Source organism: Lipotes vexillifer, unplaced genomic scaffold (assembly GCF_000442215.2).
Source record: "Lipotes vexillifer unplaced genomic scaffold, Lipotes_vexillifer_v1.1 scaffold205, whole genome shotgun sequence".
In the NCBI taxonomy this organism is placed as follows: Eukaryota; Metazoa; Chordata; class Mammalia; order Artiodactyla; family Lipotidae; genus Lipotes; species Lipotes vexillifer.
This window is the reverse complement of record NW_006781396.1, coordinates 363,673-492,211: the sequence shown is the minus strand read 5'-3', so window position 1 is coordinate 492,211 and position 128,539 is coordinate 363,673. Positions and strand designations below refer to the sequence as shown.

Sequence of the window (128,539 nt, the reverse complement as noted above, 5' to 3'; positions counted from 1 at the left end):
TTTTTCTGCTGTACGCGGGCCTCTCACTGTTGTGGCCTCTCCCGTTGCGGAGCACAGGCTCCGGATGCGCAGGCTCAGCGGCCATGGTTCACGGGCCCAGCCGCTCCACGGCATGTGGGATCCTCCCAGACCGGGGCATGAACCCGTGTCCCCTGCATCAACAGGCGGACTCTCAATCACTGTGCCACCAGGGAAGCCCCCCATTGTATATTCTTGCCTCCTTTGTCAAAGGTTAATTGACTGTAGGTGTGTGGGTTTATTTCAGGGCTCTCTCTCTATTCTGTTCCATTGATCTGTATGTCTGTTTTTGTGCCAGTACCACACTGTTCAGATTACTGTAGATTTGTAGTATCTTCTGAAGTCTGGGAGGGTTATGCCTCTGGCTTTGTTTTTTCTTTGGGATTGCTTTGGCGATTCTGTGTCTTTTTGGTTTATATGAATTTTAGGATTATTTTTTCTAGTTGCATGAAAAAGGTCATGAGTAATCTGATAGGGATTGCATTAAATCTGTAGACTGCTTTGGGTAGTATGGCCATTTTAACAATATTCTTCCAACCCAAAAGCATGAGATATCTTTCCATTTCCTTGAATCATCTTCAAATTCTTCTATTAATGTTTTATAATTCTCAGCATATAAGTCTTTCACCTTCTTGGTCAGCTTTATTCCTATGTATTTTATTTTGGGGGGTGTGATTTTAAAAGGTATTGTTTTTTTACATTCCCTTTCTGATATTTCATTGTTGGCATAAAGAAATGCAGCCAATTTCTGTATGTTAATCTTGTATCCTGCTACCTTGCTGAATTCGTTTATCAGTTCTCGTAATTTTTGTGTGGAGTCTTTAGGGTTTTCTACATATAATATCATACCAGCTGCATATAATGATAATTTTTCCTCTTCCCTTCCAATTTGGATATCTTTTATTTCTTTTTCTTGTCTGACTGCTGTGGCTAGGGCTTCCAATACTATGTTGAATAGGTGAGAGTGGGGATCCTTGTCTTGTTCCAGGTTTTATCAGGAAGGATTTCAGCTTTTCACCAGTGAGTATTATATTGGATGTGGATTTGTCATAAATAGCTTTTATTGTCTTGAGATCTGTTCCCTCTATACCCACATATTAATTTTATGATGGGTAAAAAAAATCATTGGGATTTTGATAGGGAATATATTTTCCCACCCTTTTGCTTCCAACTTATGCATGTCTTTAGATAAAGTGTCTCTTTAAAACAGCGTATACTTGGGTCATGTTTTTTATCCATTATGTCAATTTACGTCTTTTGACCAGGGAGTTTAATCCATTTACATTTAAAGTAATTACTGCTAGGGATGGCAAAATTACTTTTGCCATTTTTTTCTTTATATCTTACAGCTTTTTTTTTGTCCCTCATTTCCTCTATTACTGCCTTCTTTTCTGTTTACTTTCTTTGTAATGACACGTTTTGATTATTTTTCATTTCCTTTTGTGCATATTCTATAGATACTTTCTTTGTGGTTAGCACGTGGACTACACATAACATCCTAAAGTTATAACAATCTAATCTGAATTAATACCAGTTTCTGCAACCCCATACAAAAACTCTACCCCTTTACAGATCCACTCCCCTTTATGTTAATGAAGTCACAAATTCAGCTTTATATATTGTACTCATTAACGTATTTATACTTTTTTATGCATTTGTCTTCTAAATCCTCTAGGAAAAAAAGAGTGGAGTTGTAACCCAAAATCACAATGTTGATTTTTCTGTTGTTCCATATATTTACCTTTATTATATTTATATTTTCATATGATTTCCATTCAATGTCCAGAGTCCTTTTAACTTGAAGCATTTCTTGTAGGGCAGGTCAAGTGGTAATGAACTCCCTCAGCTTTTACTTACCTGGAAATGTCTTAATTTCTCCCTCATTTTTGTAGAATAGGTTTACTATGTACTATGATTATAATATGTCTCTGTTTTCTCTGAGTTTATCCTACTTGGAATTCTTTAAGCTTCTGGAATTTGTCAATCCATGACTACAAATTTGGGAAATAACTGACCATTATTTTTTCAAATGATCTCTCAGAAATGTTCTTTCTTCCTCAGGGATTCATATAATGTATATACTGGGCTGTTTGATGGTGTCATGTAAGTCCCATTGGCTCTGTTCACTTTTCTTCATTCTTTCTGCTCCTTGGACTTGACTTGATAATTTGAAATGACCTGTCCCCAAGTTTGCTGATTTATTCCTCTGCCTATTTGAACCTGCTGTTGAACCCCTCTAGTGAATTTTTCAATTCACTTTTCAGCTCTAGAATTATTTTTGGTTCTTTTAAACTAATTTCTTATTTTTTATCCTTTTGTTGATATTTGGTTCATATATCTTTTTCTGGCTTCTTTTAGCTCTTTGTCTATGTTCTCCTTCAGCTCTTTGAGCATATTTAAAACAGGTGTTTTAAACTCTTAGTTTAGTACATCCAGTGTCTGTGTTTCTTCAGGGATGGTTTCTTCCAATTAATTTTCTCCTTCTGAATGGGAGAAATGAGGAATGTTTTCCTGTTTCTATGTATGCTTTGTGATTTGTGTGTGTGTGGCAGGGTGCTGAAAATCAGGTACTTTAAAGAGTAGCCTCTCCCAGTCTTTGCAGAAGAGCATATTTTAATCTTTGGGATCAGCATGGGGTTCAAGGTCTTTCCTTGACATGCATCTTGCCTGGACCTTTGCTGATGCTTTTCTCCATCTCCCCATATACGTGGCTGCTTTTTAAAGTCTTGTTTTCCCTAGAAGTCTCATCTCAGCCACTTTTCAGGGCCTTCTATTGTATTCCACTACCTGTAATCTCTTGCGTCTGGCTAATCCAGGTCTGTAGTTCCTCTGCAGCTTTAACAAGCAGTGTCTGATGCTTCCCAGGGCTTTTCCCAGCTATACCCTTTTCCTTCTGAGCTCTGAATTAAGTGAAAAAGACCAGTCCTTCACACAGCTTCCAAACAGATTAAAAGGTTACAAACAAGATCTGCTCTGCTCCTTCTGGTTAAAGATAAGAACTGGGAATGGGGCAGCTACTTCCTCCCACCTGTGCTGTACCAGGTTTGGGGTGAGGCAAGGTTAAGTAAAAACACTGTGAAATTTCCTACCACTTTGAACATGGCTTTTTCTTAACTTGGCTTTCACTTGGTTAATTTAAACCTTTGGCTGTTTTCCAGACCTCTATAAAGTTATTTAATCCAGGCTCTAGTCGCTGGTTTCATGTTTCCAAGGGGAACAAAGGTCTGGAGCTTCCTAGTCCACTAGCTTCCTCTAGAACCAATGTTCTTAAATATGTCTTATACCAACAAGAATAAGTCACATTAAGTTTAAGTGGTCTTAGAACTAGAGGAAATGTTGATCCAAATCTATCACCGTAAGGATAGTATGTTGATTCCTTGATACATTATATGCTAAGCTAATTAATTATTCTGAATTGTTTTTCCCATTATGCCATGACATAAAAAGTCTGCTCCCACTACCCCACCAAGATCCAAACCACAGATATGAAACTCTTTAGTGCTGTTAAAAATGTAGAATCAAACAAAATTTGTACTGTTCTAGAGCAATGCTATTTAAAGCTGGTTCTCACTGATATAAGGAGCTTGTACCACAATGTAAATAACACATTGCTTTCTTCATCTTGAAAATCTTGCTATGAAAAAAGTCAACTGAACAAAACCATATAGTTATTGATGTACTGTAATTACATTTTGATGTAATCTCCTTATCTCATTGTGGAACAGTAACAAACCCCATGGCAACTCTTTTGCAAGCCACACTCTAAGTAGGACTTTTTTTTTTTTTTTTTTGCGGTACATGGGCCTCTCACTGCTGTGGCCTCTCCCATTGCGGAGCACAGACACCGGACGCACAGGCTCAGCGGCCATGGCTCACGGGCCCAGCCGCCCCATGCGTGTGGGATCCTCCCGGACCGGGGCACGAACCCGTGTCCCCTGCATCGGCAGGCGGACTCTTAGCCACTGCGCCACCAGGGAAGCCCCTCAGAGCACTTTTAATTATTGCCTTACTTCAACTTTTCCATAGACTATTTTCCTATAGTTGCAGAAGTAAAATAGATAAAAATCTGAAAGGTGTTTCATGTTACAGAGCCTTAACTTTTGTGCCTTTTAAATGTAAAGTAAAAATAGAACATAACTTACTTTATAGGTGAATTTAATTATTTCATCTTCTAAGAGTTAACAACTGTAAGGTTATTTACATAATATGATTTAACCCATGATATTTCCAAACCCATGTAAAACCTACATTGCAATGGAGCTTAATTACATTTATGACTTTAAGGTAGATATTAAAATAATAATTTTTGCTCTTTGTAGACTTAAATAAGTGAATGCCTTTTCTAGAAGAAATTGACTAAAGCTAAAATTCATCTCCCTAAAAAGCCATGAAACGTCAAAGTGTACATCACTCTACATATTCTCTTTAAAATGTTCTATTCTGAATCTTTTAAAGTGTTTAGCCTAAAACAGATTTGTATTATAAACCAGGCTGTTAGGAATTGGAACAACCAAATGACAAAATTTAAGGATTTTCTTTTTTCAGATTTTAGAGCTCATTTTATCTGTGATTATCTTGTTTTGTACAACTGACTTCAATACAACAGTGCTGCAATGGGAATTCAACAAGGCCTCAAAAAGCAGAATATAGAGACTAGCACTCCTTTTCAGTGGTTCCTTTTATTTAAACTTTTACATTTGATAAGACTGCCTATTAATTTTTTTTTACAAATTAGTCTTCCTGCATCAAAATGTATATTTAATTGAAGGCTACATTCACACAGGAAGTAAACTTCACAGTCCTCAAATAAAAGTCAGTAAAGCAGGCAGCCAAGAAATTTACTGTTCTACTACAGTTACTTTTGCAAAACTCATTAGTGTGGTAGAATAATATCCAAGGACATTAGGAAATTGGAATATGAAATCTATTTCATTCTGATAAATCTGATAATTTAATAAACAGTACTCTCTAGTGCTGACAATTCATTCTTATTTCTTTAAGTTACCCAGTACTGCTCCTGCTAAATAACAAACTTTTACCCCAGTGAAGTAAGTGCTGCCAAGAGAAGGGATTGGTTCTTGCACTGCTGGGCATCCAGACTAAGATGTTATTTTTCTTTCTGCTTTCTCCTAGCAATCTCCATTTCATAATTCTGTTTATTCCTTCTCAAGTGATTTAGTTATTTAATCATGATTGGGTATTTGTTGTTGTTATTTTGGTATGACACTGTAAGTTTCTTAATGGCAGCCATCTAGTCATTCAATTGTTTAGCTCATTAGGCCCTACACATGGGTTGTTCATTTTTCAGCTATATGGACTTAAGTGCAAACCTGGCATGGAATTTACATATAACCAGCAACACATGAGTCTGTAAGGGTATTTAGATTCTTCTCAGCAGCAATAATATGTATCTTATATACACACACACATAGAAGGTATTATATTTTTATATCACACATATATAAGGTATTATATGTGTGTGTGTTTACTGCTTACAACAGCTCTTCTCAATCCTTTTATATTGTAGTAACCATTTTATTATAAATTCACCAAAGTACATGGTTGGTTGTGTCTTTCATTACTGCATTTACCATCTAGCTTTCTGAAGAATCTTAAAGTCACTTCATTATTTTTTAAAATAATCCTACTAGGTTATTACATAGTTATGACATTTACTTACCCTGCTGATTGAGTGTTCTGGTGGATACTTCAGTTAACTTGGTGATATTGGTGATAACACATGGTTAAAGTTAATGAATGATGAAACTTCCAATCTTAAAGGATGGACACTTAGGGTTGGTGAGGAAACCACAGTTTCCACATTTTCCATGATAGCTCTAGCCCTCATTTATTTTAAAGTTCAGCATAAAAAAAAAGGATTGCAAAGTCTTATACTGGAATTTTTTTCTCCTTTTCATTTGGAAAGAAAAATAGTTGGTAATTATGAAACTTGGGAGGGTTCTGTAAGACCTAACACTGACAAGAGTTTACCAATCCCTGTGTGGAGTTTGGGGTTGAATATAATGAAATTTGTAAGATTATGGAATATGTTGTTTCCTTGTGAAATAGATATTTTTTATTCTACTTTCTAAAACACGTGGCAATTAAGGATTAGTATCCTTTCTTTGAACACCCATTTTATTTCTTCAATTTTTTTTTTTTTTTGCGCTACGCGGGCCCCTCACCGCTGCGGCCTCTCCCGCTGTGGAGCACAGGCTCCGGACGCGCAGGCCCAGCGGCCACGGGACCAGCCGCTCCGCGGCACGCGGGACCCTCCCGGACCGGGGCACGAACCCGTGCCCTCTGCATCGGCAGGCGGACCCCCAACCACTCTGCCACCAGGGAAGCCCTATTTCTTCAATTTTGAATTTACATTGCTTCCATCTAAAAAAGATTTTAAAAAAATCTGTGGTCACAAAATCTGATTAGATTAATGAATTTAATTCTCAATATTTCTTACTAAAATACTTGTAGCGGAACAAAGGATAGTTCAGAGAAATAAAGTTCACAGTTCACTTTTTTAAAAAAATGGTAAAGTAATACCCTCTTTCCCAGAGAATTAACCAAATTCTTCCTTATTTAAATACTGCATAAAGGATAAAGAGCCCTTATGTGAACTATGATTCACCATAAGAAATATAAAGGTTAAAGGGTCAATTAACATACTTCATTAGGTTCAGAGCTTTCTACTACCATACCATGTATTTGAACAACAGAAAATCTTAAGTAGCATTACTGTAAAAACTCCATAACCATAGTAATAAAGTTGTAGAGCTCCCTTTGAAGGTAACATATTTTGATTGATTAAATATCTGAAAGTTCAAAGAGCCTTAATTTTCTACCATAACAATGTGACTTTAGAGTGAATGAAAATCAGGAGGATAAACCTAAGTCCTAATTCTAAAGAAATAACCTGTTATTGCTATAGCACACATTCACATTTAAATACGAAAAATACCACACAGAAAACGGAAACATTTTAAAAAGATTTAAGATCATAAATACGTCACTGTTGTCACAACACATTTCAGAATTGAAAAAACAAACATTTTGGCTTTTTAGGAAAAACTCCTTTTATATCAATTCCCTCATCATTGAAAGGACTTGTACATTTTTAAATTTCCAGTCTCCTAAGGCACGATATTTTTTTAACCCGAATGCCAACATCATCATCCCCTGCTGTAGGTAGCTGAAATAAGAGGCAAGGAATCAGCACTAAGAAAAACAGCAAAATTTTTTGGACAAAATCATCAGTCATTTAAGAAAAACAAGAAACAGACTAAGTCACGATCATTTTAGTTAAGAAGGCCCAATCTTTTAATGTAGGACCTTCTGTTAAACATTTTTTTTTAATCAAAGTATTGTAACTCAGATTTAATTCACCACAGAGGAGCTATGAAAGAAGGGGATTGGTAAAATAAAGCATACTTTAAAAATGACTTGGGAGAAAAAAAATCAAATTAGAATAGCATATGGAGGGGCAAACATTGTATGGAACCCACTTTACAGGGCTAATTTATTCCTAGTCTTCAGGCAGATCCAGAAGGGAGTTGTTGAGACTAGGTAAACATAATACCTAGGTCCATACTATATGGCATCTGTTCCTTAATCACACGGACCATTCTAGCCTACCACCCACCAACTGAGATGTACTGAAATACTATAATCAGATGCCTAAATTGTATTTTTTATCCAACCAGAAAAAGTTCTTTAAAATATACCATCAATGTAAAAATTCCTCATTTTTTACCCTGCCTTGCTTTGTCCTCTGTGATACCAACTGAACTTTAAGGTTTCATATGTAAAATGTGGTGTTTTAAAGTGTTACTTTTAAAAGAAAAAAAAACCCCACAAAGTTAGCGATTGTCCACAGATGCAACATAGGATGAGGTTCATGACTGAATCAATCATGGAGTGTTTGTTAGTCAACTGTAAACTCTTCAAAGTTAAGACTGGGAAATGTGTGTATCAGACACATTAGAGTACAACAGGAGAGAAAGGGAAGTCTGTTTGTCATTCCAATTCCGACAAGGTGCATGGTCTTCGAAATTCCTGTCCACGTTCATGGAGCCATTTATTGGATACTGTGAAAGAAAATAATATATTAATGTCCCCCACTATCTAACTAGTATTTTTTTAACATCTTTATTGGGGTATAATTGCTTTACAGTGGTGTGTTAGTTTCTGCTTTAAAACAAAGTGAATCAGTTACACATATACATATGTTCCCATATCTCTTCCCTCTTTCTAACTAGTATTTAATTAACTCCTAGGAGCTAGGACTATAATGAAGTTTCTACATGGGCTAAAAAAGTTCAAGACCAAAACAAGACAAAGACAGATGCTACTTAGGCTGTCTTTTTAAGAACTTCACTAAATGCTGGAAATAAAAAAGATTTTATATATATGTATGTACATTTGAGAATCTGTGCATGTATATTTCCTAAAGTTTCTAATGTTCAATGTAAGACTTGAGATGTAGGTACAGACAGAACAAAACACTGTTTTACCTGTTTGCAAAATGCCACTTCTAATACAAAGACATTTTAAAAATGAACACAACTCTATGATTAATCTCTCGTATTATGTGCTCATCAAGTTTCCTTTGTTCCAAGATACTGTTTTTTAATATACCCCCAAAGGAATTAATTTCTTTCTCCTCCTCTTATATCATAGAACCCAATCAATGGCATCAACATGTATAAGATATTTAAACTAGCACTCATTAACTCTTAACTACTTTGTTACCTTTCTTAACCCGTGTATCCAATCTTTCATTCATCAAACCCTGTTGATTTTACTTCTGTGATCTCTTCAATCTATTCTTTGCTCTCCAAACCTTTTGCTGCTGCCTTAGTCCAGGCTTTTATCATCACCCATTTAGACAACAGAAAACAGCCTTCTAAACTCATCTCTCCTCCACTAGCCTCTCTTCATTCTAGTCCAGTGTTTCTCAAACATTAGTTATCATCAGGGGAGTTCTTTTAAATCCTGATGATCAGGTATCACTCCTTAATCTTGCTATGTCCAACACGGTAGCCTCTAGACACATGTAGCTATTAAGCACTTCAAGTGTGGAATGTGGCCAAGTGACACATACGGAAATAGATACATGGGGTTAAATAAATCTATACAAAAATAAGTTCACCCATTTCTATTTCTTTTTCTTTCTTTTTTTTTTTAATGTGGCCAGTCCTGTACTTGCATGAAACTGAGAGTACCTCTCTAGCCTCATATGATTCCTGGCCCTGGTCCCTAACATGCCTGGAAAACTACTGCTCTATCTTCAAGACTAAATATAAAAAGTAATTAAACTTCGAAGAAGCCTTCCTAAATGTAAGTAGTTACTGTCTTCTGTTTATATCTTTGTATTAGTATCTACTACAAGAGACAACTGTGAACCCCATGAGAGGAAGATTCAACTTTGAGTCAATTAACGTTTCTTAAAAATGTCATAAAAAATCTGATCTGTTGAAAGCAAATTTATTTTAAGATAAGAAACTTGCTTGGTTGAATCCCTTTCAGTGTTAAAGTCATATTAGGCAAATCTGTCAGGAGTTTTTTTTCACTTTCTTTTAAGATGTAAATTGTAATAATTTTTAAATAAGAGACAAAAATCACAAATTCTATTCAGAGAATATAGGAAATATTTACCCCATTTGTTTCCAACCAGCACTGGACAGGCTGCATGCCGTGTACTATAATCTCCTTCTCCACTGGCAAACAGATTATACCAGAAAACAGCAGTTCCCTGTGGAAAACAATACAAAATTATCCCCAAATAAAGTATCAGGTTATTGCTTTTTATGGTAACTAAATTTTCCTCTGTTCTATGGAAATAATTCTCTATGGCAGCACTATATCTTCCTCTAATATAGTTCTGAAAGTATCATATAATGTACAAAATTTTGGTGATCACATGCAAGCATTAATATCAGCATTACTTAACAAAAAAGTGTATTTGCCAAAGCTAACACATCTTACAATAGCAAGTATCATACAGAACCCATTTTAGAAATGAAAACTTCTAAATACTAATCCCTGGTTGTTCATACCTCTAGGTACTCACGGTAAATTGTACAATATCTAAAATTTTCCCTAGACATAATGTAGTCCTTAAGTATACTACCTTTAAAAATGTTATTTACTACTTAGACTATGAAATATAGGTGCATATATTCCTCAGGGAAAAAAATACAGAGGACCACCCCCCCCCCAAATTAAAATAACAAGCTAAGCTTACCTTTTTGGGCCAAACACTAGCTCCTACTTCAGGAAAAACAGTGGCTCCTCCTGCTGACACATCACTCATCTAATAAGAGATGAGAGTATTATCGAAAGTGCTGGTAGAATAAAAAACATGCCACTGTGAGGTAGATTTGATACTAAATACTAAAATGAGAATATCTGGACTTCTACTTACATAAATGGGTTTGTGCATGCTAGTCAGTTTTTAAAAAACAAGATGCTATTTAGGTTTACATAGATATATAAAAGCAGAGGAAAGATGAAGTCAGCAAGGGAGACTGGGATATACTTTGGGATAGCTATTTCTTTTATAGCCAGAGGTAAAAAGAGATGATTTAAAACTGACAAATCAAGTAACATGGGGTATAAATATGTATTCTATAGCACTAGAATATCATCTCCATGGGGGCAGGAATTTTCATCTGTTTTGTTTATTGCTGAGAATAGCCTCAAAACAGTAGCTATTCAATAAATATTTAAATAAGTGAATTCAAACAAAATAGAACTAAACACCAAGAGAAAAGTAATAAACTAAAACCAGTTTTGTCATTTCTCATGGTAGGGTATCAACACATATTAACTAAAAATTAGAAGATTAAAAGATTTATAAAGTTATATTCTTAATGGTGAATTAGAATAAGAACACAAACCTTCCAAATTAACTGAAGAAGCACATGCATAAAATGAGGCAAAGGAAACACAGATCATATAGTGAAGATTTTTTTCAAAAACAACGTAAGTAGAATGTAGAGTCAGACTAATGTATCACAAAGCAAAATCCAACTATATGCTATATTCAAGAGTCACATCTAAAACAAGTGATTTATAGGCAAATGCTATACCAAAGAAGAGTTTGATCTTAGTATCAAGCACAGTTTAATGCTAAAGGCATTCAGTGATATAAAGAAGTGTATTTTACCATGATAAATATATAATTGATATCAAAGAGCTAATAGCTCTTAAGCAATGAAAAAATTAACTTCAGAGGAATTTAAAAGTTGTGCTATGTGGCCCATCTGAGAAAAGCATTCAAATAATGAAAAAAATGAATACTAATCTAATAAAAATGCTATATATAACTAAAAGGGGATATAATTATCTAATATATAGTCTGATAGTCACAAATAATCTAACATTTATGGATATTGGACCAAATAATATAGCATCAATTTTCTTGTATTTCTTTGCTATTTTAAAAAATTTATTTACTTTATGTATTTATTTTTGGCTGCAATGGGTCTTTGTTGCTGCGTGTGGGCCTTCCCTAGTTGCAGCGACCTGTGTGCCACAACTACTGAGCCTGTGCTCTAGAGCCACGAGCCACAACTACTGAAGCCTGTGCACCTAGAGCCCGTGCTCCACAACAAGAGAAGCCACCGCAATGAGAAGCCTGCACACTGCAATGAAGAGTAGCTCCCACTCGCCGCCAACTAGAGAAAGCCCACGTGCAGCAACGAAGACCCAACGCAGCCAAAAGGAAAAAAAAGTTATGTACTGCCTTTTGGGGGATACTTGCTCTTAGAATTCAGCCTCATGCTATGAGGAAGCCCAGTCCACATGCTGGTATTCTGGCCAACAACCAGCCTCAACCTCAGCCTTTAAGGTGACCCCAGTGCCAGCCATCATCTGATTGCAAATGCATGAGAGATCCAGAGCAAGAACCATAAATGAAGCCCAATCAACCTCACAACCATGAAAGATAAGAATCAAACTGTTACTCTAAACCATTCAGTTTTGGGGTGATTTGTTATGCAGCAATAGATAACTGGGGCAAATATTATGATCAAAGCTTAATTTTTTCTATACGTATGAATATATAAACAAACAATTTAAAAAAATGAAGATCATACTGTTTTGAAACTAATGAACAATGGGAGAATGGTTACCCTTGAGGAAAGGGCTTCTAGCATGCTCTAATGTACTATTTCTTGATCTGGGTGCTGATTATGCTGGTGTTCACTTTGTGAAAATTTATTAAGTTATATACTTATGATTTGTACACTTTTCTGATATATTTATCAATAAATTCAAAATAAAAGTTTATTAAGATAATATGTATATATACATATAAATTCCTACAAATACATAGAGTTGCTTATATACACATTATAGATGACTATAGATGACAGTCCATACTCCAAAATATCACATTGCCTCCAAATACTGGAACTAGGTGTAATTTTAACTTTCTTCTTCAGGTTGTAATAAGTACAATCTGAAAAAGTTATAAATGCAAAGAAAAAATTCTTTACTCAGTTGTAAAAAAAAACAAACTAGGATGTTAATCAAAAGCTAAACAGAACAAACATGTGAACACATCAAAATAAATGAGTCATGTGATCAAATCCCAACTTAAAAATTTTATTTATAACTTACATAAAACAGCCATGTAGCAATTCTATTTCCTGTCCCCAGCTCTTTGAAAGCATCTGGCTCATCTTTCTGTGAATAAAACACAACTCAGTGGTATAAAATTCAGTAATGCAAATTCTCCAATGGCAACTAACATCATTATTATGCTGAATAGTATGCTAAAAACAGCCCCTAAAGGTTCCTTTATAATGTCCAGTGCACTATATATACAACAGGCACTCAGATATTTGTTGGTTGTTGATTCAACTAGTACACTGAATACTTTTGATAAGACCATTTGGGGGGAAAAAACAGATTTGTTAGCCTATATAATGAGAACCAATATCTACTATCCACAGATTATTTTAAAAATTGACACCTATAGTTTTAGCTTCCAAAAAAGCAAGACATGTGAGTCTCTCAGCTACATTCATTAAGTCAATTCTCTGTGGGTAAAAAAAAATTTACCTTGAGATTTACTTTGAACTCATGATCCATTCAAATGTCACTGCTACTATTCTTGACTGTCTTTTGGGCTGTCAGCACTTTAATCTGGCTGGAGAATTCACGTCTGGCTATTTAAAGCTAAATTAAAATACAGTATAGTCTCTTGGCATTTTCCCAGAAAAATGAGACTCATGTATTTTTCACACAGAAATTTATACACATCGATTTGTCATATCCTCAAATTGTCCATTAATGTCCTTCAAAGGATGAATGACTAAAACTGTCATATACCTATACCACAGAATACTGTGCAGCAAAAAAAAGGAACACCCTGTTGATATGTTCTGCAAAAACATGGATGAACCTCAAGGGAATTATGCTGAGTGAAAAGAGACAATCTTAAAAGGATACATGCCGTATGTAACATTTACATGACATTTGCGCAATAATTTTAGTAAAGAACAGATTAGTGGTTACCAGCAGTTATGGATGGGAGGCAGAAGGGTATATGTAGCTACAGAGCAGTACCGCAAGGGAGTCTTACAGTGATGGTGAGGTTATGTATCTTTATTGTGGTGGTAGTTACATAAAGCTACACATGTAATAAAACTGTATAGACAGACAGACGTGAGTGTGAGCATAACTGGTGAAATATGAATAAGCTCTGTTGCTTGTGCCAACACCAATTCCCTGGTTTTGATAGTGTACTACAGTTATGCAAGACGTTAACACTGAAGGTGGCTGAGTGAAGGGTGCATGGGATCTCCCTGTATATTTGGGGGGAAACTTCCTAGGAATCTATATAATTATTTCAAAATAAAAAGCTAAGAAAAAAAATTTAGTTACATTAATGTGAGGACTTAAGCTGTAGTCTTTCACATCATCCAAGATCCTCAGACATTTTTCAATAATTGAAAACAGATGGAAAAGAGACTAAAAATATATTCTTTGCTAGCCTGCCCAGAGAAAGAGTCTAGGATTCTGGGATTAAACCAGTCAAGGAATGTAATACAATACAGACTGTTTTCTTTCCAAAGAATATACTCTTATTAAAAAATGGTAATAGATCAAGAAGTTTATTAGAATACTCGGCACATTCCTTAGAATTCATGTAATTATGATAAAGCTTAAATTAAGATTTGGTAATGACAATTTATAGCTTGATATGTTAAAATTACTTTTTAATTTAAAAGGTTAAATATTTATTGATCTTAAGCAAGAGTACTTGGGCAAGAACAACTTTTTAACAAACTGCTTCAATATTATTTATTCTCCAGCCTCTGCATCTATTTTATGTTTTTTATCTTCCTGTCTTTCAAAATGTATTCCTGTAATTTCTTCAGATTTATTGCCCAATTCACTGCAGCTGTCTCTAATCTGTTTAACTTATACACTAAATTTTAAATTTCAACAATTTTTTCGACTTAAAGCTTCTATTTTTCAAATATGTTAAATCATTTTGAGAATTCATTAATTTTTATCCTCTTTTATTTTTAAAGTATTAGTTATTTTTTTCTATTACTCTTAAATTTTATTAATGCCTTCAGTTTGTGCATCATTTAAAACAAGGTATGTGCTTTAAAAAGCATTCTTATACATAAACAGATTAAGAGATGGTTAAGTAATTTATCCCTAAAACATGCACATCATTTTTATTCACGTGTGTGTAAGAAAGGGAAATAAGCTTTAAGTCTTGGGATTAAAGACATTTGGAAATTATTATTAAGGAATGCCCAATGTTTTCATGGAACAAATGTGTTTTCCAACAGGAAATGCTGATGTAATTAAAAGGCATTAGTGTTGATAAAGAGGACTGAAAAAACATTTGCACTATATATGATCACCAGGAAAAGAGTTCCAGGGGGTTGAAAATATATGTCAAATAAATGAATCAGCATGAATTGAATGGTACAGACGGAAGAACAGGTTGCAGGTGCCAGATTATGTGACACATATAAATATTCAAGGCACATGACTAGGCTAAACAGGTGACTAGGTTTTACAGACCAATTTGTTCTTTCATTGGGAAAATAGTCAAATGTAATATAATGTCCATTTACTGGCATTTATTGATAAATAAGTGCAATTAGATCTAGGGCAGCAAATGTTGTCCTTTCAGATACACACTAAAAGTACACACTAGCTAACAGATGCCAGAGTAGCCAAAGCAGTATGATTACACTCCAGTTTTTTCACGCTGCAGTTACATGGATGTTAGCTAAACTGTCTTGTATTCTTTCATGTATCATACTGTCTACTCTCAAGTTTCACAAAAGAATTCTTCAAAACTAGGCAGATTAAAGAACTTACTAAACCGCAAAGGATGCTCAAACTATTATTCAACACCAGTCAAACCCAAATCCTGGAGTTGATTGCTGACTATATTCAGTTTGGGCTTTTCCACTGTGGTTCTCTTCTTTTTCTTTAGTGAGCCAGAGGAATATGCCTTCCCATTCTGTCCACTACCCATTCTATTATCTATACAGTTGCCCTAAATATCCGCCAAAGAAAAAGGAATATGTAAAAGACCACAACCTTCGACAATATTTAAACCACTGTCTTCTTAAATCAACTGCAATGGGGAAACAGAGGATATCAAGCTCTGCGAGGTTTGTGAATGATCAAAACTTTCCTCCTAAAAGTTAATAATAGGCAGACAAGGATAATTCTGTTTGCTTCTAAGAGGCTAGCAAAACGTTCCCCATCTCACTGAGATAAAATGTTTAATACTTTACCTGCTTGGGCTCCTAGAAACACCAACAATTAATTACAATTCCCAAAATAACAACAATTCTCCATGTATATTGTTTCCAAGCACTTAAAACCCTTCAAAATCAAAGGACATTAAGATGAGATGTTAGCAATACTGTCTCTTGAACTTTTGCGTGCACAAAGGTCATCCATAATTTCAGTAGACAGCTCATAAGACAGGTGGTTTCTACCTTGGTGATAGCTTTGTGCAATTATAAACAGAAATGTATCTATAAGTAGATGACACTAGTTAACAAACCAAAGAAACAAAATGCCTTTTTAAGGCTACTGCTGCAATAAGTGGTTCGGTCTGAAGTGCACTGGAATAAACTGGTTGATAGGACAAAGATAAATCTGGAGGCACAGAACAATATTAAAACAAAAGAGAGAAAGAAGAGGGTTGAAAAGACTGGCAGACACCATCTGTCAGTATTAAAAGGACTGAATCAAACGGATTGCTTTTAACTCCCTGTTCTCTCGTATCCTTGGTTAATGATAACTTTTTTATTTCTTCATACAGCTTGGCCATGTAAATCCACCACAGAGAGGTGACACAATAATATAGATTAATATGACTGCTATGATGATGATGATGATGGTGAGCTTGAGATTCTTCACACACATGACTCGGGCAAGATTTCTGTTGGTTGTTTCGAAGGTGACAGACGAATCCACGAGATTTTCTGTTTTATCTATCAATAATTCCAATCTTTTGCCTTGCTGAGCCACCAGATCTATGTTTCTGACCATGATTCCTTTAGTTCATCCACTTAGGCTTGAGTCTCCATCACTTTATCTAGGCCCTTATTCTCGGAGTGATGCTTCAGCTGTGCAGCCAAGACACTTGAGAACTCACTATTCATGGCACATGGAAGCACTGTTTGTGCTCTTGAACCGTACGTAGTCTGGAACCTCTTTTTTTTATCTCATTCAGAAAATTAAAGGCTCGGGAACGCTCAAAATCATCATCAGTGATACAAAGATATACAATCCTGTCTTGGCAGATGTAATGAAACAAATAATTGCCATGTAAGTACGTTAGCTTGTTATTTTCAGAAGGTATCTTAGCCAGAATCTGCTCTGTCACCTCCAGGAAGTTGCCTCCACACCAAGCATGTCTGGCAAGGATAGTGGTTCCCCTGGCAACAACAGCGAAAAGAATGGCCATGCCTTCGATCCGATCTGTCTGGGCACCGTGTGAGAACTCGGGGATCGGGACAGAGTTGTGCAGGTTAGCGTGGGCTCGCCAACTGCCTGCCCCCAGAGGAGGCTAGACTGGACCTATATAGTTATTTTATATTCTGTTTCTGATAACTGAAGTATCTAACATCCTGGGGGCATCTGTATCTGTTGGCAGGCCTCTGCTTTCAAACTGCCAGAAAAAGCTCCCCATAACACATCATACTCCAGCTACGATGTGAGAGGAAACTCTTTTGAAGGGTCTTGACTCAAAGCAGATGATTTTCTAGGCCATTCTTTCTTTCTCTGAAGGTGTAATCCTTTTGGAGATTTAGGTTTTATGCAGGTATTTCAGTTCAGTAGCCTACACTATATAGCAGGTCCCCTCACAGAGCTATTAATCCCCAAAGCTCTAGATTCCTGGAGGTACATGCCTCCAGCCTCAGCTTTTTTGCTCCCTTTAAACACTCTAATTTTAGTCTCTAGGTTTTCTCTGTTCAGTTTGCCTTTGAGAATTTCCTTTACTTTCTTCAAAGCTCAGCAATGCATTTAAAAGTATGCTAAGTTCTTTTACCCTGTCTCTAGGTATTTTTTACTGCTTTAAAAGGCTTTACAGAATATCTATTCCACCATGCTTCCACAAATTCCAAATAAGTTATGAATTTTTTTTTTAAAGATGTTGGGGGTAGGAGTTTATTAATTAATTTATTTATTTTTGCTGTGTTGGGTCTTCGTTTCTGTGCGAGGGCTTTCTCTAGTTGTGGCAAGCGGGGGCCACTCTTCATCGCGGTGCGCGGGCCTCTCACTATCGCGGCCTCTCGTTGCGGAGCACAAGCTCCAGACGCGCAGGCTCAGTAGTTGTGGCTCACGGGCCTAGTTGCTCCGCGGCATGTGGGATCCTCCCAGGCCAGGGCTCCAACCCGTGTCCCCTGCATTAGCAGGCAGATTCTCAACCACTGCACCACCAGGGAAGCCCAGCTATGAATTTTTAATACTAAAAGAACAGAATTAACATGTCATGCCTAAGCTTCAGTGGAACTCCTTCATTCGCCATTTTTTTTTTGTACTTACCCGTGCAAAATCAAAATGGGGTTCATACTGTCCTCCAACTCCATAATTAGCTACCTGAAGGAGAGAAACAAAACATGAATGAAAGAACTATCAAGATTACTATTCAAAAAAACCTATGAGTCCCATTTTGGCCTCTTATATATCATGGTTAGGTACTTCTAAATAAATGAGAAGCAAAGCATTTTTTAAATCAATAAAGAGTTCCTAAAAAACCAAGGATGAAATACTAAGGATAGCTACTATATGCTATTTTAGAACCTTAGTTAATACGCTTTTCTTTAGCAAATGTTTCGGGGGACATGGTTTTCCTTAATATATAAGAAACTAAAATCTGAATTTGAATTTTACAATTAAAAATTTCTAGAATTAGAATTTCAGTATTTTTATTATTAATTCTTACTAAACACTTCCCTTGGGAATTTAAATCAAGACTCATGTTTTCCAAAGCCCAAAATGCTGGCAAACTCCCAATGTACTTTAATGAAATCCAGTTTCCTACATATTTTTTTTCCTCTACTTAGGTAAAAAAGAGAAGAAGTTAACACCAATTTAATTATTCCTGTTGGAAGGCCGTGACAACTTCATTTGGATGTGACAATGCCCCAGCATGAAGCAGCAAAAGAAAGTAAGAGAAATATTTGGTCTGAGCTCAAGTTCCAGATTTCTTAGTTACAATGCAGTATATGTAACTTTGGATACAACCTCAGTTTTCTTATTTGTAAAATAAGGATAATGATACCTTCCTTAACTCCCTCCCTTCCATCCCAATATGAGAAAATGCTAAGAAAATGAAAGGAGAATGTAATTTAAAGAGCATTATTGATGAAATAAAATGAGTGCATAATTAAAAGTGTTGCCCACAGCAAAGTACAAGTCCTATGTAAATTATTATTACTGTGGATATTTTACTTCATATGTTGTAGATGCCTTCATTGGGTTGGATCAGACTATTAAGTTAGAAATATATCAAGTAGCCTGAAAGAGCCTGTGAAGGTTAGGCAGGTGAGAATAAATACAAATTAGGAAAGAAAAAGACACATCATAGTTTTTTTAATAATCAAACGAGTACCAAGGAAGTTGTAGATGACCATGGAGTAAATAACTTAATATAAGCAAATTTACATTCGGGAAGTCCTGTTTTGCATGGTTTCAAAATGCACAAATCTCAGATACCATGGTTTAGCTAACCCTGGACACCAGACCCCCAACAACACAGTGGACATTTCAGTTACCATGTTACATCATTAACTGTGAGTAACTGCATAAAGTGCAAATATTGCTACTAGCTCTTCAGTCCACAAATTACTATACAAATAAGAGCTACATATCATGATCAATGACCAGTCATGTCACTTCTTTCAAAGTTTATCAGTGATTGGTCACTGCATATCTGTTATTCAGTTCATGCACAGATGGCAAAGCATGTAGTTATGCTGCCTCCTTATTTCCCAGTAAAAACCAATGTGATATTTTACAAAAACAGACAATTAGAAGAAGAAATTGGCCAACAACGATACAGTACAGCAGAGAAATGGAAAGCAATAATGCTGTAAGTGAAATTCAAATCAAATTTAAATGGGCTTGGTTCCAGGACAAGATCGGGGAGTAGAAGGACCTGAGCTCACCTTTCCTCTTGTGAAAACACCAAAATCACAACTAATGGCTGAACAACCATCAACAAAAAAGACTGGAACTTACCAAAAAAGATATGCTACTTCCAAAGAAGAAGTCACAACAAGACAGTAGGAGGGATGCATTTTTTGATACAAACAAATCCCATAAGTGTTGGGTGGGTGACCCACAAACTGGAAAATATTTATATCACAGAGGTTCTCCCACAGGAGTGAAAGTTCTGAGCCCCACGTCAGGCTCCCCAGTCTGGGGGTCTGGCATTGAGAGGAGGAGCCCCCAGAGCATTTGGCTTTGAAGGCCAGCAGTGCTTGATCACGGGAACTCCCCAGTACTGGGGGAAACAGAAACTCTACTCTTGGAGGGCACACACAAGGTCTTGTGTGCATGGAGACCCAGGGGAAAAAGCAGTGACTTCATATGAGCCAGGGTCAGACCTACCTGCTGGACTTGGAGGATCTCCTTGGGAGGTGGGGGTGGCTGTGGCTCACTATGGGGACAAGGACACCGGTGGCGGAGACACTGGGGAGTACTCACTGGCGTGAGCTGCCCTAAAGGCTGCCACTTTGACGCCAAGACCTGGCCCCACCCAACAGCCCTTAGGCTCCAGTGCTGGGACGCCCCAGGCCAAAAAACCAACAGGGCAGGAACACAGGCAGATAGGCTGCTTAAGTTTTCCTGAGCCCACAGCCGCCTCTAAACACATCCCTTGACACGGTCCTGCCCACCAGAGGGACAAGACCCAGCCCCACCCACCAGTGGGCAGGCACCAGTCCTTCTCACTAAGAAGCCCACACAAGCCTCTTAGACCAGTCTCATCCACTAGGGGGCAGACACCAGAAGCAAGAGGAACTACAATCCTGCAGCCTGTGGGACCTCAAACACAGAAAGTTAGACAAAATGAGATGGCAGAGGACAATGTTCCAGATGAAGGAACAAGATAAAACCCCAGAAGAACTAAGTGAAGTGGAGACAGGCAATCTACCTGAAAAAGAATTCAGAGTAATAGTAAAGATGATCCGAGATCTCAGAAAAAGAATGGAGGCACAGACCGAGAAGATACAAGAGCTAGAAGATATAAAGAACAAACAAACAGAGATGAACAATACAATAACTGAAATGAAAACTACACCAGGAGGAATCAACAGCCGAATAAATGAGGCATTAGAATGGATAAGTGAGCTGGAAGACAGAATGGTGGAAATCACTGCTGTGGAAAGGAATAAAGAATGAAAAGAAATGAAGACAGTAATAAAAGACCTCTGGGACAACATTAAATGCACCAACATTATAGGGGTCCCAGAAGGAGACGAGAGAGAGAAAGGACCTTAGGAAATATTTGAGGAGACAGTAGGGGAAGACTTCCCTAATATGGGAAAGGAAACAGTCACCCAAGTCCAGGAAGCAGAGGGTCCCATACAGGATAAACCCAAGGAGGGGCATGCTGAGACACATATTAATCATACCAACAAATATTAAAAAGAAAATATTAACAGCAACAAGGGGAAAGCAACAAGTAACATACAAAGGAATCCCCATAAGGTTATCAGCTGATTTTTCAGCAGAAACTCTTCAGGCCAGAAGGGAGTGGCACAATATATCTAAAGTGATGAAAAGGAAAGAACTACAGTCAAAAACACTCTACCCAGCAAGGCTCTTGTTCAGATTCAATGGAGAAATCACAAGATTTACAGATAAGCAAAAGCTAAAAAGAACTCAGCACCACCAAAACAGCTTTACAACAAATGCTAAAGGAACTTCTCTAGGAAGAAAACAAAGGGCCACAACTAGAAACAAGAAAATTACGAAGGTATCACCTCACACTGGTCAGAATGGCCATCATCAAAAAGTCTACAAACAATGAATGCTAAAGAGGGTGTGCAGAAAAGGGAACCCTCCTATGCTGTTGGTGGGAATGTAAATTGGTGGTGCCACTATGGAGAACAGTATGGAGATTCCTTAAAAAACTAAAAATAGAGCTACCGTATGATCCAGCAATCCCTCTCCTGGGCATTTAGGAAGCAACCTAAATGTCCATCAACAGAGGAATAGATAAAGAAGATGTGGTACATGTATCAGTGGAATTTTACTCAGCCATAAAAAAAGGCATGAAATAATGCCACTTGCAGCAACATGGATGGACCTAGAGACTGTCATACTAAATGAAGGCTGAGAAAGACAAACATCATATGATCACTGTACATGGAATCTAAAAATGATACAAATGAACTTATTTACAAAACAGAAACAGACTGGCAGACTTCAGAAACAAACTTATGGTTACCAAAGGGGAAAGGTGGGGGGGGATAAATTAGGAACTTGGGATTAACATATACACACTACTATATATAAAATAGATAACTAATAAGAACATATTGTATAGCACAGGGAAATCTACTTGGTACTCTGATAACCTATATGGGAAAAGAATCTGAAAAAGGATATACATATATGTATAACTAAATCACTCTGCTGTACACCTGAAACTAACACAACATTGTAAATCAACTATACTCCAATACTAAAAAAAAACCCTCATGCTGAGCCCCGCCCCCCGCCCCGCCAAAAAAGAAATCAGACTTAAATGCAGACACAGAAGAAAAGGCTGACAAGGAAAATGCTTCTAACTTTTGCTGTTTGAGAAACTCTAGATATGCAGTCAGAGGAATGTGGTGAAGGTAAACTTACTAACATAAGGAAAGTGATCATGATGAAAAGGATGAAGAAGATGTCTTAGAGGAAGTGACTGGAAAAAAATCGACAATAAAAGATCCCTCAGAGGTATTTAACAACATTGAAAGCACAAAGGATAAAATGTTGAAAGCTGATCCAAACTTAGAAGTATGACAATTTGCAAAGGAAGAGAAAAGATGCTCACTCTGTTATCATAAGTTTCACAAATGAGATGAAGGAACATAAACTATTCTTGGTAAGTGTTTACAAAGAAATAAAACACTGTAATCCTCAATATTTCTAATATTTTATAATACTGAGACAATTCAATAGAGAAGACTAGTTTTCAACAAATGATGCTGGGACGATTGGCTAACCACATGAAAAGAATGAAGTTGGACCTCTATCTTATACCATATATAAAAATTGAAAAGAATGAAGTTGGACCTCTATCTTATACCATATATAAAAACTGACTCAAAATGGATCAAAGACCTGAATGTAAGAAAGAAAACCATAAAAATTGTAGGAAAAACCACAGGTGTAAATCTTTATGTCCTTGGATTAGGCAATGGTTTCTGTCAGGCCATGGCCACCTGACAGGCCTAGGAATGAAAAAAAAAAATCACAGTGTACTTAATAAATACTAGTGTTACATATTTTTCATTTCCCTATAAGTTTATACTCAACAGTAAGAGTTTTTAATGTCTTGACAAAAAATTTTAAAGGTCACAGAACAATTTTTCCTACTGATTATTAAGATCACTGTACATGGTTTCAGCTTATATATTCACTTTTACAGTCTCAAAGTATCATGCAAATTGAGTACTGCCTGTGTAGTGACAGAAAAAAATCTCATCTGAAGCATCTTTTGAAGAAGTGTAGGATGTGATTACCTACCTGTAATTCCTCTGCTGTGGAGACATCTAGTCCTGTGAGATCTTGTATTCTCATATTAATTCGAGACACCACAGGGTTTTCATAGCCAGAGAGCCAGGCACTAAAAACAAGAAGAAAATTATTAGTTTTACTGATAAAGTTTCAGTACACAAAGACCAAGAGCTGTCATTTAAAAAGCCATAATATACAGGACATTAAGGCTTTATCTATAGGCATTTACTTCATTTGCTGCTTTGATACGATTTTGTGTGTGTGTGTGTGTGTGGTACGTGGGCCTCTCACCGTTGTGGCTTCTTCCATTGCGGGGCACAGGCTCTGGACGTGCAGGCCCAGTGGCCATGGCTCATGGGCCCAGCCGCTCCGCGGCATGTGGGATCTTCCCGGACCGGGACACGAACCCGTGTCCCCTGCATTGGCAGGTGGACGTTCAACCACTGCGCCACCAGGGAAGCCCTTTGATATGATTTTTACTAATGATGTTGTAATTTTTAAAAGATGTTACATTCTACAGTTAGAGGTTGGAAAGGGAAAAAAACTAGTATCATTTATTACTGAGTTTTTATGAAAACAGATGGATTAATGTAAGAAGACTATATAGGACTGTCTACACTGAGAATTTTTTTAATTCTGGAAAAATACATACATCAAAATGAAAACAACTGTTCCTTCTAGATAAGGTATAGGAACTGGCCAAGGTGAAGGTCATAGGGGTTTTAGCCTGATTTATATAATGCTAAGGTTTTACAAGAAAAAATCATGTATTACTTGCCTAAATAAAAAAGTTTTAAAAGGTACCCAACACACCCAGTAGGATAGCTATAACTAAAAAGGTGTTGGTGATGATGTGAAGAAATTAGAACCCTCATATATTGCTGGTAGGAATGTAAAATGGTGCAGCCACTTTGGAAAATACTTTGGCAGTTCCTCAAATTGCTAAACACAGAGTTACCATATGACCTAGCAATTCCACTCCTAGGTATATACCCAAGAGAAATTAAAATGTGTGGTCATACCAAAACTTGTACGTAAGTATTCATAGTAGCATTATTAGTAATGGCCAAAAAGTGGAAATAATACAAATGTCCATCAACTGATAGATACATAAAATGTGATATATCCATAAGACAGATTATTGTGTCATGAAAAGGAAGTAATGATACATGCCACCACATGGATGAACCTTGAAACCATTATGTTAAGAATGATAAGTCAGATACAAAAGGTCACACATTATGATTCCATTAATATGAAATGTCCAGAACAGGCAAATCAATACAGAAAGTAGATTAGTGGTTGCCACAAGAAGGCGGTATTAAGGAATGACTCTTAATGGGTACAGGATTTTCTTCTGGGGTGGTGAAAATGTTCTGGAATTAGATAATGGTGATGACTGCACAGCTAAAAAAGACTAAAAACCACTGAACTGTATACTTTAAAGGGTGAATTTTACGGTATGGGAACTATAGCTCAATAACATGGCACAGCAAAATTCAGCTCTCTCCTTTACACATGCTTTTCCCCAGTCTATTAGACTTTTTCTTTCTTCACTTCTCTCATCAAGCTTTGGTCTATCATTTCAACAGTGTTCTTTTTTTTAGCGTGGGGGGGCACCACGCCATGCAGCTTGCAGGATCTTCGTTCCCCAACCAGGGATTGAACCCATGCCCCCTGCAGTGGAAGCGTGGAGTTCTAACCACTGGACCGCCGGAGAATTCCCTCAACAGCATTCTTGATTAAAAGCCTAAACTCACCTGTCTGGCAAGAAACACAAGCCTGATGAATTTCTTTTCTCCAAGCTTATACCTATAACACCAAATCGTATTGGAAAAAGTCATGAGATAGGGCAGATATGTTCCACTAAAAATTCATGTACACTGGGACCTCCTTGGTGGCACAGTGGTTAAGAATCCGCCTGCCAATGCAGGGGACACGGGTTCAAGCCCTGGTCCAGGAAGATCCCCCATGCCGCGGACCAGCTAAGCCCTGTGCACCACAGCTACTGAGCCTGCGCTCTAGAGCCTACGAACCACAACTACTGAACCTGCGGGCTCCAATTACTGAGGCCCGTGCTCCACAACAAGAGAAGCCACTGCAATGAGAAGCCCACGCACCACAACGAAGAGCAGCCCCCGCTTGAAGCAACTAGAGAAAGCCCACGAGTGGCAAAGAGACCCAACGCAGCCAAAAACAAAACAAAACAAAACAAACAATCATGAACACTAACTCCAAATGGGCCTTACTCTAGTCTCTATTATGAACCCCAACCCACCTCAGACTCCTTCACTCAGTGGATTACATATCTCCTACGTCACAGATAAAATAAAAACCATACAATCTTTTCCTTATACATAGTTCATTCTAGTTCATTCCAGTTCCAAGAGGAGATTTCTCTCCATTATCTAAGGCCAATCCTCTGCCTTAGATTCTATTATCTCCTGCCATTTTAGGAACCATAAATCATTGATGAGCCCTTCTCTCTCTCATATAATCAACATCTCTTCTCAATAATTCCTCCCACAGCTTTTAACGGGGCTTAAGACTCTCCCATTAAATAAATAAGCAAAAATTTTTAATTCTTTCCCTCAATTCTTTCTATCTCCAGCCACCAATTTCTTTCTCCTCCATCTTCAAGTCAACCTTTTCACTGACTCCTCACTTCTCAATCCATTCCAATTTAGCTTTAGTCCCCATCACTCCATCAAAACTGCTCTTGCTAATATCTCACCCATAACCCTACTATACTACTAAATCTAACAAGATTTCCCCATTCTCATAGTATTTGCTCTTTTAGTAACATTTCAGAATGTTCATCCTTCTTGGAACTCTCCTCCTGACTCATTCATTCTCCAGGTATTCCTTTAGTCTCTCTGGATGTTCCACCCTAGTCTCCCTCACAGCCTCTCACACTGTATTTTGTCTTTCTCCCAGTGCCCCAGCAGCACTTATTCAACAATGTTCCTTCTTGCCCTAAGGCTAGTGCACATGCTCATCTCTACCCAGAGTATTCTTCTGCTTAACTTTGCAAATTTAAGGCTCTGGATTATCATTTCAGTTGTCTCTTCTTCAGAGAAGCCTTCCTTGACTCCTCCCTGTGCCAGACCAGGTTTTTGTTTTGTTTTGTTTTTGGAACAGTAAGAGGAAAAAGTTTTTAACTAATCACATGAAATTGACGTGACATGCTATTAGAAGTAAAGGAATATAAATAATACTGTTACAAAATTTACATTTTTCACATCCATTTCAGAGGAAAATGCATTAGGATTCCTCTTGATCTGATGGACTGATTTCCATAAAATCGGTTTTTTAAATAGTAAATAACAGTATATTTTCTTAGACTGCTAAGAAGTGGTCAGAAAGGCAACTATAAAATCTATGATGAAAACAACTGACAGGATTAGGGCTGTTTCATGAAATATTAAGAACTATATCTCTTTTTTGGCTGTTAAATCAATGCACCTTTTCACTGGTAAAGCAACTGTTTGCTGTACCAGAGAAAAGGTGCACTGATTTAAAGAGCTGCTTCTTAAGCAATATACATTCAATTGTTCAAAACTGAAGTGAGTTTTCTTTCTAATGTTGCCCTCCTTTGGAGAACAAGCAAATATCTTTGTCTTTTGTTAGGCAAATATTGTGAAATGCAGCTCTTGTGATCTAAATTTTATTCCCTCACAATTAAACGGGGGCAATTAATTGTTATTAGGAATAAGCCTTTGTAACACTTCCAGCTTTTAAAACAGCAAGGCTTCTGAATAACTTCTCAAAACTAGCTTTCAATTTTGGTGCATGACCTGATACCTGACACATTTGATCTGTATTTTAGTCATTTCTTCTAATATCTACACTTTGCCTTCAATAAGGGTTAGTGTTGTGGTTTCAAACAATTTTTACATACAATAGAGTAAGTTTTCATTTCACCGAACTGAGTTTTTCCACTTATGTACCTGTGGAAGGTAATTTGAGCACACACATATTTGCATACATATTTGTGTGTATACATATACATTTTTTAAAGTAAGTCGCTTTTACCATTAAAATAAAGCTAGGCAACAGGGAAACTACGAGGAACAGTTTGTCTTCCTTAGAAATCCTTTTCTAGGTTGAGAAGGGCAAGTACAATTTGCTGAAGGATTTGATAAAGCTCTAGTCTTTTCATCATGTGTTAATCCCACACTGTCATGTCTTATCACCACAGCTACATACATGTCCACTTCCTCAGTAGCACTAGCCTCGAGAGTAATGTCTATCATAAACAGGACATTATTGACCGAGCACTCAATACTGTTTGCAATCATTCAGCATTCTCCACTTTGCACAATCCTGGTATCAAAGTAACATTGACAACTCACCAATATTTTCCTCTGTACACTGCCCAAGTACTAGTTTCTGTGCTCCCACACTCCCTGAAGAATAGATATACACGTTCATTCCAGCTTCTCCATTTCCTAACTGCTGGAACTACATCTTCAAAGAATGCTACTTTCATGCACCCAGCTGTGAATGCTGCCCGCCACGTAGCCCTAAAGTTATTTCAGTACCAAGGTCTTTCGGTCCAGAGACATTTGCCAGCACACATTATCTACCACAGCACGGACCATCTATTTTGCATCATCCACTCCATTTCCCAGATGCTGCAGGGATCAGAATACCCCAACCCCATGGGAATCCTCTTCAGCCTGTTTCCTCAAAAGACTGAGGTCCTGGGACTTCCCTGGTGGTCCAGTGGGTAAGACTCCACACTCCCAATGCAGGGGGCCCAGGTTCAATCCCTGGTTGGGGAACTAGATCCCGCATGCATGCTGCAACTAAAAGTTTGCATGCCACAACTAAGAAGCGCACATGATGCAACTAAAGATCCCACATGCCGCAACTAAAGATCTCACATGCTGCAACTAAGATCCAGCACAGCCAAAATAAATAAATAAATATTAAAAAAAAAAATTTGAGGTCCTGCTAGCACTCCTCTTCTTTCCAAGAGGAAAGAAGTATCTTTGTCTCTTTGTTAAGATACTCAATGTTTTCTTTGATGTAAAGAAATTGTTCTTCACAAAACTAATCAAGTGGTACCTTTAATATCTAATGGATCACGGTGACTTTGGTGGGCAGCTACTGGATGCTACTATGAGAATCACCCTAGATTGGGAGGTGGGAGGGTAGTGCTACCTGCAACCTGAAGCACATCAGGGAGATGCTACCTCCATGCACCTGGAAGTGGAGAAGGCAGCCACCCCAATATGTTTTTATAGTACTACATATCCTTCCTTTGTGGCATTTATAACAATTGTACATTAATTTGTTCTTTGATTAAGGTAAGACACCTTCATTCAACTACTAGTTCCAAATACATATAAATTCTGCCTGGTTTTGCTCACCACTATATCCATAGTGCCTGGCACATAGTAGATGCTCAATAAATATTTGCTGAATGAATGAATCCTGAAGATGTCTTAGAACTAATCCAAGATTTATTTTACTTTACCATAAGTATTTGTCCGATGATCTCATGCAAATTTATAGGGATTGGCCAAGTAGAATTCCTCTGTGTCACAGAAATAGGAAGGATCCAAGAATTTTATTGTTATAAAGGATGTAGCTGATAAATACACTAAGAACTTATTTCTTCCAATTCTGACCAAGTTCCTGGTAGAACTAATCTCGTATGTCAATGTACCTTTTTTGCCTGGCAAAAAATTTCATAGATTTTTGAATTTTATAAGCAACCAACTACTGACTTGATCTTTATAGATAACTGCAACACAAGATTGGCAAGTGTTCTAATAAAGTTTCAAACTAAATACATCTTGATAAAATAACTGTTCCTATTTCATCCTGGAACCTATCACCCAAGAGAACCTGGTTTTCTGACATCTTCAACTCTCTTCTCTGCTACCACCAATTCTTAAGCAACTATTCTTACATTTTTCTCTTGTACTTTGGTAGAAGCATTGTCCTTCAGCCTTTCAGAGGCTGGAGCATCTATCTATGCTTTTGAATCTACCTTTTCCATAGGCCTTACTCCAGCAGTTATTGCCTCCCTTTCTATCTTTAATCTTTTCCTTGCTTATTAACTCTTCAGACTGAAGTCTCCTGTTATCAAGAACATATTTACTTTTGCCATTTTAGCAAATTATCATTCCAATCTTTTACTTTTATAGTTTTAAAATTATGGAAGCAAGAAATCCTTGTTATATTCAACAAATGGTTCTGAGACACTGGATAACCATATGCAAAACAAAGAAGATGGACCCCTACCTCACACCATAATAAAAAAAATTAACTCAGAAGGGATTAAAGACCTAAATATATAAGCTAACATTACAAAACTTTTAGGAAAAAAAATTGGCATATGGTTTAGCTATGACCTCAAAAGTACAAGCAGCAACAACAAAAATAAACAGGACATCATCAAAATAAAATGTTTGTGCCTCAAAAGACATGAATTTCAGAACAGCATTATTCATAATAGTCAAAAAAGTAGAAATAACCCAAATATCTATCAACAGATAAGATAGATGCAAGGTGGCATATCCATACAAAAGAATGTTGTTCAGCCATACCTTGAAAACCTGCCAAGTGAGAAGCCAGACACTAAAAGTCCGTGTAGTATATAAAAAATATCCAGAAGAGGCAAATCCATAAAGACAGAAAGCAGATTAGTGGTTGCCCAGGGCTGGGGCAGGGAGAGGGTTAAGGATTAAGTGGTTATGGCTAAGGAGTGTAATGAAAATGTTCTAAAATTAATTGTGGTGATGGATGCACAAGTCTCTGAATATACTAAACACCACTGACTTGTACACTTCAAATGGGTGAATCAATAAAGCTATTTTTTAAAGAAATACTTATTATAAAAATTTCAAACAGGGTGCTGCAGTGGTTAAGAATCCACCTTCCAATGCTGGGGACACGGGTTCAACCCCTGGTCGGAAAACTAAGATCCCACATGCCGCGGGTCAACTAAGCCAGCACACTGCAACTACTGAGCCTGCACACCACAACTACAGAGAAGCCCACGTGCCTCAAATACAGAACCCACACTCTCTGGAACCCACACACCACAACTAGAAAGCCCGTGCGCAACAACTACTGAGCCTGCATGCTCTGGTGCCCATGCACCACAACTAGAGAGAAACCCACACACCACAACGAAGAGGCCCCGCGCTGCAACGAAAGACTCCACGTACCGCAACTAAGACCCAACATAGCCAAAAATAAAATTAAACAAAATTTAAAAATTTTCGAACAGTATAAAAGTGTATGAAGTTCCTTTCCTAGTCCCACTCCTCACAGGTAAACAGTATTAACAAATAGATATGTATCCTCTCAACAGTTTCCCCCGTGTATAAACAAACATACGGAGAGAATTAAAAAAAAAAAAAATCCACCCTTCAATCTTTCACCATAATATACACATACACTTTTTCCCCCTGAAAATACTTCTGACATCTTTCCTAGTCAATACACATAGCACTGCCTCATTTTTAAAAAATTACTGTGGTTAAACAATACACAACATAAAATTAACCACTTTAACCATTTTTTAAAATATGGTAAAATACACATAAAATTAACCACTTTAACCATTTTTAAGTGTACAATTCAGTGGTGTTAAGTACACTCACAAGGTCACGCAACCATCACCACTATCTATTTCCAAAACTTTTTCTTCATCCCAAACTGAAACTCTGTACCCATTAAACAATAATTTGCCAGTTCCCTCTCCTCCCAGCCCTTGGTAACCTCTAATACACTTTTTGTCTGTATGAATTTGCCTATTCTAGGTACCCCCTGTAAGTAGAATCATACCATATTTGTCCTTTTGTACCTGGCTTATTTCACTTAGTATAATGTCCTCAAAGTTCATCCACGTTATATATAGCATGTATCAGAATTTCATTCCTTTTTAGGGCTGAATATAGTGCATAATTTGTTTATACCACATTTTGTTTAACCATTCATCCATTAATGGATACGTGGGTTGCCTCCACCTGTTGACTACTGTGAATAACGCTGTTATGAACATGGGTGTACAAGTAATCTGTTTGAGTCCCTTCTTTCAATTTTTGGGGGTATATACCTAGAAGTGGAATTTCTGCATCATATCATAATCCTATGTTTGACTTTGTGAGGAACTGCCAGCCTGTTTTCCACAGCAACTGTAACACTTTACATTTCCATTCCTCATTGTTTTTTAAACTACTGCTTTTCTTTTTAAAATAAAATACCTTTAATTTCAAAATGATCACGAAGGTCAGTCAATAAAGCACTAGTTAAATAAGGTTGTTTCTAATTTTTCTCTAGTACAAACAATAACAGAAATTTCTGTATCTCTTTGCATACTTATGGGAATATCTCTGTAGGACAAATTCCTAGACGTGGAACCACTAGATGACTTTTACTTTTTTTTTTTTTCCGGTATGCGGGCCTCTCACTGCCGTGGCCTCTCCTGCTGCGGAGCACAGGCTCCGGATGCGCAGGCCCAGCGGCCACAGCTCACAGGCCCCCAGCCGCTCCGTGGCATGTGGGATCCTCCCTGACCGGGGCACGAACCCACGTCCCCCGCATTGGCAGGCGGACTCTCAACCACTGCGTCACCAGGGAAGCCCCGACTTTTACATTTTGATAAATGTCAAGCTGCCCTCCAAAAAAGTTTCAGTGATTTATACTTCTATCAACTGTTTATGAGAGTGCCCATTTCATAAAATCCTTGCCAGTATCAATCTTTTCAATCTTTGCCAATCTTAGAGGCAAAAATATTTTAATTTTTTAACTTTTTAAAAAAAGTTTTAATCTGCACTTCTTGTTATATCACAAATGATCTCAATAGAAGGTTTGAGGCTTAGCAGTTAAGCCTCAGATGAGACAAAGTCATTGATAACTGCAGCTTAAATATAAACTTATCTTAATTGTGGTTCTGCCATAGTCATTAGAGAGGAAAATGAGTTCTACATAGGAAGTTATTTCACTTAATTTGACTTTTACATGAAAACCTCTCCAAAATATACTAAGATTTTCCTAAGCTGGAGAACTCCATATGTTTAAAACATTTTATTCATCTAGATCCCACCCTTAAAGCATTACTGCTAATCTGTCTTCAGCAACATTATTGTAGACCTATCGGGTAGCTGAAGAAATTAGCTCTGAGCTGTTTTAACACTGCTAAAAATTCAGTGGAGACAATGATACTGTAATATGTTAACTGTCTATTCTTTAGGATCTGGAAGTCTTACTCCTACATTAAATTAAGTAATCGGAAATCAACATTCTTCTAGTACTCAGTGCTTTAACTGAGTTAGAATGTAAAGTTATAATATTTACTATAACAGGAAAAAAATCATTTGAACATTCTTTATCTTTTGTAAAATTATAATTGAAAATGTCAACTAAGTTTTACAGTGTTTTTTCCACAAAACATTTAGTGCCAGGAGAAAAACAAAATTCTTTCTCCAGATAATTTTACATATGTGTCCTTTTTTTCCATTAATAACTAGATAACCCAAAATATATTTCTTTTGTTCTTAATCCAGGGCCCAAAGTGCCGATTACAGAGGGCAAAACTTTCAATAATTCTTCTCTAAGTGCTTAATAGTTAACAAAGAAAGGCTAATCATCCAGACTGGGAATTTACCCAGTCTCTTTGGTTCTTAGTGGGACAATTATACAACACTATAGATCTATCCATTTCAGTTATCTCAATCTGAGAACCACTGTTCTACCCAATAGAAGGCAATGCTGTTATTAAAAGTTATGCCAATTTGGACTTCCCTGGTGGCACAGTGGTTAAGAATCCACCTGCCAGGCTTCCCTGGTGGTGCAGTGGTTGAGTGTCCACCTGCCGATGCAGGGGACATGGGTTCGTGCCCCGGTCCGGGAAGATCCCACATGCCGCAGAGCGGCTGGGCCCATGAGCCACGGCCACTTGGCCTGCGTGTCCAGAGCCTGTGCTCCACAACGGGAGAGGCCACAACAGCGAGAGGCCTGCGTACCACAAGAAAAAAAAAAGAATCCACCTGCCAATGCAGGGGACGAGGGTTCCAGCCCTGGTCTGGGAAGATCCCACATGCCACTGAGCAACTAAGCCCGTGCACCACAACTAGTGAGCCTGCGCTCCAGAGCCCACAAGCCACAACTACTGAGCCTGCGTGTCACAATTACTGAAGCCCACGTGTCTAGAGCCCATGCTCCACAACAAGAGAAGCCACCGCAATGAGAAGCCCGTGCACCACAACAAAAAGTAGACCATGTTCGCCACAACTAGAGAAAAGCCTGTGTGCAACAACAAAGACCCTACACAGCCAAAAATAAATAAATAAATTTATTTATTTAAAAAATTATTCATTAAAAAAAATTATGCCACTTAAAAATCTGATTATCATTCAAAGCTATTTGCAGGGGGGTGGGGTGGCAGTGGGATGAATTGGGAGATTGGGATTGACATCTATACACTAATATGTATAAAATAGATAACTAATAAGAACCTGATGTATAAAAAATAAAATAAAATTTAAAAAAACAAAGCTATTTGCATTGATCTCTATATTGTAAAAATATTAATATATTTTTACACTGTATTTGCTCCTTAACATGGGGTAAATTAAATCTTAAGCATAATAAAATATGATACTGTAGGAAATATGTACTTGAAAGTAAAAAAAATGAAATCACTTCCAAGAAGTGATTCTGATTCCACCAGAATCAAAGAAGCTTTTTCTATCACACTAAATAGACTGTTTATTTGCATATCTCATTATTTATGTTGCTTTAACAGGACTTATAAGTTCAAATAACTAAACTGTCTTCTCACAGCATATAACTGAATGTTTACCTCTCAAAAACTAAAATTCCATTTCTTTGATTTAGTCAAAATTATTAGCTTCTCCATTAACAAGTCATAGTAAATTTTTTTTTTTAATATTGGAAAAGACAAAAAATGATTTGCCAGAAGTTCGAAGAGAGTCAATAAAGTAAATAAAAACTTTATGTTTTTAAACAGTAATGAATTTCCACACATACTTTGCCCAAGGAAAATTCTACTTGCTAGAACACTGGAACATATTTTTACTTCCACAGATAATGATGCAATCACTTAAGAAATTTCTCAAAATACAGATATTTGAAATTCCCTTCTGACCCTTTCAAAATACAGATGTTCCCAGAGTAAAAGGGATCACATTAACTGACATCAGTACACATAAACTCTTTCTGCTATTTTGCGTTTGAGATGCCTTCTTCAGAGGCATAAAATATGAAGGAAACAGAAAACACTCATTTATTACACTTGTAAAATCTTCAAAATTCAGATTTACAGTGATGGGTAGAAAATGTCTTGACATAGCTATTAAATTTCCAAAATAGTAGAAACTTTTAATTTGTTAAAATATGAAATGTACTGGATATTTTATGGAGCAAATTCCTTCCTTAACAGTTAAGAGCTCTCTCTCAACATATATATTTTATTTTTAAAAGGGCTGATGAACAATTTTCCTTAAGAGTAAAGATGAAAATCACTGTGCTATGGAACTCTTCTTTTTACTATGTTGTTTTGATCACAAACACACCCACACTGCATACTTTGCCAAGCCTGGGTGAATTTATTGTAGTGTTACTCAGTCTTCTAATGCTTCTAATGCTACTGGCTAAATATCTTCTGCTATTATAAATAATATGAAGTATGGTTGGGCCTTTCTCAAAAATCCAATAAAATTGCTTCTCAGAGCTATAAAATTATAACATTTAAAAAATAAGTTCAAAATATTTAGAGGTATTTAGTTCCTAAGAGAGAAAAAATGTTTGTAGACCACCTTTCTGAGAGTAATTTATTTTGACTTGTTGGTAAAAGCCCAATGACTCTGTGGGCTGAATGTTTTGTCAAAAGGTCTATTGTATATATAGAAAATTTCCAAAAATGACTTCTAGAACATTAAGTTAATAAAATTTTGTTTTAAATGATTCCTAAAAACAGAAAAATCTGGAGAATTTAGATACTTACTAGCTTTATGACAGTAAAAATGCCATAACACCATGTAATCTCTGATAAAATATACAATGGATTTAGTTATTTCTTTAAAAATAGATAACGGCTTCATTTTTTTAGACGTGAATAAGGTTCTGTAAAATGGAAAATTAGCTTACTCAAAACGAGGGTTAATTACTATGCACAGAAGCATTATAAACCATGGCTCAACATGTCTATCCAAATTAGTTACTGCAAATCCTTACCTTGTATTAGTGTTACTAAAATCAAAATCACATTACAGGAATGTGATTAGGGGCAAGGGGACAGGTAGTGGTATAGGGCAAACAGTTAGGAGACCAGAATATGTGTGTGGGGATGCTGAAGGTTAATATGTGAAGGACGTAAAGCTTTGCCTAAAAAGAGTAATTAAGAAAATGAAATCAATGCATACTGTCTAGCCTTTATAGTACTTTTGCTATGACTCATAGCAACAATGTTAACATTTTTTGTTTGAGTGCCTAAGACAGTTGTTAAAATCTATGTGCTCCTTTGCACAATTTTTAGTTGACAAATGAAATTTTTCATCGTAAGAGTTTCAAAGGATTTAATTCTGTCATACTGAAAACAGTGGTAATTTCTGAAAAATGATTACTTGTTTTATGTATCCAGTGGACTCTAAATACCATAATGATTTTATGCCCACCATCATCCACTTTAAAATATATATATTAATGAAGCATTTTTTAAAAACTTGGAAATTTTACATTATTCTTTTCTTTTTTTCCTTGAACTTGCATTTTCATTCCACTCTTATCTTAAAACAGTGATTCTCAACAGGGGTAGAGAGGTGGAGTTCCCAGGCATGGTGGTGGGAATTTTGCCTGCCAGGGTACATTTGGCAATGTCTGAAGACATTTTTGATTGTCACAACTGGGATGATGGGTGCTTCTGGCATCCAGTGGGCACTAGAGATGCTGCTAAACATCCTATGAGGCTCAGGTCAGTCAACAAACAACAATCATCTGATACAAAACGTCAATAGTGTTGAGGTTGAGAAGCCCTGCCCTAGAGTGATATATTTCTATGACCAAAAGTCTTTTATTCATCACATTATACTTCTCTATAAGAAAAATATTTATGTAAACTGATAAAAATATAAATTTCCTATATCATAAAGGCCTAAGTGTTAAAAAAAATGTCTCCTAGAATGGGTTATTACAATTATAATTAGTATACATTAAAGAACATGATTAAACAATCATCATCAATAATAAAAAGTGAATATATATTAAAATATTCCTAATGAAATGGATAAAGCTTATTTTCAATTAGGTATTGTATCTGTGAATAAATATTGCCAAAATGAGATGGAATTCAGCTCAATGATACTTCTATTTTCATTTTTATGAGAGCTGAGAAACCTTTATGTAAATAAGTAGATGGAAAAGAAGTTCTGTTGAAATAATGTCACTTATTTTGTAAGCTCCTATATGTTATATACACTAATAAGTTACATAGTGACCTTTTATTAAAAATCATTTCAGTGATCTATCAGCCAATAACTTAAGGAGATTCTCTTAAATACTGTTAAAAGCAAAGAATTTGAAACCAACTGACTTGCAGAGGATTTGTTAGGTAATCCTTCAAGGCATTCATTTTCTCACTACCTACAGCTACTGAGTAACCCAGAGATCTTTCAACCCCTGCTTTACTACAGAGACCAAATTAGGACTTCTTCAATGAAGACTCTTTGGGAACTTCCCTTACTTTAATATGAGAACACAGCTTCACTTATCAGGCAGGGTTTGGGATATCTCAGCAGGCATTTTAAAATCTAGTAATTTCTATTAACTGCCCCATAACCACATCCATCATGAAAAGTCAGGCACAGGTGTCATCAAATACCTATGCCTGGGCTTCCCTGGTGGCGCGGTGGTTGGGAGTCCGCCTGCCGGTGCAGGGGACGCGGGTTCGTGCCCCGGTCTGGGAGGATCCCACGTGCCGCGGAGTATCTGGGCCCGTGGGCCATGGCCGCTGGGCCTGCGCGTCCGGAGCCTGTGCTCCGCAACGGGAGAGGCCGCAGCGGTGAGAGGCCCGCGTACCGCAAAAAAAAAAAAAAAAAAAAAAAAAAAAAAAAAAACCTATGCCTAATAGCCTAGGTCTTAGAAATCATATGATGGGTTTTATGAAAATTAGATTCTCAAGAAAGAAAATAGTCCAAATATGACTAAAATTCTTCCCATTACTCCCTTACCTCTTAGATACTCTGTACTGTGCTGTGGTCAATTTTCCAGTCTCAGGGTCATGTACTGTAGCTCGGCTCAGCTACAAAAAAAGAGAAAGGACAAGGACTTACTCACGTAGCAGGCAATTTGGGGCTTTTGTTTTGTTTTGTTTTGCCAAGCCACAGGTGATTGGAAGGGTTCAGATTGGTCGGATGGTAGGTAATGGTTTCGAATCAGCAAAAACATTTAGAAAGGTGGCAATAAGAAAAGCCACTTCCAAATCAAGAGAAAATGGGTTGACAGATTTTTGTTGTAGATTGTCCTTTCACTTTTTTTTTTAAATCATTTGAAGCTCTATGTAAATTTTTTATAGCACTGGGTTTCACAGGTGCTTTCTCAGATCTAGAAGTTTAATCTTCTTTAAATTATTTGACAAAAGAATAATTAGTGGTCTCTTTAGTCTCTTTAAATTCATTTTTTAAAACTCTCACCAAGCTATAACTGTTGTTAAATCTCTCTGGTGAAGTAAAAGGCAACTAAACTCAGAAGTAATGGCATTTGAAAGACTGAGATCTGAAGCATAACTCTGTTCTTTCCATTGCCAGCTTTTAAGTCAGCAAGTTTTTAAAAATAAAAACTCCAACAGGAGAAATAGATTACTCCAAAATGACAGTGTTATTTTATAAGATGCATGAACAAATGCCAATACAATCATCATGAAGAATGATGTGAATTCACCACAGCATTTATGAATATGAGAGAACTACATAAACAAAGACTACTCCCAGATTAATCCAGGCTGCTGCTTTCTTTCCCCCCCTCTTTGGCAAGAAAAAGGAAAAAGAAAACAAGTATAAAAGCCATTTCCTGGATATTTGATTCCTAACCCGAAGAGTGATGCAAAGCATATTAACTCCCTAAAAATAACAGACCAATTAAATATTAAAAACAGAACTTCTAGTTAAAGGGAAAGACCTGTGAAACACAAAGCAGTTTATCCATGTGTAAAAATAGGTGGTGACTTGACTGGAGACTGAAAATGACCTACTTCCCTTAAATGAATAATTCCTGTAGGATGTACAAAACACTCATTAGAGGGCAAAATATGCAGCATACACATCTCTTACCTTTTGCTAATTCTGTAATGTACCGTCTCCAAGTCTCCTGTTATTGGGTTTGAAATGGTGGCTCGCCTCAGCTGTGAAGCCAACCATCAAAATAGTTGCATTATAAAAAAAAAAAAAAGAATCACATTTATCCAATCAGTCAGAATTCTGGGATTTTTTTTTTTACAAAGGAGGCTAAAAAGAGAAAATAATTCCATAGACTTCCAGTCACCTGTGTTTAGCCTTGAAAGCCTGTTGATTTTTAAATTTTTTATATTTTTAAAAGTTCTTTAAAATTTTTTGTTTTTGTTTTGCATGAAAGGAGGGTACACAAACAAAAGAGACTGGAAATTAAATTTCTTTCAACGGTTAGAAGACGTGAAGTGAGGAAAAGAAATTTCTAAAATTTGAAGTCTAATTTATAGTTATAAGAATGGCTATTTGCAGTTAATAATCCATTCCAAACTTTTTGTTTTAAGTTTTTCAGTGATGGAAATGTTTGCAAAGATAATGTTCAAAATTTGTTTCAAGGTCATCTTTTCTTCCTTCAAGATATTTACTCATATATTTCACATAAACAGTGAAATAATCTTGGATGAGCACAAAGACAGATGAAAAGAACGCATAAATGTTAAAAAAACAGAAAGAGATGACAGTCAAGATAATGATTTTAAACTTTTTTCTAAAAATGAAGGGTGATTCAGATGTCAACAAAAGAGTATAACATTTTTATTGCCATTAAATTTCTTGATCAAATAATCCAACTGAGGCATACACTTTGAAGATTGAGGCCTCCAAACCCAGAAATATAAGACTTGATCTCCAAGCTAAAATGAACTCCTAATAAATATTCTACCAAGGTAATTTTGGTTTACTGACCACAAATAGTGAACTAAAATCCAGAAGAGAATGACAGAATATGATGTGATTATAAGTGGCATTCTGCTTAAGAGATTTATAAGAACTCCCTTGGACAACATCCATACATATTAGACTGGTCTTTTCCATTTAAAATGTAATCTTTAGTAATAAACAAAAAGTACCCATTTAGAAAAGTAGTAAAACTTAACAACAACAACAATTCTGACTTCAAGTTTATTCTACAGTACAGATATCCAGACAACTCAACTTTTATGATATAACATGGAACAGCAAACTGTGGTCCATGGGCCAAATTCATCCAGCCACCTGCTTTTAGAAATAAACTTTCATTGGAATATAGCCACGTTCATTTATGTATTTTCTATGGCTGCTTCTGCACTGCAACAACAGGCGTGAGTAATTATATAACAGGCTATACAGCCTGCAAAACCTAAAAAATATTCACTATCTGGACCTTTACAGAAAAATTTGCCAACTCCTGTGTAATAATTGAGCAAAAATATTCCTAGTGTTTATTTAACAATCTCTTTATGAAAATGATGGCGGTTTGTATTTTACTATCAATAAGACCAAACAGATTTTAAGAACAAGCTGATGGGAAAAAAGGCAAGAGCATAAAGGGCAGTCTTTCTCACACTCCCACAAAAGAAGAATTTCTATGCTAAACACTAAGTTTATAGGATTGTGTTTACAATAAACTGTTTTTCTTATTAAGATAAATGACATGGGTTGAAGTCAGAAAACTATGATGTCCTTATTTCAGATTAGCAAGATGTTTGTACCCAGCTATATCCTTCTAGTAATAATGTACCTAAACAGGAATAAAAGTACTTCAAGTATTATTTCAGGTAAAACTATAGAAGATATAAAAAGTTGGTCTTTGATTAGTCTCTGAGATTAAAGGGCTCCAAAGTACATAGAAAACTTTTTCAGGAAGATGCTGAAACACAAATTTTTCAAGTGTGAATAAAAGTCTCATCTATGATTTTCATAAATAAGTGCTTAAAACCCAGTTGCAAGGTATGTTATTTGTGTTGATAACAGAGAACAACTGGTACAGAGCTTAGTTAATTCCATTAGTTTGCAACAACAATATCTAAAACTATCTATGGGCTTAATGCCATGTCAATTATCATTTTTATAATCTTGCAAAGGAAAACACTGAAACACCGGTAGAGTAAATTGAGGAGAGGAAAAAAAGAAAAAAATATTTACCCTTGGTTTTGCTAGATCTTTAACAATTTCAATTTCTGCATCAGAAATAATATCATGGAAGCGAATAATACGAGGCTTGTCCCACTCATCCTCCTGTTTGGCTGGAGCCAGAATAAATTTAGGATTCCGGTTTCCATCATGGTAGCGGCAAAAGAGTTTTTTCTGTCTCCGAGGAGTCTAAACATAAAGTTAAAAAAATTATAAATATATTAGAGTAATAATATTTTTAATGCTTGTTCCTATGAAGATAAGAAACAATAATCATGCTAGTGTATACACAGAGTATCTGAGGAAGAACACACAAATGAAACAGTACCCTGCAAATATTCTGCATCAAATGGGACCTTCAGGATTTTAAAAGTTTTATTAATGATTATTTTCTGGAAGAGATGGTAGGCCTTAAATTTTTAAAAGGTGAGGTTTCTCTTTAACCCCTTCTCTCATCAAAATAAAGTTCAGGCATTGTAAATATGAAAGAAATAATAAAATATTTATAGAAATATGAAATGAATGAACAGCACTGCTCCGAACTTCACAAGGTAACTGGGAAGCACTCAGAAAGTTTCTAAAAGAAAAACAAAACAAAACAAAACAAAACCTAGCCAGGTTTTCCCAAATACCTCCCAATTTTAAAAAAATTTAAGGGATTTTTTTTTTAAAGTAAAGAAGAAAATGGGTAGCTCTGAAAAAGAGAAAATAAGTTATTAAACAAAGAAGCCAGGTGCTTTTACTAGCAGGTATTAAAGACAGAGTGGTCAACAAAACAAATAAAGGTTCCTTTCAATCATCTATGTATTATATTAACTAAATAAATTATTCCATTGCTGATTCTTCTCTTGATTAAACAAGTATTTCATATTATGAGGTAGGAATAATATTAGTTTTGGTTTTAATTATTAACTATACAAAAACAAATAATGATTCATGTTTATTCTTGTACTTTATTTACCTAGAATCAAATCCAAGGTTTTATATCAAATAAGCTTTTTATATGATGATGAGATGAATTTAACTATTCTGAGAAAAAGGATGCTTCTTTGACCTGGGGCAGAGTTGACACGTGTGTGTTACATCGACAAACTGGCAAATTAACAGATTTCTGTTTTTATATCTGTAGTTCTATTTTGCTCTCTTCTTTAAGAGATTCTAAGGGCAATAAAAAATATCTGCTTACTATTGGAAATCTCAACACTGACTAGATATTTGATGATATTATGGAACTACTATGAATACTGTGATACTGGAAATACCATGATAATGGTATTGTGGTTATTTTTTAAGAGTCCTTATCTTTAAAAGATACACATTAAAATATTTAGATATGAAATTTAAAAAAAATGTTTCATGAGTCTAATTTGTATTTACTTATTAGCTCCCAAAGCGAAAGTAAACATGTTCTTCTGGGAATCTACAAACTTATCAAAAATGTCAACATAAATATGATCTACTTATTTGCTGTTAGAGGTTAGGCTGTCAACAGTGAGTCATCAAATACCAGGAAGTCATCAACATAAAAACGTAAAACCCAGCTTCAGTTTATCAGTAATAGAGAAAAATGTTAAACACTATTCAAATGTTTTCACTTAAAAGTACTCACTTCAAAAATTCACTAACTCCTTCTATGTATGCCCGCATTCAACTGAACACTAGTACCACATGATATTCCTTAAATAAGGATTCCATGATCAATTAATGTTGAGAAACAAAGTACATCCTATCCATAATGCACATTATCATAAAAAGGATCTGAAAAGTCCTAAGGCTGAACAAAAACTATGTTCCCCACGCGTGAACTTTATTATTTTGGCCTATTACCTATTCAGTAACCTGAAGCACTGGTAATCTGAGTACAAATACATAAATATAGATATACAATAAACAAAGGGATACTTATAGACACATTTTAGTATTTTAAAGAATAAATGTTAAAGCCAAAATCTGTTTAAAGTCTTTGTGCGTTTTTAATATTTCTTAAATGGATGAAAACATTTCACTAGGCAATCTTGTCAAGGTTGACTAGGAGCAGAACCAAAAGAGATCACTGTATAGATAAATCCACTGTTTCACAGGGTGGTTTAGAATGGTATATTATTTCTATTTAAGATTGCTGAAATCTCTTTTGCATTAAGATATAAGAAAAAACTTTATCACGTCCCTTAAATTATCTGATTCTTGGGCTTCCCTGGTGGCGCAGTGGTTGAGGGTCCGCCTGCCGAAGCAGGGGACACGGGTTCGTGCCCCGGTCCGGGAAGACCCCACATGCCACGGAGCGGCTAGGCCCGTGAGCCATGGCTGCTGAGCCTGCATGTCCGGAAGCCTGTGCTCCGCAACGGGAGAAGCCACAATGGTGAGAGGCCCGCGTACCGCAAAAAAAATAAATAAATAAAATTATCTGATTCTTCACCTTAAAAAGCCTGTTTTAATCTATGAAAAGGGTAATAATTACCAAAAATGCATTGTAATGGTATATGATTCACAAGTTTTGTTTTAAAGCTATTTTACTAAGGGTTGGAGCATATTAAGTGTGACACCTATAATAAAGTGATGTGGCATACTGTAATACTTTATCAATAATTCTGATTTTTATCACAAAAGTTTAAAAATAAAAGAATTCTGAATCTCTCTAGAACTATGTACAAACACACACACACATCCACTTCCACACACACACAATTGGCTTTTCCACTTTACCATTTTGATACCCTCCCCACGGCACAGCATTTCGTACTTCTGTCTCTCTGGCAGGTAATCCACAGCAACCCCTTTTTTCTTCGGTGTGGTTTTCTGATCAGATTGGTCATCTGAAGCAGACTTATTGGCATCTTTTTCTTTAGCCATTATATACTCAAAATATTTTAAGTTACCATTAGCTCTCTGATGTTCAGGATCTATTAGAAAAGAAAGAAAGCATGTCCATGAGTAAGCTTACAGTTGTTCAAGCATCAGAATACAACAATATACAACTGGAGGAATATATAAATTTACCTTCCAAACCAGGATGCTTTTGAGAGTGAAAGGAGGCACTAATGAAAATTATTATACCAAAACAATAGGTATAAACCTGTACTGCCCAAAGCACATCAAGACATATAGTCACCCTTATACAAAAAGAGTTCTGGAGATGGAATCAGCCATTTATTTCAAAGTAGCAATTACCGCTTCTACTTTGAGAATCTTCCATGTGAGAAGTTACTTTGATGTCAAATGAATTTTAAAGTATTACTTATTACACTTATTTGAAGCAATGGAAAAGATTTTTCTGAGATTGAAATGTAATGACCATGAGGAAGACAAGGTATACAGTTCAAAAGCAACCTTTACCGCAGACACATTATAAACCCAGAACACAGTCTACTTCTGAGGGCTGAGTGGACTTCCGTCCCCAAATTCTAAGTGAGATGGAAAACAGAAACTAAAAATATAATTTTCAAATAAGCCAGAATCCACTAACTGCCTTGGAATTGCTAGTCATAATTGTTAGCTATCTTTTAGTAGGGGAAAGGAGGACTACTCCACCCATCCAGAAGAAAAAAAATCCAACCCACCACACAAACACAAATGAAAAAGACAGAACAGAACACAGAAACTTCACTTGTGACATTAATTGAAGTGTTTAAAAAAATCTAGCCTTAGATTTGTAATATACTTCTTGTCTTTGAGAAACTGCTCATAATATATGTTGTGATATACACAATATGAGTCTACTTTTGTAAAAGAAAGGGAAAAGGGGGGAGGGGGTATACTACGAGGAAACAAAAAAAATTGGTGGGTATCTCTGAGTGATCGGCTCTGAGTGATGACTCTTCTGTATCTTTTTCTACTTTAAAATTTTTTCTACAATGAATGAAGTATTTTTTAAGTCAGGAGGAAAAATATCACTAAAAAATACTGGGGAAAAAAAGGGCAATTGAATTAATATCTCAATTTATTAATTCACTCAACTAAAAAATAACCTAATTCAAAAGCTTATTTTCAGATGACCAATGTTTTTGAACTGTTCGACTCTCCTTGCACATATTTACCTATTCATAAAAAGAATTTTTTTTAAGTTTTAAAGCTTCGTTATACACCAAAGACCACATGAATTTTTTTAGCATACAACTCCACCACAGATTCTGAGTTAGTAGGTCTGGTATGGAGATCAAGGAATTTTCATTTCTAATAAGTATCCAAGTAATTCTGATGCATGTGGCCCCTTGCTCATACTTACAGAAATACTACATCTCTGTTCAAAACACTAGTGGTAAAATCTTCATAAGATATCATATTTTCCTAACATTTGAATATGACAATCAAATATATTTCCAGTCTATTTATTTTGAAAGAACTTCAAGCAGAGGATATAAAATGGAAAATCTCATGCATGTGCCCTCAGGACCACAAAACTTGAGGACTGAGAGACTGATTTCCCATAAATGCCTGATTTTCAGAAAACTGATAATATTGGAATTTTCTTAAATTACAGGGAATTGGTCAAGGGTTGCCTCATATCAATCTTAGGAAATGTTGCTTATGGTTTCCAGGGGCATGAACAAGAAATCACCCAAGTTGAGCTGGTGTTAAAAGTAAGCTGAGGGCTTTCCTGGTGGCGCAGTGGTTGAGAGTCCGCCTGCCGAAGCAGGGGACACGGGTTCATGCTCCGGTCCGGGAAGAGCCCACATGCCATGGAGCAGCTAGGCCCTTGAGCCATGGCCGCTGAGCCTGCGCATCCGGAGCCTATGCTCCGCAACGGGAGAAGCCACAACAGTGAGAGGCCCGCGTACCGCCCCCCCCCCGACACACACACACAAAAGTAAGCTGAATTGAGCTTTGTTTGTATGACTGGACTAGTTTTGTCTGCTTAGGGAATGTTCAACGCTAGTCCCCATTTGTTTGTTTTGTTTTGTTTTTGCGGTACGCGGGCCTCTCACTGCTGTGACCTCTCCTGTTGCGGAGCACAGGCTCCGGACACGCAGGCTCAGCGGCCATGGCTCACGGGCCCAGCCACTCCGCGGCATGTGGGATCTTCCCGGACGGGGGCACGAACCCGCGTCCCCTGCATCGGCAAGCGGACTCTCAACCACTGCACCACCAGGGAAGCCCTCCCCATTTGTTTTTGATTTGAACAGACTCTAACTGAACTTTCCCCTCTTTATATTCCCTGCCCATAAACACAGCCTACCCCAATCCCTCAATGGACTTACCTGTAGCTTCCTACATTTTGCAGGTCCTGAATGCAATTCCTCTGCTATTACTAACTAAACTCATCTTTTTGACAATTTTGAGTTTGCCTCATTTTACCTTTTATTTAGGTTGACGTTTCAAATCATTATTTCTGAATATGAAATGCAATCAACCAAAAACTTCCTTCAAAGGACACCAGTCAATATTTAATATGGCAACAGGGTAAACAAATATTTTTGACTGAGTTAGCTAGGTTAGGTCCAATTTTGAAATTCCTGAAGAGTACAGAGCAGAGAAACACAGCTACTGTTGTAGTGCTATTAGGTGAGAAAGACCAGTTGCCATTTATTTAGAGGATAAACAGAAAGATAAAGTATGTCTGACAAATGAGCTCCTGACTTATGACAAAAAGTACCAAAGCTATATGACAAATATATACAGTCACACATAATTATAATTAGTATATCTATATATCCACCAATACATCTTTAACCTTGAATTAGGCCAAATTAACATACCTAGTTCGAGAAGCTTCTTTGTGAGCAAAAGTGCCTTATCCAGGTCTCCCTGCTGGTACACTGCATAGCTCAAATAATCTAGAACAGAGACTTTATCAATTGTAGAAACCTCGCCTTCATCCAGCTGCCTTAGTGCTTGTTCCATCCACAGTTCTGTATGGTAATAATCTGCTTCTGTGTAGGCCACTTTGCCCAATTCAAAACAGTCCTCAACTGTTAGAAATGATTTGTGTTTTACTCCTATGGAAACAAAATACAGAGAACTTTAGGAATCTTAATACTATTATATATTTATTTAGGACTACACAGCTTTCAAAGTACTATCTCCCTCTCATTTGAACCTCACAACAACCTTCTGGGTAGGAAAAGCAGGAATTATCCTAAGTTTATAAACAAAGGAACAATCTACAAGGTAGTGAAACATGGCAAGGATCACACAGCTAATAAGTAACGTAGGACCTATAGAACCCGAGACTTCAATTATCAGCCATCATACCAAAATGAAGCATCAATTAAGTTGAAGCGTGCAATTTTCCAACACAGCGGGAATCACCATATGAGATATATCTAACTCTTAACAAACAATCTGGGCAAGGGATAAATAGACAGGAAGAGAGACAAACTTGTCAATTGATTCTTTCCCCTCTTCCCTTCCCCTACAGTAGCCCTTTTCAAAAGCACTAATGGTATGTAATTTACATACCATAAAGTTCACCCAGTTAAAGAATTCAATAGTTTTTAGTATATTCACAGAGTTGTACAACCATCACCATAATCTAATTTTAGATCATTTTCATCACCCCAAAAAGAAACTCTGTAATCTTAAGCAGTCACTACCCGTCATCTCCCCTTTCCTGCCCTATCCCTACATACCACTAATCTACTTTCTGTATCTGTAGGTTTGCCTATTCTGGCTATCTCACATAAATGGAATCACACAATATATGGTCTTCTGTGACTGGACTCCTTCACTCAGCATAATGTTTTCAAGGTTCTTTTTATTGACAAATACTAGTCCATTGGGATAGACTACATTTTGCTTATCAGTTGATGGACATTTGAGTTGTTTCCACTTTTTTGGCTTTTATTAATAATGCTACTGTGAACATTCATGTACAAGTTTTTCTGTGGACACATTTTTTCATTACTCTTGAGTATATGTAGCAGTAGAATTGCTGGGTCTTATGGCAACTCTATGCTTAACATTTTCAGAAACCACCAAACTGTTTTCTAAAGTGGTTGCACCTTTTTACAATCCTACCAGCAATGTATGAGGGTTCTGATTTCTCTACATCCTCACCAGTACTTGTTATTGTCCACCTTTATTATAGCCATTGTGGGTATGATGTAGTATTTCATCATGGTTTTTAAATTTTATTTCCCTAAATGATGTTGAGCATCTTTTCACATATTTATTGACCATCTGTATATCATCTTTGGAAAAATGTCTATTCAAATCCTTTTGCCCATTTAAAAACTTGGTTACTTGTCTTTTTATTATTGACTATTTGTTTCAAATATTGTACAATTACCATTACTTTCATAAGAATAAGGAAAAATAGAGAAAGAACTATAGAAAGAAATAAATGTAAAAAATATACTCTGAATGATAGCAACCATATAACACTGCATTTTTATAAACAGTAAATCAGGTGAGTTAAGTGGAGACTTTAAGAGCCTGAGTATTTTATGTTTTTTTGTGTATACCATGTTAAGTAAGCAACAGAGAGAAAATTACATCTGGACCACATATTCTGGGGTGGTGGGGAGGGAATTGCTTCTGATATAAAACACAGTTGACCCCTGAACAACAAGGGTTTGAACTGCATGAGTCCACTTATGCGTGGATTTTTTTCAATAAATACATATGTACTGTAAATGTATTTTTTCTTCCTTATGATTTTATTAATAACATTTTCTTTTCTCTAGCTTACTTTATTGTAAAAATACAGTATATAATACATGTAACATACAAAATATGTGTTAATCAACTGTTTAAATTATCAGTAAGCCTTCCAGTCAGCAGTAATCTATTGGTAGTTAAGTTTTGGGAGAGTCAAAATAGACACGCAGATTTTCAACTGCTCAGGGGGTCAGCACTCCCAACCCCAGCATTGTTCAAGGGTCGACTCTACCTAGAAATGCTGAATAAAATGTAACAATTATCCATTTGTACTATGGCCAAGTTCACAGGAATTAAGCAAATTTCTTGGGGCCAAAACCAAAAAGGAACTTGAAACCTAGAGAGGTAAGCAGAGGATGAAGCTGCATCTCCTCTGGAGGCAGTCACTAGATCAGAATACTAGAAGCTTGATTTTTAACCACCAAGAAAGGGACAGGAGATAAAGCCTCAGGCCCATGCAAAGTGACAAAGCAGACCCTTGAAGAACTATATCTTGAATGGAAGAATGAACTAGAAAAAAAACTCTGTCAGCTGGCAAAGAGAAACAACAAAAGAACTTGTTTTTCTCAGTCTTCACTGCAGGTAGGGGAAAAACAATCCCTTAGAATTCCACAGGCACGCTTTCAGGGAGGTTTTCATTTCAAACATATGCTATCTCCATGGTCTGGAAAACTAAAGCCAAGAATTTAACTTAAAGTAGTCGTAGGTTGGTAATGTAATAGGACAACTGGCAGAAGCAACATTTATACTCTGAAAAATGCACTCTCACCTCAGGTTTTGCAATATTCCAACACACAATCTGAAGAAATGCATACAATCCAAAATCACAAAGCACATGATCAAACAAGCCACTATGAGCAAAATTAGCAGAAACTATTAAAAACCAGTATTAGACAGTCTTCAGATGTTGGTGTTATCAGATTAAGAATACAAAACAACTATGATTAAAATGTTTAAAGAATTTTTTTAAAAATACAAAATATGAACATGTAAGATACCCTAAAAAAGACCAGGCAGATTTGAGTAGGGGGAAGAAATAGAACTTCCAGAAATTAAAAATATTATCAATGAAATAAAGACATATTGGTCAGGTTAAACAGCAAGTCAGACACAACAAAAAAAGAGAATAATAAACCTAGAAGTGAGAACTGAATAAATTACCATGGGATAAACTACCCAGGATGCAGCAGAGAGGAGGAATACATATGAAGTTCTAGTTAAAAGACAAGGAAGAAAAAATAAGAAGACAGAAGACAACAGCATGTGTCAGAAGAAGACAACAGAATGTGGAAAAGGCACTATTTAAAGAAATATTGATGGACAATTTTCTAGCATTAGAATACATGAAACTTCAGATTCAGGAAGCATAGAGAATAATAAGCCAAACAAAGTACCTGCAAGGGCTTCTTAAGGATTTGTTTCAAGGAGGAAGAAAACAATTGCAAAAGAGAAGTCTGAGGTACCAAAAAAAAAAAAAAAAAAAAAAAAAGATAACCAAAGAAATTGGTATACATTTAAAGAAAAGTGAGCCATCAGATTGGCAAAAATCTCAAAGTTTGAAATTTTTTGTGATGCTGTGGGGAAATAGGCACTCTCATATATTGCTGCTAGAAATACAAAATGACAGAACCATTATGGGGGGAAACTGGGACAATATTAGCAAAATTTCCTATGTATTTCCTCTTTGATTCAATGGCATCACTTCTAGAAAAAATATCCCAAAGATCACTTAGCAAAAAAACAAAATAATATATGCACAAGGTTAATGGAAGTATTATTTTTATAAAAGCAAAAGACTGCAAACAAACCAGATGTCCATCAATAGGCGCCCAGTTAAATAAACTATGGTAACTCCACAAAACAGAGTAACATGCAGCTGTAAAAAGAAATGAGGAGGATTTCTATATAGGATATGAAGTACTATCTAGAACATATCAATAAATTAAAATGCCAAAGTACAGGAAGTATTTATACCATGCTGCCTTCTGTGCTGATGTTGAAAGGAAACAGGAATATATATACATTTGCTTATATTTTCAAAAAGAAACAGTGGAAATGAAAAAGCTAGTAAAGTGGTAGTTACATATAGGAAGAAGAAAGGAACAGGTTGAGGAGCAGAGAAATGAAAGTGAGACTTCTGTCAGTGGACCTTATTAGTATACATTGGACTTTGAAAGAATATAAAAAGTTCTGCATGACTAAAACTAATATGAGAGAAATGGTGAAGGTGGTCAAAAGGTACAAACTCCCAGTTATATGATAAATAAGTCCTGGGGATGTAATGTATAGCATGGTGACTATGGTTAATAATACTGTATTCTATATTTAAAAGTTGCTAGAAGAGTAGATCTTAAAAGTCCTCATCACAAGAAAAAAATTTTTTGTAACTACGTGTGATGGTGGATGTTAACTAAACATCTTGTGGTGATCATCTCACAATACGTACATATCCGCGTCATGCGGTACACTCAAAACTAATACAATGTTATATGTCAATTATGTCTCAATTTTAAAAAAGTTTATTTGGGCACCTCTTTTAAATAAAACATTAATAACAGCATTTTGCAGTTTTAGTTCTCACAGGCTTTTAGCTCATTTGATTCTCATGGCAAGCCAATGAAAAAGGTATTATGTCAGACCTCAAAATGGATTCTGCCCACTATGCTAGTTACAGTTTCATGTTCCTCTATTGGACAATGTGTTATCATGTTTCATTTGTCAACACATTTCTAAATATAACAGAAACCAAAACAATATAAAGTTTTTGAACAACAGAAGAGGACAAAGATAGGATATGAATTAAAAACAGCCTGTGATAAATTTGCTTTCAGTGAGAAAGATGTAGAAGGAGGAGGAGGAGGAAAAGGAGGAGGGGAGAAAGAAAAAGAAAATTTTTCCCAACTTTTTTTTTTGCGGTACATGTGCCTCTCACCGCCGTGGCCTCTCCCGTCACGGAGCACAGGCTCCAGACGCGCAGGGTCAGCGGCCATGGCTCACAGGCCCAGCCACTCTGCGGCATGTGGGATCTTCCCAGACCGGGGCACGAACCCGTATCCCCTGCATCAGCAGGCGGACTCTCAACCACTGCGCCACCAGGGAAGCCCTTTTCCAACTTTTGATGCCAACGTTCAAACAGTAAATGTGAGACTCACAGTGGTTTAATGTTAATGTCAAAATATCTTATCTCCTATACCAAGTTTTCTGACCTAAATAAACAAAGAGATAGCATGTTCATGGATAGAAAATTATCTTTTTAAAATGACAGTGCTGCCCAAATTCTCCCCAAGATTCAAAACAACCCTAATAAAATTTCCTACAGGCATTTTTGTAGAAACTGACAAGCTGATCCTAAGATTTATATGGAAATCCAAAGAATTTAGAATAGCCAAAGCAATTTTAACAAAGAACATAGTTGGAGGACTTAGTCACAAGTGTTTGCAAGTATGTGAAGGAACTGAAACTCTCATACACTGATGACCAGAGTATAAAATGGTACAACAATTTGGTGGTTTCTTCAAAATTAAATATATACCTACCATGCAACACAGAGAATTCACTTCTAGGTATATAACCAAAAGAAACGTATGTCTGATATGTCTGATAACATCACGAAGGAAAGTGGTAGAAAAAGGAATACAATGGTGTTTTCCTTAGTAACTTTTGATTGACTATACTTCAACAAGGCAGTAAATTGGCTAAAACCAGACTTAGCTATAACCTATCCAATGGTGTCAATATATTTTTTTTTAAATGCTAGCAGAAAAGGAGTTCATGAGAAATAAATTAAGAGGAAATAAAGGGCTTCCCTGGTGGTGCAGTGGTTGAGAGTCTGCCTGCCGATGCAGGGGACGCGGGTTCGAGCCCTGGTCCGGGAGGATCCCACATGCCGCGGAGCGGCTGGGCCCGTGAGCCGTGGCCGCTGAGCCTGCGCGTCCGGAGCCTGCGCTCCACAACGGGAGAGGCCACAACAGTGAGAGGCCCGCATACCACAAAAAAAAAAAAAAACAGGAAATAAAATCATGGGCACATTTTGCTAGTGATCAGACATTCACTGTCTAGGGCATAGCATGCCCTGGTCTGAGGATATGACCTGTTACATTCTAGTACCAAGCACAGTCCTAGCATGGAGATGTATGCACTGGAGGATCACATGGACCAATACAATTAAATATTCAAATCATACAACTACCTCCATTCACTATTTTTTTTTTTTTTGCCTCCCGTTAGTCACTTATGGATAGTAACTGATTATCAGTGTACTACTAAAATGAAGATGAAGATCCATATTTTGACAGTTACTAACTCTCCACACTCTAATCTAGAAAAGGATATCAAGAAACTATTAATAGTTTAACATGACACAATTTCACAAACAAAAGAAACATACTGAATTTTGACTCTCCTATTATTTTTCAGTTATGAGAACTGGAATACAGTTCTAAGATGAGCTTACAAAGCAGTAATTAAGAATGTTTTTTTCTCAGGGACATACAAAAGACTCAAGAGGAGAGTATGCCATTAATACCCGTAGAGAGCACCAGAAATATTTTTTACATGACCTGATATCCTGGCAACATTATTTGAAAGCACAATGGGGATAGTAGAGTATATTTAGCTATTCTGCCTTGGTAGTTAAAGTATCTCTGGTTATCTTACCTATTGATCTATTCACAATTATCAAAGGCAAAATGCCTAGGAATTGTATTAAAGAAGAAAATGAAAATGAAGTGATGTAGCATTTGAACGGGAAGGCTGCTTCCAAAATAGAGAACATGAGAAGAAAAAGTAAATGGACAAGAAGACAAAGAAAATGAGATAAGGAAAGTGATGTTGGCAGAAAAAGACTATAAAAAACTTTCATGTAAAGCACAAATAGAATTTGATGAGAAAAAAGAATAAGCTGCAAATTCCTTTGGTTCAAAGGAAGTGGCACGGATGACTGATGTTAGCCCGTCAAACCGAATGTAGTAACCCAAATTTACAGTTAAAACTAACACCAAAAAGTCCTTTTAATTTATTATCACAATATAAACTATAATGTAGGAAAATAGGAATAGGAAATAAAATAGTATAGGAAAATACATTTTTTGTGGCTCATCCATAAACTGGGAGATTTAATTTAAAAATTCTTACACTATTTATAGGAACATTTAGTGGACAAAAACTTTGTTTGTAAGGGACAAATATGTTTAAAATGCATACACTTGGGAAGTTGACGTCTTGCATCAGAGGCACTATGGTACACTCATAGCTGAGTGCGCTCCAGAGTTGTGCAGAGAATCTACTGCTTGGTGTAGTTAACCTTATCAGCTAACCAAGATAGTGATGCAAATGACGAAGAAGAACATTCAACTTCCACCTGAAGTAAATCAAATTTTATATATAAGACATTTTCTATCCAAAAAGAAAAGTGTAGGGGACACACAGTTTTGAGGGCATTAGCCCGCTGTGGTACCCCCCTTTGCCTGGCAAAGCAATAAAGCTCTTATTTTCTACTTCACCGTCCCCCCACCAAAAGTGTAATATCTCCGGAAGCTAAAAATCTACTCAACAAATCAGGGTTAGGAACAACCTGAAACTAAAGGAACAGTCTATATGAACTGTAAAGACATCATTAATGCTAAAATCCATATAACTTATCAGATTTTATATTAAAATATCAAGAAAGCATTTCAACAGGTAGGCCCAAAAAGGAGAAAGAAACAGACAAAATTAATCAAGGAGTTACATGGCATCAATATAAATCCACTGAAATAAGCATTTCTCTGATTTTGGGGGGAGGGCAATTAAAAAAAACAAATCATCCTTCCCCCTACCCTCAACCCTATCACTTCACACCTCAACTGCTATAATTTTAAATCTGACAAAGCCAAGTGTTGGCAAGGGTATGAAGAAATGGGAACTCCCATACATTGCTGGTGAGAGTATTAATTGGTACATCTGCTCTGGAGAAATATCTGGCCACATCTAGTAAAGTTTGAGAAGCTTATATCCAAGAGAAACTCTTTTATGTGTGTAATAGACACAAGAAGACATAAAGATGTCTGTTGAAACCTTGGTCCTGCAAAAAACTGGAAATAACCTAAGCTACCACTATCACCTCTTACTTAATTTTTACAACAGCCTCCTCCCTGATTTCTTTGTCCCTACCCCCAGATCTGAACCCATTCTGCAGCCAGAATGATATTTCTAAAATGAAAATCATATAACCTCCCCGTTTAAAACTTTTCAATAGCTTCTCATTGCACTCAGAACACTTCAAACTCCTCCACATGACTTACAAAGTTCATCAGAAGATGGCTTCTGCTTACCTATCTAGCCTCATCTCTCACTACTCTCACAAAACCAACTCTCTCCCACTGTTCATGCACTCACCCCTTGAACAAACTACTTGTTAGATATCTGATATAAAATATTCTCTCCTCTCTGGCCTATATATATGTTCTGTTTGGAATATTTTTCTCATGCCCACTATTTCCCCCCCTCCCCCAATTTCCTAGCTAATTCCTTGCCATTACATCTCAATTTTAAAAAATATCCTGTATTCTAGGAAGTCTTACTTTATGCCTCTCTCTTCTCAAGTCCAAAATTAAGTTTTCTCCTATGTGTTCCCACAGTATCCTAAGTTATCTGCATCTAGGCATTCATCATACCATATCATAATATAAGTACCCTAAGGGCAAAAGCAATGTTATTCATTATCGCATCCCTAGTACTTAACATAATGGTTATTATGTTAAGTAGATATTAAATAAACATTAAATAGTTAATATCTATTAAACAAATTGATGTTTTAAACCAGAGGTGAACTAAAAAACGAGGCAGGACTTCCCTCGTGGCGCAGTGGATAAGACTCCACACTCCCAATGCAGGGGGCCCAGGTTCAATCCCTGGTCAGGGAACTAGATCCCACATGCATGCTTCAACTGAGAGTTTGCATGCCACAACTAAGGAGCTGGCGAGCCACAACTAAGGAGCCTGCAAGCCACAACTAAGGAGCCTGCGAGCTGCAACTAAGGAGCCCACATACCACAACTAAGGAGCTGCTCACCACAACTAAGACCCGGTGCAACCAAATTAATTAATTAATTAATTTAAAAAACAAAACAAAACAAAGCTGTGATCTTCAGAAGTGTTATAATGTACCATATTAGTAGAAACAGAAAATAAAATTTGCAAATTTGTACTTTTTTGGAAGTCCAACTTGATAAAATTACATTGCAGCTTAAAGAAAATTTTATTTAATATTATACCATGGTTAGTTTTTCCACTTGATACTTCACTGCAAATTTAGGAAGATGAGCAAGAAAAACATCTTAACAAGTAACTCATCCCACTATATTTTCTTAAGGAGAAAATCAATTTCAGTATGATGATAGAGGTAATATATTTTATTTCTCTAGTTGATAATGACAAGAAGATAGTAATGGGGTAAGCCACACATTCACAGAAAAAGTGAGAGATGGCAAAAGTAAATTATCATGTGAAGTTAGATATTAGTAACACAAGTAAAACTGGAAAACTTCAAATTTTGCAGAAATTAAAAAACACACTCTTTAACAACTAATGGATCAAAGAAGAAATCACAGGGAAAATTAGAAAATATTTAAAGACAAATGAAAATGAAAACACAAAATACCAAAACGTATGGGACACAATGAAAGCAGAGCTAAGGGAGAAATTTATAGTTATAACGCTTACATTAAAAAACAAGAGAGATCTCAAATCAACAACCTAAAAGCTAGAAAAACAAGAACAAACTTAACCCAAAGCTAGCAGAAGAAAGGAAAATTAAAGGAGAAGTAAAAGAAAAACAATAGAGAAAATTAATGAAAACAAAAGTTGGTTCTTTGAAAAGAATTTTGTCAACAAAATTGACAATCCTTTAGCTACATGGACTAAGAAAAAAAAAAAGATTCAAATTACTAAAATCAGAAATAAAAGTGGGGATACTACTATTGATTCTATAGAAATACAAAGGATTATAAGAGAGTTCTATGAAAAACTGTACACCAACAAATTGAATAACCTAGATGAAATGGACAGATTCCTAAAAACACAAAACCTACCAAGACTTAGAAAAAAATAGAAAATCTGAATAGACCTATAGCTAGTAAGGAGACAATCAGTAATCGAAAGTCTCCTGACAAAAGAAAAGCCCTGGACCTAATGGCTTCACTAGAGAATTCTACCAAACATTTAAAGAAGAACTAATACCAATCCTTCTCAAACTTTTCAAAAAGAGAGGAAAGAATACTTCCTATCTCATTCTATGAGGCCAGCATTATCCTTTATACCAAAGCCAGAAAAAGACACTACAAGAAAACTACAGACCAATATCACTTATGAACACTGATGTAAAAATCCTCAACAAAATACTAGCAAACAGAATTCAGCAGCATATAATATTAAAATGATTATACACCATGACCAAGTAAAACTTATTCCTGGAATGCAAGGATGTTTCAACATATGAATATCGATCAATGTAATGCACCACATTAACGGAATAAAGGAAAAAAATACGATCATCTCAATTGATGCAGAAAAAGCAATTGACAAAATTCAGTATTCTTTCGTGATAAAAAACACTCAACAAACTAGGAATAGAAGAAAACTACCTTAACATAATAAAAGATATATTTGAAAAACCCACTCAATGGTCAAAGACTGAAAGCTTTTCCTTTGAGATCAAGAACAAGAACAAGGATGCCCACTTTTGCCACTTCTATTCAACTTAGTACTTGAAGTTCTAGCCAGGGCAACTAGGCAAGAACAAGCTCAAAGGTGCCCAAACTGGAAAGGAAGAAGTAAAATGATCTCTGTTCACAGATAACGTTATCTTTTTTCTGCCACACTGCGCGGCTTGTGGGATCTGAGTTCCCCAACCAGGGATTGAACCTGCACCCTCGGCAGTGAAAGCATGGAGTCCTAAGCACTGGACCACCAGGGAATACCCAGCAGATAACATTATCTTAGGTTAGAAAATCCTAAGGATTCCACAAAAAAATTGTTAGAATAAATGAATTCAGCCAAGTAGCAGGATGCAAAGACAACACAGAAAAATCAGTTGCATTTCTATGTACCAATAATGAACAATCTAAAAGAAAATTACTAAAACAAGTCTAAGCATAACATACTTAGGAATTAACTTAACCAAGGAGATGAAAGACATACAGTGAAAACTACAAAAAAACTGCTGAAAGACAACATAAATAAATGGAAAACACATCCCATGTTCATGGATTGGAAGACCATGATTCATGGATTGTTAAAATGTTAATACTACCCAAAGCAATCTACAGATTCAACACAATCTCTTTGAAAATACTAAAAACAGAAACAGAAAAACCCATCCTAAAATTCATATGGAATCTCAAGGGACCCAGAATAACCAAAACAATCTTAAAAAAGAAGAACAAAACCAGAAGACACACACCTCCTAATTTCAAAACTTACTACAAAGCTACAATAATCAAATAGTGTGCTATCAGCATAAAGACAGACTTACAGACTAATGGAATACAGAGGCAGAAGTAAACCTTTGTATATATGGTCAAATGATTTTTGACAAGCATGGCAAGACCATTCAATGGGGAAAGGATGGTCTTTTCAACAAATGGTGCTGGGAGAACCGAATATCCACATGCAAAAGAATGAAGTTGAACCCTTACCTACTACCACATGTAAAAATTAACTCAAAATAAATCAAGGACCTAAATATAAGAACTAAAACAATAAAACTCTTAGAAGAAAACATAGGACAAAAGTTTTATAACACTGGATTGGGCAATGATTTCTTGTATATGACCCTAAAGGCACAGGCAAAAAAAGAAAAAATAAACAAACTGGACTTCGTAAAAATTTAAAAATTTGGATACAAAGCACAGTATCAATGGAGTAAAAAGGCAACCCACAGAATAGGAGAAAATATTTGCAAATCATACATCTCATAAGGAATTAATATCCAGAATATATAGAAAACCTCTAAAACTCAACAATAAAGAATGAATAACCCTATTAAAAAATAGACGGTGGCGCAGTGGTTGGGAGTCCACCTGCCGATGCAGGGGACACGGGTTCGTGCCAAAAAAAAAAAAAAAAAAATAGACAAAGGACTCGAATAGATATTTCTTCAAAGAAGATGTACAGGCAGCTGCTAATAAGTACATGAAAAGATGCTCAACATCACTGATAATTGGGGAAATGCAAAACTGCAATGAGATACCACCCACTAGAGTGGCTACTATCAGAAAAAAAAAAAAAGAAAATAACAAGTGTTGGCAAGGATGTGGAGAAACTGGAACCCTTATGCACTGTTGGTGGGAATGTAAAATGGTATATCTACTATGGAAAAGAGTATGGTGGCGCCTCAAAACTTAAAAACAGAATTATCATATGACCCAGCAATTCCACTTCTGGGTATATACTCAAAGAATAAAAGACATTGTCTTGAAGAGCTATTTGCACACCCATGTTCACAGCAGCATTATTCACAATAGCTGATGTGTGGAAGGAACCCAAGTGTCCATTAACAGATGAATGGATAAGCAAAATATGGTATATACACAATGGATTATTATTCAGCCTTAAAAATGAAGCAAGTTCCGACGTATACTACAGCCCTTGAGGACATTATACTAAGTGAAATAAGCCAGTCACAAAAAGACAAACGCTGTATGATTCTACTTATATGAGGTACTTAAGTCAAAGTCATAGAGACAAAAAGTAGAATGATGGTTGCCAGGGGCTGAGTAAGTGGGAACTGGGGAGTTATTGTTTAACAAGCATAGCGCTTCAGTTTCACAAGATGAAAAGAGCTATGCAGATGGATGGTAATGATGGTTGCATAATAATGTACTTAATACCATAAACTGCACATTTAAAATTAGTTAAGATGGTAAATTTTGTTTTATGTTTTTTTCACAATAAATATAAGCAAATTACCATGAAATCAGCTGTAACTTAAAAAAAGAGGGTTTTGCCAAAAACAGGTCAGAAAGCAGGATGCTTCACACTGCAGAACACTAAAAATCAGTACATACTCAACATGTCTTGGTTTTAAATTACTGAATATATAAACTTTGATTATCAATGTCCTTATAACTTAACACACAAATACTGGGTATTCTAAAGACAGACATTTGGAAAACTGGTTGTTTCTTTTTCTTACATGCTAAAATTGCCTACTTAAGTTAGTCCCTATAATTATAAGCTTTCACAGTAACAAGCTAGCAGCTTATCCACAACTATTCAGTCCTAGACAAAGGGTTGTTTTGTCCTCAAAGGCTGTGAAACAAAGTGAAGTTAAAAATCTTAAAATACGGAAGTCTTTTTATATTAACATTGTCCTAATGGACTGAACAGAGAAGCCAAGTGATAGGATTTTTATAGACTACAATAATTCTTACCTGGAAGATCACCCTTTGAGATGGTATCTGTATCCAAATTGTAGGTATCCTGGAGACGCAACAGAGCTTTGGCTGCCCCAACCTGATCTTCATCATTAGGGAAGTACTGTCTCTGAATGGTTAGGTTAGAGATAAAACCTTAAAATAGGGGGGGAAAAAAAAGAGTCTAGACACGGGTATGAAATGTACAGTGTGGGAAATATAGTCAATAACTATGTAATATCTTTGTATGGTGATGACATATCAGAACTAGACTTATCACAGTGATCATTTTGAAATATATAGAAATATAGGATCAATATTTTGTATAACAGGAACATAGTGTTACAGGTCAATTATATTTCAAAAACAAACTCATACAAAAAGATATCAGATTTATGGTTATCAGAGGCAGGAGGTGGGTGTGCAGGGTAACTGGAGGAAGGCTGTCAAAAGGTATAAAGTTCCAGTTATAATATAAGTAAGTACTAGGGATGTAATGTACAACACAACAAAAATAATTAACACTGCTGTATGTTACATATGAAAGTTGTTAAGAGAGTACATCTTAAGAGTTCTCATCACAAGGAAAAGCATTTTTTTCTATTTTTTAAATTTTGTATCTATATGAGGTGATGGATGATCACTAAATTTACTGTGATAATCATTCCATGATGTGTGTAAGTGAAATCATTGTGCTGTACACTTTATACGGTACTGTATGTCAATTATATCTCAATAAAATTGGAAGAAAAAAAGACTTTAGAACCTCACAGACTTCCATTTTCCAATATAGTCTTAAAAGGATTTTTCAAAATCTATTTTATTATAATTTTCCACCATACCACGTGTAACAAGAAAAAATTAAATATACTGAACGAGACTTGACATACCTCTAAGTTGTTCATCTTCCCAAACCATTTTTAATGTTGCTTAAGTAATCTGAGGTCATTGCATAAATTATATTTGTATTAATAGGTAAAGATCAACTAACATAATAGAGTTTTTAATTATACAACACAGCTTCCACTAAGCTTGAAAAGTGAACATTTAAAGATTTGAAAACTATGTTCACTGGCAACCAATTATACTTTCAGATAACAGTAAGTAAAATGTATACTCTTAAAGTTATGTTTTCTTCTTCCATGTGCCACATATCACATAAATGTGTAAATATATAAAGTTTGGTGGAATTCTTTAAGAAGGAAGAGACATTTATTATATATGTAAGAGTATCAGGTAAGCTAGTTTATTAAAATATATTTAGATCTGTTTAATTATTAAATATAGTGTTCATCAATCATGGTTTGCACTCTATAAATCCTAATATTAATTTTAAAAGGTTTTACATAAAATACAGCAAAAATAAAACTAAGAAACTAATTACTGATAACTATATAACTCCTAAGGAGAAGAGATGCTAAATACTCCTTAAGAAATCAATACAACAAAAACAAAAAGTGATTTAAAATTTTAATAACATGTGTCATCATTTGCAAATCAAAATTAGGTACGAGACTTCCCTCCATTCTCCTTTACTTATAATCAACTCTGCATACTTTGATCATCAAAAGGCCAGGCATTTTTATGTTAATTGAAATGTACAGATGAACAACTAGCTGGAAGAGGCCTAAGTCCATATTAAAGCATTAGTTTTAAGACCAACTCCTAGTCACAATATCCACATGGAATTTTACAAGCAAGTTTTACAGAAGACTGGAACGTTTTTATGCCCCAAACCAAAATCTATAAAGTTACTTAAATCCTCTCTAATAAAAAGAAAAAACGTATATCTACTATAGCATTATGGGATGACTGCCACAGATTAAAACGCCTAAGTCTTAAGGTTTACTTTATAAAAAAACTTAGTTCACACTTGAGATTTTTTTTTTAGATTTTTTTAAAAAATAAATAAATGTGTGTGCATATGTATATATGTATACAAATGCATACATATATGACCTTAAAAATGTTCTCATGGTGTTATATGACAACAAATAATCACAGGTACTATTTCCTTCTCGTGTCAAAGAAGTATTCACAAGTGCTTGCCTTAATTTTTCTTTTCAAGGTTTCCTGTCCTATGCATAATAGTTTAGTTTACTGCTCACAAATACTTGAAAGCACCCTTGGAGTGCTTTATCTACACAGTTGGCTCAGTTCTCTGTCTCTCTTTTTTTCGCCACCTTCAATTATTCAACAAATAAACACTATGTACTAAAGCATAATACCTCTACTTCATTCAACTCCAGCCTTAGTTTTCCGTGTCTGTTACTAAAATATCTAAAAGATCTCAATACTCCAACTACAATTTTATTGTTTCAATTAGAAAGACATTCATTATTACTGTTTGCAGCCTCAATTTTTAAATTTATTGTCTATGTTAAACAAAACCATCCTAAGCTTCAAAGTACTATGTAAAACACAGCTAACATTTTTCCTTATTAGTATCACTCCCAGCACATTAAAAATTGATTAGAAGATAAAGACTTACCCATAAAATTTTTTAAATCTGAAGGTAATCCTAAAATGAAAACAATTACCCTCAGAAATGAAGCTGTATGCCAAATAACTGATTCACTTTTTTAGATTTCCAAGCAAAAAGGACCATGTTAAATGAAGAGCAGAAATTACATTTTAACAATAAAGTTCTATCTTTCTTTACTTCCAGTTTTTATTCATCTTTTTTTTAAAATCAAGAATTCAGGATGTAGACTAAATTAAATCTAGTCAAATCAAATACATCTCAGCAATAATTCAGTTACAAGGCTGAACACCTGATGTTCTGGGAACTGAATTTATCACTTCTTCTGGCATGTCTACAGGTGGTAGCAAAAAAGCCTTACTTTTTTTTTGGCTCATTAGTCTTACCATCTGACTTACCATCCGACATATCCTTAAGGACCAGATTCTCCAACTCACTCCACTCAGTGTTCAGACGTTTCATTAACTTAAATGCATTTACAGGGTGTCCAACAAATCCTTCTGGATCTTTTGTTGCTGTGCTGGTTAGCTGATCTAATTTCTCTGCCCATCTAAAAATGTAAGACATAAGTGGAATCTACATAAAGTATATACACACTCAATGAAGAAGAAGACTAGTAAAGCACTCAAAAAAGATTAGAGGGTTTTGAGTTAAAACTATACTTAAAATCCTTTTAAAAGTAAAATTACAAAGGATTTTTAAAAAGCAAGATTCTCTTACAGATAAAATCTAACTTGGCAAAATCAAAATATAACTACAAGACTTTTTGTTTTAGTTTTGTTTCTCCCAAATGGTTACGGTAAACGTAACCTAACTTAGTAGAATGTGATTGGAGATCCCTCTAGTAAGAATCTAAAAATTCATCCCTACAGGTCATTAAAGCCAAATAATTGATTATTACAAAGTAATCAGCCCAATCCAATTTCAGTTATATGTTCATTTAAATCAAACTTACAGCAAAATTTTATATTCGGTATCTAGAAACTGTATTTTAAAACAAAAAAACTGAATACTTAGCTACTCATTAAACAAAGGCTAGGAACTCTCAGGTCAGAATTAAATATGAACCTGAGTCAATTAAAAATAAATTAGGGGACTTCCCTGGTGGCGCAGTGGTTAAGAATCCGCCTGTCAATGCAGGGTACATGGGTTCGAGCCCTGGTCTGGGAAGATTTCCACATGCTGCGGAGCAACTAAGCCCATGCACCAAAACTACTGAGCCTGCACTCTAGAGCCCGCAAGCCACAACTACTGAGCCCACGTGCCACAGCTACTGAAGCCCGCACGCCTAGAGCCTGTGCTCTGCAACAAGAGAAGCCACTGCAATAAGAAGCCCACGCACGCAACGAACAGTAGTTCCCACTCGCCACAACAAGAGAAAGCCCGCACACAGCAACAAAGACCCAATGCAGCCATAAATAAATAAATAAATTTAAATAAATAAATTAGCATTTAAGGAAAAACTATATCAATTAAATAATACTATACTTATCACTGTAATCTCTAGAATGGAACCATAGGACTGAAGGATAAATAGCAGTAGAAAATTGCTCCAGAAGGTGGCTTGATTAGGGAGGTTAGAAGAGGATAGAAGATATTAGCAACCATTGAAAAAAAAAGTCAGTCAATGACCCATACCCATTTATATTCTTCTCAATCCATATTCTTCAACTGAAGTCTTACCCTGGGCCTAACTTCTGTTTTCTGTGCTCCTACTTTAGCCATTTCAACTGGCCTTTTAAGACTGACAGAGGGCTTTCATTTTCACTCAAAGAATGTTTTAGCTCTACCAAGAAAACATGAAGGTGGAATCAGAGTCATAATAAGTAAAACACTTTGCTTACTTTTTTATTTGTTCTAATTTGTCCTCTTCTGCCTTAATATAGTCTTTCAGGGAAGTCACCAGATCTTTTTCAGTACGGATCAAATCAGTCATCTGACCTAGAAGGAGAAAAAGGGAAGAAAGTAATCAAATACCCATACTGGTCAAAACAAGTATTTTCGAATAATTTAAGAATGACTGAAAATGCTTCATTGTGAGAGGACTTACCTGGCATGAATCAGATATGTTGGAGAGAGCATCATTTTTTTTTCTTTTTTTCCTTTTTTTAAAACCAGATAAATAAAAATAAAGCCGGAAACTCTTCTAATCATGTGTTCCAATTCAAAATTTCAAGCTACTTAATTCTGCAAGCTTGGATCATATCAACAAATTGTCTGTCATCTAAAAATTTATTTTTTAATTTCAAAACCTTACTTTCCAAGGATCAATGTTTCTTCTTCCCTACCTCCCCTCTCACCTATTTGTGGTTTTGAAACTACTTAGAACTAAATTTTTATTCAATAAACAAAGACCACACTAACAAAAAGTATACTTCTCAACTGCAAATTCAAATATCCGTATTTAGTTATTCATAAGGGGAAAACAGAACTCATCATTTTACATCCCAAAGTGAGGTTTCATAACTATAATACTTGTTTGTGTTTTATTTAGCTCCACAATCATGTGAGGGTAGAACTGGTCAACAGGATGACAGAAAACTTCTCTTTTAAGACATATGAAGTATGCATATAGGAAAACATAAAAGACTAAGTATATACATTAAAGGATTTGCTGGGTGGACTCATTACTAGAGAATTTTCTTTGGTATGCTTTTCTTAATTTTCATCAATTTCTAATCTGAAAATGTATTCCTTTTGTAATCAGAGGAAATAATTTAAAGAAAAAAATTGAATTTTAAAATGAGAGACTTTTAGAGGGGCAGGGACTGAAGTAATGTTTCAGTCTCTGGGAACACAATGTATTTGTTTTTACTGATCTAAAAACACTAAAAAATGTAAATTTTTAAATGTAAAAACAACAAAAAATAATTAAGACTTACCAATTGAAGTAAAAAAGCCTGGATCAGCCAAAGACTGGGGAAGTAGAAACCCTACAACTAAAATACACCAGATCATCTTCAGAGGCTTACTTTTACAGGATCGCACACCTATAAGAGAAATATGGCCATTATTTTTAAAAAGGAGGACTTCCCTGGTGGCGCAGTGGTTAAGAATCCGCCTGCCAATGCAGGGGACATGGGTTTGAGCCCTGGTCCGGGAAGATCCCACATGCCGCAGAGCAACTAAGCCCGTGCACCACAACTACTGACCCTGTGCTCTAGAGCCCACGAGCCACAGCTACTGAAGCTCACACGCCTAGAGCCCGTGCTCCGCAACAAGAGAAGCCACCGCAGTGAGAAGCCCACGCACTGCAACGAAGAGTAGCCCCCGCTCGCCACAACTAGAGAAAGCCTGCGCACAGCAACAAAGACCTGACTCAGCCAAAAATAAATAAATAAATTTAAAATAAAATAAAATAGAATGTTAGAATATGCTTAAAGGGAAAAAAGGTTTCAGAGCTTTCTGATTAATCCTCTAAATTGCTAACTTGTTCCATCTTTTCCCTGCAATGGCCTTAAATTTTAAAATAAGTTCAATTAAAAGTCGCAGATATTGGGGTGATGAAAACGTTCTAAAATATACGGTGGTGATCAATTGTTGAAGAACACTGTGGAAGTACTAAAAAGTACTCAAGTGTGAACATGGGTGAATAGTGTGGTATATGAATTATATCTCAATAAAGCTGTTTTATTTTTTAAAAGTTGTACAGAATTAAAAAACAAAACCAACCAACCCTGTCGATTTAAGCTAGTAATTTCTCTCAAAGGGCCCAATGCTGAGCTTTTTCTCTTATCTACTGTGTTCTATGTAAAATATCCTTAGCCCAGTACAAAGTTGTGGCATTTTTTTCTAAAACCTGGCAGCAAAGCCCTTCTGTCTTTTTTGCTTTGTCCCCCGTAGGGCTGTCTTTTCTGGAATTGATTCTTCATGGCAGATGCAGATTATCAACTAACCAGTAGAAAGTTTTTTACTCTGCTTTCCCAAAGGCCCTGTTAGCACTCTTCTCTTGCACCTTTTCCACAACATACATGGACTTTAAGTCCTTCTCCTTTATTACCTTACAGGAAAATAAATGACAACTGCAGTACCATTTGCCCCAATAACAGACACCCATTGGTTATTCTGGCTTGTCAACCTATTCCTCTTTTGTACAGGCACCTCTGACTCCTCCCAAGTGACTTCTCCTAAAGCAACAGGTTCAAGTCCACATTGGAAAACTCCCTATTACACACAGACACACACAAAACACTTTCCCTTAACATGAATCAGTAAAAATAGGTCACCACAGAAACTGACACTGACCTCCTGGAAGTACTCCTAAGTCTCCTCCCTCAAGTCTGCAAACTTCCAGTTACTTCCAGAACCACACAGTAGTGAAATACACTGTTCTCTTGGCTGCTTTACAGTAACTCTTTGGGAAGGCCTCTAGCATGCAGCAGATGCAGACACTTCCTCTCCTGGGTTCCTGCCAAAGCACAAGACTTTTTCAAAATCCTGGGCTGTCTGAACAGTCTAGAATTTTCTCACTGTTTAAACAGATTTCTGCCATAATTTCTTCATAAATAAATGTTATTTCCAGCAAATACAAATGCTTTTGCTGTACTAACAGAAGGCTAATCAGAAATGTTGTCTAAACGTTTAACTCTGATGAGAAAGTTTACATTTGTCAGATAAGAGGTTATCATTTTTTTCACTGCTAAAATATATTTTGTCCCTAAAGTTTCTGTCATCTTTTATCATCCTTAAACCTCACAATGAATCAAGAACCATTAGCCTACAGAAATTACAAAAAAGAAGCTTGAAAACTGCTTTATTCTAGATGGAATAAAGAATTATAATCAACAACAACAAAAAAAACAACAAAAGGAAAAGCTATTGGATCTCTGTAAAGGAGAGAAGAATTTTTAAACTTAAAAATGATAAGACAACCTATCAAAAGCCAGATGGAATTATATAAACAAAATAATTTAGGTTTATGTATGCTTTTAAAAAATTAACTACAAACTAGGAAACTAAAGAAAACAGAGCTCATTTAAGGAACTCCTACAAATCAGTAAGAAAACTACTAAGATGTTAGTAGATAAGTGGATTAAGAAACCAGAAAGCCACAAAAGAGGAACTATAGTTAACTAAACCCCCAAAAAACAAAAACAAAAACTCACTCATTGGTATTCAAGGACACAAAAAATTGAAATAAGATAGCCAGTTTTTGCCTATCAAACGAACAATTAAATTTAACAACTTAATTTAAAATATCTAATGATAGTGTTATATGTCAAGAAACTTAAAGTGAACATATTCCTTACTTGTAAATTTAAATTAAAAACAAGGAGACGAAGGGAAGATGGCGGAAGAGTAAGATGCGGAGATCACCTTCCTCCCCACAGATACACCAGAAATACATCTACACATGGAACAACTCCTACAGAACACCTACTGAACGCTGGCAGAAGACCTCAGACCTCCCAAAAGGCAAGAAACTCCCCATGTACCTGGGTAGGGCAAAAGAAAAAGGAATAAACAGAGACAAAAGGATAAGGACGGGACCTGCACCAGTGGGAGGGAGCTGTGAAGAAGGAAAGGTTTCCACACACTAGGAAGCCCCTTCGTGGGCGGAGACTGCGGGTAGCGGAGGGGGAAAGCTTCGGGGCCGCAGAGGAGAGCACAGCAACAGGGGTGCGGAGGGCAAAGCGGAGAGATTCCCGCACGGAGGATCAGTGCCGACGGGCACTCACCAGCCCGAGAGGCTTGTCTGCTCACCCACCGGGGCAGCGGGGCTGGGAGCTGAGGCTCGGGCTTCGGTGGCAGCGCAGGGAGAGGACTGGGGTTGGCGGTGTGAACACAGCCTGCAGGGGGTTAGTGCACCACGGCTAGCCGGGAGGGAGCGAGGGAAAAAGTCTGGACCTGCCGAAGAGGCAAGAGACTTTTTCTTCCGTCTTTGTTTCCTGGTGTGTGAGGAGAGGGGATTAAGAGCGCTGCTTAAAGGAGCTCCAGAGATGGGCGCGAGCCGCGGCTAAAAGCGCGGACCCCAGAGACGAGCATGAGACGCTAAGGCTGCTGCTGCCGCCACCAACAAGCCTGTGTGAGCACAGGTCACTATCCACACCCCCATTCCGGGGAGCCTGCGCAGCCCGCCACTGCCAGGGTCCCAGGATCCAGGGACAACTTCCCCAGGAGAACGCACGGCGTGCCTCAGGCTGGTACCACGTCATGCCGGCCTCTGCCGCCGCAGGCTCGCGCCGCACTCCGTGCCCCTCCCTCACCCCCGGCCTGAGTGAGCCAGAGTCCCCAAAGCAGCTGCTCCTTTAACCCCATCTTGTCTGAGTGAAGAACAGACGCCCTCTGGCGACCTACATGCAGAGGCGGGGCCAAATCCAAAGCTGAGCCCCTGGAAGCTGTGAGAACGAAGATGAGAAAGGGAAATCGCTCCCAGCAGCCTCAGAAGCAGCGGATTAAAGCTCCACAATCAACTTGATGTACCCTGCATCTGTGGAATACATGAATAGACAACAAAGCATCCCAAATTGAGGAGGTGGACTTTGAGAGCAAGATTTATGATTTTTTCCACTTTTCCTTTTTTGTGAGTGTGTATGTGTATGCTTCTGTGTGAGATTTTGTCTGTATAGCTTTGCTTCCACCATTTGTCCTAGGGTTCTATCCGTCCATTTTTTTCCTTAATAATTAGTTTTTATTTTAATAACTTTATTATATTTTATCTTATTTTACTTTATCTTCTTTCTTCTTTTTCCTTCCTCGCTCCTTCCCTCCCTCCCTCTCTCCTTCCTTTCTTTCTTTCTTTCTACTTTTTCTCCTTTATTCTGAGCCGTGTGGATGAAAGGCTCTTGGTGCTGCAGCCAGGAGTCAGTGCTGTGCCTCTGAGGTGGGAGAGCCAACTTCAGGACACTGGTCCACAAGAGACCTCCCAGCTCCACATAATATCAAATGGCGAAAATCTCCCAGAGATCTCCATCTCAACACCAGCACCCAGCTTCACTCAACGACCAGCAAGCTACAGTGCTGGACACCCTATGCCAAACAACTAGCAAGAAAGGAACATGACGCCACCCATTAGCAGAGAGGCTGCCTAAAATCATAGTAAGTCCACAGACACCCCAAAACACACCACCAGACATGGACCTGCTCACCAGAAAGACAAGATCCAGCCTCATCCACCAGAACACAGGCACTAGTCCCCTCCACCAGGAAGCTTACACAACCCATTGAACCAACCTTAGCCACTGTGGACAGACACCAAAAACAACGGGAACTACGAACCTGCAGCCTGCATAAAGGAGACCCCCAAACACAGTAAGTGAAGCAAAATGAGAAGACAGAGAAATACACAGCAGATGAAGGAGCAAGGTAAAAACCCACCAGACCAAACAAATGAAAAGGAAATAGGCAGTCTACCTGAAAAAGAATGCAGAGTAATAATAGCAAAGATGATCCAAAATCTTGGAAACAGAATAGATAAAATGCAAGAAACATTTAACAAGGAACTAGAAGAACTAAAGATGAAACAAACAACGATGAACAACACAATAAATGAAATTTAAAATACTCTAGATGGGATCAATAGCAGAATAACTGAGGCAGAAGAATGGATAAGTGACCTGGAAGATAAAATAGTGGAAATAACTACTGCAGAGCAGAATAAAGAAAAAAGAATGAAAAGAACTGAGGACAATCTCAGAGACCTCTGGGACAACATTAAACGCACCAACATTCGAATTATAGGGGTTCCAGAAGAAGAAGAGAAAAAGAAAGGGACTGAGAAAATATTTGAAGAGATTATAGTTGAAAACTTCGCTAATATGGGAAAGGAAATAATCAAGTCCAGGAAGCACAGAGAGTCCCACACAGGATAAATCCAAGGACAAATACACCAAGACACATATTAATCAAACTGTCAAAAATTAAATACAAAGAAAAAATATTAAAAGCAGCAAGGGAAAAACAACAAAAATCACACAAGGGAATCCCCAGCAGAAACTCTGCAACCCAGAAGGGACTCGCAGGACATATTTAAAGTGATGAAGGAGATAAACCGGCAACCAAGATTACTCTACCCAGCAAGGATCTCATTCAGATTTGATGGAGAAATTAAAACCTTTATTGACAAGCAAAAGCTGAGAGAGTTCAGCACCACCAAACCAGCTCTACAACAAATGCTAAAGGAACTTCTCTAGGCAAGAAACACAAGAGAAGGAAAAGACCTACAATAACGAACCCAAAACAATTAAGAAAATGGGAATAGGAACATACATATCGATAATTACCTTAAATGTAAATGGACTAAATGCTCCCACCAAAAGACACAGATTGGCTGAATGGATACAAAAACAAGACCCATATATATGCTGTCTACAAGAGACCCACTTCAGACCTACAGACACATACAGACTGAAAGTAAGGGGATGGAAAAAGATATTCCATGCAAATGGAAACCAAAAGAAAGCTAGAGTAGCAATTCTCATATCAGACAAAATAGACTTTAAAATAAAGACTACTAGAAGAGACAAAGAAGGACACTACATAATGATCAAGGGATCGATCCAAGAAGAAGATATAACAATTGTAAATACTTATGCACCAAACATAGGAGCACCTCAAAAACAAGGCAAATACTAACAGCCATAAAAGGGGAAATCGACAGTAACACATTCTGAGTAGCGGAATTTAACACCCCACTTTCACCAATGGACAGATCATCCAAAATGAAAATAAATAAGGAAACACAAGCTTTAAATGATACGTTAAACAAGGTGGACTTAATTGACATTTATAGGACATTCCATCCCAAAACAACAGAATACACATTTTTCTCAACTGCTCATGGAACTTTCTCCAGGACAGATCATATCTTGGGTCACAAATCAAGCCTTGGTAAATTTAAGAAAATCGAAATTGTATCAAGTATCTTTTCCGACCACAATGCTATGAGACTAGATATCAATTACAGGAAAAGATCTGTAAAAAATGCAAACACATGGAGGCTAAACAATACACTACTTAATAACGAAGTGATCACTGAAGAAATCAAAGAGGAAATCAAAAAATACCTAGAAACAAATGACAATGCAGACACAATGACCCAAAACCTACGGGATGTAGCAAAAGCAGTTCTAAGAGGGAAGTTTATAGCAATACAATCCTACCTTAAGAAACAGGAAACATCTAGAACACACAACCTAAACTTGCACCTAAAGAAATTAGAGAAAGAAGAACAAAAAAACCCCACAGTTAGCAGAAGGAAAGAAATCATAAAAATCAGATCAGAAATAAATGAAAAAGAAATGAAGGAAACGATAGCAAACATCAATAAAAGTAAAAGCTTATTCTTTGAGAAGATAAACAAAATTGATAAACCATTAAGCCAGACTCATCAAGAAAAAAAGGGAGAAGACTCAAATCAACAGAATTAGAAATGAAAAAGGAGAAGTAACAACTGACACTGCAGAAATACAAAAGATCATGAGAGATTACTACAAGCAACTCTATGCCAATAATATGGACAACCTGGAAGAAAGGGACAAATTCTTAGAAATGCACAACCTGCCAAGACTGAATCAGGAAAAAATAGAAAATATGAACAGACCAATCACAAGCAATGCAATTGAAACTGTGATTAAATATCTTCCAACAAACAAAAGCCCAGGACCAGATGATGGCTTCACAGGCGAATTCTATCAAACATTTAGAGAAGAGCTAACACCTATCCTTCTCAAACTCTTCCAAAATATAGCAGAGGGAGGAACACTCCCAAACTCATTCTACAAGGCCACCATCACCTTGATACCAAAACGAGACACGGATGTCACAAAGAAAGAAAACTACAGGCCAATATCACTGACGAACATAGATGCAAAAATCCTCAACAAAATACTAGCAAATAGAATCCAACAGCACATTAAAAGGATCATACACCATGATCAAGTGGGGTTTATTCCAGGAATGCTAAGATTCTTCAATATATGCAAATCAATCAATGTGATAAACCATATTAACACAATGAAGGAGAAAAACCACATGATCATCTCAATAGATGCAGAGAACGCTTTCAACAAAATTCAACACCCATTTATGATAAAAACCCTGCACAAAGTAGGCATAGAGGGAACCTTCCTCAACATAATAAAGGCCATATATGACAAACCGACAGCCAACATCATCCTCAATGGTGATAAACTGAAAGCATTTCCTCTAAGATCAGGAACAAGACAAGGTTACCCACTCTCACCACTCTTATTCAACATAGTTTTGGAAGCTTTAGCCACAGCGACCAGAGAAGAAAAGGAAATAAAAGGAATCCAAATCGGAAAAGAAGTAAAGCTGTCACTGTTTGCAGATGACATGATACTATACATAGAGAATCCTAAAGATGCTACCAGAAAACTACTAGAGATAATCAATGAATTTGGTAAAGTAGCAGGATACAAAATTAATGCACAGAAATCTCTGGCATTCCTATACACTAATGACAAAAAGTCTGAAAGTGAAATCAAGAAAACACTCCATTTACCTTTGCAACAAAAAGAATAAAATATCTAGGAATAAACCTACCTAAGGAGACAAAAGACCGGTATGCAGAAAATTATAAGACACTGATGAAAGAAATTAAAGATGATACAAATAGATGGAGAGATATACCATGTTTGTGGATTGGAAGAATCAACATTGTGAAAATGCCTCTACTACCCAAAGCAATCTACACATTCAATGCAATCCCTATCAAACTACCACTGGCATTTTTCACAGAACTAGAACAAAAAATTTCACAATTTGTATGGAAACACAAAAGACCCTGAATAGCCAAAGCAATCTTGAGAACGAAAAATGGAGCTGGAGGAATCAGGCTCCCTGACTTCAGAGTATACTACAAAGCTACAGTAATCAAGACAGTATGGTACTGGCACAAAAACAGAAATATAGGTCAATGGAACAGGACAGAAAGCCCAGAGATAAACCCACACACATATGGTCCACTTATCTTTGATAAAGGAGGCAGGAATGTACAGTGGAGAAAGGACAGCCTCTTCAATAAGTGGTGCTGGGAAAACTGGAAAGGTACATGTAAAAGTATGAGATCAGATCACTCCCTAACACCATACACAAAAGTAAGCTCAAAATGGATTAAAGACCTAAATGTAAGGCCAGAATACACCCTGAGAAAACCGTAATTCAAAAAGAGTCATGTACATGACATAAATCACAGCAAGATCCTTCTTGACCCACCTCCTAGAGTAATGGAGATAAAAACAAAAATAAACAAATGGGACCTAATGAAACTTCAAAGCTTTTGCACAGCAAAGGAAACCATAAACAAGACCAAAAGACAACCCTCAGAATGGGAGAAAATATTTGCAAATGAATCAACTGACAAAGGATTAATCTCCAAAATTTACAAGCAGCTCATGCAGCTCAATAACAAAAAAACAAACAACCCAATCCAAAAATGGGCAGAAGACCTAAATAGACATTTCTCCAAAGAAGATATACAGACTGCCAACAAACACATGAAAGAATGCTCAACATCATTAATCATTAGAGAAATGCAAATCAAAACTACAATGAGATATCATCTCACACCAGTCAGAATGGCCATCATCAAAAAATCTAGAAACAATAAATGCTGGAGAGGGTGTGGAGAAAAGGGAACACTCTTGCACTGCTGGTGGGAATGTGAATTGGTTCAGCCACTATGGAGAACAGTATGGAGGTTCCTTAAAAAACTACAAATAGAACTACCATATGACCCAGCAATCCCACTACTGGGCATATACCCTGAGAAAACCATAATTCAAAAAGAGTCATGTACCAAAATGTTCATTGCAGCTCTATATACAATAGCCCGGAGATGGAAACAACCTAAGCGTCCATCATCAGATGGATGGATAAAGAAGATGTGGAACATATATACAATGGAATATTACCCAGTCATAAAAAGAAACAAAATTGAGCTATTTGTAATGAAGTGGATAGACCTACAGTCTGTCATACAGAGTGAAGTAAGTCAGAAAGAGAAAGACAAATACCGTATGCTAACACATATATATGGAATTTTAGAAAAAAATGTCATGAAGAACCTAGGGGTAAGACAGGAATAAAGACACAGACCTACTAGAGAATGGACTTGAGGATATGGGGAGGGGGAAGGGTAAGCTGTGACAAAGCGAGAAAGAGGCATGGATATATATACACTACCAAACGTAAGGTAGACAGCTAGCGGGAAGCAGCTGCATAGCACAGGGAGATCAGCTCGGTGCTTTGTGACCGCCTGGAGGGGTGGGATAGGGAGGGTGGGAGGGAGGGAGACGCAAGAGGGAAGAGATATGGGAACATATGTATATGTATAACTGATTCACTTTGTTACGGAGAAGAAACTAACACACCATTGTAAAGCAATTATACTCCAATAAAAATGTAAAAAAAATAATTAATGTAAGGCCAAAAACTATCAAACTCTTAGAGGAAAACATAGGCAGAACACACTATGACATAAATCACAGCAAGATCCTTTTTGACCCAACTCCTAGAGAAATGGAAATAAAAACAAAAATAAACAAATGGGACCTAATGAAACGTCAAAGCTTTTGCACAGCAAAGGAAACCATAAGCAAGACCAAAAGACAACCCTCAGAATGGCAGAAAATATTTGCAAATGATGCAACTGACAAAGGATTAATCTCCAAAATTTATAAGCAGCTCATGAAGCTCAATAACAAAAAAACAAACAACCCAATCCAAAAATGGGCAGAAGACCTAAATAGACATTTCTCCAAAGAAGATATACAGACTGCCAACAAACACATGAAAGAACACTCAACATCATTAATCATTAGAGAAATGCAACTCAAAACTACAATGAGATATCATCTCACACCAGTCAGAATGGCCATCATCAAAAAATCTAGAAACAATAAATGCTGGAGAGGGTGTGGAGAAAAGGGAACACTCTTGCACTGCTGGTGGGAATGTGAATTGGTACAGCCACTTTGGAGAACAGTATGGAGGTTCCTTAGAAAACTACAAATAGAACTACCATATGACCCAGCAATTCCACTACTGGGCATATATCCTGAGAAAACCATAATTCAAAGTCATGTACCAAAATGTTCATTGCAGCTCTATTTACAATAGCCCAGAGATGGAAACAACATAAGTGTCCATCCTCGGATGAATGGATAAAGAAGATGTGGCACATATATACAATGGAATATTACTCAGCCATAAAAAGAAACGAAATTGAGCTATTTGTAATGAGGTGGATAGACCCAGAGTCTGTCATACAGAGTGAAGTAAGTCAGAAAGAGAAAGACAAATATGGTATGCTAACACATATATGGAATTAAAAAAAATGTCATGAAGAACCTAGGGGTAAGACAGGAATAAAGACACAGACCTACTAGAGCATGGACTTGAGGATATGGGGAGGGGGAAGGGTAAGCTGTGACAAAGCACGAGAGAGGCATGGACATATATACACTACCAAACGTAAGGTAGATAGCTAGTGGGAAGCAGCCGCATAGCACAGGGAGATCAGCTCCAGCTCGGTGCTTTGTGACCACCTGGAGGGGTGGGATAGGGAAGGTGGGAGGGAGGGAGACTCAAGAGGGAAGAGATATGGGAACATATGTATATGTATAACTGATTCACTTTGTTTTAAAGTAGAAACTAACACACCATTGTAAAGCAATTACACTCCAATAAAGATGTAAAAAAATAAATAAATAAAAATAAATAAATGAAAAACCAGATTTAAAAATTAACATCAACTCTCAATCATTGCTGGTGGGTTTGCAAAATGGTACAGCCACTTTGGAACACAGTTTGGCAGTTTCTTAATAAATTAAAAATACTCTTATGATATGATCCAGCAATCATGCTCCTTAGTATTTACCCAATGGAGTTGAAAATTTATGTCCCCACAAAAACCTGCACATGTATATTTATAGCAGCTTATTTAATAATAGCCAAAACTTGGAAGCAACCAAGATTTCCTTTAGTAGGTGAATGGATACACTGTGATACATCTAGACAACAGAATATTCAATGCTAAAAAGAAATGAGCTATCAAGCCATTACAAAAATAAACATGGAGGAAACAAATGTGTATTACTGAATGAAAGAAGTCAATCTGAAAACGCTACTATATACTGTATGACTTCAACTATATGACACTCTGGAAGAAATAAAACTATGAAGAGAGTAAAAAGATCAGTGGTTGATGGAAGGAGGGCGGATGAACAGGTGGAGCAAAGAGGAATTTTAGGGCAGTGAAAATATTCTACAATATCATAACGATGAATACGTGTCATTATACATTAGTTCAAATTCATAGAATTTACAACACCAAGAGTAAAGGGGTAATGTTAAACTATGGACTTTGGGCAATTACAATGTGTCAATGTAGATTCATCAATTTTAACAAATATGCCATTCTGGTGAGGGACTATGCATGTGTGGGGGCAGGGAGTATATGGGACAACTCTGTACCATCCTCACAATTTTGCTGTAAAAAAAATGAACTCCTGAAAAAAAATAAACATCATACAACCCTGCTGGAATCTGTATTGAATGAGATTGTTTCTACTACACTCTGACAGAAAGTTATAAATAAATACTAATCAAAACAAAGAGGAGGGCTTCCTTGGTGGCGCAGTGGTTGAGAGTCCACCTGCCAATGCAGGGGACACGGGTTCGTGCCCCGGTCTGGGAAGATCCCATGTGCCGCAGAGCGGCTAGGCCCGTGAGCCACGGCCGCTGAGCCTGCGCATCCAGGCTTGTGCTCCGCAGCGAGAGAGGCCACAACAGTGAGAGGCCCGCGTACCACAAAAACAAAAACAAACCAAAAAACAAAGGGGGACTTTCCTGGTGATTCACTGGTTGAGAATCCACCTGCCAATACAGAGGACACGGGGTTCAATCTCTGGGCTGGGAATATCCCACATGCCGCAGAACAACTAAAGCCATGCACCACAACTACTGAGCCTGCGCTCTAGAACCTGAAAGCCACAACTACTGAAGCCCGCACACTGTAGGGCCCACTTGTTGCAACTACTGAAGCCCGCGCCCAGAGTCCATGCTCAGCAACAAGAGAAGCCACCGCAATGAGAAGCTCACGCACCACAACGAAGAGCAGGCCCCACTTGCCACAACTAGAGAAAGCCCGCACACAGCAATGAAGACCCAACGCAGCCAAAAAAAAAAAAAGAAAAAGAAAAAGAAAAAAATTAACATTAGAGGGCAAACAGCAGAAGCAAGAAGAACTACAATCCTGCAGCCTGTGGAACAAAAACCATATTCACAGAAAGATAGACAAGATGAAAAGGCAGAGGGCTATGTACCAGATGAAGGAACAAGGTAACACCCCAGAAAAAGAACTAAATGAAGTGGAGATAGGCAACCTTCCAGAAAGAGAATGCAAAATAATCATAGTGAAGATGATCCAGGACCTCGGAAAAAGAATGGAGGCAAAGACTGAGAAGATGCAAGAAGTGTTTAACAAAGACCTAGAAGAATTAAAGAACAAACAAACAGAGATGAACAATACAATAACTGAAATGAAAACTACACTAGAAGGAATCAATAGCAGAATAACTGAGGCAGAAGAATGGATAAGTGACCTGGAAGACAGCATGGTGGAATTCACTGCCATGGAACAGAATAAAGAAAAAAGAATGAAAAGAAATGAAGACAGCCTAAGAGACCTCTGGGACAACATTAAATGTAACAACATTCGCATTATAGGCGTCCCGGAAGGAGGAGAGAGAGAAAGGACCCGAGAAAATATTTGAAGAGATTAGAGTCAAAAACTTCCCTAACATGGGAAAGGATGTAGCCAACCAAGTCCAGGAAGTACAGAGAGTCCCATATAGGGTAAACCCAAGGAGAAACACGCCGAGACACACAGTAATCAAACTGGCAAAAATTAAAGACGAAGAAATATTACTAAAAGCATCAAGGGAAAAACGACAAATAACATACAAGGGAACTCCCATAAGGTTAACAGCTGATTTCTCAGCAGAAACTCTACGAGCCATAAGGGAGTGGCATGATATACTTAAAGTGCTGCAAGGGAAGAACCTACAACCAAGATTACTCTACCCGGCAAGGATCTCATTCAGATTTGATGGAGAAATCAAAAGCTTTACAGACGAGCAAAGCTAAGAAAATTCAGCACCACCAAACCAGCTCTACAACAAATGCTAAAGGAACTTCTCTAAATGGGAATCACAAGAGAAGAAAAGGACCTACAAAAATAAACCCAAAGCAATTGGGAAAATGGTAATAGGAACATACATATCGATAATTGTCTTAAACGTGAATGGATTAAATGCTCCAACCAAAGATACAGGCTTGCTGAACAGATACAAAAACAAGACCCATATATCTGCTGTCTACAGGAGACCCACTTCAGACCTAGGGACACATTCAGTCTGAAACTGAGGGGATGGAAAAAGATATTCCATGCAAATAGAAATCAAAAGAAAGTTGGAGTAGCAATACTCATATCAGATAAAATAGACCTTAAAATAAAGAATGTTACAAGAGACAAAGAAGGACACTACCTAATGATCAAGGGATCAATCCAAGAAGAAGATATAACAATTATAAATATATATGCACCCAACATAGGAGCACCTCTATACATAACACAACTGCTAACAGCTATAAAAGAGGAAATCGACATTAACACAATAATAGTGGGGGACTTTAACACCTCACTTACACCAATGGACAGATCATCCAAACAGAAAATAAATAAGGAAACAGAAGCTTTAAACGACACAAGAGACCAGGTAGATTTAATGGATATTTATAGGACATTCCATACAAAAACAGCAGATTACACTTTCTTCTCAAGTGTGCACAGAACATTCTCCAGGATAGATCACATCTTGAGTCACAAATCAAGCCTCAGTAAATTTAAGAAAACTGAAATCATATCAAGCATCTTTTCTGACAACAACAGCATGAGATTAGAAATCAATTACAGGGAAAAAAACGTAAAAAACACTAACACATGGAGGCTAAACAATACATTACTAAATAACCAAGAGATCACTGAAGAAATCAAAGAGGAAATCAAAAAATACCCAGAGACAAATGATAATGAAAATACAACAATCCAAAACCTATGGGATGCAGCAAAAGCAGTTCTAAGAGGGTAGTTTATAGCTATACAAGCCTACCTCAAGAAACAAGAAAAAAATCTCACATAAACAATCTAATCTTCCACCTAAAGGAACTAGAGAAAGAAGAACCTACAAAAGCCAAACTTAGCAGAAGGAAAGAAATCATAAAGATCAGAGCAGAAATAAATGAAGTAGAAACAAAGAAAACAATAGCACAGATCAATAAAACTAAAAGCTGGTTCTTTGAGAAGATAAACAAAACTGATAAACCATTAGCCACACTCATCAAGAAAAAGAGGGAGAGGACTCAAATCAATAAAATTGGAAATGAAAAAGGAGAAGTTACAAGGGACACCGCAGAAATACAAAGCATCCTAAGAGACTACTACAAGCAACTCTAAGCCAATAATATGGACAACCTGGAAGAAATGGACAAATTCTTAAGAAAGGTATAACCTTCCAAGACTGAACCAGGAAGAAATAGAAAATATGAACAGACCAATCACAAGTAATGAAATTGAAACTGTGATTAAAAATCTTCCAACAAACTAAAGTCCAGGACCAGATGGCTTCACAGGTGAATTCTATCACACATTTAGAGAAGAGCTAACACCCATTGTTCTCAAACTCTTCCAAGAAATTGCAGAGGCAGGAACACTCCCAAACTCATTCTATGAGGCCACCATCACCCTGACACCAAAACCAGACAAAGATACTAAAAAAAAAGAAAATTATAGACCAATATCACTGATGAATATAGATGCAAAAATCCTCAACAAAATACTAGCAAACGGAATCCAACAACACATTAAAAGGATCCTACACCATGATCAAGTGGGATTTATCCCAGTGATGCAACGATTCTTCAATATACTCAAATCAATCAATGTAATACACCATATTAAATTGAAGAAGAAAAACCATATGATCATCTCAATAGATGCAGAAAAAGCTTTTGGCAAAATTCAACACCCATATATAAGAACTCTCCAGAAAGTGGGCACACAGGGAACCTACCTCAACATAATAAAGGCCATATATGACAAACCCACAGCAAACATCATTCTCAATGGTGAAAAACTGAAAGCATTTCCTCTAAGATCAGGAACAAGACAGGGATGTTCACTCTTGCCACTATTATTCAACATAGTTTTGGAAGTCCTAGCCACGACAATCAGAGAATAAAAAGAAATAAAAGGAATACAAATAGGAAAAGAAGAAGTAAAACTGTCACTGTTTGCAGATGACATGATACTATACATAGAGAATCCTAAGGATGCCACCAGAAAACTACTAGAGATAATCAATGAATTTGGTAAAGTTGCAGGATACAAAATTAATGCACAGAAATCTCTTGCGTTCCTATACACAAATGATGAAAAATCTGACAGAGAAATTAAGGAAACACTCCCATTTACCACTGCAACAAAAAGAATAAAATACCTAGGAATAAACCTACCTAGGGAGACAAAAGACCTGTATGCAGAAAACTGTAAGACACTGATGAAAGAAATTAAAGATTATACCAACATATGGAGAGACATACCATGTTCTTGGATTGGAAGAATCAATATTGTGAAAATGACTATACTACCCAAAGCAATCTACAGATTCAATGCAATCCCCATCAAATTACCAATGGCATTTTTTACAGAACTAGAACAAAATATCCTAAAATTTGTATGAAGACACAAAAGACCCTGAATAGCCAAAGCAGTCTTGAGGGAAAAAAACAGAGCTGGAGGAATCAGACTCCCTGACTTCAGACTATACTACAAAGCTACAGTAATCAAGACAATATGGTACTGGCACAAAAACAGAAATATAGATCAATGGAACAGGATAGAAAGCCCAGAGATAAACCCACGCACCTATGGTCAACTAATCTATGACAAAGGAGGCAAGGATATACAATGGAGAAAAGACAGTCTCTTCAATAAGTGGTGCTGGGAAAACTGGACAGCTACATGTAAAAGAATGAAATTAGAACACTCCCTAACACCATACACAAAAATAAACTCAAAATGGATTAGAGACCTAAATGTAAGACCGGACACTATAAAACTCTTAGAGGAAAACATAGGAAGAACACTCTTTGACATAAATCACAGCAAGATCTTTTTTGATCCACCTCCTAGAGTAATGGAAATAAAAACAAAAATAAACAAATGGGACCTAATGAAACTTAAAAGCTTTTGCACAGCAAAGGAAACAACAAACAAGATGAAAAGACAACCCTCAGAATGGGAAAAAATATTTGCAAACGAATCAACGGACAAAGGATTAATCTCCAAAATATATAAACAGCTCATGCAGCTCAATATTAAAAAAACAAACAACCCAATCAAAAAATGGGCAGAAGACCTAAATAGACATTTCTCCAAAGAGGACATACAGATGGCCGAGAAGCACATGAAAAGCTGCTCAACATCACTAATTATTAGAGAAATGCAAATCAAAACTACAATGAGGTATCACCTCACACCAGTCAGAATGAGCATCATCAGAAAATCTACAAACAACAAATGCTGGAGAGGGTGTGGAGAAAAGGGAACCCTCTTGCACTGTTGGTGGGAATGTAAATTGATACAGCCACTATGGAGAACAGTATGGAGGTTCTTAAAAAACTAAAAATAGAATTACCATATGACCCAGCAATCCCACTACTGGGCATATACCCAGAGATCAAAAAGACACATGCACCTCAATATTCACTGCAGCACTATTTACAATAGTCAGGTCACAGAAGCAACCTAAATGCCCACAGACAGACGAATTGATAAAGAAGATGTGGTACATATATACAATGGAATATTACTCAGCCATAAAAAGGAACGAAATTGGGTCATTTGTAGAGACGTGGATGCATTTAGAGACTGTCATACAGAGTGAAGTGAGTCAGAAAGAGAAAAACAAATATCGCATATTAACGCATATATGTGGAACCTAGAAAAATGGTACAGATGAACCGGTTTGCAGGGCAGAAACTGAGACACAGATGTAGAGAACAAACGTATGGACACCAAGGGGGGAAAGTGGTAGGGGTGGTGGTGGTGGTGTGATGAACTGGGAGACTGGGATTGACATGTATACACTGATGTGTATAAAATGGATGACTAATAAGAACCTGATGTATAAAAAAATAAATTAAATAAAATTCAAAAAAAATTAACATTATAATGTGATCGTAACTATGCAAGAAAACATGCAGAGGAAATTCACCAAAATGTAGTTGTCTCTGGAGAGCAGAACATTAGGTGATTTTTTCCTATTTCTCTGCATTTTCCAGATGTCATAGGGTATATTTACTTTTATACTCAATGTGTTTTTTTTCTCATCATGTAATAGGTTATTTTTTTTTATTGAAATATAGTTGATTTACAATGTTGTGCCAATCTCTTCTGTACAGCAAAGTGACTCACTTGTATGTAGACTCACTTTTTTTAATATTCTTTTCCATTATGGTATATTACAGAATATTGAATATAGTTCCCTATGTTATACAGTAGAACTTTGTTGTTTATCCATCCTATATATAATAGTTTACATCTGCTAATCCCAAACTCCCAGTCCTTCCCTCCCCCAGCCCCCTACCCCTTGGCAATCACAAGTCTGCTCTCTATGTCTGTGTTCTGTTTTGTAGATAGGCTCATTTGTGTCATATTATAGATTCCACATATAAGTGACATCATATGGTATTTGTTTTTCTCTTTTTTTTTTTTTTCACTCTGTATGACAGACTCTAGGTCCCTCTCACTGTCGTGGCCTCTCCCATTTGCGGAGCACAGGCTCCGGACGCACAGGCTCAGTGGCCATGGCTCACGGGCCCAGCCGCTCCGCGGCACGTGGGATCTTCCCGAAACGGGGCACGAACCCGCGTCTCCTGCATCGGCAGGCGGACTCTCAAGCACTGCGCCACCAGGGAAGCCCTGTTTTTCTCTTTTTGACTTCACTTCACTTAGTATGATAATCCCTAGTTGCACCCATGTTGCTGCAATGGCATTATTTCGTTGTTGTTTTTCTTTTCTTTAAGCAGAAATTCCTTCCTTCCTCCCTCCCTTCCTTCCTTTCTTTTTGGCTGCACTGGGTCTTCGTTGCTGTGTGCGGGCTTTCTCTAGTTGCAGCGAGTGGGGGCTATTCTTTGTCACGGTGCCTGGGCTTTTCATTGCGGTGGCTTCTCTTGTTGCAGAGCATGGGCTCTAGGCATGTGGGCTCAGTAGTTGTGGCTCGTGGGCTCTAAAGCACAGGCTCACTAGTTGTGGCGCACGGGCTTAGTTGCTCCGCAACATGTGGGATCTTCCCAGATCAGGGCTCGAACCCATGTCCCCTGCATTAGCAGGTGGATTCTTAACCATTGCACCACCAGGGAAGCCCTGCAGACATTTTAATGATGACCATTCTGACCGGTGTGAGGTGGTACCTCATTGTAGTTTTGATTTGCATTTCTCTAATTATATTTACTTTTATAATGACAAAAATTAACTCTATACAAAAATAATAAACCTAAAACATCAACTTCCATATTATGGCACTATAAGCCTTTAATGAAGTGCTTAACTACACTCTAAAACAATAAAGTGGCTAACATGTCTGAGCATGTCCCATTTTCTAACTCTATAAACCTCTAGATTTCTCTGCTTCAAAGATTGTTAAGCTTATTTGAAAGCAACCCAGATATCAAGTAGTAAGCTACTGTACATTGTCAGAGTAGCATACTTTTCTATTCTCCTTCCTCCCAGAAATAGACATATAACCCAGGCTAAGGCAGTCATTGACTCTCATTCCCACCAACGTAACAGTTGAGGAGTGGGCTTGTGAAATAGTAAAAAGCAGCTCTTCCTGAATTGCTAAGTTCAGAGGATGTGAATCTGGAGCTGCCTGTGACCATCTTTCCCACTTGACAAGGACAGACAGTAACCTAATCTATAAACAAGACAAAGTTATACAGAGACAAACAGCTTTACAAGCTCCACAGTCCTGATTCTTACAATTACTGCTTTGAATCTGTGAGCTATCCCAATAATCTTCCAACTCAGCTAAGGGAGCCTGTATATTCCCTTTTTCTTAAACTAGTTCATGTTGGATTTCTGTCACTTACAATAGAAAGTTCAGACCCTCACAGCATTACTCCAAATTACCATGCCAACGTAAGCTGTTAATAAAAATGAAGGTAGCCTATATAGCAGTGGTTCTAAACTTTAGCTGTATCAGATCACCTAAAGGTTGAGGTACCTAGATCATTTATGCAAGTTCTCAGGTGACGCTGCGGCTGCTACTGCTCTGGGAACCACACTTTGAGAACCACAGGATATAACCATCTCTTGAAACCACACAAAAGGCGCTCTCTGCCTTTAAAATATATTTTACTTCAAATTATTTTTTGGAACATGTCATTGAGTTTCTAATTAATCTAGGGAATGCTTCCTCTAATCTGTTTTTTTGTTTGTTTGTTTGTTTGTTTTTGCGGTACGCGGGCCTCTCACTGTTGTGGCCTCTCCCGTTGCGGAGCACAGGCTCCGGACGCCTAGGCCCACTGGCCATGGCTCACGGGCGCAGCCGCTTTGCGGCATGTGGGATCTTCCCGGACCAGGGCACGAACCCATGTCCCCTGCATCGGCAGGTGGACTCTCAACCACTGCGCCACCAGGGAAGCACTAATCTGTTTTAATACTCCGTCTAATCCACATTCTTTCAGAAACCTTAAGTGACATGTTAATAGGCAAGCATATCTTTATCAATCACAGGTTTTTAAAACATAATGGTTTCTTTACTTATGATGTCTCACTTCCATTTATTACCACCTTCATTCAGTTACCAGCTTGCAAAGCAAATCATTATATGCAACTAAGAGTAAAGCATCCCAAAAGACATTAGGGTTTTATTAAAAATAGTGAGATATACTGTGCAGTAGAAGCTAACACAACACTATATGCCAATAAAAATTAATTTAAAAAAAAGTAAGACACCTTCTTTCTAAACCCTCAAACAAGCTTGAAATAGAATTTAAATGGATTAAAGAGGATGCAATCTCCTTTAAATCTCAGATCCCTGAGAGTACCTGATGAAAGGAAGGGAGGGAGGGGAGGAAAGGGGAAAGAAAACAAAGCCAAAGAAGAGTCAAAGATACAAAGACAAATTTATACTGATAAAAAATTTAGTGCTAAAACAGTATGGATAAATTACTGATAATATTTTGGTTCTTGGTTAGATGGTAGGTTCATGAGTATTTTTTATCTAATTTTTATAACACATGTATATTACATGTAGTGTTTGATATACATGAATGTAATATTTTTAAAACTGTAAGGAAACAACAACAACCTGGGAAACATATTCTCAGGTAGACCTGGACAAAAATAAATTGCAAAGTGTACTATTTATCTAAAACTTTCCTACAGTCCTTCTCTTCCAGGAAAGTCCAGTCCCACATACTCACAGATCAATCAAACCTGGGAACAGATTTTAAAACAGTTCTGCTACATTCTAAATGTTTACGACTTTGAGTTATCAGGATTCACTGAATTGTATGTTCAAGTTATTCAGTGGATTACTAGAACAGGGCATCTGGCAAATAATTCTGTTAAGCCTTTTGGTCTAACATTTTCCTTCCAAGAAAAAAGTTGCAACATTTAAAAGTTTGTCTTGGGCTTCCCTGGTGGCGCAGTGGTTGAGAGTCCGCCTGCCGATGCAGGAGACACGGGTTCATGCCCCGATCCGGGAAGATCCCACATGCCGCGGAGCGGCTAGGCCCGTGAGCCACGGCCGGTGAGCCTGCGCGTCCAGAGCCTGTGCTCCGCAACGGGAGAGGCCACAACAGTGAGAGGCCCGCGTACCGCAAAAAAAAAAGTTTGTCTTTCCCAGACAAATCACTCAAAAGTTAATAAGGTGGGCTAAAAAATGCTTGTTATTCTAATCTAAACTTTCTCTGACACAAAAAATTTTCCACAGGGCTCCTTCTAACAGTCAGTCTCTCCACACCTTCCACAACTGTTCCAAACCTTCTTTTAGAGGGCTCCAGCTTTAAGTTTATTTTTCCTCATACAAATTCCATATTCAACTGTTGGTTTTCCTGACGTCTGTGTTAGACTTTAATCTTTCTGACAGTTTTTGGTCAACACAAAAGACCAACACACATTCAGGCTTCTAATTCAGGCCACTGCAATGTAGTATATACATTAAGACAGCATGTCTCTACCATATAAGCAGGATGGATTTTCCAAGACAACTAAGAGTGATTACTAATAGAACTAGTTATGTTTCTGTTCTTCCCTATTATCCCTCTGTAAATTGCCATTTGTTTTAACTTTATGAATTCTAGTCATACTTCTGCTCCCAAAGAGAGCAAGATGCATCTCTAGTAAACACTTAAAATACGATGGACGAGTGCTTTAATGGTATGAGCAACCTTTTGATCAAAAACTCAGAAATCAGGGCTTCCCTGGTGGTGCAGTGGTTGAGAATCCGCCTGCCAATGCAGGGGACACGGGGTCGATCCCTGGTCCGGGAAGATCCTACATGTCACGGAGCAACTAAGCCCGTGCACCACAGCTACTGAGCCTATGTTCTAGAGCGCGCGAGCCACAACTACTGAGCCTATGTGCTGCAACTACTGAAGCCCGTGCACCTAGAGCCCATGCTCCACAAAAAGAGAAGCCACCACAGTAAGAAGCTGTGCACTGCAACAAAGAGTAGCCCCTGCTCGCCGCAACTAGAGAAAGCCAGCGTGCAGCAATGAAGACCCAACACAGCCAAAAATAAATATTTTAAAAAAGAGTTGTTATTAAAAACAACAACAACAAGAAATACTTCAGAAATCATACTAGCCTCTTTGCCACAACTTTCTGTAACTGAGCAGTGAACCCAGTCTTTGGCATCATTCCAATAGAAAAACAGTTCAGGATTTAGTTGAAAAGAACCTCTAAATCAAGATATTGCCCTTAACAGAAAGTGCTACATAAGTTTTCTTTTGGAAATTCTTCCAAAGTTCGAAGTCTTCCCTGTCAGAAGTAATCTGAAGATAAGGTCATTTCAAAAACACATACCCGTTTTTCCCTATATGGCACCTCAACCACCCCTACTCTTTCTTCTGTAAACTGCCCCCTTCTACCTTTTTTTACTCCCCCAGTCTATCTTTAATTCATCCCCATAGTTTTACCAGTCATGTTATATAGCATGATACTTCTCCCTGACTAAGCCATTCAAAGTTCTTTGCTGGAAAATTTAAAAATGAAACTGAGAAAGAAGTGGCAGGCACTCTTTGAATGCCTCAACTATCTTATAAATAAAGCTCAGGAGAAGTTAGGGACCAATGAATGAAGCTTATCTGGAAAGGTTTTTAAATGAAGCAAATAACGCAGAGAAGACAGACAAGAGACAGAAAAAAACATTCTCACGTTCCAGTTATTCTTGAAGTTTAATCACACTCCTGACCTCTGTTGTTAAGACAATTCCCTATCCCCACAATACTTAAATAAATTCCATTATGGGCTAATATGAGTTGGATTCCTGTTTAAGCCAGAGTGCTAATTAATACAGTTTCTCTCATAAACCCTGTTGTTAATATTTTTAGAGGCAAACTAAATAACAAGGTAAATAATTGTCATATATTTACCCCTCTCTATTCCCTAGCACCAGAAAGCGATATTTTTCAATTATCTTTTAAATGTTTTTCTTAATTTTGGAGGTCCAATACATGCTACTTCTATATCTGAGATACAAAGTTTAAGAATAAATATGATTTTAATCCATTTAAAAAAAAAGATTTAAGTTGGATTCACAATTGAAGTTAAACTCAATGTTTAAAGTTTCTGTTTCAACTAGGAAAGTCAAGTTTCCCTAAACGAGAAACATTTTAAAAATAAATGTAGGCTGAGGGGAAGATTTGAGAAAGAAATGAATCTTATTTATAATTAAAACAGTGCCCTTCTTCACTGACTTTTAAACTGTGCATTTTAAACTGTATAATATACCTCTCAACTATTTCAAACACTTTAGTTAGTAATGCATACATTTCCCAATACAGGATAAAAGTTCAGGATTCTTGTTCCCAGGGTAGAAAAAAAATTTACCACAAGTGATACTAAGAGTCCTGCAATTTAGTAAAATTCATCAATAATGTCCACTTTTATTTGGTGGCCCCTTTAACTGGAAGCAGAATAAGCAAAAAGGTAAGGTATCAAATATGAGGCCAAACTTGACCACCAGCCAGTAATAAAAAATCAGCAGGGACTTCCTGGTGATCCAGTGGTTACGACTCTGTGCTTCCACTGCAGGGGGCACAGGTTTGATCCCTGGTCAGGGAACTAAGATACTGCATGCTGCGCAGCGCGGCCAAAAAACAAGCAGTACTTCAGATTAAAGTGCCTTGGATGATGCCTGACACATCGAAGACACTTAAGACATGTTACTTTTGAATGTGGGGCAAGAGCTCAAGAATAGCTGGATATGTTGCCAAGGGTGTCTCAAGGGACGTGGAAAAAGAAAAGACTTGGAGAGTTGTGGGAAGCCCAGGCAACCTCAACCCTGGGCTAAGGCAGTGAGAAGGACCAATCTACTAGCAAACAAATGCACGGTCTTTATAATTTAGGAATTTGAGTGGGAGAAGAAAGTGGACAGAGGCAGTGGAAGGGAAGAAGGAAAAGAAGTAAACATTAAATTATACGTTTTCCTTGTTGCTTAGAAATGCTGGTATTTCCAAATATTAACATAGTCTATACATTTCTCATTTGAATAATCTGCAGTATTTTCTCTTGGTTGTATAAACTGGTTATATTAATGAAACTATGCATTTCATAACATGAATATCAATAAATATTGGTTAGAATATTAAAAAACAGCAGCAATATAAAAAGCAGCTATTCTTTAGAGACTTAAACTGTGTTTTTTTCAATGTATTTATTATTTTTGGCTGCACTGGGTCTTCGTTGCTGCGCGCGGGCTTTCTCTAGTCACCGCACATGGGGGCTACTCTTCGTTGCAGTGCGTGGGCTTCTCATTGCGGTGGCTCCTCTTGTTGCAGAGCACGTGCTCTAGGCGCACAGGCTTCTGTAGTTGTGACACGAGGGCTCAGTAGTTGTGGCTTGCAGGCTCTAGAGCACAGGCTCAGTAGTTGTGGCACATGGGCTTAGTTGCTCCACAGCATGTGGGATCTTCCCAGACCAGGGCTCGAACCCGTGTCCCCTACATTGGCAGGCGGATTCTTAACCACTGTGCCACCACGGATAGAGACTTAAACTCTTAAAACTAGGTTTGTTTTCTAATTTGGAGAGTGCTAAACATAAATATGGGAAAGTTTAAAGCCTAATTTCTAAGTTTAAAGAATATACTTGGATATTGTAAAAAGTTTAAAACTTTATATAGTAATTAAAAGAACTCAAAAAATGTTAACAACTATCTGAGAGTTGGGATCACAGTCAATTCTCTTTGCTCAACTTCTGCATTTTAATAAACATTTTTAATAGAAAATTTGTATTTTTATAAATAAATAAGTGAGCTAAAAAACGAAGTCAAAGTAGCAGTGAAGAGACAAATTCAAATCATAGACAGAGATAGCAAAATCCAAATGATCAACCACACCTCTACTAGTTGGCATAATACCACCATCAATCCCTTTTGCTCCAAAACAAATTGCATCTATTTTTGATTTTCAGAGGAAGTCCTGAAAAGGCAACTGTAGTGTCTTCGCCACCCTTAGGATACAAGTGGAAAATAAAATCTCGTACAATATACATTTTAGATTTGTTAATAAGCTTAAGTAAGGAATATGTGGTGAAGCAAACTATTCCAAAAGCATAGCTTTCAATGAAACTTCACTAAAGACTGAATTTTTAAAGCAAGCTATGCTACTTGAAAAATTATCATTTAGAAAGAAAGAGCATTCCCTTTAGAAAAGGACCTTCTCATACAAACAAGAACCAATCACAGGAAGCAACAGAAAAATTATCTCATTTGCAACAGCAACAAATATGTTAATTACCTGGGCATAAACTTAAGAAAACTTTAAATTGACCCTAAAATTAACTCAAAATATAGCAAAGATTATTTTGAAATTTAAAACTATAAACCTCTTAGGGAAAAAAAGAGGTGTAAATCTTCATAACCTTGATTAGGCAATTATAACACCTAGACAACAATTTCTTAGATATAACACCTAAAGCACAAGAAGCCAAGGAAAAAATTAAATTGGACTTCATCAAAATTTAAAACTTTTGTTCTTCAGGAAAGTGAAAATACAACCCACAGAATGGGAAAAAAATTATAAATCGTATCTCTAACAAAAGTTTAACACCCAGAATATATACAGAACTCTTAGAACCCAACAGTAAAAATAATTTAAAATACTCCATTTTTTAAATGGGAAAAGGATTTGAAGAGACATTTCTCCAAAGAAGATACAAATGGCCAATAAGTACATGAAAAAACACTCAACATCATTAGTCATTATGGAAATGCAAATTAAATACCACAATGAGATATCACTTCACAGCTCCTAGTATAGGTAGAGTAAAAAAGAAAGTAAGTGTTGACAAGGATGTGAAGAAACTGGAACACTCATACATGGCTGATGGGAATGTAAAATGGTGTAGCTACTTCAGAAAACAGTTTTTCAGTTCCTAAAAACAGAGTTACCATATGACCCAACAATTCCACTCCTAAGTCTATACCCAAAACAAATAAAAGCACATATCCACAGAAATATTTGTATATGAATGTTCATAGCAGCATTATTAATAATGGCCAAAAAGGTGGAAGCAACCCAAATGTGCATCAAATGATGAGTAAATAAAATGTGATATATTCATACAATGGAATGTTATTTGGTCATAAAAAGAAATGAAGTACTGATACATGCTATAACGCAAATGAACCTCGAAAACATTATGTTAAGTGAAAAAATCTACAGACATAAAAAGTACATTAGTGGTTGCCTAGGGCTGGGGGTGGGGGAGGAGAGATTGCTAATGGATCTGACGTTTATTTTTGGAGTGATAAAAAAAAAAGTACTAAAATTGATTGTTATGATGTTTACACCAACTCTGTGCATGTATTAAAAGCACTTGAAGAGGTAAATTATATGGTATGTGAATTGTATCTCAATAAAGCTGTTTTAAAAAAAGAAATCAACAAATTCTCATTTCACTAGGTAAATCCAGGAGTAGGGATGCTGGGTTGTATGGTAAGCATATGTTTACCTTTATAAAGAACTGCCAAATGTTAAAGTCACTATACCATTTGCACTGCCATCAGCAATGGATGAAAGCTCCAACTGCTCCACATTCTTATCAGCATTTGGTATTGTTGTTATTTTTCTTTTTTTCCTTCATTCTTCTTAACTAATTTTCTCACTTAAGTATATACTGGTATCTCAGTGTGGTTTTAATTTGCAATTCTGCAATTACTAATGATGTTTAATATCTTTTGGTATATTTATTTGCTGTCCATAGGTCTTTTTGGTAAAGTTTCTACTTAAATCTTCTGTCAAATTTTTATTAGGTTGCTCACTAACTACTGAATTTTGTGAGTTCTTTATATATTCTGGATACAAGTCTTTTGTCAGATATGTGATAGGAGAATATTAACTCCCAGTCTGTGACTTGTCTTTTTACTCTCATAACACGGTTTCAAACAGCAGAAGTTCTTAATTTTGATGAAGTCGAATTTATCAATTTATTCATTTATGGATCATGCTTTTGGTATCTAATTTTTGATGATTAAAAAAAAATCTTTGCCTGATCCAAGGTCAAAAAGATTTTGTCTTATATTTTCTTCAAGTTATTTTCTAACTTTAGGTCATATCTCGAGGTCTACGAACGACTTTGAACTAGTTTTTGCACAGACGGTGAGGAATTTTTGCACTGAGGCTATAATAAAGAAAAATATTCTATTTTGACATTTGAGTGCTCATTGCCTTAAAGCCCCACACTTCCCTCTCCCTTTTGCCCCACATCTGGATAAGTCAGTAAGAAAGCCCAGCCATTGCCTCCTTGGGCATCAGTGGGAAGCTAAAACCATGTAAATCCCACACATGGGAACTATCACACTCCTTCTGGCCACAATAAAAATTAAACCCAACCACCCTTCTTCACTTTTGCTTCATTCTGGACTAAATCTAAGACCTCTCCGTGAGGAATCCTTTTTCAGTTGACTGTGTGAATAAACTTTATTTCATATTTCATATCCACTGGTGCCTTTGTGTCATCTGTCCCAAGATTTATATAAATTTCTGGGCAAGACAGTTTTTGCATATGAACGTCTAACTATTCCAGATTATCCTTTCTCTATTGAATCGCTTTAATACCCTTGTCAAAAGCGAACTGACCATTTTGTGTGTCTGAATTCTGTTTTGTTCCATTGATCTATCTTTTCTCTATCTTTACCCTTGAGTACTGCAGCAATTAAATTGAAATCAGGAGTTTCCCAACTTTTTTGTTCTTTTTCAACATTATGTTACCTTTTTCTAGTTCCTTTGTTTTTCCATATCAATTTTAGAATCAGCTTGTTACTTTCTGTAATAAACCCTGCTAGGATTTGGACTGGAATTGCACTGAATCTATAGATCAGCTTGGAATGGTTGTCTTAACAATATTGTCTTCCAATCCATGAATATGGAATATCTCTCCATTTATTTAGGTCTTCTTTGGTTTCTTCCACCAGTGTCTTATAATTTTCATTATACAAATCTTGCACATGTCTTGTAAAGCTAATACTAAATATTTCATAGGTTTTGGTGCTATTGAGATGGTACTTTTAAATTTTAATTTCTAATTGTTCATTGTTACTATAGAGAAATACAACTGATTGTTATATATTGACCTTCTGTCCTTCAACCTTGCAGAATTCACTTATTAGGGCTGGACCTTTCTGAACAATCTTTCCGATTTTCTGCATAGACATTCTGTCCATGATTAGAGACAGTTCCTGCTCTTTGAAACACACTGTTAAAACAATGAAGACAAGCCACAATCTGGGAAGAAATATTTCCCTATAACATATGTTACTATTCCATTACTAGATATTTATGCAAGAGAAAAGAAAGTATATATTCCTCCAAAGACTTATATGTGAATTGTGAATGCTCATCACAACTTTGTTTGTAATAATTAAAAGCTGGAAACAACCCAAATGTCCATCAATTAGTACATGGGGAAAAAAAAGTTTTGTGGTATATCCATACAATATAATACTACTCAACAATAAAAAGGAACAAACACATAACAACGTGGATGAATTCCAAAATAATTATGCTGAGTTTAAGAAGCTGGACACCCTCCTCCCCCCTGCAAAAAGTACATACTATATGAGTCCATTTACAGAAAACTCTCAAAAATACAAACAAATCTTAAGTGTCATAAAAAGATCAATGGTTACCTGGGGATGAGCAAAGGGCAGGAAGGAGCAGGAGGGAGGGATTACAAAGAGTCATGGGGAAACTCTTGAAGGTATTGAAAATGTTCCTTATCTTGACAGTGTTGACAATCTCATGGGTATATACTTTTGTCAAAACTTACCAAGTGCACACTGTAAATGTGCGCAGTTTACTGTATATCAATTATACCTCGATAAAATTGTTACAGTATACCAATTACTTTAATTCATTAGAATCACCCTTATTATGTCATATGTTAGTGTCTTTATTTACCTATAAAACATTATCACTTGGTAGCTATGATTACTGTTCACAAATATCATTATTTAAGATTTTTTTATTCAAACAGTAAATTGAGATCTATTCTCAAAATATCTTTGAGGTTTAAAGACTGGTAAATTTGAGAGTATGCAAATTTGAGAACATCTTCAAGCAACTTTTGAATATGAATAAAATCTTGTCTGTGTTTAAAAAAAGGGGGGAGGTTGTTGGAACAAGAGGGCAAGAACAAAGGCCATATGTATACAGCAAGTAATGCTTTGAGGACCTAAATTCAACAACTAGGTTTAAGAAGCACTAAAATAATTATTTATTGATCATTGTTTGAAAGAATCAGACCTGAAAATCCAGTTAATATAAGATTAGAGTGTAAGAGAAGTCTTGAGCCTACTTAAAACCAGTTAATCAATATTTACTAAACACTCTCAAATAAAACAATTAAGCATATAAATCTATGTAGCTGTCCTCTATTCTGTATGTTAATTCAAACATGCTGTTATCATGATTCTTCCAGCACAATGTTCAGAACATAGTAACAGATGCTAATACTTAATGACCACAATATTGAATCAAGGAAAACACCTTTTTCTCTCATTCTCTAAAACTAAACATACTTTGTACACAAATTTCCCTTTGTAACAGAAATTCTTAAAATTTTTTAGAAAACAGTTCATGGTTAAAAAGCTTGAGAAATTATAAGGGCAATAGTGCAAGGTACTGAGGTGAAAAACCTTAAAAAACATAGATTCAGAAAAACAGAAAATAGCTTAAAATAGACATCTGAAAATTAGTGATTAATATTTTACAAGTTTCCATTTCTATTACTTACTCCCCAGAAACTTTACAAAAGCATCTTCTCCCAAAATTTTTACAACACACTTATAGAATCCATTTCTTCACTGCTATAGACATAACAGAAGATTCTTCCATTTGATGCTTCATCTCAATGTTCACCGTTGACTACTAATTTTGACTACTAATTCTTGGGCAAATTACTTGACTTGAAATCTCCGTTTCTTTATTTGTAAAATGGGGATGATATAAAACCACCTCACAGAATTATTTTAAAAATTAAATTTTATATATATATATATATATATATATATAGATATAGATGAAACAACACTTTATAAATTGTAAAGTGCTTTAGTTGTTATCAGGTTGATTAAAAAACCTTCTCAGAGCCCAATCCAATCCCCTAGAAAATTCACTTAGTGGGAAGAAAAAAGTACTGATATAAGAATTTTATTGTCATGTTATTTCTTTTCCTAAAAAACACAGATAGAAAGAAAACTGGTTAAAGTTTATTGTAGCTAACCAGGTAGATAAAATAAAGCACTAAATTACAGCCTTCTCTTCACACTACTTATAATGAAGAAATAGCTCAAATGCCCAACAAGAAAGGCTGAGTATATTACTTTGATATATTATAATATCACTATTTAAATGAAAAATATGTAAACCAAAACATGGACACGTTTATATAAAACACTAAGCAGGAAGTGGAAGAAGTCCAAGATAGTGCTCATTCACTGATGACAACTATGTAAGAAGCATGAATCTCTATACTGTATTTTTTGCCAATACACAACCAAATATACTAATAGTCATACTGATCATCCAAAGCAACATCAGGAAAAGGAATGTTTTTCATTATATCAAGTTCAAAACCACTGGAGTAACCTTAATGAAGTCCTTTGAGCGTCATTAGTTTTTATTGAGGCACAATATTTGGCTAGAAGAAAATTAATGAGAGGATACCTTTAATTTATACAAATAAATTTCACTGAGTAGAAACACAAATGAAACTTTAACTAATGAAGCCTTCACAAATACACATACACACTTTATTTGGCTTGTGTCTTACACATTCATTTTTTATACACACACACACATACCCATTATATAATTATAAGATTCAAGATCTGTCAGAAGAGCAATAAAGTGTAATGCCAAGGGCCTGTGCAATTTACTTTTTCTTTACCTTAAAGTATTTTCCACTTTCAGAGTACAGCCAAAGATATGTTACAACATATAAGGGGTTGGGGTGAGGCCAGTATGATGTACGATTGCCTAAGCAATTTAGCAATTCAACAATTCTCCAACTAACTTACTTTTGTTAAAACCCTTTTAGCAAAAGTCTATTAGGGTCATCTATATAGTCAAGTCCAGTCAGTCAGACTTACAAGCCCAGCTCAGTTTTCAAAAATATTCAAGAAACCCTGCCTTAAGATACCTAGATGTCCTTACTCCATACCTTTTACTTTTTGGTTCTTGTAGGGTTAGGGTTTTGCAGTTTATAGATGCACTTGTGGAGGGAGAGAGTATCTGTAAATGGTAATTAAAATTCCACACAGATGTGTATACTTGCATTTTCAGACCCAGGGTCCACACCTTCAATCAGATTCTCAATGGATTTCATGTCCTCAAAATAGGTTGAGAACTACTACTACGTATCTCATAGGGACACTTTTCAAATCTAAGAGATGTAATTACATCCCTCCCAGTTAATAACTGCTAAGTAAAATAAGGCATTCCTTCCACAGAAGTGAAGGCTCACAAGCTTTATGGCTGCATCCCTGGAATAAAAGAAGGAGCTTGAACATATTTGCCCTATGAAAGATACTGCTTGTCAGTATACAACCCACTCTGCACTATTAGAAAAGGTTAACATCTCCTTACCAAAAAGCCAAGATTCCCCTGCAACAACCTGGACTACCCTGGTAATACAAAGCTTTCTTTTTTCAATAGTCTTTTACACTGTCTAAATTTTTCTGCAATAAATTAAAGTTGTACACATTTTTTTCATCTTTTTTTGGTTACTACTTTAGTTACCAAAATACAAAATGGCCAATAAAATTATCCGCTTACGGGCTTCCCTGGTGGCGCAGTGCTTGAGAGTCCGCCTGCCGATGCAGGAGACGCGGGTTCGTGCCCCGTTTCGGGAAGATCCCACATGCCGCGGAGCGGCTGGGCCCGTGAGCCATGGCCACTGAGCCTGCGCGTCCGGAGCCTGTGCTCCGCAAATGGGAGAGGCCACAACAGTGAGAGGCCCGCATAACGCAAGAAAAAAAAAAAAAAAATTATCCGCTTACCAAAATCCTTGATTTTCAGTACTTCAAAATAAAACTCATTTTAAGATATCAAAGCATTATTCACCTAAAGACACAGAGTAGTCCTTTTCCTAGTAACTTTTCCTAGTAACTATGTTAAATCTATAAGAATCATTTGTGGGCTTCCCTGGTGGCGCAGTGGTTAAGAATCTGCCTGCCACTGCAGGCGACACGGGTTTGAGCCCTGGTCTGGGAAGATCCCACATGCCGCGGAGCAACAAAGCCCGTGAGCCACAACTACTGAAACCCCCGCGCCTAGAGCCCGTGCTCCACAGCAAGAGAAGCCACCGCAATGAGAAGCCCAGGCACCGCGACGAAGAGTAGACCCCGCTCGCCACAACTAGAGAAAAGCCCGCGCACAGCAACGAAGACCCAGCAGCCAAAAATAAATAAATAAAATAAAATAGATTAAAAAAAAAAAGAGTCATTTGCCATCGGCCATCTAAAATATTGGCAGGACTTAAAGCATAATGTACCAAAACCAAAACTGACATGACTTTCAAAGGTAAATGATGAAACCTATGCTTCCCACAGAAAGAAAAGATAAAATGTGAAGTTCACCGTTAAGATTCAGAAATCATATTCACAGGCTAAAAGTCAAAGTTAAAGAAAAATCGCTGAATGTCTAAATTTTAAATCAAGGCAAAAAACCTTATTCACAGTTGTTCACTTTCAGCTTCTTAAATATTTCCTCCTTAACGTATCCATTTTTTCCATAGATACTTGATCAGAAAAATCCCTTCTAAATGTTTTATAAATTAAATTCCAGTGTTCCTGCTATGAGGACTGAATATTTCATCAGATTATATTAGGAAAAGGCTAGCCTCATTCATAAGCTACCTCTAAAACTAAAAAGGGAAATGTTTCTTCCCCGAACCTATTAAAAAAAAAAAAAAAAAGGCAAAAGTTGATGAAAGAACACTGCTGCCACGTCTTTTCCCTTCCCCCACTCAGTAGTGGCTATTTCATCCCTTCAGAGTGCATTCCAAGGGAAAGTCCATAGCTCTCGGAGAAACCAGAAACAGTTAAGTCGAAATTGGCAAGCCGCTTTGGCCTTTTCAATCAATTCCTAAAAGGAGATCTAGTTTCTTCTTCATCCCTTTCTTAAAGCAAACAGTGCAAAATTCCAAGTCTTCACCACTCTACCCGGAACGCCTAAATTGTTAGTGTCTAAAAACTGACTGTATTTAATACAACTGATTATTTAGGAGAAATGGTCCCATACTTATGGAACCATTCTTCCTCCCCCTTAAAACATACAGCTGGGGTCCATCCACGTAACTCAAAGTTCTCACACAGCCAAAGAATTCCATTTACTGATGTGGACTTTTAAAAGCAGCAAACTTCGTGGAGAGAAAGAGAGGGGGAGGGGAGAAGCTCATGTGCCTTTAAAAAATTTATGTGGCAGAAGAAGGAAGGAAGAAGACTAGCTTCCCAGTTGACTGGAGGATCTGACAGCCGACTTCCTCAACCCAGCCGCCCGAAACTCGCCGCCCGGGGCTACCTCCAGCTGCTCTGGCAGCACCGCTGCGCGCAACAGATGAGTAAAGCCTGAACTTCCGCGGGTAGGTCCTCTTCCCAGACCCCACGACTCTTCGGCAGGATAAAAATGCCCGAGCGCTTCCCCGTCAGCTATAAGCTTTAAAAACCGCTCTCCATTGCCACACGCTAACCATCTGCTGCTGTGGAGGCCGAAAACCCTCGCGTACTCCTCAGCTTTTTAGGCAGGACCAGGTAGGAGAAGAGCTCGGAAAACTCAACAGGGTGATTCCTCCTCAGGAAGGAATATTCAAGAAAGTGCTGGTCCCCGGGGCGGAGACTGATGCTGCCGCAGCCCCAACAGTCGGGGGCGCTAACCTGAGAGGCGGTGGGAAGAGGAGCACGGAGGAGGGCAGAAGGGCCTCTGGGGCACCCAGGAGACGCGGGGCGCAGGGCGAGGGGCCGAGGCTCCAGGGGAGAAGGTACTGAGCCAGTAGTAGTAAACTGGGGGAGCCTCCCCCTGCCCCCGAGCCATACCACGAGAGGGGGCAAGGAGCAGACCACCAGAGCCATCCGAGAAGGGCCACGGCTGCCCAAGGATTTAAGCCTCAGTCCCCAATGTCGGAGGAGCGTCTCACCTGGGAAGTGGCATGGGAGGGCTGCGCGTTCTTCAGTCCCCGGTCGCCTGCGCTCGGCCGGCTACCTAATCCCTTCCCTCAGCCCGCTGGCGGCGCGACTGGGCAGCAGAGGGAGCCAGTTAGCCCTTTTATAACCTCCAGGCTGCGACGGCTGCGCTGAGGAGGAGGCGACTGCAACCCTCGCTACGTGAGCTCGATCACACCAGCGTCCCGGCGTCTGCGCAGGCGCCCAGCCCGGGCCCTCTCCGCCCCTACCCGGGGCCCACGCCCCACGCCCAGGACTCCTCACCAGCTGGTGGAGTCTGAGGCCCAGAGGAGGGGCCGGCGGTCGCGCCTGGGATGTAACGCGCCTGCGCGGGGTTCTCGCCAAGCCACCGTCACCGTGGTTACCTCGGATTTGCCCCGCTTCTTTCAACAGGTTGTTTAGCGCCTGAATTTCGGCATCAGCCCCAGTCAGGCCTGAACGACGAAACCACCAGCAAGGAAATAGCTTAAATTTGAGAAGAGGAACATGGTAGCGTAGGAAATAAAGCAGAAAAGAAGGATCGGGTGGAAAATAACACTACATCCTGTATTGATATCTCAGCTGTCTTGGCCCTGAGGCTTTTTGCTTTACTAATCTCCCTCTCTCACCTATACTCTTTTTATGTGAATCTCGCTCTATCGCCCATTTTTATATTTTAACAGTAGATAATAGACTGCGCACTCCAGAGATTTTCTGGGTTCAATTTACGGCTCAGTCCCGTAAAACTTTGGGCATTAACCTCTCCGTATGTCAGTTTCCTCATCTGCAAAATGAAAATGACGGTAGGTACCTCACAGTACCTACCTCATTGTTGTGAGAATTAAATGAGATAATGTATGTAAAGCGCTTAGCCCATGCCTAGCACACAGAAAGGGCTTGGTAAGCATTAGATGGTGTTGTAGCATATAAGGAACCCAGTGTTGTGTTTAGTCTAATATTTGCCTTAGTCATTATAATCCTGAAAGAAAGCCTTACTATCAGGGAGCAGACAATGTAGGAGATATTTTTTCCCTTGTCAGCGAAGGGGAAGAAAGACTTCTCTAAGAATTGTTAGTCATTAAAATGTTATAAGTCATAATTCTAGTTATTACTTTAAAATGTATATCTCAGAAGTAACTAAATTTCCTTGTCAATTGCATTATTATGAACTTTCATCAAATCTTTAACCGTGGTCATTTTTAAGTCTTTTGTCATTTACAGACAGTTCTGGGTGTACTCTGATGCTTTTGCAAAAATGTTCCTATAAAAGAGTTTCATCTTCAAGGAATTCATGGAAAAGACTGACAAGTACAGGTTTCTGGTAACTGACTACACTGCTGAACTGAATGAATAAGCATTTTCAGAACTCTAATGGAAATCTGATGAATTCATAAAAGTGCTAACAAAAGATCAAGATAAAAAAATTAATTACATGGGACTGAGTGAACTGATGAGGATGATTATAATTTTTGTGACTTTCTGTTTGAAAAGTAAAAAAAAAATCCCACAAGGACTCAGAGGCAAAAAATATACAAATCAATTTTCACTGCAAAGTAAAGGAGCTGTTACAGTGGAGGATTACTGGACTGAATGTCAATATTATGACATAGTGTGAGTGTGTTTCGTGTTTGGTAATTGCAATCATTGTTGCTTTTGTTGTCATCCATTTACAATGCTTGGTGTCAGTTTATTTATCTCTTGTAAAAATAAAATACAGTGTGTGTGTGTGAAAAAAAAATTGTTTCTAAAGTTTTCCATGAATGCTAAAAAGCATAGCAATAATTAAAATTTAACTCTTATCTAGGAGGTGGAGTTGATTATACAGATACAGAAATAGTCATAGAGAGGGTACTTGGGGAAGAGTAGGCAACCAGAAATTAAATACAGCAATAAATATAGTAAACCGCTAATCAGCAGTTCTCAGAGTGTGGTCAGGGGGTTCACAGGGCAAAATTATTTCATACTACAAATTTGCCTTTTTCACTCTAAAGATATTGCACGCATAAGAATGAGAATCTTCTATTAGGCCAGATATTAAAGAGATTTGCAGAAATGTAAAATAATGCCACTCTTCTCACTAAATTATTTTTGCTCTGGAAAACAGTTATTTTTTGTTAAAAACTATGTTATTTAACATGTAACAGATTTATGATTGTTTTTAAATGAATAAATATTTTACATGTTTGTTTTAACTCCTAATACAGTAAATTTTGATAGGTATTATCCACATAAAAGCTTTTTGGAGTCCTCAATGCTTTTTAGGAGTGTGAAATGGTTATGAGACCAAAGGGTTTGAGAACCACTAGTCTAAACATATAGCAGGGAGCCCTTGACACAAAAGAGGCAAAGATCTCTTCTTTAAATCTTGGTCTCAAGTGGAGCTATAATCAACATATCCATTGGCCCTATATAGAGCAGACTCTGAAAATTGCATTTTACCCTGTAAATAAAATGGCTCCAGACCTTGAGGCAGATTTACTGTGAAGCTAAGAAAGCTTCATTTTCAGGGGTCTTCATTTGCACTAGTCCTTTCCAAGACCCTGGAAGGGGCCCTAACAATACGCTCACATGGTCATATGCTTTTGTAAAATTTGTGAAAGTAAAAATTTTAATGGCAATCTTTAGACTTCTAATTCTTTCCTCACTGATATTCCCTACATCACACTTCCCCTTGTGTAGTGGTGTTGGAGTGGCTAGATGGCATTTTTATAATTTAACTGTAGGGAACTTGAGTTGGAATACATTTGGCTTGAGTTTAGTGGGATATATTTTTGTAATTCACAGTCATTTCTAGGTATAGTTAAGATATTTTCAGCTGTCCCAGTGTAGGAGTGGCGTCCAAGAATGTACTACCACCCATTGTACTGACCCACCCAGCACTGTAAAACAAAGGTACAGGGTCCAGACACCATATAGCTATACTACCACCCATTGTACTGACCCACCCAGCACTGTAAAACAAAGGTACAGGGTCCAGACACCATATAGCTATTTGAATGTGTCCTGTGTTCTAGCATCAAAAATATATGGATAGGGGGCTTCCCTGGTGGCGCAGTGGTTGAGAGTCTGCCTGCCGATGCAGGGGACACGGGTTTGTGCCCCAGTCCGGGAAGATCCCACATGCCGCGGAGCAGCTGGGCCCGTGAGCCATGGCCGCTGAGCCTGCGCGTCCGGAGCCTGTGCTCTGCAACGGGAGAGGCCACAACAGTGAGAGGCCCGCGTAGCACAAAAAAAAAAATATATATATATATGGATAGTGGTGGAGAAGCTAAGTTGAAACTTTGGGAGCCTAAAGCTAATCTGTGAGAAACTCTTCCAATTATTGGATGTATACATTTTAAAATTAAAGATTTAGTGCTTATCAATGCTTAGCCAATAAAAGTAAGTCCTTTTTTGTCAGAATTTAATGAGGCTATCCACAACAAGCTGGTTAGAATGTCATCAGTTTAAAGAAAACTGATGTGCCCTGAACTCTATTAAGTCATACAAATAAAATTATTTGAAATTTTCCCAAATGTGACAACAATCCTAAAACTTTACGTGACATTATCAGTCATGAGTTGTGAAGCTAAAAGAAACTTCTAACCTATTCCTATCAATATCATTTGGTTGCCCAAAAAGGACACTTCGTATCAAATCTACATATGACTACTCAACCCAATCATCTCTGCTTAGTTAGAATGAAGACAGCAAATACCTTGGGGAGTAGAAAAAGAATGACATGACTCCCCTCTGAATGGTCAAACATTAGAGTGGAGGTAAACCACCATTCAATCTCTTCTTTTACATCTGAAAAATTAATCAATCAATAAATATTTCTTTAAGAAATATTGAAAGTCCTATATTCTTAGGAAAAGCCTATTATGTAGCCACAGTGACAACTAATGAGCAGAAGTGATTCTAAACTCAATTAATAGATAAATGGCTGCTCAACCCTATGAACAATCTTCTGAAAAAACAGCCAGTCAGTGATAGCCTCCCACTTTTTAAAGTTAGCCAAAACAGCAACAGCTTTACTCTAGTGAGCACATCTCTGAAATTCAGCCAATTGTCAACAGTCTCTCCAGCAGAGTCATGCTTCCACAGCAGACGTCAACCCACTTTCACCTTTGAAAGTCAGCCAGCCAATCCCTGAACTCTGTCTTTCACAAAAACAAGATAAGATCAGCAGAGGGACAGTCAAACAAGCATAGTGCTTTTTTACACATAGAAAGTAATAAATCAACGTTTTATTTCACATTTTGAATGATGGTTTCTTGCCTTGACATTGAGCACTTTTGTTGTGTGCCCAACAAAAAAGGCAGAGAAAACAGAAGACATAAACCCTTTTATTGAAGGCACTCATACATATGAAACAATTAGAAATTATTGGAGAGAGTGAATAAGTGTTGAATGTGTTATGAGGATTATAAAATACTACATACTTGGAGACACTGCTTTGGGAAAGCAAGTGTTCTCCTTACTTGCTGCAAGTAATATTAATAAATCCTTCTCTGGAAATTAGTTAATTAATTAATTAAAATAAAATAAACCTGATAATGAGGAGAGTGAATAAAGCTAAATTTGATGAAATAGGTAATGGTGGATAGGTTTTTTACCAGGGGATTAAGATGATGGAGGCAATATTTTAGAAATATTATGCTATGTGAATTAGAAGAAAGTGGCATCTAGATTAGTAATTCACGATTCATTGAATAAATATTTATGGAAGGCTTACCACTGTGTCCAAGACACTGCCTACTGGGCTGTGGAAGGTCAAACTTTAACTAGACATTCTCTGCTTTTAAAGCGTTTATAAACTTATTGGATAGAGTTAAAACCTACACTTGTGGCAGTGGGAATTCATTCACCCAATAAATACTTTCCTATATGACCCAAATAATGCTAAATGTCGGGTATGTCTCCTGCTGTCACAGAACTTGGAGTCCTTTTATGGAAACCGACAATACACTTAAATAAATAAATAAGTAAATAAACAAATGTGACAAAGGAAAATGACAAGATGCTATGAAAAAGAATAATAGGAAGGACATAATTTAGATTCATAACAGAGGGAAAGTGTCTCTGAAGAACTGACATAAACTGAGACCTGTGTTAGCCAGCAGAAGTGTGTGAATAAGAACAATTTAAGGAGAGAGAAGAGCATGTGTGAGAATCGTGTGACAGGAAAATGCTTGGTGCATTTGAGAAGCTAAAAGAAATTCAGTGTGATTGTAGTGCAATAAGCAAGGGAGAAACTGGTATGATCGGTATGTGAAGGCTCAATCAGCAGGGACTGCTTAGTACTGTAACAAGTACAATGGAAAGGCATTGAGGTATTTTAAACAGTGAAGTAAAATTACATTATTTATCGTTAACAAAGTAAAAACACAATGTAAAAAAATATGAGTTTTCCATGTCACTTGACATAGGATGGGTCTTACAACTAGGAGTGATAGGGACTTACTCTTTAATCATGAGTAAGGACATGAAAGTCAAGAGATGAGGTATTATAGAATGTAGCTGAGACTAGAAACCATTCCAGTCACTAATATCCTGTCACTGTGGCACTGAGGAAAGTGGCTGCAATGGGGTAGCCAGACCACCTCCATCATGTGGCCTCAATAGGGACACTCACTGTAGCAGGCAGAATAATGGCCCCTCAATGGCCACATCCTAATCCCTAGAACCTGTGAATATCTTACATGGCAAAAGAAATTTTCAGGTATAATTAAATTGAGGACCTTTATATGGGGAGATTAGCCTGGGTTATCCAGGTGGGCCCAATCTGATTAAATGGATTTTTTAAAGCTAAGAACCTTTCCTGGCTCTGATCAGAGAAAGATGTGAGGATGGAAGCAAAGTGAGATATTTGATATGTTGCTGATGTGAAGATGGAGAGAGGGGATCCATAAGCCAAGGAACATGGGAAGCTTCTAGAAAGTGGAAAAGGCAAAGAACTGGATTCTCCTCTAGAGCCTCCAGAAAGGAATGCAGCCCTGACAATACTTTTGATTTTAGCCCAATGAGACCACTGGCAGAGTTCTGACCTACAGAACTGTAAGATAATAAATTTGTATTGTTTAAGCCATCAGGTTTGTGGTAATTTGTCATAGCAGCAATAAGAAACTGATACACTCATGTACATGATCACGACTGAAACAGTGGCTGAAGTCTCTGACATTTCTCAAGGGTCTGAGTAAATTTCCCACTGTTCTCTCCTAGAGGTGAATGTAGTTATTAGGACAGACCCTTTACACCAGATAAGCATTCTTGAAATCATGGGAATTGTCTGAGGAAGAGGACTCCAGAGAGGAAGATAGATCTTCTCTCAATAAGCACAATAGGAGCATTAAGACCTCTAATTTTAATATTAAAAGGCATGCGAACTCCTCATCTTGTACCCTCATAAGGCAGGACATATGAGTTACATAAAAATTGTGCCAGGGTCTTTAGTTTGGAAAACTGGCCAAATAGTGGTAACAACAACCAAAATAAGGAAGTTGGGAAAGTGAGCTGAATTTGTAGAGAAACTAAAGAATTTGATTCTAAATCTTAATGGATTTGAAGTGGCAGAGACCATCATAGGCTACAGACTTACTCTGCCAATTAATAACCAGTTTGTCAATATTAAGCAGATTTCCACATCACTACAGGAACTGATATAAGGGCTAAAATTCTGACTTTCTATCTACTTGCAGTTCTAATTTAAAATTAATCTGTGATTTCTTTACATTTAGTTCTGCTCACCTTGAGTCAACCACACATTAACTGCACATATCTTTCTGCTATTAGTTGGGAAGGTAAAGTTACCTCCCCATGGCGTTCATTAGTGTCGTTCACCAAATAATCCTAGGGCTTTTCTCTTCCCAGACAGAAATGTCTGCTCTTCACTGTCTTTGAAGTTAGTTGTGGCTAACTTGCTTTGGCCAATGAAAGCAACATGTTTGAAAGTCAGAATGTGTTTCACCACGTTCCCTTCCCACTGTTGCTGTTACCCTGGAAGCCTGTATCAAGATGAAATCTTCATCAGTCCAGGTCTCTGAGTTCCTACAATGAACAGAGCCCTAAACTCTCCACTAGTTTGACAGTCTCCACTGGATATGCAGCTTGAGTGAAAAATAAACTTCTATAATGTAAACTTACTAATGGTTAGAGTTGTTTGTAACCGTAGCATTACCTAGCCTCTCTTAACCTATCAATACATACTGCTTAAACAAGCCAGCCAAACTTTTCCTTTACAAAACCTATTACTAGAATTGTATTTATTAATTATATTTTTACCTGGAATGGACACTGTGGGATGCCTACCTAGTATTCAATCCTCCCTTTACCAACCTTATTAAGACTTCCCAAATTACCCAGCCTTTCAGTTTCAGTGTGACTTGTACTTCTGCTTAGGATGTAAAAAACTGAAAGGAATTTTGCTTCCACGTTTACAATGGGAAAAAAGGCAGATAATCTACAAAATCATAAATGTTCTTGAGCATATCAGACAGCTGAGGTTGCAAAGCAACCAAGTAACCTGAGTTCCAAGGAGAAATGAAACACAAAGTTTAGATGTTTGCAGAGTAAGAAAAAACTCAGGAAAAATTTTAACAAACTGTTGAAATCCAAGTATTGTCAGTTGGGAGCCTCAGGCACAAGGGGAGATTGCACTCGCTAGTTCTTCCCACAAGCTTAGTGGTGCTCAGATGAAAGACTGGGAACAGGGCAGGAGATCATAGAGCTCCACTGGATGGTACAGGAGTAAAGGAGGAAATTGGCAGCAGCTAGGAATTGGACATAAAACCTCCCCCCAAACCTTTTTCCTCAGGCTCTTCTATCTTACAAAGCAAAAGCCTTAAGCCACTGCATAAGTGGCAGCAAACCCTTTGGCTCCCAGGGCACAGGTTGAAGATTCCTTGTGAGTGGAGAAACTATAAAACAACCCTCTATTCTTGGGGGAAGAGGCAGGAAACCCTCTTGGACCCTGGATCCGACACTGATAACAAGCTGAGTTCTACTACTGCTGAGGAAAAAGCAGGAAACTCTTGCCCAAGACCAACCATAGATAAAAGGCTGAGGTGGCTGCCTTTCAAGAGAGACTGAAAAAGTCCCACCTCCCAAGGCCCAGGCACACAGGGCCTGCCTAAGACTGAGACTGGACCAGGACAACAGAATCTCCACACACACATAGTCTAATGCTGAGAGTGGAGAGAAAGAGGGCTAAGGCATAAGAATGCAGGGACAATTGAAAGCAGGAACACAGAAAAACTCTCTGGCACACAAGCCCCACACTAAGTAAGCACAAGGGCACAGCACCTTCCTCCTAAAGGAATGTGAAGTCTGTGCTGTAATGAAAGTAACTATAGCAACAACAAAGCCTCAGCCCAGCTCAACTCCTAAATTAGATTGAGCAGCCCCCCTCACCCTGCCACATTAAGAACCTGACAAGAGGTATGTTCATTGCAACGTGTGGGCACGACTTAACCAGAAAACAGTACTGCGCTACACACAATGTCCAGCATTCATTGGAAACCCACTAGACACGGGAAACAAAGAAACAAATTTAAAAACCCACTTTTAGCAGATAAAGCAGTCAACAGAAATGGACTTAGATATAAGCCAGATGTTGGAACTATCAGTAAGGACTTCCAAACTAACTAATAAAAAAAAAAAAAAAAAAAAAAAAAATGAACAGCATGCCTGAACAAATGGGAAATTTCAGTAGAGAGATGAAAACTACAACAAATAGTCCAATGAATTGAGGCCTAACTTGAATTTTGCTCACTCATTCATTTATTTCTTCAACAACTAGTATTATTTTAATCCTCCCCAAAATTTTTAAATTAAAAAATAAAAAAAGAAATCATCAAATGAAATGCTAGGGGAAAAAAATCCCATGATATTCAGAGACGAATAATTCTTTTGATGAACTCATTGGTTACTCGACGCAGCTGAGAAAAGAAGATCAAGGCATCCAAACCAACATATCAACAGAAAAAAAAAAAAAGTGAAAAGCAAATAGAACAGAATATCCAAAAGCTGTGGAACAATATCAAACAATCCAACGTTTATGTAGCTGGAGTCCCAGAAGAAGAAAGACAAAATGGGGCTTTAGAAATGTTTGCAGAGATGATGGCAGAAAACATTCCAAAAATGATAAAATATATCAAACTGCAGATCCAAGAAACTTTTCTCCAAAATCCGGGGTGGCCCCACCCTGATAAACCTGATTCACATAATATGACCATCTGTCTTGCCACAGTGACTGGTTTAGGGATGGGCACTTAACCCAAGTCCTAATCAATTTATGACATTCCTTTGACCTCAGGAATCGTTTGGTTAGGGGCTCAGACAGTGGGGATTATAACCTAAACTGACCCAAACAGAGTGAAGACCAATACTTTTGTTTCAAGGCTGAGGGTGGACATACTCTCTGGATAGGAACAAGAAAGTAAATAGCCCTAAGATCTGGCAACCATTCTTCAACCATGATGGAAGCCAACTTGAGGACAAAGACAGCACATGAAGTAGGTCAGAGGTGAGAGAAGCTGAGTAAAACTTTAATCGAGTGGTATCTGAGCCCTGAACTACAGTTGGGTGCTTTAGCTATGCAAGCTAATAAGTCTCCTTAGTGTTTAAGCAAATTAAATTTGTATTTTCTCAAATCTCAGTTGCAAGTAACCAAACACATCTTAACTGATGTAGTACCCTACATGATTATGAGTCATTGTGGAGAAGGCTCCAACTCAGCTCTTAACTGTTCTCTGGTTTTTAGCCAAATTTCTAATTCCCAAAGGAAATGTAGTTGTTTTCCAAGAGAAAAACAATGATGTCAGGAGAGTACTGCCTTCTACCAAGCAACGGCTGTAACTGGAGGCCTATTTTAGTTAATCACTTATTCATTCATTCAACAATTATTTACTGAGCACCTACAATAGGCCAGGCATAATATCAGGTATTGGAAATATATTGGTGATTAAGGAAGAGTTATTTATTTTGTTTGTGAAATTTACGAATAGCATGAAAGCTGTATCAGACTCCATTTGCTCCTCCGTTTCCATTTCCTGGTATCTTTCCTTAGTAATGTATAACTCATTGAATATAAATAGCTTGAGTCCTAAATATTAAATATTTTCAAATGCTATAGTTTGCAGGGGAATATCCAACAGCTATTCTGTCAAGGATAGGAAATGCATACAAGTTTTTAAAATATTTTACTGAAAACAATAAGTTATATTTCAGAAGAATGCTTCTGTGTATAAACAAACAGCATCTGACTTGGCTGTCAGAAAGATTTGTAGAGCTTGGCCAGTCCATGCAGTTCTTTGACCCAAAGAACTTGTCAAGAGCTCAAAGAAACCAGACAAGAATGCCAGAAATCTTTATTTGGTGAAGCAAGACTCAAGAGTTTAGGACTCGGAATTCATTCAGTCACAGAATTATAGTATTTGTCAGGAAGAAAAACTTTTATTTTGGAAGGAACACTGGTAGAATCAGTGAGCCCAGGTTCTTGTGTACCATTAACAGTTCAGCAAGGAGTCCCTCAGGGAATCCCTTTAACTTTTATGCTGAAATTTCTTCATCCACCAAATGGCCATAATAACATTTGCCTTATCAACCACACAAAGACATTATGAGAATCAATTGAGATAGCTGTTTTGATATTAATATTTGATATTAATATGAGTAACCATCATTGCATATGCTGTATAGTATAAAATCTTGTGAGGTTTTGCTTCGCTATTGTTTTTTAATCATAGAACCAACTTGGTGTGTTTTATACCTGTTTCAATGACTTTAAAAAAATTATGAAATGGAACAATTAGTCCTAATCTTAATAAGTATAAGGGGTAAAGACAAGGATGCTTACTTACAGCATCTATAAGCAGTCTATGGTTAATGTTAGTTCTTAAGCCAATCCTGAAGTTAAAGAACACTGCTTCCTATCCTATACCAATTTAAGGAATGCTTTTAATAGAGCTACTGTGGCAGATTGATTGCACTAATAGTCCCGATTCTTCCCTACTTCCTATATCCCAATTCTTCCCTACTTCCCTACTTCCTATATAGTAAAAAATTTTACCTCACCCAAAATGAGGTCTGGGTTTTGCCATTTTTCTGGGAGGTAATCTCATGTCTGATAGGAGTGTCTGCTTCGCTGAGGGCCTTAGGTCACAGGGGATAGTCTAACAGTGTGATTTAGAGTAGGGGGTGGCCACACCACAAAGACCAACAATGTGATTTAGGGTGGGGGTCTTGGGTGACGGATTCCCAGTAAAACTCTGGACACCAACACTCGGGTGAGTCTCCCTGGTTAGCAACATCCTATATGTATTGTCACATACTGTTGCTGGAAAAATAATGCATCCTGAATCTATGAGGAGAGAACAATGGAAGCTCCACATTTAGTACTTCCCTAGACTTCACCTTATACGCTTCTCCCCTTGGCTGATTTTAATCTGTATTCGTATCCTGTAATAAGCCATAACCACGAGTATAATGGCTTTCAGTGAGTTTTGTGAGTCCTTCTATCAAAATTGAGAATGGTTTTCGAAACCCCTTGAACTTGCAGTTGGTATTGGAAGTGAGAGTGATCTCCTGGAGACTGTTCCCTATAACTCTGTAGTTGACCTAAACCCCTAACAACACCTTTTGCCATGAAATCTTGTAATACCGTCCTATTGTAACTCTGGGCCTGACCATATAATATGCTTTGACTGTCATGCAGGCAGAGACTCACATATTTCCACTTCTGCTTTTACCCTCTGCCATCATTCTCAAAAGAATATCCCCATGCTAGCTTGCTAGAAAATGAGAGACACATGGAGCACAGCCAACTCCAATGTCCCAGCCAAGAACATTCTAGATTATCCAACAGTGCACCATCCCTAGACACGTAAATGAGCCTGATCAGGATCTAAAGAAGCACCTAGCCAATCACTCCAGGTATGTGAGTAATAAAACCCTTGTTTTATGCCTCTATGATTTTGTGGTTGTTTGCTATGAAGCATTATAGTGACAGTAGATAACTGCTAACAACTACCTCCTAAGCTTCCATCGTGATATAGGAATACAGAACATATGGATACTGTCAATCAGGGGAAATCTCCAAATTCTTTTCAGCCAACATTGAAAACTTAATGACCATCTATTTGGATAATCCTTACATTATAAAATATTAGAGCTTTAGGGATATCTCTAACTAAGGCCTGTAAAAGTGAAATAATCACTAGATTAGGTAACAGAAAAAATTACTTTGGGAATATAACCACACACAGTGTACACTTTGTCTTATACTTAGAACCCCTCTGGATATTGGGGTAAAGACGACACTATACAAGACACTAGAGAAATGAAAGTTAGCTATAGTTATAACCTACTATTGAAAGCCTTTTGCTGAACCTTTTAACTGATAATGAAAATGACAATTTTCTATCTTCTTCTTTTTTAACTTTGCCAACTTTCTGATAGAATTGCTAGTGACTACAATAAAATGCCCCAGAAGTAGTTGTAAAAATTTAAAAAAAATTTTTTTTTAAGGAAAGAGTTAAAGCAAAGAGAGTAAGAGCTCAATTAATAGGAAACAGAAACACAGTCTAGTGACTGTACTATACTAACAAAATCATGTATTCAAATTAATTTTTACCTTGGTATACCCTAATTGTCCTGTTTCATCTTGTCTTCCAGCTGAATATGGCCTTTAATCTTGGTTCTATTCCCCGCTGTGTATTAAACATTACTCCATATTTGGGGAGGTGGAAGAGAAGGAAAGCTATTGCACTTTGCTCTTGAAGAGAAGCATAAGGACCTCCCAGTGTATATGACACCACTGGCTATGCAGACACACAGGGCTCTTTGCCAGTGGCTTATTTTATTTCAGGGGCCCTCATGAAACCATGAGGTTTCTAACAGGTTTATAACCTGTTTGCTAAGATCTATTTCTTGTCTCACATGAAATGAGACAATATCCAGCTGTATGCCTGCTTAGAGAATGAACCTGCAATTTCTCTCCAAGTTTGCTCAGGTTCCCCTACATCCTAATATCCACTCCTATAACTGGTCAAACACTGAGTAAATGGACTGTTGTCTCACATGCTTACATGCTTACACACACACACACACACAGACACTCACACATACCCCATACACACACGTACAAGCATAATTAATTTTTTCTGGCAGAGACAGCATGTTATTCACCATTGTGTCCCCAATTCTAGCATGATGCTTGCCACATGATAGGTTTTCAATAAGAATATGTTCAATGAATTAATAAATACATGTCTCTAAAATACATTGTTACTACTGAGCTCATGTGCCTCAACGAGAGAGCTTGTGTGCCGCACGCTACAGAGGCCACGCGCCCTCGAGCCCACGCACCACAACTAGAGAGAGAAAACCTACATGCCACAACCAGAGAGAAGCCCACATGCCACAGCGAAGAGCCTGCATGCCACAACAAAAAATCCCGCATGCCTCAAGACCTGACGCAGCCAAAAAAGAAAAATGAAAGTTAATAAATAAAAATAAACAGATAATTTTCATAAAACAATAAATAAAATACATTGTTACTTTCACCACCAAAAACTAGACTGGGATTCAATGCCTTGAGGCTCAATTTGTGCCCTTAAAAGAGTATATGGCGTATGCTAACACATATACACAGAATATAAAAATAAATCGTTCTGATGAACCTAGGGGCAGGACAGGAATAAAGACGCAGACATAGAGAATGGACTTGAGGACACGGGGAGGGGGAAGGGAAAGCTGGGACGAAGTGAGAGAGTAGCATGGACATATATACACTACCAAATGTAAAACAGATAGCTAGTGGGAAGCAGCCGCATAGCACAGGGAGATCAGCTCGAAAGGGAGGGAGGGAGGGAGGGAGACGCAAGAGGGAAGAGATATGGGGATATATGGGGATATATGTATACATATAGCTGATTCACTTTGTTATACAGCAGAAAGTAACACAAAATTATAAAGCAATTATACTACAATAAAGATGTTAAAAAAAAAAAAGAGTATATGGGACCTTCCCTGGTGATCCAGAGGTTAAGTCTCCATGGTCCCAATGCAGGGGGCCCAGGTTCCATCCCTGGTCAGGGAACTAGATCCCGCATGCTGCATCTGAGAGCCCACATGCCGCAACTAAAAATCCCACATGCCACAACTAAGGTTCCCACATGCCACAACTAAGGATCCCGCACGCAGCAACAAGGATCCCGCATGCGGCAATGAAGATCCCGTGTGCCTCAACTAAGACCTGGTGCAGCCAAATAAATAAATAAATAAATTTAAAAAGAGTATATGGTATTAAATTATTATGTGAGTAAATAAAGCTATTGCTTTGAACTTAAGCATGCCTTAGGAAAGAAAATTTTTACCTTATGACCTAAATAAACTATGAGGATTACAGCTACCTACACCATATTTGTTGTATTTACTAAACATGTACTATAATTATTTAACATAATTAATGATTTGGTTGAATATTTTTAACAGCTTTATTGAGCTATAATTCAAATAACATATAACTTACCATTTAAAGTGTGCAATTCAGTGATCTTTAGTGGGTTCACAGAATTGTGCAACCATCACCACAATCAAATTTACAACATTTTATCATTCCAAAACAACGACAACAACAACGACAAACCTCTGTTTCCACTAGCAGTCACTCCCCATTCTCCTCCAACATTTCCCCCATCCCCACCCCTAGGCAACCTCTAAGCTACTTTCTACCTCTATAGATTTGCCCATTCTAAACATTTTATATAAATGCAGTATGTGATCTTTTGTGAATGGATTCTTTCACTTAGCATAATGTTTTGTACTTCCTCCATGTTGTAGCATGTATCAGCACTTCATTCCTTTATATTGCCAAATAAAATACTGTTTATGGATATACTACATTTTGTTTATCCCTTCATCAGTTGATGGACATTTGGATGGTTTCTCCTTTGGGGCTATTTTGAATGATACTGCTATGAGAATTCGTGTACAAGTTTTTGTGTGGACATATGTTTTCAGTTGTCTTGAATATATACCCAGGAGTGGAATTGGTGGGTCATTTGGTAACTCTATGTTTAACTGTTTGAGGAACAGCCAACCTGTTTGTCAAAGCAGCTACACCACTTACAATCCTGTAAGCAGTATATGAGGATACCATTTTCTCCATGTGGCCACTTTAGTGGGTATGAAGTGCTATCTCATTGTAATTTTGATTTGCATTTCTCTGATGGCTAATGATGTTGAGCATCTTTTCATGTACTTATTGGTCATTTTTGTATCTTCTTCGGAGAAATGTCTATTCATATCCTTTGCTCATTTTAAAATTCAGTTATTCATCTTTTTATTACTGCGTCGTAAGTATTCTTTACAAATTCTGGTTACAAGTCCCTTATCAAATGTATGACTGGCAATACATTTTTTCCCTATTCTGTAGGTTGTCTTTTCAAGTTCTTGGTGGTACTGTTTGCAGCACAAAAGTTTTAAAATTTTGGTGAAGTCCTATTTTCTCTTTTGTTGATGGGGCAAATAAGCTACCTGTGATTTGACAGGGATGCATTGAATCTGTAGATCAGTTAGGGGAATATTGCCATCTCAACAAAATTAAGTCTTCCAATTTATCAACATGAGATTACTTCCATCATTCCAATATTTTCCAATATTTTTATTGAGCTTCCCTGCCCCACACCCAGTCAGATATAACCCAAGCCTATAGTACATTATGGTAGTCAAAGACACAAGGTCTGTCTGGAGTCACATAGGCTTGGGTTAAAATCCAGCCCTTCTACTTACTAGCTGTGTAAATATGGACAAGTTATGTAACTTTTCTAAGCCTCTGTTTTCTCATCTGTAAAGTGCAAATAATAATATGTATCTTTTAGGATGTGAGGATTAATGATAAATATGTGAAACACTTGGCCTAGTGCCTGAATACAGTAAATGCTTAATTAATCTTAGCTATTTGTCTCAGTCTGTTTGGGCTGCTATAACAGAATACCACAGACTAGGTGGCTTACAAAAAAAACAGAAACTTATTTCTCACAGTTCTGGAGCTGGAATTCCAAGATCAGAGTGCTAGCATGGTCAGGTCCTTGGAAGGCCCTCTTCCAAGTTGCAGATTACTCGCTGGGTCCTCATGTGGTGAAAGGGGCAAGGGAGCTCTCTCAGGCCTATTATGTGAGGGCATTCATCTCATTCATAATGGCTCCATCCACATGACATAATCACCTCCCAAAGTCCTCACTGCCTAATAGTATCACACTGGGCATTATGGTTTTGACACATGAATTTTGGGGGGGAATGGAAACATTCAGACCACAGCACTATTTTTTATTATTATAGCACTTAACAATTGCTCAAAAATACAGTTACTTTGACTTTAAAAAATTATTAGAGCCCTAACTTTCTCTAAGCATTCTTCCCCATTTGTTTGGAATTCTCTGACTTTATATCTTATTTCCCTCAAATTATCTGTGCCTTCCTTAAGGCTAATGAATCAATCTAATAAAAACCTTGGGTTCATGTGCTAATAGTAAGATGCAAAAGAAATAACTGGTCAACTACCCAGAACTACTACTCTTCCTTCCCACGTAACCTAGGTACATATTAACAATGACTTCAGGATTTAATAACTCTTATCCCCTACAGTCTAATCACATACAAAGTGATTCTTTTAAAATGTAGGTCAAGGGACTTCCCTGGTGGCGCAGTGGTTAAGAATCCACCTGCCAATGAAGGGGACACGGGTTCAATCCCTGGTCTGGAAAGATCCCACATGCCATGGAGCAACTAAGCCTGTGTGCCACAACTACTGAGCCTGCGCTCTAGAGCCCGCCAGCTACAACTACTGAGCCCACGCACTGCAACTACTGAAGCCCGCACGCCTAGAGCCCGTGCTCTGCAACAAGAGAAGCCACCACAATGAGAAGCCCGCGAACTGCAACAAAGACCCAATTCAGCCAAAATTAATTACTTTTTGTAAAAAGCTAAAAAAAAAATTTAAAAATAAAATGGAGGTCAAATCATCTCACTCTCCTGCTCAAACTGTTCTGTAACATCACATCTTCTCACAGTAAAAGCCCAAAGCATTACAATGGCTCTATAAGAATTTTAAGACTTACAAGGCCCTACGTGATCCGGTGCTTGGCTACTCTTTAACCTCATCTCTGACCACCATGCTTTGTCCTAGCCTTTCCTCTGACCTGCCAGGCACAATTCCACCCTAGGGCTTTGGCATCTGCTGATTTTTTTCTGTCCACAAATCTCTTCCCATAGATATCCACTTGGCCTCCTTCCTCACCTCCTTTAGGGTCTTTACTCAAATATCACCTTAACAATGAGGCTGACCACCCTATATAAAATAGCACTTATAACCACCTGACACATTGTATATTTACTTATTTGTTTCTTCCTCTAGAATATAAGTTACATGGGGACAGAAATTTTCATGTGTTTTGTTCCCTGCTGTATCCTGTGCGGATAACAGTTCCAAGCACATTTGGTACTTATTAAATATATATTGAAAGAATGGCCTTCAAAACTGTCTTCCATGTAAACAAATAACTTTAGTAGTAAGAAGAAAAAGGAACAGCACCAGAGTAGTTTTGTTGAGAGACTGCTTTCAGTCAGATGGAATCTTCTTGCCCTGGTTCATCAAGGGACGCATTCTGCCAAAAGCTCAAACACATCTAGACACAGTCCTGTCCTTTCAAACTTGCAGAATTTCATGAAATCTTAGAGCTAGCTCTAAACTTAGCAGACATAGATAGAATTAGAGATCCAGAAAGGTTGAAAGGTATCTGAATTCCCATCCCAATACTCCTCTCTGCGTGACCCACCCCAAATATGCCTTCGTGTAGGAGGATGGGTTTAAAGACTATCTTTTTGTTATTGAAAAATGGATCTAACGCTAGAACTACCGCAGTAGTTCTCCTGGTTATGAATTTAGATCTTAGAAGATTGTGCTTTTGACAACCACGGTTAACTTTGCAGTTGGAGGGCATAGCAGCATGCCTGGGGATTGAACTACATTTCCCAGAGTGCATCTCTAGGAGGATTCTGGGAAGTGTGGCAGAGGGAGCAATCATCCATTGAGGAAAGAGAGTCCAACATTTGGAGTTTGCTGGTTCTGCTGATTGTTGAGGCCTAGGCAGGCATCCCCAAGAGAATTCAGAGTAAGTACAGTGGAAGAGAAACCCATTCAGGTTCTAAGTGGAAGAAGAATTTTATGGGGAGACATAATCAGAACTTGAAGAAAGTTCTCTGTCAGACTCTCTTCCTTCTTGCAGAAACCAGGCAATGACCACAGTTTTGTATCATAACTTGTGGAGCTATCAGATTAACTACAGCTAATAATTTTCTGACACTTCTTAGGAGAGTTGTTTAAAAATGGAATTTGTTAATTTCTCTGCATTGTGCCTGAATTTTTTTGAATTAAGGGAGGAAAAATTATGTTTTAGAAAGCAAACCATAAAGCTGGTCAGTGAAACCTTGAAATCTGTTTCCCAGTAGCTCCTCAGTTTTGCATACTTCCCATCCCACTAAGGTCCACAATCATGAAAAATCAGACTCCCTGAAAAGAACTCTCTCAAACACTACTGAACCTGGCCTCTTCGTAGAAGCAACCAGAGAGATTTGAGATGGGCTTTTTTGTCATGCTGTAGTGCTTTATAAATTAATCTTTCTTCTGTTAAGATGAACAGGATGCAAAGCATATGTGAATCATTTATTACAGTTCAGAGAAATTCTTCCTCTTAAGGGCTTTTCCTCATCATTATTTAATAGTTTTTTTGGTCAAAATAATATTACCTTTCATCTCTGTCAGTCTTGTTTATGTTTTTTTTTGGCCATGAGGCATGTGGGATCTTAGCTCCCCGACCGGGGATTGGACCTGCACACCCTGCCTTGGAAGGTGAAGTCTTAACCACTGGACCATCAGGGAAGTCCCTGTCAGTCTTGTTTAAAAACTTACTTTTAAAAGTACTTTTTTAAAAAATTGTACTTTCTAAAAACTTAAACAGTACATGAATGCTGGAAGGTGATTTCCCATGTATTTCTCATCAAAACATGAGCTTTGGAACCAGACAGCCCTGAGTTTCCATCTATTGCTCCCTAGATCGTTATCTCAGATGGTTAACCTCTCAAAGCTTTATCTTCCTCTCTTGTAAAACAGAATAAATTCATTCATTCATTAATTCATATATATTGTGTTTTATACTGTGATAGGGACTATGCAAGATGCTGTAGATAGGGAAGATGCAATCCCAACTCTTAAGGATTTTACAGTCTAACAGATCTGAGAATTAGGTATGTCAAAACCTGACATAGTTATAACACACTTTAGATCCCTTTTCTCTCCTTTCTTCCCCTGTGAGAAGTGAGACAGAAATCAAGCTCCCCAACAAGTTAGGTGACAGCCCCAGGTCACAAATTCAGTCAGTGGGAAAGCCAGGAACAAAAGTCTGAGTCTCTCCAGTGCTTACTTCCCTGTCCCTTTCTTGCTTTGGAGGAGACATGAATTTGCACTGAAAACAAAATAGAAGGCAGGCCTGAGCTTGTCATCTAAAGTAAAATAATGGTGCTAATATTTTCTTCCAAGACTAATTTTGTGAATAGTGCATTTTTACCCCCAGTGTGCCATCAGGCGTAAAGTACAATAATAGTTGACAATTCAAACAAAAACAACTATCCTCTTCCTAATGGGGAATTTGAACAGGTGGATGTGAGTTTCATATGTAGCATGTTTACCAGTTGTTGATCAGCATGTTTACCAAGTCTGAGCCCTTGGGTCAATACATTTTGAATAATATATCACACCAAAGACCCCTAAAGGTGAAAATCACAAACCATTTCAGAAAAGCAGTAGCAAATTTTTCCTGCATGAGGTTTCTAAGTAATATATGGCCATAAGAAATTATATTTTTATACTAAAAGTAATCTCACATAGCTTCTTGACTGTTTTAACAAGCCTCTTTTTTTGTGCTGAGGTTCAGTCTGAATGGCAGCTTCCCAGAGAAAAGCAATACATATAGCAGTGGTTCCTACAATGCATTTCAGTGATCATATCGTGGAAAATGCTGTAAATGTACTATACTATTTTAAAAATTAGAATGGTCAAAAGTAGAGTAAAACCACAATAAATAAATGAGCACAGGACATCAAACAGACACTTTACAAAAGGGGCGCTAGAACTATTAAATCTGAAAACACTTTGAATCTCAATAGTGATCAAAGAAATAAAAAGTTCTTTTTTTTTAACCAAATGCTATCAAACTTTGTAAGTGTGGCAATGTGTAGAAAGAGCCATATAATTTTAAAACAAATTTTGTCCCAGTAGTTCTATGTAGGGGAGCTCATCTTAAAGAGGTAACCTGAAAATATCAGCACAGAAGTATTTAGCAGTATTTTATTTCTGGTAATTTAAAATCAGAGCCACCTAAAAGTCTAAAATTAGGGGAATATTTAGAAAAATAAGGATGGGAGTCTACTTGGTATAATATTATGCAGTCAAAAAAAATCAATAAGTAAAGCTTATACAAAAATATGGAAAACTGCTTACGACGTGTTTCATGAAAGCAAATTGAAAAAATGTTTACTAATTATAAATGTGTAAAGGTTGTATGTGCAAAAGACTAGTATATAAATTATGTTATATTAATGGGGTGATATTATGGGCACTCTTACAATTCTGTTTTCTAGATGTCCTATAATATAGTTATATTAACTTGATAACTTAAATGATCTATTTGAAAGAGAAAAATATGGTTAAAGCTGAATTTTAAGGAAATCATTTTCTCTTCTTTGACTTTTAAGTAGTCCACACTGCTTTTATATAAGATGTGTATAAAAAATAAACAAGGGACCATTTAGAAAAGGTATTAGACTTAATCTTTAATGGGTTTATGACTGTACCAATGAAGGTACAATTCTCAGTTAAAATATATTTGGTTTTCCTCTTGATTATCAATTTTTTTTAAGCCACATTAGGAACTTTACTATGTCTTCTACAAGCTCGGTGACCACCAACATATGAGTCAGCAGGACATGATAATCCACAATTGGCTAAGATCAGGCAGCGAAGCACAGTGGGCCACACAGTTTAGTTGGTAGTCATAACTACAAACAACTCTTACAGTCTCACCAAAGGAATTCAAGGAACTCACCAAAGAAATTCCCTATGGTTCTCAGGGAATGAGATGAAGTGCTACTGCGAACAAGGGCCTGGAAAAAGCCTCACAGTGCAGTTAGTCCTGGGAACTACTGTTTTATTACATGCTATCTTATTGTACAAGAAATATGAACACATGGTTAAAAATTTTTTTTAAGTACAGAAATGTAAAAATTACAAGTACCCTTTTCAATCCCTGTGTCCATCCCACTCTTTCAAATTAGTCACCGTTAACACTTTGCTATGTGGACTTCTAGTCATTTTAAAAATATAAATAAATACATATCCAATTAATTATATTGGTATGTATATGTATATATCCTTTTTTTAATAAATTAATTAGATCATGCTAAACTAACCAAATACTACTTGCTTTTCTTTCTTTTTTTTTTTTTTTGCGGTATGCGGGCCTCTCACTGTTGTGGCTTCTCCCGTTGTGGAGCACAGGCTCTGGACGTGCAGGCTCAGCGGCCATGGCTCACAGGCCCAGCTGCTCCGCGGCACGTGGGATCCTCCTGGACTGGGGCACGAACCCACGTCCCCTGCATCGGCAGGCGGACTCTCAACCACTGTGCCACCAGGGAAGCCCTTGCTTTTCTTATTTAATAATATATTCTGAATATCTTTCCCTGTTACTACATATATTTTTTCTACTGTTATTTGTTTATTTTTAATAGCTGTGTATTATTCCATTTTATCACAATTTTCAGTTAATATTCCTGTACATATCCTTTTCTTCCTAGGATAAATTCCTACAAGTGGAATTGCTAGGGGAAAGGGATGCTTATTTTCACGTTTTGATAGATATTTCCAAATTGCCATCCAAAAATATCGTATGAATTTACACTCTCAGAGTTGTATATGAGACAGAAATGTTGACTTTAAATTCATTTCCTCCAGTATATCACAGAAGTCTTTGGGTTATTAAAATAAGGATTATACTTTTAATACTCTCCTAGAGTGCTTTATAACCCACATTTCACATACCGCCTTCTGTGAAAGCTATACATTTATTTTCTCTCTCCTGCTAGAGTCCCTTGAGGGATATTTATCCTATACATTATTGTGTCCCTTAAGAGAGCGTGCATAAAGTCAGTACTCAATAAATATTTTGTTGAATGTCACTTACTAAATATATTTTACCCTGGTTAGGACATAGATTATAGCCAAAACTATCCAAGTATTAGTCATCAGTGATTCATAATTATGCAACCAAGAAGTAGGCCTAAACTTTAGACATTCCTTGGTGGTTTAGTGTCAAAGCTTGCTTCCCTTGGGCACAGTTAAAAGGGTAGTTGGTTATTTAACTGTACTGATTTTCTTGTTTCAGTGGAACTTCTTTGACTTTTTTATTGCTAGTGTGGACTGTACTTTTCAGGGAGAATAAAACACTTACTGTTATACAATTTAAAAGAAATCACCTTCTGCAGAATGGATTCTTAAGATATAGAATTATTTTTCCTCTCACAGTGAGATCTAAAAAGTATCTTAGATCCATGTGGGTTTGCATAGCTGCCTTTTGAAATGTTTTCCTAAATGACTGTAATTTTATATTTTTCTTATCTACAGGATTCTTCTTACTTCATTTTCAAAAGGACTTTGCTTTTCATGTATTCTGAGAAACTTGGCTCCATTACTCTGGAGACACTCCTAGGCTTACTTGGTCTATTAGGGTAATGCTAGCTGCTGTAAAAAAAAAACTTCAAAATTTCAGTGGCTTAATATGGCAGAACTTGGGCTTCCCTGGTGGCGCAGTGGTTGAGAGTCCACCTGCCGATGCAGGGGACACGGGTTCGTGCCCCAGTCTGGGAAGATCCCACATGCCACCGAGCGGCTGGGCCCGTGAGCCATAGCTGCTGAGCCTGCGCGTCCGGAGCCCGTGCTCCGCAACGGGAGAGGCCACAACAGTGAGAGGCCCGTGTACCGCAAAAAAAAAAAAAAAAATGGTAGAAGCTTATTTCTCTTTCACAAGTAGTCCAAGGTGGGGACTCTTTGGTTGGTGGGTGGCTTTTCTCCATGTAGTGATTCAGGGATCCAGGCTCTTCCATCTAATGGCTGTGCCATTCCAGAGTCTTCCAAGCAGACAGGGATAGAGGATGAAGAAGGCATACCACTACTTAACTGTGTCAGCCTAGAAGAGATACACATCACTTCTAGTCACATTCCATTGTTAAGACCTAGTTTTGGTCCTATCAAAGGACCAAAGGAGGAGAGAAATGTAGGCCTTGGCTTGGCAACTACCACCCAGAAAGAATTCCACAATATGGAAGGAGGAGCACATATTTTTTCATGTATAGTTAGCTGATTCTCACAACAACCTGTGAGGTAGGCAGAACAGGTTTCAATTTTGTAGATTAGGAAAGGTACTGAAAAGTTGAAATCCCACAGCTAGTTAGCAGTATAAATGCAATTTAGAAGCCAGATCATCTGACTCCCATTCAGTTTATCTTTCCTTAGTATTAAATAGTGATCCTATTCTGGCTTAAAGTATAACCCTCTTGGTGATTCATTACTTTAAATTGCATGCTATGATCTCTCTCTTTTTTTTCTAAACTCCTCTTTCCCCTAAGGACCTGACAATGTCCCTGTATTGTGGAATTACTTGCAGGAGAAAATCTTTTTGGTGCTATAGGCTGCTGTCAACCTATGTCACTAAGACATGGTGAGTTTTGACCAAACTGAGCTCTGATTATTATATCTTTGGTCCATTAAATTATAAAATATAAATATCTCAAATCCTATATTGGGGATTACGGATATATGATTAAGATTTACGTATAAAGATGTTCAATGCAAATTATTTATAATTAGAGAATTTCTAAACAATTAAATTTCCAATATCTAAAATGTCTGACATACTTAAATATAAGTTCTTTTTTTAAGATAAGAACTTTGGGGACTTCCCTGGCGGGTGGTTAAGACTTCGCCTTCCAATGCAGGGCGTGTGAGTTAGATCCCTGGCTGGGGAGCTAAGATCTCACATGCCTTGGGGCCAAAAAGCCAAAACATAAAAAAAAACAGAAGCAATACTGTAACAAATTCAATGAAGACTTAAAAAAAAAAAAGATAAGAACTTTGTCTTTTCCCCTATGGTACCCCTAGTGCATAAAACCCTAGTACCTGGCACATAGTAGGCACTGAAATATTGTTGAATGGATGAATGAACAGTAAGGGAAAAATTAATTAAATCATGATATACCCATATGACAGAATTAAAAACTATACTGAATAATAGTTCATCAAGGTTCCTGAAAATAAGGTAGATAACTCAAGTCCCTGCATACCACCTGCATACCTCCCCTATCCCCCCGCAACTCCCTCCCGCAAGAACTAAACCACAGTGAAAGGCAGACTAGAAAAAAAAAATCTACACCAGTACAGGAAGGTGATAAAGGACTTCTTTGTCCCCAGCCCGGGCAAATATAAAATCTGTGAATTTGAAATCAGTAGCCTGCTCTCATTCAGTTTTGGGGTTTAAATTTGCACCATCTATGTGGTGTGGTCCAAAACCCCCAAACTAAGAAAAGACTTTAAGTAGTATTTGTAGATTTGCAGATGTAAAACCCCTCTGGAGGGATACAATCACAACCAGGGCTTCCCACACTGAAAGCTCTGCCATACATGAGTGCCCAGTTCAATATTTAAAGGCACATAAACGTACACAATCTTACATGAGCAAGAGTGAGAAGACAACAAAATTGCAATACTTGTTTTAGATATTGTTGGACATTTGGGTTATTTACAGTTCTCAGGCTGAGACTCTAAGAAGAATAATAGGATTACTGAAGTCTAAAAAATGAGTGTTAAAGTGATTACAGGGCTTCCCTGGTGGCGCAGTGGTTGAGAGTCCGCCTGCCGATGCAGGGGACACGGGTTCGTGCCCTGGTCTGGGAAGATCTCACATGCCGCGGAGCGGCTGGGCCCGTGAGCCATGGTCGCTGGGGCTGCGTGTCCGGAGCCTGTGCTCTGCAACAGGAGAGGCCACAACAGTGAGAGGCCCGCGTATCGCAAAAAAGAAAAAAAAAAAAAAGTGATTACATGTATTGAAAATGAATTAAAAATCATAAGGAAACTAAAATTCTATCAGTAAAGAATATGGTGTGAAAAATGTTAATATGCTTACCAAAAAAGGCTACAAAGTAGTAGATCAGTTCTAAAAGTACTTATTGCATATGTATAGATGCATAATATTAATAGTTTGGAGAATTCCAAGGTATAAACAATGATCATCTCTGAGTGGTGGGATTCTTTTTTTAAAATAATTAATTAATTAATTAATTAGGCTATGTTGGGTCTTTGTTGCTGCGCGCGGGCTTCTCATTGCGGTGGCTTCTCTTGTTGCGGAGCACGGGCTCTAGGCACACAGGCTTCAGTAGTTGTGGCACATGGGTTCAGAAGTTGTGGCTCATGGGCTCTAGAACGTAGGCTCAGTAGTTGTGGCACATGGGCTTAGTTGCTCTGTGGCATGTGGGATCTTCCCAGACCAGGGCTCGAACCCATGTCCCCTGCATTGGCAGGCAGATTCTCAACCACTGAGCCATAGGGAAGTCCCTTTTTTCTTATTATAAAAGTTAAAAAATAGTCATTCTATAGAAATCAGAAAATACAGTTACCAATTTTTTTAAAAAATGGAAATCATCCAGAATCCCACCACTCGGGGACTTCCTTGGTGATGCAGTGGTTAAGAATCCGCCTGCAAATGCAGGGAACACGGGTTCGAGCCCTGGTCCGGGAAGATCCCACATGCCATGGAGCAACTAAGCCCATGAGCCACAACTACTGAAGCCTGTGCACCTAGAGCCCCTGCTGCACAAAAGAAGCCACCGCAATGAGAAGCCCACACACCGCAACAAAGAGTAGCCCCTGCTCGCTACAACTAGAGAAAGCCCACGCGCAGCAACGAAGACCCAACGCAGCCATAAATAAATAAATAAATAAATTTATTTTTAAAAAACCCTGCTCCTATGTTATGGGGGTATAAACTAATAAGAAATAAACAGTTTAAGTTTGATAATTTTAGTGTGTTATGGTTTCCAAACTATTATACTTAAAGGTGAAAAATGCATTTGTAAGTTATTTATTTATTATTGAGGTATAGTTGATTTACAATATTATATTAGTTTCAGGTGATTAACAACGATTCAAAATTTTTATAGATTATATTCCATTAAAAGTTATTATAGAGTCTCTGGGAGGGCTCACGCCAAGGAGTACTTCCCAGAACTTCTGCTGCCAGTGTCCTTGTCCTCACTGTGAGCCACAGCCACCCCCCACCTCTGCAGGAGATCCTCCAACACAAGCAGAGCCTTGGACCCTGAACCTTCAGAGACATTTCTGGTGCCCCTCATTGTCCTATGTTTTTAAAATGAAGAAGTTTAATTTCTGAAAAGTTTTGGATGGCTTAACTGCCTCCTCCCCTGGCAGTAGTAGCAGCAGTGGCAGTAACAGTGGTGGCGGGGCTGGAAGTGGTTCCATGCATCCAGGAGGGACTGCAGGGGTGCTCAGAGAGGAGATTCAGGAAACCTTGACTTCAGACTATTTCCAGATTTGTAAGCTTGTGCAAGTGAAAGCATGCAAGTGAAAGCTTGGAGTCCTAACCACTGGACCACCAGGGAAGTCCCACAATTGATAGTTCTGTTGTTAGTAGTAATACTAGTATTGTAGCTTTGAAACTATTTTATGCATAATATACATTATATACGTATATGTTATGTATATGCATAAGCAAATACGCAATCATGTTAATGTCATTAAAACCAAGATTTTCAGTGTGAAAGCAAAGGGATATGAATATTATAATTGATGATTTAATTGTTCACTTAAATTGGAAATATCCATATGAATGCATGATTTAGTTTTCTTTCTGAAATTCACATATTTCCTAGCTTTATTTACTGAGAGGGCATAGAAATATGACAGTCTGGGTAGAAGTGAGCATCCCCAGTGCTGATCATAGTCTCTAAAAGCCATTTCTCAACAAAAGGAAGAAGAGTTCCTTGAAAAAAATGGCTGATTCTACATCTGGGGCAGGAAATGTACCAGATGAGCTTGATACCTCTTGCTATGCCAGAAAGCAGGAATGCTTTCAATACCACTGGGATTGTGTGGATACAGGGGCCAACTTCAGGGAGTTCACATTGGCCAAATTTGGGACAATTTGAGCCTTGAATACTGCAATGTATAAAGCATAACATATACAGGCATACCTCATTTTATTGTGTTTTGCTTAATTGCACTTTGCAGATACTGTGCTTTTTACAAATTGAAAGTTTGTGGCAACCCTGCATCAAGTAATTCTCTTGGAACAATTTTTCCAACAGCATTTGCTCATTCCATGTCTCTGTGTCATGTTTAGGTAATTCTCACAATAATTCAAACTTTTTCATTATAATTATATTTGTTGTGATCTGTGATCCGTGATCTTTGATGTTACTATTGTAATTGTTTTGGGGCACCACGAACCTGTGCCCATTTTTTTTTTTTAACGTCTTTACTGGAGTATGATTGCTTAATGGTGTGTTGGTTTCTGCTGTGTGGCAGGGTGAATCAGCTGTACATATACATGTCTCCCCGTGTCTCTTCCTTCTTGTGTCTCCCTCCCTCCCACCCTCCCTATCCCATCCCTCTAGGTGGTCACAAAGCACAGAGCTGATCTCCCTGTGCTATGCGGCTGCTTCCCACTAGCTATCTATTTTACGTTTGGTAGTGTATATATGTCCATGCCACTCTCTCACTTTGTCCCAGCTTACCCTTCCCCCTCCCCGTGTCCATTCTCTAGTAGGTCTGTGTCTTTGTTTCTGTCCTGCCCCCTAGATTCTTCATGACCTTTTTTTTTTAGATTCAATATATATGTATTGGCATGCGGTGTTTGTTTTTCTCTTTCTGACTTGCTTCGGTGTGTGGCAGACTCTGGGTCCATCCACCTCACTGCAGGTGGCTCAATTTCGTTTCTTTTTATGGCTGGGTAGTGTTCCATTGTATGTATGTGCCACATCTTTTTTATCCATTCATCTGTCGATGGACACTTGGGTTGCTTCCACGTCCTGGCTATTGTGGATGAAGCTGCAAGGAAAATTGTGGTACATGACTCTTTTTGAATTATGATTTTTCTCAGGATATATGTCCAGTGGTGGGATTGCTGGGTCGTATGCTAGTTCTATTTTTAGTTTTTTGAGGAGCCTCCATGCTGTTCTCCATGGTGGCTGTATCAATTTACATTCCCACCAATGGTGCAGGACGGTTCCCTTTTCTCCACACTCTCTCCAGCATTTGTTGTTTGTAGATTTTTTGATGATGGCCATTCTGACAGGTGTGAGGTGATGCCTCATTGTGGTTTTTATTTGCATTTCTCTAATTGATGATGCTGAGTATTCTTTCATGTGTTTGTTTTGCCTGGTCTCTTAAAATCACTTCCTAACTGATTTTGTCACCTCTTGTTTTACCCTATTCCAATTCATTTTGTTATAATAATGGTTATTTCTGAATTATAATGTAATTATGCCATTTTTCCTGCTAAAAATTCTATGTTGGTTTCCCTAGAGCAGTGGTGATCTAGAAACAAAAGTCTTATGTAAAATCCCAACAAAGTAACACCTATTAAAACAAATAAATATGGCACTTTATTGGTGTACATTAAAAAAAAGTTATTATAAAATATTGGCTATATTCCCTGAGCTGTACAATATATCCTTCTAGCTTATTTTTTATTGAAGTACAGTTGATTTATAATGTTTCAGATGTACAGCAAGAAAATGCATTTCTAAAAAAAGTGTTCCAGTCAAGAAAAATGCAAGGAACTTTTTGGATCTCAGTCCCAGTTCCAGTGAGGCCCCAGGTTTAAGACCTTAACCTGGATGCTTTTGTAGATGTTTTGCTTTTTAGGATCTTTAGGGCAAAGGACAGGTTGTATCACTCCTACTGTTCTTTTACAAAGTTAGCATTTTGTTCTATTGTTTATATTTGGTAACTTCTGAGTGGCACATAGCTCTCCTTTGACATACATTAAGACTTTGTCCCAGGAGGTTGCAGTCACTCACAATAAGTATAAAAATATCATGAGTATTCAAATCTCAGAAAACTGTTTCTTTTTTCTTCTGTTTACAAAGCGCTCACTGCAATCGCTTTTATCATACAGTCAAAAATAGGTTCCTATAGATGCCACTGGGGCATGTTTATCATTTTACTTTGTAGTTTCATGTGCAGCTAACTCTACCGGTGTTACAAAAGCTCCCAGATCCTATAGAAAATATCTGTAAACTGTGTTTCCTACTTAAGTGACAAAATATGCCATATACCTGAGAGTCTGTTGTAGGGCTTTCAGCAGTCAA

The 128,539-nt window shown here is 37.4% G+C and overlaps 2 protein-coding genes and 2 pseudogenes across 4 annotated transcripts in view; 1 reads left to right on the top strand and 3 right to left on the bottom strand.

Annotated features, from left to right (window-relative positions):
- Positions 1-6,999: 6,999 nt before the first annotated feature.
- P4HA1 (prolyl 4-hydroxylase subunit alpha 1) lies at positions 7,000-99,272 on the bottom strand. 3 transcript variants are annotated; one of them, XM_007454668.1, is made up of 15 exons: positions 99,061-99,272; positions 64,988-65,095; positions 63,950-64,046; positions 62,504-62,655; positions 59,642-59,779; positions 46,328-46,567; positions 43,338-43,534; positions 40,647-40,823; positions 38,571-38,641; positions 23,269-23,368; positions 18,067-18,120; positions 12,643-12,708; positions 10,262-10,330; positions 9,673-9,769; positions 7,000-8,102 (listed from the first exon to the last, which is right to left on the bottom strand). In XM_007454668.1, the coding sequence occupies exons 2-15, from the start codon at positions 65,061-65,063 to the stop codon at positions 8,032-8,034; spliced, it is 1,605 nt and encodes a 534-aa protein (XP_007454730.1). In that variant the 5' UTR covers positions 65,064-65,095; positions 99,061-99,272; the 3' UTR covers positions 7,000-8,031. The 3 variants fall into 3 exon arrangements, with proteins under 3 accessions (XP_007454730.1, XP_007454731.1, XP_007454732.1); XM_007454669.1 differs by lacking the exon at positions 38,571-38,641 and adding an exon at positions 37,473-37,543; XM_007454670.1 differs by lacking the exons at positions 18,067-18,120; positions 38,571-38,641 and adding an exon at positions 37,473-37,543.
- On the bottom strand, positions 16,321-16,984 carry LOC103068801 (vesicle-associated membrane protein 7-like; annotated as a pseudogene).
- On the bottom strand, positions 27,361-29,133 carry LOC103077362 (enolase-phosphatase E1 pseudogene; annotated as a pseudogene).
- Positions 99,273-122,791: 23,519 nt separating the features above from the next.
- Positions 122,792-128,539, top strand: part of NUDT13 (nudix hydrolase 13) — a 14,913-nt gene continuing 9,165 nt past the window's right edge. Inside the window, 1 exon segment of the mRNA XM_007454667.1 lies at positions 122,792-122,874. Within this exon segment, the coding sequence (XP_007454729.1) occupies positions 122,792-122,874 (83 nt within the window).

Bases quoted from the DNA above. Each gene is read 5' to 3' on its own strand.
- P4HA1 (XM_007454668.1), bottom strand. From the start codon at position 65,063: ATGATCTGGTGTATTTTAGTTGTAGGGTTTCTACTTCCCCAGTCTTTG. The intron at 43,535-46,327 runs GTATGTTAATTT...CTTTTCTAATAG, and splicing joins AAAGAAGCTTCTCGAACTAG to ATCCTGAACATCAGAGAGCT. The intron at 8,103-9,672 runs GTAAATATTTCC...TTTCTTTCACAG, and splicing joins GCTGGTTGGAAACAAATGGG to TATCCAATAAATGGCTCCAT.